Source organism: Mustelus asterias, chromosome 24, assembly GCF_964213995.1.
Source record: "Mustelus asterias chromosome 24, sMusAst1.hap1.1, whole genome shotgun sequence".
NCBI classification, from domain to species: Eukaryota; Metazoa; Chordata; class Chondrichthyes; order Carcharhiniformes; family Triakidae; genus Mustelus; species Mustelus asterias.
In genome coordinates, this window is record NC_135824.1 from 42638116 (window position 1) to 42782294 (window position 144179).

At 47.5% G+C, this 144179-nt stretch overlaps 2 protein-coding genes and 1 non-coding gene across 3 annotated transcripts in view; 1 reads left to right on the plus strand and 2 right to left on the minus strand.

The window, feature by feature from the left end:
• Positions 1-10252: 10252 nt before the first annotated feature.
• Positions 10253-76565, minus strand: nkpd1 (NTPase, KAP family P-loop domain containing 1). Its single transcript, XM_078241070.1, is given in 5 exon segments — positions 10253-11958; positions 13085-13213; positions 17977-18033; positions 18036-18081; positions 76416-76565. Coding segments are annotated over 5 exon segments (2088 nt in total).
• Positions 76566-95949: 19384 nt separating this feature from the next.
• trnaq-uug (transfer RNA glutamine (anticodon UUG)) lies at positions 95950-96021 on the minus strand. The gene has a single exon. It is a non-coding gene; the product is annotated as a tRNA-Gln (tRNA).
• An 8105-nt stretch (positions 96022-104126) lies between these two features.
• LOC144511339 (complement C1s subcomponent-like) overlaps positions 104127-144179 on the plus strand; it is a 53563-nt gene continuing 13510 nt past the window's right edge. Inside the window, exons 1-8 of the mRNA XM_078241610.1 lie at positions 104127-104262; positions 106926-107142; positions 109374-109551; positions 118627-118746; positions 123860-124056; positions 126002-126149; positions 132217-132329; positions 139353-139440. Of these exons, the coding sequence (XP_078097736.1) occupies positions 104258-104262; positions 106926-107142; positions 109374-109551; positions 118627-118746; positions 123860-124056; positions 126002-126149; positions 132217-132329; positions 139353-139440 (1066 nt within the window). The 5' untranslated portion in view covers positions 104127-104257. The remainder of the gene's footprint in view (positions 104263-106925; positions 107143-109373; positions 109552-118626; positions 118747-123859; positions 124057-126001; positions 126150-132216; positions 132330-139352; positions 139441-144179) is intronic.

A 144179-nucleotide genomic window follows, 5' to 3' on the forward strand; every position in this document is an offset into this window, starting at 1 on the left:
TGGGTTTTTCCGACAATCGACAATTGTTCCATGTTCATCAGTAAATCCTTAATTCCAGATTTTTTATTGAATTCAAATTCTAGCATCTGCTGTTGCGGGATTCGAACCTGGCTCCCCAGAACATTATCTGAGTTTCTGGATTGATAGTCTAGTGATAATACTACCAGGCCATCGCCTCCCCTCACATTGAGTGTACTTAAGACATAGATAGGTTCTTGATTGGTCAGGGGATCAGAGGTTACGGGAAAAAGGTGAGAGAATGAGGTTGAGAATCTTATCAGATATAATTTAATGGCGAAGCAGACTCGATGGGCCGAATGGCCTAATTCTGCTCCTATATCTTATAGTTTTATGGCTGATCTGATTGTGGCCATAATTCCAGTTAACTGCCTGCCCCCGCCTTGACCCTCAACTCTCTTATCAATCAGAACCTTTCTAACTCAGCCTTGAATATATTCATTGAGCCAGCCTTCACTGCTGTCTGGACAAGAGGTCTCCAAAGAACAAAAACCCTATGAGAAAGAAAAAAAAATCTCTTCCATCTTAAATGGGAGATTCCTTATTTTGAAATTGTGACTCTAGTTTGAGATTTCTCCAGAAAGGTAAAACATCCCTTCAGCATTTACCCTGTCAAACCTTCTCACAACTTTATATGTTCTAAAAGACCACCTCTCATTCTTCTAAACTCCGTGAGCATAGACCCCAATCTGCTCAACCTTTCTTCATTAGTCAGCCCTTTCATCCCAGGAATTAGTCAATTGAACCTTCTCTGAGCTGTTTCCAATACAAGTATTTTTTTCATTCATTTATGGGATGTGGGTGTCGCTGGCTGGGCCAGCATTTATTGCCCATCCCTAGCTGCCCTTGAGAAGGTGGTGGTGAACTGCCTTCTTGAACCACTGCAGTCCCTTCTGATGTATTGGGAAGGGAGTTCCATGGTTTTGTTCCTGTAACTGTGAAGGAACAGCAATAGATTTTCAAGTCAGGATGGTGAGTGGTTTGGAGGGAAACTTCCTGGTGGTGGTGTTCCCAGGTATCTGCTGCTCTTGTCCTTCTAGATGGTAGAAGCCGTGGAAAGGTGCTGTTAAAGGAACCTTGGTGAGTTGCTGCATTGCATCTTGTAGATGGTATACATAGCTATCACTGTGCATCAGTGGTGGAGAGTGAATGTTGGAGATGGTGGGTGGGTTGCCAATCAGGTTAGCTGCTTTGTCATGGATGATATCAAGCTTCTTGAGTATTGCTGGAGCTGTACTCATCCAGGCCAATGGAGAGTATTCCATCACACTCCCGACTTGTGTTTTGTGGGGATTTAGGAGGTGAGTTACTCCATAGAATTCCCAGTGTCTGGATTTACTCTTACAGCAATGTATTTATGATGGTCCAGTTCAGTTTATGGTCGTTAGTGGGGGAAGGGAGGGGAGGGGGGGGGGGGGTGGTCAGCGATGGTAATGCCATTGAATGTCAGGGTAAGATGGTTAGATTCTCTTTTGTTGGAGATGGTCATTGTCTAACACTTGTGTAGTACGAATGTTACTTGCCACTTGTCAGCCTAAGTCTGGATATTGTCCTGGTCTTGCTGCATTTGGACATGGACTACTTCAGTATCTGGGGAGTTGCGAATGACAAACATCTGAACAAGGAGTAGGAGTAGGCCATTCAGCCCTTCGAGCCTGCTGCGCCATTTAATAAGATTGTGGCAGATGTGATAGTAACCTCAAATCTACTACTCCCGACAACCTACTATCCCTTTGCCTACCAAGAATCTATCCATATTTGCCTTAAAAATATTCAAAGTCTATGTGTCCCCTGACGTAGGAATAGAGTTCTAAAGACTCACAACCATTTGAGTGAAAAAATGTCACCTCATCTCCGTAATGATGCTGAATATTGTGCGATCATCGGTGAGCATCCCCACTTCTGACCTTATGACCCGAGGGAAGGCCATTAATGAAGCTGCTGAAGATGGTTGGGCCTAGGACACTACCCTGAGGAACTCCTGCAGCGATGTTCTGGAACTAAGATGATTGACCTCTAACAACCGCAACCATCTTCCATTGTGCCAGGTATGACTCCAACCAATCAGGGAGAGTTTTACCCTGATTCCCATTTACTCCAGTTTTGTTGGGGTTCCTTCATGCCATACTTGGTCAAACACTGCCTTGATGTTAAGGGCTGTCACTTTCAACTCCCTCAAGTAATGTGACCAAAACTGTACAGTTGTAGCAAGACTTCCCTACTTTTATATTCCAGCCTCCTGGAAATAAAAGTCAACAATTAGTTTGTCTTCCTAATTACTTGTACCTGCATGCTGACGTTTTGTTATTTGTGTACATGTTCCTCTGTATTGCAGCATTCTGCAGCCTTTCTTTAGTTAAAGGCGGGACGGTGATACACGGGTTCACTTCCAACCTTGGGTGACTGTGTGGAGTTTGCACGTTCTCCCCATGTCAGCATGGGTTTCCTCTGGGTGCTCCAGTTTCTTCCCACAGTCCAAAACTTGCAGTTTAGGTGGAACATAGAACATAGAACATAGAAAGCCACAGCACAAACAGGCCCTTCGGCCCACAAGTTGCGCCGATCACATCCCCACCTCTAGGCCTATCTATAGCCCTCAATCCCATTAAATCCCATGTACTCATCCAGAAGTCTCTTAAAAGACCCCAACGAGTTTGCCTCCACCACCACCGACGTCAGCCGATTCCACTCACCCACCACCCTCTGAGTGAAAAACTTACCCCTGACATCCCCCCTGTACCTACCCCCCAGCACCTTAAACCTGTGTCCTCTCGTAGCAACCATTTCAGCCCTTGGAAATAGCCTCTGAGAGTCCACCCTATCCAGACCCCTCAACATCTTGTAAACCTCTATCAGGTCACCTCTCATCCTTCGTCTCTCCAGGGAGAAGAGACCAAGCTCCCTCAACCTATCCTCATAAGGCATGCCCCCCAATCCAGGCAACATCCTTGTAAATCTCCTCTGCACCCTTTCAATGGCTTCAACATCTTTCCTGTAATGAGGTGACCAGAACTGCGCGCAGTACTCCAAGTGGGGTCTAACCAGGGTCCTATAAAGCTGCAGCATTATCTCCCGACTCCTAAACTCAATCCCTCGATTAATGAAGGCCAGTACGCCATACGCCTTCTTGACCGCATCCTCCACCTGCGAGGCCGATTTAAGAGTCCTATGGACCCGGACCCCAAGGTCCTTCTGATCCTCTACACTGCTAAGAATGGTACCCTTCATTTTATACTGCTGCTCCATCCCATTGGATCTGCCAAAATGGATCACTACACACTTATCCGGGTTGAAGTCCATCTGCCACTTCTCCGCCCAGTCTTGCATTCTATCTATGTCTCGCTGCAACTTCTGACATCCCTCCAAACTATCCACAACACCACCTACCTTGGTGTCGTCAGCAAACTTACCAACCCATCCCTCCACTTCCTCATCCAGGTCATTTATGAAAATGACAAACAGCAAGGGTCCCAGAACAGATCCCTGGGGCACTCCACTGGTCACTGACCTCCATGCAGAGAAAGACCCCTCCACAGCCACTCTCTGCCTTCTGCAGGCAAGCCAGTTCTGGATCCACAAGGCAACAGCCCCTTGGATCCCATGCCCTCTCACTTTCTCAAGAAGTCTTGCATGGGGGACCTTATCGAACGCTTTGCTGAAGTCCATATAGACCACATCCACCGCTCTTCCTTCGTCAATGTGCTTGGTCACATTTTCAAAGAACTCAACCAGGCTCGTAAGGCACGACCTGCCCCTGACAAAGCCGTGCTGACTACTTTTGATCATACTAAACTTCTCTAGATGATCATAAATCCTGTCTCTCAGGATCCTCTCCATCAACTTACCAACCACTGAGGTTAGACTCACCGGTCGGTAATTTCCCGGGCTGTCCCTGTTCCCTTTCTTGAATATAGGGACCACATCCGCAATCCTCCAATCCTCCGGAACCTCTCCCGTCTCCATCGACGATGCAAAGATCATCGCCAAAGGCTCCGCAATCTCCTCCCTCGCCTCCCACAGTAACCTGGGGTACATCCCATCCGGTCCCGGCGACTTACCAACCTTGATGCCATTCAATAGTTCCAACACATCCTCTTTCTTTATGTCCACATGCTCGATCCTTTCTGTCCTCCGCAATCCAGCAGTACAACCACCCAGATCCCTTTCCACCGTGAATACCGAGGTAAAGTATTCATTAAGCAGCTCCGCCATTTCTAACGGTTCCGCACAAACTTTTCCCCCTTCACCTTTTAAGGGTCCTATGCCTTCACATCTCATCCTTTTACTCTTGACATATTTGTAGAAAGCCTTGGGATTCTCCTTAATCTTACCCGCCAAGGTCTTCTCATGACCCCTTCTCGCTCTCCTAATTTCCTTCTTAAGCTCCTTCCTACATCGCGTATACTCCTCTAAATCCTTAATACCTCCTAGCTCTCTGAACCTTCTGTACGCCTCTCTTTTCTTATTCACCAGGTTCATCACAACCTTCGTGCACCACGGTTCCCGTACCCTACCAACACCCCCCTGTCTCATCGGAACGTTGTCATGCAGAGCTCCAGACAAACATTCCTTGAAAATCCTCCACTTTCCTTCGGCACTTTTCCCCAAGAATGCCTCCTTCCAATTTACCCGTCTAATTTCCTCCCTGATGACACTGTATTTCCCTTTACTCCAGAGAAACACTTTCCTAGCCTGCCTGACCCTATCTCTTTCCAATGCTATCGTGAAGGAGATAGAATTATGATCGCTATCCCCAAGATGCTCACCCACCGAGAGATCCTCCACCTGTCCAGGTTCATTAGCCAGCACCAGATCAAGAACAGCCTCTCCTCTAGTAGGCTTATCCACATACTGTGTCAGGAAACTCTCCTGGACACACCTAACAAACTCCTCTCCATCCAAACCCCTAGCCCTAGGGATATTCCAATCTATGTTTGGGAAATTAAAATCTCCCATCACGACAACTCTGTTATTCCTACATCTCTCCAGGATCTGTTTCCCCATCTGCTCCTCAACATCTCTGTTACTATTGGGCGGCCTATAGAAAACACCCAGCAAAGTTACCGACCCCTTCCTGTTCCTAACCTCCACCCACAGAGATTCCGTAGTCAGTCCCTCCACGGCGTCCACCTTCTCTACAGCCGTGACACTATCCCTGATCAACAGTGCCACTCCCCCCCCTCTCTTGCCTCCCTCCCTGTCCTTCCTGAAACATCTAAAACCCGGCACCTGAAGCACCCAGTCCTGTCCCTGAGACATCCAAGTCTCCGTAATGGCCACCACATCACAATTCGAAGCAGCAATCCACGCTCCAAGCTCATCCACTTTATTCACTACACTCCTGGCATTAAAATAGACACATCTCAGACCTTCAGCCTGAGCACTTCCCTTCTCCCTCACTCGTCTAACCTCCCTCTTACCCTGTCTACATTCCTTATCTATTTGCGAGCTAACCTCCTCGCTCTCAGTCCCCTCATTTCGATTCCCTCCCCCCAACCTTTCTAGTTTAAAGTCTCACCAGTAGCCTTAGCCAACCTTCCCGCCAGGATATTGGTCCCCCTGGGATTCAAGTGCCACCCGTCTTTTTTAAACAGGTCACACCTGCCCCTAAAGAGGTCCCAATGATCCAAGTACCCAAATCCTTGTCCCTTGCTCCAGTCCCTCAGCCACGCATTAATTCTCCACCGATTCCTGTTCTCACTCTCCCGCGGCACAGGCAGCAATCCCGAGATTACTACCTTTGCATTCCTCTTTCTCAGCTGTCTACCCAACTCCCTATATTCTCTTTTCATGACCCCTTCCCTCTTCCTACCGATGTCAGCAGTACCTATATGCATCACGACCTTGGGCTCCTCTCCCTCCCCCTTCAGGATTTCTGGGACTCGACCAGAGACATTGGATCGCCCCTTATTATCAGAGGGATTAGCAGGATAAATGTGTGGGGATAGGGCCTGGTTGGGATTGTTGTCGGTATATGCTCGATGGGTTGAATGGCCTCATTCTGCATTGTAGGGATTCTATGAAATGCTCGATGGGTTGAATGGCCTCATTCTGCATTGTAGGGATTCTATGAAATAATATTCTGCAGAAGATATTTACCAGAATGATCAAAGGGAATGGAAATTTTCATGATACAGTTTCTTTTTTTAAATTATTTGTTTCAGGGATGTGGGTGTCGCTAGCTAGGCCAGCGTTTATTGGCCATCTTTAATTATCCTTGAGAAGGTGGTAGTGAGCTGCCTTCTTGAACCACTGCAGTCCAAGTGATGCCATTGGCAGCTGCGACTAAGGGCAGGGAGTCAAAGCAGTTACTGACTAAAGTCACCAAGAAGCCACTTGAAGCAGGGAAAACCTGCAAGCAGACCTACTACCCACTCCACTTACATGTACTGGGTGCTGACCCAGATCCAGCTTTCCACCCGGACCTCGCTCAAGGCCATGAGCTTCACGAACTCCTTCATCGTTGATATTTTCGAACGTATTACCTCCGAGGCCTTGCACCTCATTCACTACAGCAAGTGGCACACCATCTCTGCCAGGGAGGTCCAGAGCATCAACCCCCTCATGCTGCCTGGAGAACTGGCTAAACACACTGTCTCCAGGGCACGAAAGCAGTCACCAAATACACCAACTCTGTTTAAGTCGACCATATTAAAAATTTTTTAAAACCCATAGCAACAGTGAGGGAAAGGTGATATATTTCCAAGTCAGGATAGTGTGTGACCTGGAAGGAAACTTCCAGGTGGTGGTGTTCCCATCTATCTGCTGCCCTTGTCCACTAGATGATAGAGGTCATGGGTTTGGAAGGTACTGTTGAAAGAATCTAGGTGAGTTGCAGCTGTGAATCTTATAGAGGGTCACATGGCTGCCACTGTATGCCAGTAGCGGAGAGAGTCAATGTTTAAGATGGTGTGTGGGGTGCCAATCAGACAGGTTGCTCTGACCTGGATGGTGTTGAGCTTGAGTGTTGTTGGAACCACACTCATCCAGGCAAATGTTCCATCACACTCCTTACTTGTGTCTTGTGGATGGTGGACAGTCTTTGGGGAGTCAGGAAATGAATTACTCGCTGCAGGATTCGTCTGACCAGCTCTTGTAATTCTGTCAGCTACATGCTGGTTCCACTCAGTCGCTGGGTAACACCCAGGGTTCTGATAGTGGGGGATTCAGCAATGGTAATGCCATTGAATATCAGGGGAGGTGGTTAGATTCTCTCTTATTGGAGATGATCATTTCTTGACACTTGAGAGGCACAAATAATAGTTTCCATTGTCAGCCCAAGCCCGAATTTTGTCCCATTCTTGCTGCATCTATCAGAGACTGCTTGGAGCAAAGGAGATTGAGGGAGATTTGACAGATGTGTAGAAGAATATGACAGGTATGGATTAGGTAGACAAGGTAAAACTTTTGCCATTAGTTGAGGAGACACTGATTTCATGTTTTGGGCAAGAGCTTCAGGGAGAAATGTGCAGAAGAACATTTTTACATAGCGAGTGCTAATAACCTGCAACTCGCTGCCCACCAGGTGGGTGGAAGCAGAAACAATCAATCACTTCAAAAGTAACTTGTGTTTGAAGGAAATAAACATGCAGAGCTATGAGGATCCAGTAGACAGTGAGTCTGATAGAATTGCTCCATGGAGAACCAGCCTGCGCCCAATAGGCCAAATATCCTTCCTCTTTACAGTAAATGATGCTATGCTAGCTGCCATATCTACTTGTGAGTTCCACATTCTCATTATTCTCTTGGTAAGGAAGTTTCTCCTGCATCCCCTATTGGATTTATTAGTAACTATCTTGCATGTATAACCTCCATGTTCTGGTGTGCCTAGCAGGTGGAAATGCCTTATCCATGTCTATCTATCAACCTTTAAATAATCTTAAAGACCTCTGAGGTCACCCCTCAGCCTTCTCTTCACAAGAGAAAAGAGTCCCAGCTATCTACTCTCACTCTTCCTTTCACATTCCAAAATGCTAGCAAGTCCAGTTAATATGACTGGTATCCACAGACAAAAGATCTTGGGAGAACACCCCTGAGATCTTGATGGGATGAATGCGCTACCTCTAATACCAGGTAGAGTCCTTTCTGCTGTACATTGAAAGCTGGTGAACTGAACCATTTGATCGGAATTCAATTTAATTACAGACAAGAGGTAAGTCAGTTTCTTTATACCACCTATGATTTGATTCTAGAAATAAAAAAGATTGTACATCATAGAATCAAAACCCTACAGTGCAGAAGGAGGCCATTCGGCCCATCGAGTCTGCACCGACCATAATCCCACCCAGGCCCTACCCCCGCATATTTTACCCGCTAATCCCTCTCACTTACGCATCTTGGGACTCTAAGGGGCAATTTTTAACCTGGCCAATCAACCTAACCCGCACATCTTTGGACTGTGGGAGGAAACCGGAGCACCCGGAGGAAACCCACGCAGACACGAGGAGAATGTGCAAACTCCACACAGACAGTGACCCGAGCCGGGAATCGAACCCGGGACCCTGGAGCTGTGAAGCAGCAGTGCTAACCACTGTGCTACCGTGCCGTGGAAACACCAGGTTCGTATAGTAGCAATGTTCTTGTGAGATCAGCATGAAAGTGCAATGCCATGACAGTGCGAAGGATACTTCATTCTGTCTGGAACTCACTACTTGGTAATTAGCATGGATTAAGTGTCAGATTGGTAAGAACATCATTGGCTTAGCTTGGAAAGAAAAAGAACGTTGAAGGTAACATTCATACTCACTTTATTCTACTTTTTGCATGAAGGAACAATAATATTATTCTCAACATAATAACAGTTTATGAATCCAAGATTAGGATGCGTATTTTGCCTAAACCTCATAGTCATAGAGGTTTATAGCATGGAAACAGGCCCTTCTACCCAAATTGTCCATGCCGCCCAGTTTTTACCACTAAGCTATTCCCAATTGCCTGCATTTGGCCCATATCCCTCTATACCCATCTTACCCATGTAACTGTCTAAACGCTTTTTAAAAGACAAAATTGTACCCGCCTCTACTACTACCTCTGGCAGCTCGTTCCAGGCACTCACCACCCTCTGTGAAAAAGTGCCTCTCTGGACCCTTTTGTATCTCTCCCCTCTCACCTTAAACCTGTGCCCTCTAGTTTTAGACTCTCCTACTGAAGAAGGGAAAGGGTTAATGTTTTTTGTACTCAATGTATTTTGTACCTAAAAGGTTGAACTTTGTACCTGGACTGTATCACAACCATAACGTTTCCTTGTGGCGAGTCACCCCTTTTTTATATTGCTCCTGGTAGTAGCATAAGCCATTTGTTCATGTCTTTCATCTGTTACCTTTAGTATAAGCCATTTGTTCATGGTTCTCTCGCTTGTTTATATCATTCTGATAAAACAGACAGTTGAATATAGATGTTAGGAGGCTTTCCCGGAGGCTTGTCTGTGATTTAAGCAGAGGAAGCAGCGACCAAATGGTAGAGTGCGAGAATGGCCGTTTGAAGGAGAACTCCCACTGGGACAGTTGCACTCAGTCACTCAGTCACTTCAAAGGAAACGCTGCGGGAAGAGCAGGGGACCAGAGGTGACACCTTGACTGCAACGACCAGAAGAATTGTGCTTTATGACCCAAGGATACCAGATGGTCTCTAACCATGATCCAAAGACTATCAGAAGCTGTTAAAGGAACTATAATTTACGATCAAGGACTGTTAACTGGACTTTGCTTTATGGCTTGTATTGGGAACCCTGATGTATAAATATCCACGTTTCTTGTGTTCAGAGAGAACTTTGGCTTCCGCTCTCAAGGGGTCAAGTTCTCCCATAAGCTTGTGAGAATAAAGCCTGACTGTATTTTTGACTCATACCAGCCTATAGAGGTATATTTTCCGACTTCACCTACATTCAGGAAAAGATGTTGACCATCTGGCTGATGTGTGCCCCTGCACTAAAAGTAATAAAATTAAATTCAGCAACTGAAGCAGGAGTTTCTTCATATGTGTACTTAATGTAGCAAAGTGCACAATTTTGTTGATTATGGTATAATTCGGGTATCTCCTCCTGTCTGTTCAGTTCTTAGCAAAGTGTGTTCTTGCCTGCCTCACATCCATTATTATTCTTGTATATTTGGGCAATATGGTTCAACAGTCAAGCTGGTATACTTGAGGAATCATTGATCTGTAGACAAGTAATCATTTAATTGCTTTTAAAAATAATTTCTTCCTCATATATATATATATATATATATATGACCTTTCATCCCAAACTTGTAGCATTGGCAGAAGGTGAGATTGTTTTTCTTCCTAATAATTGGCTTCCAAGAAATAACTCCATTTTCCTCTTTAAGGAATAGTCCAGATTAATTGTATACGGCAGGATAAGTTTTGCATCTTTAACGGTGAATTTGTAACTGATTGATAGAAACTTCTGAAAAATTTCTGGATCTCCATCCAGTGACAGTAATTTTTCGATACTGGATTGAATTAATATCAACTTATCTGAGGAATTTTCATAAATGGTCCACAGTAGCATTTCGTCATTAATACACTTTTCTTCGCTTAACTCATCCCTTTGCTCTGCATCTTCCAAGCATTGCCAGATCCAACTGAGGCGACATGGCCAGCAGCTGGCTAGAATAACCCACGCAGCGATTCTCTGAGGAGGAAAGGAACTCATTGAAACATTTTTATTCAACATGAGCATCATCATAATTGGAATTATGTTCACTATCCTCCTCATTTGCAGGAAGTTCTCCTCGATGTACTCATGGAGATTGCTACCTCTGTCCATTAAGCACTGATAGGCCTGATGGATATGGTAACCTATGCTCATTTTGCTATTTATTTGCATAGAAGGTTGGCCATGCCCACTAGAAACATTAATCAGCGGCTCAATTTCCAAACAATTTCCCTGACACTTGTTTGCTTCGAGTTGTTCAGGCTGCAGTGGGGTGTCTTCCATCAGGGCATCTTTGCCTTTCACTACCTCCTGAATAAAGTTGAGTTTGGTCTGAGTATCCATTTTTGGGACAGAAAAAGGTAGTGTCACGATCCTATTAAGGAACACGTAGCCATTGTCTGCCATACCTTTAAGAGTATTAGATTTCTCCACACAAGCTACAATAATGCTCGGATCAACAGCCAACACGGAAATAAAAGGCGCATCCGGATCAGAAAGTAGGATGTTCATAGCATCTAAGACTCCAACAACTTTATCTGGAGTGCACCTGTCAAGGCTCATGATTTCCAGCACAATTCGAACCTTTCTTCGTTCAAATATTTCTATGTAGTGGATGAAGTTTGTAAGAACTTTAACTTCTTGTTTGATATCATTCATAAACCCCAGCTGACTGCTGAAATCTGTTTTATTCATTAGGCTTTCCATTTTGGCCTTTTGGCTGACTAGCATATTCTTGCCCACCATTAAGGAGTTCTTCATTGTCAGAAGGGCAGAGCATCCAATTAATCCAAAACCAACACCTTCAAGGGCCATGATGTAATCACTTCCCATTTCGCCAACAGAAAAGCCAAACTTTAAGATGACCAGTAATAGTGCCAGAGCTAGCACTAGGAGGAAACTGAAGATAAGCCAAACTGGAATTCCAAGGATTTTCTTAGACACCCATTCGCAGTTGGATTGGCTTTTTTCTATAGTGGCCTGGTGACCAAGGGACCTAACAATGCTGGTCGGAATGCATCCAAACTGATCTTTAATGTTGTCACACAATGTTGTTATGAGTCCAGCCCATAGCTTTTCACTTCCTGCAAATTCCCATGCGCTGAACTGAATAAATATGAATCGGACATTTTTCCGCTTTTGATGCCGTTCCGTCAATTGGGGCTGGAGGAAAACCAAATGCAACAAAAGGTAAACAAACCCAAGACCAGTGGTTGATCGAGGTTTTTCCTGGGTCCTCGTCAATTCCTTTTTTTCTCTCCTAAGCACTTCCACTATCATTTGTCCTGTAAAAGAATGACATTGTCAGCGCACACAATTCCTTGCAAAATACGAATGTATCTCTTTGTTTAGGTTGAGTCCAAGTGGACACATTTGGGAATTTTAGAGAGGCGATAGCCTAGTGGTATTATCGCTAAACCATGGCCAATCAACCTAACCTGCACATCTTTGGACCATGGGAGGAAACCGGAGCACCCGGAGGAAACCCACGCAGACACGGGGAGAGTGTGCAAACTCCACATAGACAGTGACCTAAGCTGGGAATCGAACCCAGGTCCCTGGAGCTGTGAAGCAGCAGTGCTAACCACTCTGCTACCGTGCCGTCCTTGACTTGAATATTAATTTCAAGTCTTTGTTAATTTTCCTAGCTAGGTGAATAAACATTCCTGTCAAGCATGGATTCTTTTCTGCTGATCTGACATAATCTACAATGAATTTTATTGGAGCCTCACACTCCCCCTTCCAGTTTCCAGTTTCCAGTCTATCTGGCACCAAACTTGCTCATCAGCATTCCTTTCCCATTTCTTCACACTAACTATTACTAAATTCATCATGTTGTAACATTCAGGCAGCTGATTAACCCCTAGAACTACTAGTTTCCCATGGTTCTGTCTGCCCCCAGGAAATCGACAAAAATGGTGATGTATGAACAAATTTCTCCTCAGGTCTGAGTAACTTGAACGAGACTTGAACGAGCAAGGTAAACAGATTGTATTTGTTCTTTGCCATTCAATGTGATACTGCAAGACAGTTGTGTAAAATTAATCCTGATATTAATCAGTGTGAATTAAAGTTTGTTTCTGTCCAAACTAACAGCCCTTCATCACAACTATAACCACATGAATTCTGTTAAGAAAGCTTAGAGTGCCCAGTGGGTCCATGACACGAGTTGCTTTTGGTACCAGTCTCATGGGCACTACATGATAGAGGTTGTAGCAGTGTTTTGACACATAACAAGTATTAACAGACACCTCAGAATGTCTTAGTCCTTGTGATGGCATTAAGGACAAGGATAAATGGCTATCTTATTAAACAGACAGGTTGAGTATTCCATTTAAAGCCCAGAGATGGATAAGGAATTGGCTGAAATGATTTAGCCGCAGTGAAAATGTCAAAACAAAATGAACTTACTTTGGACATTGTGCAGAAGCCGGTTGATTCCAGATCCCCAGGGTGCATACAGTCCAACTGTCGTGGGGGTGGGGATATAGCACAGGGCTTTACCAAGGCATTCTGCATAAACGTCGTACTCAGTTTTCCCTAAGAAATTCAATGCAGTAAATTAGTAACTCATTGGTCTACTTTGACTTGAACAAGAATTTCAGCAGAACTCTTATAACTGAGCTCATTTTTTTTGCAAAAATATACTTTATTCATATCTGAAAGAACCTTACAAAACATTTCAAAATAGCCATCACAGAAAGGGCAATAATATTCAAGTTTTCTCTATGGATCATGTTGCATCCTGAGATGCTTCAATACAATCAAAAGAGCATTACAGACATTTGAAAGTAGTAATTACTTTCCCTTTCTTTTTAACTTAGATAAAGGGGAACCTGTAGATGTAGTGTACCTGGATTCCAGAACCATTTTACAAGGTGCACATCAAAGGTTACTGTGCAAAGTAAGAGTTCATGGCATTGGGGGTAACATATGAACATATATAGAGGATTGGTTAGTTAACAGGAAACAGAGAGTATCATAGAATCCCTACAGCACAGAAGAAGGCTATTTGGCACATCAAGTCTGCATCAACTCTCTACTCAGCATCTTACTCAGACCTACTCCCTGCCCCACCGCATAACCCCACACATTTACCCCACTAAACCTCCTAACCTACACATTTGGGTACGCTGAGGGAGAATTTAGCATGGCCAATCCACCTAACCAGCACATCTTTCGGACTGTGGGAGGAAATTGGAACACCTGGAGGACACCCACGCAGGCATAGGGAGAACGTGCGGACTCAACACAGTGACCCAAGGCTGGAATCGAACACAAGTCCCTGGCATTGTGAGGCAGCAATGCTAACCACTGCGCCATAAATAGGTCATGTTCAGGTTGGCAAGATGCAGTAAATGGAGTGCCAAAGGGATCAGTGTTGGCCTCAACTATTTACAATTTATATCAATGATTTGGAAGAAGGGACCTAAGATATAGTAGCTAAATGTGTTGGTGACACAAAGATAGATATGTTATGAAGAGGATATAAGGAGTCTGCAAAGGGACATAGAATAGTGGTTAAATGAGTGCTCGTAAAATTGGCACATGGAGTATAATGTGGGAAAATGTGAACTTAACCACTTTGAAAGAATAGAAAAGGAGCATATAATTTAAATGGAGAGAGATTGCAGAACCCAGTGGTACAGAGGAATCTGATTATCCTAGTACATGAAACACAAAAAGTTAGCACATAGGTTCAGCAAGTGATTAGGAAGGAAAAGGGAATGTTTATGGCAGGTGGAATCGGATATAAAAGTAAGGAAGTTTTGCTACATTTGCACAGGTCATTGGTGAGACCACATCTGGAGTATTGTGTACAGTTTTGGTTTCCTTATCTCAGAAAAGATACATTTGTATTGGGAGCAGTTCAGAGAAGGTTCACTTGGCTGTTTCCTGGGGTGAAGGGGTGAGGGAAGGTTGGGCTTTTATCCATTGTAGGTTAGAAGAATGAGAGGCAATCTTCTTGAAACATGTAGATCCTGTGGGCATTTGACAGGGTGGATACTGATAGGGTTTGGATGTTATGGAGAGGTGACGGGGTTTGCCCACTCTCAACCTGTCCCATGCCAGCTTGCCTCACAACCATAACAGGCTGAGGGCTGAGTGGAGCTTCTGCCCGCTCTGGGAAGGAAATCCCACCTATAGGATCTTCCCACCAATTGGATTGGTCCCAGCAGTGCTAAAAGCGCATTTGTGAGCTCCCAAGAGGAGGAGGAAGAAGGCCCATGGATCCCTGGAAACAGGTAAGTCACGGGTCTGGGCCAGGGAGGGTTGGGGCAGGTCAGGGAGGGGGTGGGGGGTTGGAATTAAAAGTGAAAAGGAAAAGGTGGGGGGGGGGGAATGGTTGTTCTATCTTGTTGGTAAAGAGCAACTCCTAAAGATAGAGCACCACCTTCCTCCTGCCTTTGAAGGATTTATTTACAAATTCGGCTACACACTCCCACCTAAACATTTTATGATAAGGCTTGACGACAAGCCTAATTGACCCTTGATTATCTGGGTGGGGGCGCGGGGGGGGGGGGGGGGGGGGGGGGACACGGTTAGCGCTTCTGCCTCACAGTGCCAAGGACCCAAGTTCAATTCCAACCTCGGGTCACTGTTTGTGTGGAGTTTGCACATTCTCCCTGTGTCTGTGTGGGTTTCCTCCGGGTGCTCCGGTTAATCCCACAGACTAAAGATGTGCGGGTGAGGTGGATTGGCTATGCTAAATTGCCCCTTAGTGTCAGGTGGATTATCAGGGTAAATACGTAGGGCCTGGTTGGGATTGTTGTCAGTGCAGGTTCAATGGGCCGAATGGCTTCCTTCTGCAGAGTAGAGATTCTATAATGCTATTCTATGAAATAGATATCAGTCTCTGCCCATCCCCCTCATTATGGGGATCAGCTCGAGATGAGTCAAAAGCGATGGGCTGGACACCCACCTTCCTTTACATTTCACCTCTGAAAATGCACCTGGTAGTGCCATGTAAAATACAGCCCCAGATCTTTCGGACACAGGGGTCTCCCATTTAAGATGGAGATGAGGAGATATTCAATGGCATTACCATCACTGAATTCCCCACTCTCAACATTCTGGAAGTTACCATTGACTTGAAACTGAACCGGACTTGCCATATAAATACTGTGGCAACATTAGCAGGCCAGTGGCTAGGAATCCTGTGGAATTCCTGACTCCCCAAAGCCTGTCCACCATCTACAAGGCACAAGTCAGGAGTGTGATGGAATACTCTCCCCTTGCCTGGACGAGTCCAGCTCAAACAACACCAAATAAATTTGACAGCCTATAGGACAAAGCAGCTCTCTTGATTGACACTACATCCACAAACATTCACTCCCTCCATCACCGACTAACAGTGGCAGCCATGTGTACCATCTACAGGATGTACTGTAGCATCTCACCAAGGCTTCTTTGACAGTGCCTTCCAAACCCACGAACACCGCCATCTAAAATGACAGGAACAGTGGACGCATGGGAACACCACCACCTGGAAGTTCACCTCCAAGTTACACACCACCCTGACTTAGAAACATAAGCTGTTCCTTCACTGTTGCTGGGTCAAAATCCAGGAACGCCCTCCCTAACAGAACTGTGGGTGTGCCTCCACCATATGGACTGCAACGGTTCTCGGCCTTTTGGCTAAGATCAAGTGTAGTATGGACAGGATGCTGCACTTGGTTGAGGTCATTAGGTTGCATTTAAGCTTCATTTGAAGCAATTTTTAAAAGCGGCATCTCGGCCTTTTGGCTAAGATGCAAATGAGATCAAGCCTTGGAGGAGGAGGACTTGCACCTACTCCAATCAGCTTGGATCATGTAGATCAGGCCCAAGACAGGAGGTGAGAGCCCCGTCTTGTCGGCTTGGATCGGGAATGTCTCAACTTGTTGAGACTCTGAATTGGACTTGATTTGATTGAATTGGAATAAATTTAAAAAAAATATGGACTGCAGCGGTTCAAGAAGACAGCTCACCACCACCTTCCAAAGAGCAATTAGGGATGGGCAATTCATGCTGGCCTAGCCAGTGATCCCTTGAATGAATGATTTAAAAACATTCTCAGAAAATCATTTGTCTGTGGAGTTCTCTTCCCCAGAAAGGAGTGGAGGCTGGAATATTGAATATTTTTAAAGCTGAATTAGATTTTTGACTGACAAAGGAGTCAAAGGGAGAGTAAAATTGATGCCATAATCAGATAGCCTTGATCTTGTCAAATTACAGGGCAAGCTTGAGTTATCCAATGACCCACCCCTGTTCCTAATTAATATGTGCGTACGTATTGTATGTTTATTCCCTCAGTCCTACTGGGGGTTGGGAAATATTACCATCAGAACTCTTCCCTCACTTCTCCGGATCACTCAATCTGGACTTCTGGTGAACCCAGCTCCGGAGCTCACATTAGTTCCTCCTCTCACCCAAGATCCTCTTTCGACCAACACCCATTGTAGAAATCTCACCGTTTCTCTGTGTGTCTCTGAATGAAAACTGTTGTTGAACCAGAATCCATGAGTATGTTTAAAAGAAAATTGGATTGTTTCTTGACAATTTAGGATGTGAGGAGCGAACTGGGCTGTGGAAAGTGAGGGAAGAGTGGGATTAGGCTAGGTGGGATGTTACAGGAATGGAGAGTTTGGGGAGAATGGGATTAGACTGGGTGGGATGTTACAGGAATGAGTGGTGAGGGGGAGAATGGGATTAGACTTAGTCATGATGTGGAGATGCCGGCGTTGGACTGGGGTAAACACAGTAAGAAGTTTAACAACACCAGGTTAAAGACCAACAGGTTTATTTGGTAGCAAAAGCCACACCTTTTGCTACCAAATAAACCTTTTGGACTTTAACCTGGTGTTGTTAAACTTCTTATTGTATTAGACTTAGTGGCAGAGTACAGGAAAGGAAAGGAGGGGCAGTAGTGGAATTAGATGAATGGCTTTTGTGCAGGAAAATAATTTAAACTATAAAAGATGACAAGATAACTTCACTTTATGTGTCCACCTAGAATGCCACTAAAGTTTCCTATCTTTACAGCATTCTGAACGATTCCATTATTTCTACTTTCATTCCTGATCTATTGTGGAGATGAATGATTACTTCTGAAATTGCCGAAAGTGAGAATTGGCAGTTTAGATTGATGAAGCATGGTAGAAAATGAAATTACCCGCAAAGATAATATTTTAGTTTAAGGAACTTGCAGTTACTGAAGTTAGATACACAAAAAAAGAAGTCGTTTTAATCACAACAGCAGTAAATCAGCTGACCAACGCAAACAATCTGTTTTCTGAATCAAACATAAAGTATTTTCTTACCACTGTGCTCACGGTTCGACATCTTAAGTTGAATTGCTTTCAGTAGAAATATGTAATGCTGATGATAGATAACTTCTGTAACGTGAGAACATTTACAGTCTGCTGCTACAGGTAATTATGCCATTTGCAAACTTGCTGACAGTTTACAGTGATGTAAAGGAACACGGTTCTGCGCAGTTTTAAGATAGCTTTGTTATCTGGGCGGTCTTTGCCGCGGGGAATTCCCACACCAGCTATATTCTCATCTTGACACTATCCTTCCTGTCGGAGCCTGAAAAAAAGGATAAATGAAAGAAAAATGAAAAGAGTGTGTTCTCTTGAAATATGGGTAAATTTAATGAAAAAGACATTTACCATTGTTCTTTGTTTTCTTGTGAGTTTCAATATCCTGTTTCCTGGGCCAAATACCATGATGTGGAGATGCCGGCGTTGGACTGGGGTGAACACAGTAAGAAGTCTTACAACACCAGGTTAAAGTCCAACAGGTTTATTTGGTAGCAAATACCATAAGCTTTCGGAGCGCTGCTCCTTCGTCAGATGGAGTGGAAATGAACAGATACTGTTTGTTTGAGTGATGTAAGATAAGCCAAACTGTTTTCTCGAGAGCTGCACTTTAAGCCAATCAGATTACTTAGGGGGAGGGAAAAAGAAAAACGGCGGGAGGCAGAGGAAGCTGCAGTGGGGAAACACACGTGGGAAAGAGGGAGCTGCAGTGGGGAGACACACGTGGGGAAGAGGAAGCTGCAGTGGGGAGACACACGTGGGGAAGAGGGAGCTGCAGTGGGGAGACACACGTGGGGAAGAGGAAGCTGTTTCTATGCGGTAAAAACCCGGTTTTAACGTCGAGGCAAATAATATTTGTAGACTAACGTACTTCACAGTAAGGGCACAAATATTACTGAGCAGTTAAAGCTCGTGTTTGTCGCAGTTTAGTAACTCGTTTTTTCCAGTTTGAAGTGAAAGGCAGCAAGGTTTAGTCCTGTTTGTTATTTTCATTACTGTTGAGAAAAAGTGTAAAGCGCATCGTCTTGTACTCTCAAGCGTGGACGTTTCTGCTAGAAACTGCCGGTGAGGGACAGTCAGCTATAAACGCCGGGCGTAGTTTTCACTAAGACGGAGAGAACGAGGATTAGCTGAAGCTAACTTGCTAAGTAGCACTGCCGAGGAGGACAGACTTCAGCGCACTGGACCTGCGTCACTACACGGACAGCTTGCTGCATTTTCTTTTCCTGCTGCATCATCTTCCCGTTGGCAGACTCTTCTGGACTGTGTGTGTCGTGGTTGCGTGAGTAACTGGAGACTATACTATCAGACACTGAATGGTATCAGCAGTGTGTTGTTGAGGGCGTGTTTTCTTCATATGTGCCCCAACGTTTATAAATCCAAGCGCTTGGTAATATTTTGAACATTTCTCAGGGTTGAAACTGTTTAATTGAAAAATCTTTAGTTTGGGCTCTTTACCTGTTTTATGAGATGCAACAATGCAAGAAAATAAATTTATTTTTGTTATTCCTTTTGCATGGTTGTCCTGAACCTTTTCTTATTATAATGTTTACATACTTACCATTTTAAGAGGCACCACGCTATTATTAATAGGTTATTACTCTAGATTGCAACTGCATACACTAATCCTTTTCATTCACGCCTGTACTGACATTTATTGGTAAATAGGAAATTTAGCCTCACTCAACACCAACCGCTAAGAACTCAGGATCCTGTTAATTGAACATTTACATAGTAGCCCCTTATAACATCAAGCACATCCCAGGTACAGATTTACTTAACTCAGCTGGTCAGAGCATATAGTTGTCAGCAGGGGGTTACATTCCTAAAGTATGGTGCCCAGAATTGAACACAATATTCCAGCTGTAATTTACCATCAAATCATTAATGCTCAGCATAACTTCCTTGCTTTTGTAAAGTCAAGTTTTAATACTTCCTTTAAAACAGTTTTAACAGCTTTCTCAACTTGTCCTGTCACTTTCTAATACCTTTCTACATCCACCCTCCCGTGTCACCAAGCTCAGGTTTGGGGTTGGATTCCTTGTGTATTGATGGGGGTGCAGATGAAACTCCTTTCCGCAGTGAGGGAAATGTCTGAGGCTGGGATCATCCTATGCATAGAAGGGTCAGAATACCAGTCAGCCCCTCTGTGTCCTCGATCTACGTTTAACTCTCCATTTGGCTGGAGATTTTATTGAGTTCCAGCTATTTGCAGCTATTTATTCAATCAGGAATTAATGATCGTTGTGAGGTATACCCAGACCCAGAAAAGCAGTTTACACAATGGGCAGGAAATATTTTCACTGTTTGGAGGAATTATACATGAAAGGAGATACGGGGGGGATTCAACTTGGGGAAGAGTTTCACTGTGGGGGGGAATACATAGGAGGCTGCTAAAGCAGAAATTATACAGGGGTTTGCACATGGTTGAATTATAAAGGGGATATTGCATATGGAATGGGGTATTAGATGGGTGGATGGGATGTTAAAGGAGTCTGCAAGAGAGGGGAAAGTGGCATGCAGGGTGACTCAATTATGCTAAATTTTGATTTCCTGCTGGAGGTTCGGATGAGGAGGTTAAGTCAGAGGCAGCGCTTGCAGAGTGTCAAGCCTCACGCTGTTCTCTAGTGGGTTCGGACTTGTAATACTCACTAGCGCAAAACATTTTTAATCATGTCCTACCTTCAAAATAAAATTAGTGGTTCACAATGTCATGGCACCTGGTTCATGTTTGTTTATGATGGCATCTGGTCAGCTTTGTGCAGTTGTGTAGGAGGTCAATGGTTTTCCTGTTGAACTCTGCAGCACGGGGGGGGGGGGGGGAAGGGAACAGGAGAATGACAGCTCACAATGGGGCGAAGAACCAGTAAGAGTCAATCAGGGGTGAGGGGCTTTTGGGAATTGAAGGGTTGGGAGTCTGTTGCATGAAGGAGTGGAAGAGATATCCGTGGGAGAACAGAAGGTCAGATCAGGGCATGAGGAGTGAAGTGGGAAGGGCTTGGGGTTCTGGTGTAATGGGGACAACCAATCAAGGTGAGAAAATGAGGGACAGTCAGTGCTGTCATAATGTGGGCCCATCTCAGGGTGTTGGCTGGGAGAGCCCATACAGGGTATGGGCAGGTTACACCTTCAACTTTTCTATTAGTACTTGCTGTGTTTGCACTCAGACAGTCTCCTTTACAATGTATAGAAGGGAGGGCCAGCTGAGCCTGCAAGTTTCGCCATGTCTCACAGAGTAGTGAGTACAACACTGAGCACTAACGTCAACATTCACTGAAGGAACAAAATAAAAGTATTTCTTCCTCCACAATAGAGGAGCTGTCCCTTGTTCGCCTGTAATCAATGTGTGTCAACCTTGAAGCATGCCAGTACAATTTGCCATGATAAAGAATCTCAGTGTGACCAGGATCTGTACCTGCATTGACAGCTGACAATTTTTCACACGAAAAATTCAATCCCTCCCCCCGCAGCCTCGCACCCCTGTGGAATCACGTGTGTTTCCTTGTGCACGCCATCCATACCTTAAAGTTTAATTACAATTGCATGGAAAATGGGGAAAAAACGGAAGCGTTTGACACTTCCCAATTCCACGATCAGAAATGGCAAGCTACTGATAAAATTCCATTCAAGGAGAGGGAATTAGTCAGAATATTGCAAATAGATTTCCTTCTCTGGATGTTAATTGGTGAATTTACATCAGTGGCTCATAGAGTCATAGAGGTTTACAGCATGGAAACAGGCCCTTCGGCCCAACTTGTCCATGCCGCCCTTTTTTTAAACCCCTAAACTAATCCCAATTGCCCGCATTTGGCCAACATCCCTCTATGCCCATCGTACCCATGTAATTATCCAAATGCTTTTAAAATTGTACCCGCCTCTACTACTACCTCTGGCAGCTTGTTCCAGACACTCACCACCCTCTGTGTGAACAAATTGCCCCTCTGGACACTTTTGTATCTCTCCCCTCTCACCTTAAACCTATGACCTCTAGTTTTAGACTCCCCTACCTTTGAGAAAAGATATTGACTATCTAGCTGATCTGTGCCCCTCATAATTCTATAGACCTCTGTAAGATCACCCCTCAGCCTCCTACGCTCCAGAGAAAAAAGTCCTAGTCTATCTAGCCTCTCCTTATAACTGAAACTACCAAGTCTTGGTAGCATCCTAGTAAATCTTTTCTGCACTCTTTCTAGTTTAATAATATCCTTTCTATAATAGGGTGACCAGAACTGTACACAGTATTCCAAGTGTGGCCTTACCAATGTCTTGTACAACTTCAACAAGACATCCCAACTCCTGTATTCAATGTTCTGACCAATGAAACCAAGCATGCCGAATGTCTTCTTCACCACTCTGTCCACCTATGACTCCACTTTCAAGGAGCTATGAACATATACCCTTAGATCTCTTTGTTCTGTAACTCTCCCCAATGCCCTACCATTAACTAAGTAAGTTAATGACACTTCCCAATTCCACGATCAGAAATGGCAAGCTACTGATACAATTCCATTCAAGGAGAGGGAATTAGTCAGAATATTGCAAATAGATTTCCTTCTCTGGATGTTAATTGGTGAATTTACATCAGTGGCTCATAGAGTCATAGAGGGATTGAGTTTAGGAGTCGGGAGATAATGCTGCAGCTTTATAGGACCCTGGTTAGACCCCACTTGGAGTACTGCGCGCAGTTCTGGTCACCTCATTACAGGAAAGATGTTGAAGCCATTGAAAGGGTGCAGAGGAGATTTACAAGGATGTTGCCTGGATTGGGGGGCATGCCTTATGAGGATAGGTTGAGGGAGCTTGGTCTCTTCTCCCTGGAGAGACGAAGGATGAGAGGTGACCTGATAGAGGTTTACAAGATGTTGAGAGGTCTGGATAGGGTAGACTCTCAGAGGCTATTTCCAAGGGCTGAAATGGTTGCTACGAGAGGACACAGGTTTAAGGTGCTGGGGGGTAGGTACAGAGGAGATGTCAGGGGTAAGTTTTTCACTCAGAGGGTGGTGGGTGAGTGGAATCGGCTGACGTCGGTGGTGGTGGAGGCAAACTCGTTGGGGTCTTTTAAGAGACTTCTGGATGAGTACATGGGATTTAATGGGATTGAGGGCTATAGATAGGCCTAGAGGTGGGGATGTGATCGGCGCAACTTGTGGGCCGAAGGGCCTGTTTGTGCTGTGGCTTTCTATGTTCTATGTTCTAAGTCCTGCCCTGGTTCAATCTACCAAAATGCATCACCTCGCATTTGTCTAAATTAAACTCCATCTGCCATTCGTCAGCCCACTGGCCCAATTGATCAAGATCCCGTTGCAATTGGAGATAACTTTCTTCACTGTCCACTATGCCACCAATCTTAGTGCCATCTGCAAACTTACTAACCATGCTCCCTAGATTCTCATCCAAATCATGAATATAAATGACAAATAACAGTGGACCCAGCACTGATCCCTGAGGCTAATAGTGCAGATGTGGATTTACACAGAAGTTTAGAGCTGAGAGAGGAGAGAGAAGGAGATAGCAGCTTGGATTTTCATCTTTGACGTGGAAACCATAAGTTGGGTCATTTCTGGATTGTGATCCTGTTTCCTATCAACACTCTTTTCATCATGAGGTGCATTCTTATCCTGCTTTGCTTGAAATTGCCAGCAATGGGAAGGAGGAAGAAATCCTGGAATTGAGACATTTCCCCCAGTTTGAAAACCCACCCTTCTCCATTCCAACACACACAGAGACATGAAAATCTGGCCAAGGAATTGGGATTGTTCACAAGGAGGAGAATTAGATTTGAGGCCAGTGCCCCTTCACCAGATTCCCTTTATTTACAAACTCAGTTCCACTCCTTACGGTGCTTCAGATACAAAGTCAGAATCTGGAGTGCCAGTGGACCTGACACTTCCATATTTATATACTGGTGAGGTTCCCTGATTGGACAGGCAATCAGGGAGCTCATACTCCAAGAGGCCAATCTTATGGACCTCATTGAAGTCATTACAGTTTGTCAGTTCACAGAGGAGGGCAATTAGCTTTGTCAGTTCAAGGGGTGAGACACAAGGTAGAATTTTACAGGTTCAGCTGTGTCTCCATTCTGTACATTGTAAAGCAGGTTATTGTAGGTCACTGGATAATTGAAATGTTGGTACTGAACTGAAAACCCTGGAAGGACTCTCCACTCACATTGTCTGTACCTTTAAGACTTGATTACCTGTAAAAACTCGCATTCCAACCATTATCTTGTAAATTGAGTTTGTGTCTATATACACCCTGTTTGTGAACGGAACTCCTCACTCACCTGAAGAAGGAGCGAGACTCCGAAAGCTTGTGCTGCCAAATAAACCTGTTGGACTTTAACCTGATGTTGTGAGACTACTTACAGGACTCTCCCAACCAACACCCTGAGGTGGACTCATATTTGGACAGCACTGATCACACCTTTCAGGCCCCTTGTTCACTTACCCAGAGTGACTGTCCAGCACACCCACGATGCCACAGCCCACTTCATTTCTCTATGCCCATCCTCTGCCTTGCCTGGATCCCTTTTCCATTCCGCTGCACCACTGACTCACTCTTGTCAGTCCTGCACCTCCATGTGAGCTGACATTCTCCGATCCCACCTCCCTTCCCAGAAGGAATAAAGCAGTGAAACGTGGGAAGGAATGGTACCAATGAAATCTGTCCAAACTGATCTTGGAGAGTGCAACAAGGAAATCCACTGACCTCAGATACAACTGCACAGAGGTGATTGGCCAACTTTCTACACAATGAACCAAATGTGACTGGATTCTCTTCAATGTAGATAAAGATAACAAAGATAAGTGGAAAAGTGAATCGTGTGGAGGACGGAGAAGATCTGCAGAGAGATTTGGACAGGCTGAGTGAGTGGGCGAGGATATGGCAAATGGAGTATAACGTTGATAAATGCGAGGTTATACACTTTGGAGGAAATAATAACAAATGGGATTACTATCTCAATGGAAACAAATTAAAACATGCTACCGTGCAAAGGGACCTGGGGGTCCTTGTGCATGAGACGCAAAAGCCCAGTCTGCAGGTACAACAGGTGATCAAGAAGGCAAATGGGATGTTGGCCTATATCGCGAGGGGGATAGAATATAAAAGCAGGGATGTCTTGATGCACCTGTACAGGGCATTGGTGAGGCCGCAGCTGGAATACTGTGTGCAGTATTGGTCCCCTTATATGAGGAAGGATATATTGGCATTGGAGGGAGTGCAGAGAAGGTTCACCAGGTTGATACCGGAGATGAGGGGTTTGGATTATGAGGAGAGGCTGAGGAGATTGGGTTTGTACTCGTTGGAGTTTAGAAGGATGAGGGTGGATCTTATGGAGACTTATAAGATAATGTGGGGGCTGGATAGGGTGGAGGCGGAGAGATTCTTTCCACTTAGTAAGGAAGTTAAAACTAGAGGACACAGCCTCAAAATAAAGGGGGGTCGGTTTAAGACAGAGTTGAGGAGGAACTTCTTCTCCCAGAGGGTGGTGAATCTCTGGAATTCTCTGCCCACTGAGGTGGTGGAGGCTACCTCGCTGAATATGTTTAAAGCGCGGATGGATGGATTCCTGATCGGTAAGGGAATTAAGGGTTATGGGGATCAGGCGGGTAAGTGGTACTGATCCACGTCAGATCAGCCATGATCTTATTGAATGGCGGGGCAGGCTCGAGGGGCTAGATGGCCTACTCCTGCTCCTATTTCTTATGTTCTTATGTTCTTATGTAGGAAATTATGAAAAAAAATTTACACTGATGATTATTCATGCAATGACAATGTATTACAAGTACCCACATGGGAATCGTAGCAGGTGGTGGAGGGTGGGGGGGTGGGGGGGTGGGGGGGGAGGGTGAACCGTGGAAAGGTCCATCGACCTCGAATGGGATATGTTCCGCAAGCGAGGCCAGAAAAACTCACCCATAGTCTGTTCACAGGGCCCGGGAGGGCAAGTTCAAATCAGGGTCCAAGAGCGCGAGGTTGAGTCAGGGCCCATGAGAAGGAGATCGAGTCAGGCCCTGGGAGGAGGAGATCAAATCAGGGCCCGTGAGGAGGAAATTGAGTCAGGGCCCGATAGGGAGAGATTGAGTCAAAGCCCGGGAGGGAGAGATCCAGTCAAGGCCCAGGAAGGGGAGATCAAGTCAGGGAACTGAGAGGGAGAGATTGAATCGGAGCCTGGGAGGGGGAGATCGACTCAGGGCTGAGGAGGGGGAGATCCAGTCAGGGAACCGAGAGGGAGAGATTGAGTCGGGGCCTGGGAGGGGGAGATCGAATTAGGGCCCGGGAGGGGGAGATCCAGTCAGAGCCCGAGAGGGAGAGATCGAGTCGGGGCCTGGGAGGGGGAGATCGAATTAGGGCCCGGGAGGGGGAGATCCAGTCAGAGCCCGAGAGGGAGAGATCGAGTCGGGGCCTGGGAGGGGGAGATCGAATTAGGGCCCGGGAGGTGGAGATCGAGTCAGGGCCCGAGAAGGAGAGATCAAGTCAGGGCCTGGGAGGGGGAGATTGAGTCAAGGCCCGAGAGGGGGAGATCCAGTCAGGGAACTGAGAGGGAGAGATCAAGTCAGCGCCTGGGAGGGAGAAATCGAGTCAAGGCTTGAGAAGGGGAGGGAAATTGAATCAAGTTCCAAGACGGGTAGATCGAGTCAGGGTGCGAGAGGGGGAGATTGAGTCATGGTTCGAGAGGGGGAGATCCAGTCAGGGCTCGAGAGGGAGAGATCCAATCAGGGCCTGGGAGAAGAAGATCAAGTCAGGGCCCCGAGGGTGAGATCGAGTCAGGGTCTGGGAGGGAGAGATCGAGTCAGGGCCCAGGAAGTGGAGATTGAGTCAGGGCCCGAGAGGGAGAGATCGAGTCAGTGCCAGGGAGAGCAGGTTCAAGTCAGAGCCCAGGAGGACATGGTGGCACAGTGGTTAGCATTGCTGCCTCACAGCGCCAGGGACCTGGGTTCCATTCCCATCTTGTGTCACTATCTGTGTGGAGTTTGCATGTTCTCCCTGTGTCTGCATGGGTTTTTCCGGATGCTCCGGTTTTCAGTCCAAAGATGTGCGGGCTAGGTGCACTGGCCATGCTAAATTGCTCCTTACTGTCAGAGGGACTAACTGGGATAAATGCATGGGATTACAGAATAGGGCCTGGGTGGGATTGTGGTCGGTGCCGACTCGATGGGCCGAATGGCCTCCTTCTGCACTGCGGGATTCTATGAGGGGGAGATCGAGTCGGGACGTGGAAGGGGGATAGTGAGTGAGTGTGAGGGGAGAGTGAGTGTGGGGAGAGTGAATGAGTGTGGGAGAGTAAGTGAGTGAATGTGGGGGGGAGAGGGAGAGTGAGTGTGGCAGGGTGGGGAGAGCGAGTGAGTGTGTGTGGGGGAAGTGAATGAGTGTAGGGGGGAGAGTGAGTCAGTGTGGAGGGGGACAGTGAGTGAGTGGGGGGGGAGAGTGAGTGAGTGTGGAGGGGACAGTGAGTGAGTGGGGGGGAGAGTGAGTGAGTGTGGGGGGAATGAGTGAGTGAGTGTGGGGGAGGGAGTGAGTGAGTGTGGTGGGGGCGGAGAGTCAGTGAGTGTGGGATGGGAGAGTGAGTGTGAGGTGGGAGAGTGAGTGAGCGTAGGATGGGAGTGAATGAATGGGGGGGATGGGAGAGAGAGTGAGTGGGGGGAGAGTGAGTGAGTGGGGGGAGAGTGAGTGAGTGGGGAGATGGGAGAGTGAGTGAGTGTGGGGGAGAGAGTGAGTGAGTGGGGAGATGGGAGAGTGAGTGAGTGTGGGGGGGGGAGAGTGAGTGAGTGTGGGGGGGAGAGTGAGTGAGTGAGTGGGGGGGAGAGTGAGTGAGCGTGGGGAAAGAGTGAGTGAGTGAGTGGGGGGAGAGTGAGTGAGTGAGTGGGGGGAGAGTGAGTGAGCGTGGGGAAAGAGTGAGTGAGTGAGTGGGGGGAGAGTGAGTGAGTGTGGGGGGAGAGTGAGTGAGTGTGGGGGGGAGTGAGTGAGTGTGGGGGTGGGAGAGTGAGTGAGTGGGGGGGGAGAGTGAGTGAGTGAGTGGGGGGAGAGTGAGTGAGCGTGGGGAAAGAGTGAGTGAGTGAGTGGGGGGAGAGTGAGTGAGTGTGGGGGGAGAGTGAGTGAGTGGGGGGAGAGTGAGTGAGTGGGGGGAGAGTGAGTGAGTGTGGGGGGGGAGAGTGAGTGAGTGGGGGAGAGAGTGAGTGAGTGGGGGGGAGAGTGAGTGAGTGTGGGGGGAGAGTGAGTGAGTGGGGGGGAGAGTGAGTGAGTGTGGGGGGGGGAGAGTGAGTGAGTGTGGGGGTGGGAGAGTGAGTGAGTGGGGGAGAGAGTGAGTGAGTGGGGGGGGAGAGTGAGTGAGTGTGGGGGGAGAGTGAGTGAGTGTGGGGGTGGGAGAGTGAGTGAGTGGGGGAGAGAGTGAGTGAGTGGGGGGGGAGAGTGAGTGAGTGTGGGGGGAGTGAGTGAGTGTGGGGGGAGAGTGAGTGAGTGTGGGGGGAGAGTGAGTGAGTGTGGGGGGAGAGTGAGTGAGTGGGGGGAGAGTGAGTGAGTGTGGGCGGGGAGAGTGAGTGAGTGGGGTGAGAGTGAGTGAGTGTGGGATGGGAGAGTGAGTGAGTGGGGGGAGAGTGAGTGAGTGGGGGGGGAGAGTGAGCGAGTGTGGGGGGAGAGTGAGTGAGTGTGGGGGGAGAGTGAGTGAGTGGGGGGAGAGTGAGTGATTGTGGGGGGAGAGTGAGTGAGTGGGGGGGGGGAGAGTGAGTGAGTGTGGGGGGAGAGTGAGTGAGTGGGGGGGGAGAGTAAGTGAGTGGGGGGAGAGTGAGTGAGTGTGGGGGGGAGAGTGAGTGAGTGGGGGGAGAGTGAGTGAGAGGGGGAGAGTAAGTGAGTGTGGGGGGGGAGAGTGAGTGAGTGGGGGGGTGGGAGAGTGAGTGAGTGGGGGGGGGGAGAGTGAGTGAGTGTGGGGGGGAGAGTAAGTGAGTGTGGGGGGAGAGTGAGTGAGTGGGGGGGGAGAGTAAGTGAGTGTGGGGGGAGAGTGAGTGAGTGAGGGGGAGAGTAAGTGAGTGGGGGGGGAGAGTGAGTGAGTGTGGGGGGGGAGGGTGAGTGATTGTGAGGGGAGAGTGAGTGAGTGTGGGGGGGGAGAGTGAGTGAGTGTGGGGGGAGAGTGAGTGAGTGAGGGGGAGAGTAAGTGCGTGTGGGGGGGGGAGAGTGAGTGAGTGGGGGGGTGGGGAGTGAGTGAGTGTGGGGGGGGAGAGTGAGTGATTGTGGGGGGAGAGTGAGTGAGTGGGGTGGTGGGAGAGTGAGTGAGTGGGGGGAGAGAGTGAGTGAGTGGGGGGGGAGAGTGAGTGAGCGTGGGGGTGGGAGAGTGAGTGAGTGTGGGGGGAGAGAGTGAGTGAGTGTGTGGGGGGAGAGTGAGTGAGTGGGGGCGGGAGAGTGAGTGTGTGGGGGGGGAGAGTGAGTGAGTGGGGGCGGGAGAGTGAGTGAGTGTGGGGGGAGAGTGAGTGAGTGTGGGGGGAGAGTGAGTGAGTGTGGGGGGGAGAGTGAGTAAGTGTGGGTGGAGAGTGAGTGAGTGTGGGGGGAGAGTGAGTGAGTGTGGGGGGAGAGTGAGTGAGTGTGGGGGGGGAGAGTGAGTGAGCGTGGGGGTGGGAGAGTGAGAGAGCGTGGGGGTGGGAGAGTGAGTGAGTGGGGGGAGAGAGTGAGTGAGTGGGGGGGGGAGAGTGAGTGAGTGGAGGGAGAGAGTGAGTGAGTGTGGGGGGGGGAGAGTGCGTGAGTGTGGGATCGGAGAGTGAGTGAGTGTGGGGGTGGGAGAGTGAGTGAGTGTGGGGTTGGGAGAGTGAGTGAGTGTGGGGGGAGAGTGAGTGAGTGGTGGGGGTGGGAGAGTGAGTGAGTGTGGGTGGAGAGTGAGTGAGTGGGGGGGGGGGAAGTGAGTGAGTGGTGGGGGTGGGAGAGTGTGTGAGTGTGGGTGGAGAGTGAGTGAGTGGGGGGGGGAAGTGAATGAGTGGTGGGGGTGGGAGAGTGTGTGAGTGTGGGGGGAGAGTGTGTGAGTGTGGGGGGAGAGTGTGTGAGTGTGGGGGTGGGATTTGTGAGTGTGGGGGGAGAGTGTGTGAGTGTGTAGGGGGAGAGTGAGTGAGTGTGGGGTTGGGAGAGTGAGTGAGTGAGGGGGAGAGTAAGTGAGTGTGGGGGGGGAGAGTGAGTGAGTGGGGGGGTGGGGAGTGAGTGAGTGTGGGGGGGGAGAGTGAGTGATTGTGGGGGGAGAGTGAGTGAGTGGGGTGGTGGGAGAGTGAGTGAGTGGGGGGAGAGAGTGAGTGAGTGGGGGGGGAGAGTGAGTGAGCGTGGGGGTGGGAGAGTGAGTGAGTGTGGGGGGAGAGAGTGAGTGAGTGTGTGGGGGGAGAGTGAGTGAGTGGGGGCGGGAGAGTGAGTGTGTGGGGGGGGAGAGTGAGTGAGTGGGGGCGGGAGAGTGAGTGAGTGTGGGGGGAGAGTGAGTGAGTGTGGGGGGAGAGTGAGTGAGTGTGGGGGGGAGAGTGAGTAAGTGTGGGTGGAGAGTGAGTGAGTGTGGGGGGAGAGTGAGTGAGTGTGGGGGGAGAGTGAGTGAGTGTGGGGGGGGAGAGTGAGTGAGCGTGGGGGTGGGAGAGTGAGAGAGCGTGGGGGTGGGAGAGTGAGTGAGTGGGGGGAGAGAGTGAGTGAGTGGGGGGGGGAGAGTGAGTGAGTGGAGGGAGAGAGTGAGTGAGTGTGGGGGGGGGAGAGTGCGTGAGTGTGGGATCGGAGAGTGAGTGAGTGTGGGGGTGGGAGAGTGAGTGAGTGTGGGGTTGGGAGAGTGAGTGAGTGTGGGGGGAGAGTGAGTGAGTGGTGGGGGTGGGAGAGTGAGTGAGTGTGGGGTGGAGAGTGAGTGAGTGGGGGGGGGGGGGAAGTGAGTGAGTGGTGGGGGTGGGAGAGTGTGTGAGTGTGGGTGGAGAGTGAGTGAGTGGGGGGGGGAAGTGAATGAGTGGTGGGGGTGGGAGAGTGTGTGAGTGTGGGGGGAGAGTGTGTGAGTGTGGGGGGAGAGTGTGTGAGTGTGGGGGTGGGAGAGTTTGTGAGTGTGGGGGGAGAGTGTGTGAGTGTGTAGGGGGAGAGTGAGTGAGTGTGGGGTTGGGAGAGTGAGTGAGTGTGGGGGGAGAGTGAGTGAGTGGGGGGGGGAAAGTGAGTGAGTGTGGGGGTGGGAGAGTGAGTGAGTGTGGGGGGAGAGTGAGTGAGTGTGGGGGGAGAGTGAGTGAGTGGGGGGGGGAAAGTGAGTGAGTGTGGGGGTGGGAGAGTGAGTGAGTGTGGGGGGAGAGTGAGTGAGTGTGGGGGGAGAGTGAGTGAGTGGGGGGGGGAAAGTGAGTGAGTGTGGGGGTGGGAGAGTGAGTGAGTGTGGGGGTGGGAGAGTGAGTGAGTGTGGGGGGAGAGTGAGTGAGTGTGGGGGGAGAGTGTGTGAGTGTGTAGGGGGAGGACCTCCTTTCCATTTGGAGGGAACTTTTACACAGAGGTGCCAGACTGACAGCGTTGTCCCATCGATGGATGAATAAGTACTCCCCAATGGTACGTATAAAGCTATGTCTAGACTTGTAGTTTGGGGATTTGAGGTTTGGGTGAGCAGGAGGTTAGAGCAGACTCCAAAACAACAGGAAGGGTAAAAAGAAATTACTGCTGGAAAACTGAAAACAAAGCAGGAAATGCAGGATACGTTCGACAGGCCTGGCAGCGTCTGTGTAGAGAAAGTCAGTTAATGTTTTAAATTGACCTTTCATGATGGAACCCCATTAAGTCCCTTGGTGGGGGCCGGAGGGAGGGCACAATGGGAACAGGAAATACTGCCAGCGTAAAAGCCGTTTGAGGATTCCCATTGGATTTTCCGCCCCCACCGTCTTTCCTGCCTGCTAAAAACAGGTGTGGAGAATCCCAGCCATAGAGGGGAAGTTATGAAGGTTGAATAAATGTGTTTATGGGCTAACTGATGCATTCGGTGTCTGATAATTTTCAGACGCATGTCAGACTCCTATTTATTGACTACAGCTCCGCCTTCAACACTATTATTCCCACGAAACTCATCTCCAAACTCCGTGACCTGGGCCTCGGCACCTCCCTCTGCTACTGGATCCTGAACTTCCTAACTCACAGACCGCAATCAGTGAGGATAGGCAACAACACCTCCTCCACGATCATCCTCAACACCGGTGCCCCACAAGGCTGTGTTCTCAGCCCCCTACTATGCTCCTTATACACCTCTGACTGTGCGGCCAAATTCCCCTCCAATTCAATTTTTAAGTTTGCTGACGACACCACCGTAGTGGGTCGGATCTCAAACAATGATGAGGCAGAGTACAGGAATGAGATAGAGAATCTGGTGAACTGGTGTAGCAACAATAATCTCTCCCTCAATGTCAACAAAACAAAGGAGATAGTCATCGACTTCAGGAAGCGTAAAGGAGAACATGCTCCTGTCTACATCAACAGGGACAAAGTAGAAAGGGTCGAGAGCTTCATGTTTTTAGGTGTCCAGGTCACCAACAACCTGTCCAGGTCCCCCCCAGGCCGACACTATAGTTAAGAAAGCCCACCAAGGCCTCTATTTTCTCAGAAGACTAAGGAAATTTGGCATGTCAGCTACGACTCTCACCAACTTTTACAGGTGCACCATAGAAAGCATTCTTTCTGGTTGTATCACAGCTTGGTATGGCTCCTGCTCTACCCAAGACCACAAAGAACTACAAAAGGTCGTAAATGTAGCCCAATCCATCACACAAACCAGCCTCCCATCCATTGACTCTGTCTAAACTTCCCACTGCCTCGGCAAAGCAGTCAGCATAATCAAGGTCCCCATGCACCCTGGACATTCTCTCTTCCACCTTCTTCGGGAAAAAGATACAAAAGTCTGAGATCACGTACCAACTGACTCAAGAACAGCTGCTTCCCTGCTGCCATCAGACTTTTGAATGGATTTACCTTGCATTAAGTTGATCTTTCTCTACACCCCTTGCTATGACTGTAACACTACATTCTGCACTCTCTCGTTTCCTTCTCTATGAGTGGTATGCTTTGTCTCTATAGCGTGCAAGAAACAATACTTTTCACTGTGTGCTAATACATGTGACAATAATAAATCAAATCAAAAAAAAGTTGGGTCCATCCTTCAGCTTAAAGCAGATGCAGCAATGTTTTACTGGGATGATGAAGGAGAACAAACGGGGATTTTCTTAATGTGTGCAGATGATCTGTGGGTGGATCTGCAGTATTGAGAAATCTGTGGTAGATAAAATTATAAAGGAATTCGGGCTTTTAATTATATAGTAAGAAGTCTGACAACACCAGGTTAAAGTCCAACAGGTTTACTTGGAATACGAGCTTTCGGAACGCTCGTCCTTCATCAGGGTGAGTTTTAATTATATCGGGTTAGGTGTTAGGTAGGCTGGGATGGGAATCAACAATCATATCGAGATAATGTTAATAACTTCCAATAAATCAGGCCAGATCCTCACAAAAAAGGAGAATCTACAACCAAGAAAGAAGCAGAGCAGTATGGAAGATGAATTGGGCACTGGTTATGCGCACAAACTAGACCGGGTTCAGACTTTGAGGTATTAGAATTGAGCACCGTGCTGAAGTATGCTACCGACGAGGAAGAGCTAAATGCAAATAAGATAGTGATGAAATTAAGTACAGAAGAATATACACTCAGATTTCCACACCTGGGTGACTCAGAAAGGAATAAATTAGTTGCTTTTAATGATGTTTCACCTGCTAACCTTCATTTATTGATTTATTTATAGTGTCACAAGAAGGCTTACCTTAACACTGCAATAAAGTTACTGTGAAAAATCCCCTAGTCGCCACACTCTGGCGCCTGTTCAGGTAAACTGAGGGAGAATTTAGCATGGCCAATGCACCTAACCAGCATGTCTTTCGGACTGTGGGGGGAAACCTGAGTACCTGGAGGAAACCCACGCAGACATGGGGAGAATGTGCAGACTCCGCACAGACGTGACCCAAGCCAGAAATTGAACCCGGGTCCCTGTCACTGTGAGGCAGCAGTGCTGACCACTGTGCCCCCGTGCCACCCCTTTCTAATGGTTGTTCGAGTACAGTTGGATTCATTATTAATGCTGGGTATAGACCAGCTATATAGTCAATATCTTTTCCTAAAACTGGAGGGCATAGGTTTAACGTGAGAGGGGAGAGATACAAAAGGGTCCAGAGGGGCAATTTCTTTACACAGAGGGTGTTGAGTGTCTGAAACAAGCTTTTGTCTTTTAAAAAGCATTTAGATAGTTACATGGGTAAGATGGGTATGGAGGGATATGGGCCAAATGCAGGCAATTGGGACTAGCTTAGGGGTTTTAAAAAAAAGGGCGGCATGAACAAGTTGGGCTGAAGGGCCTGTTTCCATGCTGTAAACGTCTATGACTAATAATCTTACTGAGGCCAGTCTTCCGTCACTGTCACCCTTTATTTACAATATGCCGTTCAGCGGCTATAGAATACAGGTCAGGACTGAAGTAATTTGACTGCCAGCCTAAGTGGAGCCAACTGATTTTAAACCTCCCATTGCTCCTTCCCTATTGGGCAAGCCTCGACTCGCCTTATAGAGCATTCTACAAGGCCCACGGGGAGACCTATTGATGATCCCCTGTGGTCATCATAACATCCCTCCCCTTCAAGTCTGTTTCTTCCCCAACAGGCCACAGCGTGGCCTTTTCTGCCGCTTAGTGATTAGTCTGGTGTCGATTAGAGGAATGACCAGGTGAGGGGATGTGAAGTGGCTCGGAGTTTGCAGCGGCCATCCCCTGGGCTGGTAATGAGGCCTGCTCTGGCACAGACTCCCTACTCCTGAGATGGTCCAGGTGTTTTCTGACAATTTTGCCCTGCACTTGGACCTTATAAGACACGGACCCTGTTTTTTCCATTATGATCCTGGGCACCCACTGAGGCCATTCCAGAGGTTCTTCACGTGGACAGAATTGCCGGTTTTGAACCGTCAGTCCTTATGGAATCATAATTCTTCTTCTGGTTCTCTTCCTGGGACCTCACCCTCCCTGGCAGGGAACAGTAAACTTAATCTCACCTGAAGCTTCCATCCCATTAACAATTTTTTAAAAATTCATTCATGGATCATGGGTGTGGCTATTGCCCGTCCCTGTGTTGCTCAAAGGCAGTTGAGAATCAACCACATTGCTGTGGCTCTGGAGTCACGTGTAGCCCAGACCAGGTAAGAAGGACACATTTCCTTCCCTAAAGAACATTAGTGAACCAGATGGGTTTTTACGACAATCAACAATGGTTTCATGGCCATCAGTAGATTCTTAATTCCAGATATTTTTTATTGAATTCAAATTCCACCATCTGCCATGGCAGGATTTGAATCCAGGCCCCCAGAACATTAGCTGAGTTTCTGGATTAACAGTCTAGCGAAAATATCACTCGGCCATCACCTCCCCACCTCATCTTCTGCTGTCGGTGTGTGAGGGGTAGAGTCATAGAGTCATAGAGGTTTACAGCATGGAAACAGGCCCTTCGATCCAACTTGTCGATGCCGCCCTTTTTTTTTAAACCCCAAAGCTAGTCCCAATTGCCCGGATTTGGCCCATATCCCTCGATACCCAACTTACCCATGTAACTATCTAAATGCTTTTCAAAAGACAAAATTGTACCTGCCTCTACTACTATCTCTGGCAGCTCGTTCCAGACACTCACCACCCTCTGTGTGAAAAGATTGCCCCTCTGGACACTTTTGTATCTCTCCCCTCTCAACTTAAACCTATGCCCTATAGTTTTAGACTCCCCTATCTTTGGGAAAAGATATTGACTATCTAGCTGATCTATGCCCCTCGTTATTTTATAGACTCTATAATATCATCCCTCAGCCTTCTATGCTCCAGAGAAAAAAGTCCTAGTCTATCCAGCCTCTCCTTATAACCCAAACCATCAAGTCCTGGTAACATCCTAGTAAATCGTTTCTGCACTCTTTCTAGTTTAATAATATTCTTTCTATAATAGTAGTCCTGTAGTCGAAGAAAAATCACGTTAGTTGTCTCTGCAGGTTGCTTCTTCGTGCTGAGCTTAAGAAGTCCACAGAAGTGGTCAGAAATTTGGTGACAGGTTCCCCGGGGGTCCGCCCTGCCATGTTAAAGTGGAATCGCTGGAGTATTATGGGGGGTTTTGGGTCATAATAGCCTTTAACCAAGTCCACCAATTCATTAAAGGTTTTGGAGGCAGGGTGTCCAGATAGGTCAGGCTTTTTAATACACTGAAGGTCAGGATGTCGCATGCCATCAACAGGGCCACTTTCTGATTCTTGTCCCCCTCAAGACTTTTGGCCCAAAATTAGTAACATGTGTGCTCTGCGTATTGAGCCCATTCTTCCATACTTGCATTTTAGGCTTCAAGTTGACCAAAAAGAGGCATTTTTCTCACTGGACAATTACTTGTCTTGACAGTAAAGATGGTCCGGAGGGAAGAAGAAACTCGCTTGACTCCTCATCGCCAGTGTAATAATCTTACCGAGGCCAGTCTTCCGTCACCATCACCATTTATTGACAACATGCTCAAAGTGCAGCTCAGCAGCTATTAGAATGCAGGTCAGCCCTTTTGCCTGCTGGCCAGAGTGTTTTAAACCCCCTGCAGCTCCTTCTCCTATTGGGTGATGCTCCTTTCACCAGAAAAGGGAACTCATATTCAATGAGACCCATGGGGAGATTTGTTGACAATCCCCCAATGGCCATTGTTCTTTCAGAGTGGATAGTCAGATGCTTATTCCCAGGGTGGAAAAGTCAGTTACTAGGGGGAATAGGTTTAAGGGGCGAGGGGCAATGTTTAAAGGAGATGTACGAGGCAAGTTTTTTTACACAGAGAGTGGGTGCCTGGAACTCGCTGCCGGGGGAGGTAGTGGAAACAGATACGATAGTGACTTTTAAGGGGCGTCTGGACAAATACATGAATAGGATGGGAATAGAGGGATATGAATTCCGGAAGGGTAGGGGGTTTTAGTTCAGATGGGCAGCATGGCCGGTGCAGGCTTGGAGGGCTGAAGAGCCTGTTCCTGTGCTGTAATGATGTGGAGATGCTCACCACTCACCTGACGAAGGAGCAGCGAGCGCTCCAAAAGCTAGTGGCTTTTGCTACCAAATAAACCTGTTGGACTTTAACCTGGTGTTGTGAGACTTCTTACTGTGCTGTAAGGCAGGAGATTTCCAAAATAAAATGGATTGATGGATTATTTCACAAAAAGAACTGCTTGTCCAAAGAAATTGTCTATTCTCGAAGAGGGATGTCTTGTTTTATAATAGATTATGAGAACATTGACATGTTCTTGTTGTAACCTTATTAAATTATTTTTGGTTTTCAAGATGGAGGTGGGATTTGGAGTATGTTAAAGATCTTACACAAGCAATAACATGTATTATCGTTTTGTAATTTTCCTTATGAATAGTTCTTGTTTGCATATCAATTTAATTTCAAGAAAGTAGGGGGAATGTGTTAGTATTTAATAGGTTCTTTTGATGGGTATTAAATAGTTAGCTGTTTAAGGTAATAAACCGCTGAGGGTTGGTTGTATGGTGGGAGAGATGCTGATGAGGCGGCATGGTGGCACAGTGGTTAGCACTGTTCCCTCACAGCGCCAGGTCCCGGCGTGGGTCACTATCTGTGTGGAGTTTGCACATTCTCCCCATAGAATTATAGAAACCCTACAGTACAGAAAGAGGCCATTCGGCCCAGCGAGTCTGCACTGACCACAATCCCACCCAGGCCCTACCCCCATATCCCGACATATTTTACCCACTAATCCCTCGTACCTACGCATCTCAGGACACTAATGGGCAATTTTTTAGCATGGCCAATCAACCTAACCCACACATCTTTGGACTGTGGGAGGAAACCGGAGCACCCAGAGGAAACCCACGCAGACACGAGGAGAATGTGCAAACTCCACACAGACAGTGACCCAAGCCGGGAATCGAACCCAGGTCCCTGGAGCTGTGGAGCAGCAGTGCTAACCACTGTGCTACCGTGCCGCCCCCATGTCTACATGGATTTCCTCCAAGTGCTCCAATTTCCTCCCACACTCCAAAGATGTGCGAGGTGGATTGGCCATGATAAATTGTCCATTAGTGTTAGGGGGATTAGCAGGGTAAAATGTGGGATTACGGGATAGGGCCTGGGTGAGATCGTTATCAGTGCAGGCTCGATGGGCTGAATGTCCTTCTTCTGCACTGTAGGGATTCTATGATAAGGTTAACAGGCTTGGTTATTGATAAGTTAATTATACTCGGATGTTACATAAAGAGTTAACACAGTAAGAAGTTTAACAACACCAGGTTAAAGTCCAACAGGTTTATTTGGTAGCAAATGCCACTAGCTTTTGGAGCGCTGCCCCTTCCACAAACCCCAAGAGGCCAACAGTGAACACAATGAGACAGCCAATGAACTGAAACAGCCGACAGAGAGATCCGCAGTGCATCTGAAGAGGGAAGAGTCAAATTGGACTCCTCCGGAAGGCCGCTGCCCTCGACTTGACATGCATGCCCAAGCCATCAGGAGGTGCGTCAACACCAAATTCATCAACCGCACTCATAAGACAGCCCCGAACATCATCCAAGCACAACACAACGTCATCCGCGCTCTCAAGACCAACCGCAACATTGTCATCAAACCAGCAGATAAAGACATCGTCATACTGAACAGAACGGATTACTGCAAAGACGTGTACCGACAACTGAACAACGAGGAACATTACAGACAGTTACCCGCAGATCCGACCAAAGAACACACCCGTCAACTCAACACTCTGATCAAGACCTTTGATCTGGACCTTCAGAGCACCCTCCGTGCTCTCATCCCACGTACTCCCCACGTTGGAGATCTCTACAGCCTCCCGAAGATACACAAGGCAAACACACCCGGCCGTCCCATCGTATCGGGCAATGGGATCCTGTGCAAGAACCTCTCCGGCTATGTCGAGGGCAACCTGAAACCCATTGTACAAAGAACCCCCAGCTTTTGTCACGACACTACGGACTTCCTACAGAAACTCAGCGCACATGGAGCAGTTGAACCAGGAGCACTCCTCATCACAATGGATGTCTCGGCACTCTACACCAGCATCCCCCATGACGATGGCATTGCTGCAACAGCCTCAGTATTCAATGCCGTCAACTGCCAGTTTCCAGATGCAATTTTACAACTCATCCGCTTCATCCTGGACCACAATGTCTTCACCTTCAACAACCAGTTCTTCATCCAGACACACGGAACAGCCATGGGGACCAAATTCGCACCTCAATATGGCAACACCTTCATGCACAGGTTCGAACAAGACTTCTTCACTGCACAGGACCTTCAACCAATGCTATACACCAGATACATCGATGACATTTTCTTCCTTTGGACTCATGGTGAACAATTACTGAAACAACTATATGATGACATCAACAAGTTCCATCCCACCATCAGACTCACCATGCACTACTCTCCAGAATCGGTTGCATTCTTGGACACACGCATCTCCATTAAGGACGGTCACCTCAGCACCTCACTGTACCGCAAGCCCACAGATAACCTCACGATGCTCCACTTCTCTAGCTTCCACCCTAAACACGTTAAAGAAGCCATCCCCTATGGACAAGACTTCCATAGAACCATCAAAATATAGAACATTACAGCACAGAAACAGGCCTTTTGGCCCTTCTTGGCTGTGCCGAACCATCTTTCTGCCTAGTCCCACTGACCTGCACCTGGACCATATCCCTCCACACCCCTCTCATTCATGTACCTGTCCAAGTTTTTCTTAAATGTTAAAAGTGAGCCTGCATTCACCACTTCATCTGGCAGCTCATTCCACACTCCCACCACTCTCTGTGTGAAGAAGCCCCCCCTAATATTCCCTTTAAACTTTTCCCCCTTCACCCTTAACCCATGTCCTCTGGTTTTTTTCTCCCCTAGCCTCAGTGGAAAAAGCCTGCTTGCATTCACTCTATCCATACCCATCATAATTTTATACACCTCTGTCAAATCTCCCCTCATTCTTCTACGCTCCAGGGAATAAAGTCCTAACCTATTCAACCTTTCTCTGTAACTCAGTTTCTCAAGTCCCGGCAACATCCTTGTAAACCTTCTCTGCACTCTTTCAACCTTATTAATATCCTTCCTGTAATTAGGTGACCAAAACTGCACACAATACTCTAAATTCGGCCTCACCAATGTCTTATACAACCTCACCATAACAGTCCTACTCTTATATTCAATACTTTGATTTATAAAGGCCAATGTACCAAAAGCACTCTTTACGACCCTATCTACCCGTGACGCCACGTTTAGGGAATTATGTATCTGTATTCCCAGATCCTTCTGTTCTACTGCACTCTTCAGTGTCCTACCATTTACCTTGTATGCTCTTCCTTGGTTTGTCCTTCCAAAGTGCAACACTTGTCTGCATTAAACTCCATCTGCCATTTTTCACCCCATTTTTCTGGCTGGTCCAAATCCCTCTGCAAGCTTTGAAAACCTTCCTCACTGTCCACTACACCTCCAATCTTTGTATCATCAGCAAATTTGCTGATTCAATTTACCACATTATCATCCAGATCATTGATATAGATGACAAACAACAATGGACCCAGCACTGATCCCTGTGGCACACCACTAGTCATGATGTGGAGATGCCAACGCAGACAAGTGTGAGATATTGCACTTTGGAAGGACAAACCAAAGAAGAACATACAGGGTAAATGGTAGGACTCTGAAGAGTGCAGTTGAACAGAGGGATCTGGGAATACAGGTACAGAATTCCCTAAAAGTGACGTCACAGGTGGATAGGGTCGTAAAGAGTGCCTTTGATACATTGGCCTTTATAAATCGGAGTATCGAGTATAAAAGTTGGAATGTTATGGTAAGGTTATATAAGGCATTGGTGAGGCCGAATTTGGAGTATTGTGTACAGTTTTGGTCACCTAGTTATAGGAAGGATGTAAATAAGATTGAAAGAGTGCAGAGAAGGTTCACAAGGATGTTGCCGGGACTTGAAGCTGAGTTACAGAGAGAGATTGAATAGGTTGGGACTTTATTCCCTGGAGCGTAGAAGATTGAGAGGAGATTTGATAGAGGTGTATAAGATTTTGATGGGTATAGATAGAGTGAATGCAAGCAGGCTTTTTCCGCTGAGGCTAGGAAAGAAAAAAACCAGAGGGCATGGGTTAAGGGTGAAAGGAGAAAAGTTTAAAGGGAATATTAGGGGGGGCTTCTTCACGCAGAGAGTGGTGGGAGTGTGGAATGAGCTGCCGGATAAAGTGGTAAATGCACTTTTAGCATTTAAGAAAAACTTGGACGGGTTCATGGATGAGAGGGGTGTGGAGGGATATGGTCCAAGTGCAGGTCAGTGGGACTAGGCATAAAATGGTTCGGCACAGACAAGAAGGGCCAAAAGGCCTGTTTCTGAGCTGTAATTTTCTATGGTTCTATGGTTCTATGCCGGCGTTGGACTGGGGTAAACACAGTAAGAAGTCTAACAACACCAGGTTAAAGTCCAACAGGTTTATTTGGTAGTAAAAGCCTTTTTACTACCAAATAAACCTGTTGGACTTTAACCTGGTGTTGTTAGACTTCATACTTGCACACCACTAGTCACAGGCTTCCACTCAGAGAAGCAATCCTCCACTACCACTTTCTGGCTTCTTCCATTGAAAGAAGTTAAACAACACCAGGTTAAAGTCCAACAGGTTTATTTGGTAGCAAAAGCCACACCTTTTGCTTTTGCTACCAAATAAACCTGTTGGACTTTAACCTGGTGTTGTTAAACTTCTTACTGTGTTTACCCCAGTCCAACGCCGGCATCTCCACATCACGTTCTTCCATTGAGCCAAAGTCTAATCCAATTTACTACCTCTCCATGTATACCTAGCGACTGAACCTTCCTAACTAACCTCCCATGCGGGACCTTGTTAAAGGTCTTACTGACGTCCATGTAGACAACATCCACCGCCTTCCCTTCGTGCACTTTCCTGGTAACCTCCTCGAAAAACTCTAATCGATTGGTTAAACATGACCTACCACGCACAAAGCCATGTTGACTCTCCCTAATAAGTCCCTGTCTATCCAAGTATTTGTAGATCCTATCTCTTAGTACTCCTTCCAATAATTTACATACAAACATAGAAACATAGAAAAACTACAGCACAATACAGGCCCTTCAGCCCACAAAGTTGTGCCGAACATGTCCCTACCTTAGCGATTACTAGGCTTACCTATAACCCTCTATCTTACTAAGTTCCATGTACTTATCTAAAAGTCTCTTAAAAGACCCTATCGAATCCGCCTCCACCACCGTTGCTGGCAGCCCATTCCACGCACCCACCACCCTCTGAGTGAAAAACGTACGCCTGACATCTCCTCTGTACTTACTCCCCAGCACCTTAAACCTGTGTCCTCTTGTGGGAACCATTTCAGCCCGAGGAAAAAGCCTCTGACTGTCCACTCGATCAATACCTCTCAACATCTTATACACCTCTATCAGGTCACCCCTCATCCTTCGTCTCTCCAAGGAGAAAAGGCTGAGCTCACTCAACCTATCCTCATAAGGCATGCTCCCCAACCCAGGCAACATCCTTGTAAATCTCCTCTGCACCCTTTCGATGGCTTCCACATCCTTCCTGTAATGAGGCGACCAGAACTGAGCACAGTACTCCAAGTGTGGTCTGACCAGGGTCTTATATAGCTGCAACATTATCTCACGACTCCTAAACTCAATTCCTCGATTGATGAAGGCCAGCACACCATACACCTTCTTAACCACAGCCTCAACCTGCACAGCTGCTTTGAGCATCCTATGAACTCAGACCCCAAGATCCTTCTGATCTTCCACTCTGCCAAGAGTCCTACCATTAATATTATATTCCGCCATCCTACTTGACCTGCCAAAATGAACCACCTCACACTTATCTGGGTTGAACTCCATCTGCCACTTCTCTGCCCAGTCTTGCATCCTATCAATGTCTCGCTGCAACTTCTGACATCCCTCCACACTATCCACAACACCTCCAACCTTTGTGTCATCAGCAAACTTACCAACCCATCCCTCCACTTCCTCATCCAGGTCATTTATAAAAATCACAAAGAGTAAGGGTCCCAGAACAGATCCCTGGGGCACTCCACTGGTGACCGACCTCCATGCAAACCACTCTTTGCCTTCTGTGGACAAGCCAGTTCTGGATCCACAAAGCAATGTCCCCTTGGATCCCATGCCCCTCACTTTCTCAATAAGCCTTGCATGGGGCACCTTATCAAATGTCTTGCTGAAGTCCATATATACTACATCTACTGCTCTTCCTTCATCAATGTGTTTCGTCACATCCTCAAAAAATTCAATCAGGTCGTAAGGCATGATCTGCCTTTGACAAAGCCGTGCTGACTATTCTTAATCATATTATACCTCTCCAAATGTTCATAAATCCTGCCTCTCAGGATCTTCTCCATCAACTTACCAACCACTGAGGTTAGAATCACTGGTCTATAATTTACAGGGCTATCTCTACTCCCTTTCTTGAATAAAGGAACAACATCCGCAATCCTCCAATACTCCGGAATCTCTCCCATCTCCATTGATGATGCAAAGATCATCTCCAGAGGCTCAGCAATCTCCTGCCTCACCTCCCACAGTAGCCTGGGGTTCATCTCATCCAGTCCCGGCGACTTATCTAACTTGATGCTTTTCAAAAGCTCCAACACATCCTCTTTTTTAATATCTACATGCTCAAGCTTTTCAGTCCGCTGCAAGTCTGCACTACAACCACCAAGATCCTTTTCCATAGTGAATACTGAAGTAAAATATTCATTCAGTACCTCTGTTATTTCTTCCGGTTCCATACAAACTTTTCCACTGTCACACTTGATAGGTCCTATTCTTTCACGTCTTATCCTCTTGCTCTTCACATACTTGTAGAATGCCTTGGGGTTTTCCTTAATCCTGCCTGCCAAGGCCTTCTCATGACCCCTTCTGGCTCTCCTAATTTCCTTCTTAAGATCCTTCCTATTAGCCGTATCCTCTTCTAGATCTCTAACATTACCTAGCTCTCTGAACCTCTTGTAAGCTTTTCTTTTCTTCTCGACTAGATTCATTACAGCCTTTGTGTACCACGGTTCCTGTAACCTACCATAACTTTCCTGTCTCATTGGAACATTGCTATGCAGAACTCCAGACTATTCCCTGAAAATTTGCCACATTTCATCCGTACATTTCCCTGAGAAAACCTTTCCAATTTAAGCCTCCAATTTCCTGCCTGATAGCCTCATAATTCCCCTTACTCCAATTAAACACTTTTCTAACTTGTCTGATCCTATCTCTCTCCAATGCTATTGTAAAGGAGATAGAATTATGATCACTATCTCTAAAATGCTCTCCCACTGAGAGATCTGACACCTGATCAGGTTCATTTCCCAATACTAAATCAAGTACAGCCTCTTCTCTTGTAGGCTTATCTATATACTGTGTCAAGAAACCCTCCTGAACACACCAAACAAACTCCTCCCCATCTACACCCCTTACTTTAGGGAGATTCCAATCAATATTTGGGAAATTAAAATCTCCCATCACGACAATTCTGTTATTATTGTACCTTTCCAGGATCTGTTTCCCTATCTGCTCCTCAACATCCCTGTTACTATTGGGCGGCCTATAGAAAACACCCAGTAAAGAACCCCTTCCTGTTCCTAACCTCCATCCACAGAGACTCCATAGACAATCCCTCCATGGTGTCCATCTTTTCTGCAGCCGTGACACTATCTCTGATCAACAGTGCCACTTGCCTCCCTCCCTGTCCCTTCTGAAACATCTGAAACCCGGCACTTGAAGTATCCAGTCCTGTCCCTGAGTCATCCAAGTCTCTGTAATGGCCACCACACCATATTTCCAAGTAGTGATCCACGCTCTAAGCTCATCCATTTTGTTCACAACACCCCTTGCGTTAAAATAGACATCTCAAACCTTCGGTCTGAGCGCTCCCCTTCTCTATCACCTGCCTATCCTCCCTCTCACACTGTCGACAAGCTTTCTCTATTTGTGAGCTTACCTCCTCTCTCCCAGTCACTTCAATTTGATTCCCACCCCCCAACCTATCTAGTTTAAACTCTCCCCAGTAGCCTTAGCAAACCTCCCCGCCAGGATATTGGTCCCCCTGGGATTCAAGTGCAATTGTACAGGTCACACCTGCCCCAAAAGAGGATCCAATGATCCAGAAACCTGAATCCCTGCCCCCTGCTCCAATCCCTCAGCCAGGCATTTATCCTCCACCTCATTCCATTCCTACTCTCACTGTCGCGTGGCACAGGCAGCAATCCCGAGATTACTATCTTTGCGGTCCTTCTTCTCAACTCCCTTCCCAACTCCCTATATTCTCCTTTCAGGACCTCTTCCCTTTTCCTACCTGTGTCATTGGTACCAATATGTACCACGACCTCTGGCTCTTCTCCCTCCCACTTCAGGATATCTTGGACGCGATCAGAAACATCCCGGATCCTGGCACCAGGGAGGCAAACTACCATCCGAGTTTCTTGTCTGTGTCCACAGAATCGCCTGTCCGACCCCCTCACTATAGAGTCCCCTATCACTACTGCTTCCTCCTCCTTTCCCTACCCTTCTGAGCTGCCGGGCCGGACTCTGCGCCAGAGGCACGGCCACTGTTGCTTCCCCCAGGTAGGCTGCTCCCCCCAACAGCACTCAAACAGGAGTACTTATTGTTAAGAGGCACAGCCACTGGGATACTCTCTCGTGCCTGACCTTTCCCCTTCCCATTCCTAACCGTGACCCACTTGTCTGCCTCCTGTGACCCCGGTGTGACCACCTGCCTGGAACTCCTCTCTATCACCTCCTCAATCTCCCTGACCAGACGAAGGTCATCGAGCTGCAGCTCCAGTTCCCTAACGTGGTCCCTTAGGAGCTGCAGCTCGACGCAGCTGACGCAGATATGGACGTCCAGGAGGCTAGGAGACTCCAGGACCTCCCACATCCGACACCGAGAACAACAAACTGGCCTCACACTCATAATTCCCCTTTCTTCAAATAACACAGGAAACAACTAAGAACTAAATCTACCCTGCCTCACCCTACCTACTACTGACGTCAAACTTACCGGCCTATAATTTCCCGCATTACTTTTTGAGAATTTTTTAAACAACGGAAAGACATGAGCTATCCTCCAATCATCCGGCACCTCACCCGTGGATACCGACATTTTAAATATATCTGCCAGGGCCCCTGTAATTTCAACACTAGTTTCCTTCAAGGTCCGAGGGAATACCCTGTCCGGTCCTGGGGATTTATCTACTCTGATTTGCCTCAAGACAGCAAGCACCTCCTCCCCTTTAATCTGTATAGGTTCCATGACCTCCCTACTTGTTTGCCTTATTTCCATAGACTCCATGCCAGTTTCCTTCGTAAATACGGATGCAAAAAACCCATTTAATATCTCCCCCATTTCTTTTGGTTCCATACATAGCCGACCACTCTGATCTTCAAGAGGACCAATTTTATCCCTCACTATCCTTTTGCTCTTAATATACCTGTAGAAGCTCTTCGGATTATCCTTCACCTTGTCTGCCAAAGCAACCTCATGTCTTCTTTTAGCCCTCCTGATTTCTTTCTTAAGTAGTTTCTTGCACTTTTTATACTCCTCAAGCATCTTATTTGCTCCCTGTTGCCTATACATGTCATCCATCTCTCTCTTCTTTATCAGAGTTCCAATATCCCTCGAGAACCAAGGGTCCTTATTCTTATTCACATTGCCTTTAATCCTGACAGGAACATACAAACTCTGCACTCTCAAAATTTCTCCTTTGAAGGCCTCCCACTTACCAATCACATCCTTGCCAGACAACAGCCTGTCCCAATCCACGCTTTTTAGATCCTTTCTCATTTCTTCAAATTTGGCCATTTTCCAGTTTAGAACCTCAACCCGAGGACCAGATCTATCTTTATCCATGATCAAATTGAAACTAATGGCGTTATGATCACTGGAACCAAAGTGTTCCCCCACACACACTTCCGTCACTTGTCCTAACTCGTTTCCTAATAGGAGATCTAATATTGCATCCTGTCGAGTTGATACCTCTATATATTGATTTAGAAAATTTTCCTGAACACATTTTACAAACTCTACCCCGTCTAGACCTTTAACAATATGGGAGTCCCAATCTATATGTGGAAAATTAAAATCCCCTACTATCACAACTTTATGTTTCCTGCAGTTGTCTGCTATCTCTCTGCAGATTTGCTCCTCCAATTCTCGCTGACTATTGGGTGGTCGATAATACAACCCCATTAATGTGGTCATACCTTTCCTGTTTCTCAGCTCCACCCATACGGCCTCGGTAGACAAGCCCTCTAATCTGTCCTGCCTGAGCACTGCTGTAACATTTTCCCTGACTAGCAATGCCACCCCCCCCCCCAGCCTTCATCCCTCTGCCTCCATCATGTCTGAAACATCGGAACCCTGGAACATTGAGCTGCCAGTCCTGCCCCTCCTGTAGCCAAGTTTCACTAATGGCTATAATGTCATAATTCCATGTGTCAATCCACACCCTCAGCTCGTCTGCCTTCCCCACAATACTCCTGGCATTGAAATATACACAGGATCTGCTCGGATGAGGAGGATCGCAACAGACACCTCCGGACGCTGAAAGATGCCCTCATAAGAACAGGATATGGCACTCGACTCATCGATCAACAGTTCTGACGCGCCACAGCGAAAAACCGCACCAACCTCCTCAGAAGACAAACACGGGACACAGTGGACAGAGTACCCTTCGTCGTTCAGTACTTCCCCGGAGCAGAGAAGCTACGGCATCTCCTCTGGAGCCTTCAACATGTCATTGATGAAGACGAACATCTTGCCAAGGCCATCCCCACACCCCCACTTCTTGCCTTCAAACAACCACGCAACCTCAAACAGACCATTGTCCGCAGCAAACTACCCAGCCTTCAGGAGAACAGTGACCACGACACCACACAACCCTGCCACAGCAACCTCTGCAAGACGTGCCGGATCATTGACACAGATGCCATCATCTCATGTGAGAACACCATCCACCAGGTACACAGCACATACTCTTGCAACCTAGCCAACGTTGTCTACCTGATACGCTGCAGGAAAGGATGTCCCGAGGCATGGTACATTGGGGAGACCATGCAGATGCTACGACAACGGATGAATGAACACCGCTCGACAATCACCAGGCAAGACTGTTCTCTTCCTGTTGGGGAGCACTTCAGCGGTCACGGGCATTCGGCCTCTGACCCTCGCGTAAGCATTCTCCAAGGTGGCCTTCACGACACACGACAGCGCAGAGTCGCTGAGCAGAGACTGATAGCCAAGTTCCGCACACATGAGGACGGCCTAAACTGGGATCTTGGGTTCATTTCACACGATCTGTAACCCCCACAGCTTGCCTGGACTGGATCAGAAATTGGCTAGCTGTAAGAAGACAGAGGGTGGTGGTTGATGGGAAATGTTCATCCTGGAGTTCAGTTACTAGTGGTGTACCGCAAGGATCTGTTTTGGGGCCACTGCTGTTTGTCATTTTTATTAATGACCTGGATGAGGGCGTAGAAGGATGGATTAGTAAATTTGCGGATGACACTAAAGTCGGAGTTGTAGACAGTGTGGAGGGAAGTGGCAGGTTACAGCGGGACATAGATAAGCTGCAGAGCTGGGCTGAGAGGTGGCAAATGGAGTTTAATGCGGAAAAGTGTGAGGTGATTCACTTTGGAAGGAGTAACAGGAATACAGAGTACTGGGCTAATGGTAAGATACTTGGTCGTGTGGATGAACAGAGGGATCTGGGTGTCCATGTGCATAGATCCCTGAAAGTTGGCACCCAGGTTGATAGGGTTGTTAAGAAGGCATACGGTGTGTTAGCTTTTATTGGTAGAGGGATTGAGTTTCGGAGCCAGGTGGTCATGCTGCAACTGTACAAAACTCTGGTGCGGCCACACTTGGAGTATTGCGTACAGTTCTGGTCGCCGCATTATAGGAATGATGTGGAAGTGTTGGAAAGGGTGCAGAGGAGATTTACCAGGATGTTGCCTGGTATGGTGGGAAAATCGTATGAGGAAAGGCTGAGGGACTTGAGGTTGGTTTCGTTAGAGAGAAGAAGGTTAAGAGGTGACTTAATAGAGGCATACAAGATGATCAGAGGATTAGATAGGGTGGATAGTGAGAACCTTTTTCCTCGGATGGTGATAGCTAACACGAGGGGACATAGCTTTAAATTGAGGGGTGAGAGATATGGGACAGATGTTAGAAGTAGGTTCTTTACTCAGAGAGTAGTAAGGGCGTGGAATGCCCTGCCTGCAGCAGTAGTGGACTCGCCAACGTTGAGAGCATTCAAATGGTTATTGGATAAACATATGGATGATATTGGAATAGTGTAGATTAGAGGGACTTTAGATTGGTTTCACTGGTCGGCACAACATCGAGGGCCGAAGGGCCTGTACTGCGCTGTAATGTTCTATGTTCTATGTTCTATGGACTTGCAGAATCTCACTGGCTGTGCTGTCTGGAGACAATACACATCTCTTTAACCTGTGCTTAATGCTCTCTCCACTCACATTGTTTGTACCTTTAAGACTTGATTATCTGTAAAGACTGCATTCTAATCAGTATTCTGTAAATTGAGTTTGTGTCTCTGTATGTCCTGTTTGTGAGCATTTCTCCACTCCACAAACCCCAAGAGGCCAACAGTGAACACAATGAGACAGCCAACGAACCGGAACAGCCAACAGAGAGATCCGCAGTGCATCTGAAGAGGGAAGAGTCGAATTGGACTCCTCCAGAAGGCCGCTGCCCTCGACTTGACATGTATGCCCAAGCCATCAGGAGGTGCGTCAACACCAAATTCATCAGCCGCACTCACAAGACAGCCCCGAACATCACCCAAGCACAACGCAACGCCATCCACGCTCTCAAGACCAACCGCAACATTGTCATCAAACAAGCAAAGGAGGGGCCATCATCATACTGAACAGAACGGATTACGACAGAGAAATGTACCGACAACTGAACAATGAGGAACACAGACAGTTCCCCGCAGATCCGACCAAAGAACACACCTGTCAACTCAACACTCTGACCAAGACCTTTGATCTGGACCTTCAGAGCACCCTCCGTGCTCTCATCCCACGTACTCCCCGCGTTGGAGATCTCTACTGCCTCCCGAAGATACACAAGGCAAACACACCCGGCCGTCCCATCGTATCGGGCAATGGGACCCTGTGCAAGAACCTCTCTGGTTATGTCAAGGGCATCCTGAAACCCATTGTACAAAGAACACCCAGCTTTTGTCGCGACACTACGGACTTCCTACAGAAACTCAGCACACATGGAGCAGTTGAACCAGGAGCACTCCTTGTCACAATGGATGTCTCGGCACTCTACACCAGCATCCCCCACGATGATGGCATTGCTGCAACGGCCTCAGTACTCAGCGGCAACAACTGCCAGTTTCCAGATGCAATTTTACAACTCATCTGCTTCATCCTGGACCACAATGTCTTCACCTTCAACAACCAGTTCTTCATCCAGACACACGGAACAGCCATGGGGACCAAATTCGCACGTCAATATGCCAACATCTTCATGCACAGGTTCGAACAAGACTTCTTCACCACACGGGACCTTCAACCGATGCTATACACTAGATACATCGATGACATTTTCTTCCTTTGGACTCATGGTGAACAATCACTGAAACAACTCTATGATGACATCAACAAGTTCCATCCCACCATCAGACTCACCATGGACTACTCTCCGGAATCGGTTGCATTCTTGACACACGCATTTCCATTAAGGTCACCTCAGCACCTCACTGTACCGCAAGCCCACGGATAACCTCACGATGCTCCACTTCTCCAGCTTCCACGCTAAACACGTTAAAGAAGCCATCCCCAATGGACAAGCCCTCCGTATACACAGGATCTGCTCGGATGAGGAGGATCGCAACAGACACCTCTGGACGCTGAAAGATGCCCTCATAACAACAGGATATGGTGCTCGACTCATCGATCAACAGTTCCGACGCGCCACATCGAAAAACCGCACCGACCTCCTCAGAAGACAAACACAGGACACAGTGGACAGAGTACCCTTCGTCGTCCAGTAATTCCCCAGAGCGGAGAAGCTACGGCATCTCCTCCCGAACCTGCAACATGTCATTGATGAAGACGAATATCTCGCCAAGGCCATCCCCACACCCCCACTTCTTGCCTTCAAACAACCGCACAACCTCAAACAGACCATTGTCTGCAGCAAACTACCCAGCCTTCAGGAGAACAGTGACCACAACACCACACAACCCTGCCACAGCAACCTCTGCAAGATGTGCCGGATCATCGACACAGATGCCATCATCTCACGTGAGAACACCATCCACCAGGTACACGGTACATACTCTTGCAACTCGGCCAACGTTGTCTACCTGATACGCTGCAGGAAAGGATGTCCCGAGGCATGGTACATTGGGGAAACCATGCAGACGCTATGACAACGGATGAATGAACACCGCTCGACAATCACCAGGCAAGACTTTTGCAGCAGTATTTTAAGTTTAAAGTGAAAACTGGAAGTGGGCTGCTAAGGAGTCTGGGAAGGGTTTTTATTTTAACGTTAAAAGTCAGTTACCTGGGAGGTTCCCCCTCATTGTTCCACTGGAGCAAGCTGAGAGGGAGTGATTGGAGGCAGCAGGGCTGGTGAAAGATTAATTGAATTGTTTATTTATTTAATTAGTCAGCTAGTGTGTGTTTTATTTTGGCCTTTACTTTTGTAGCAGTATTTTAAGTTTAAAGTGAAAACTGGAAGTTGGCTGCTAAGGAGTCTGGGAAGGGTTTTTTAAGCGCGTGAAGCATAAAAGGTAGGCTGCAGTATACAGCGGGCAGCTTCGGGAGCGGGCAGTGGAGTGAGTGGGAAGCAGAGTGTGAGCTATAAGGCTTTGGCTCACAGGGCTTAGGCAGAAAGGGCGAGCAGAGGTGAGTTTAAATTCATTTCTGCACTTTCTACCTGGTACTGGCAGGGTATCTAGAGGGGATGGGTGTGCAGACAGTGCAATGTTCCTCTTGCACTATGTTTGAGGTGAGGGACGACGACAGTGTCCCTGCTGATTACACCTGTGGGAAGTGCACCCATCTGCAGCTCCTCCAAAACCGTGTTAGGGAGCTAGAGCTGGAGTTGGATGAACTTAGGATCATTAGGGACGCAGAGGTGGCCATAGACAGAAGCTTCAGGGATACAGTTACTCCGAGGAATGAAAATAGATGGGTGACGGTGAGAGGGGCTGGGAGGAAGCAGTCCGTGCAGGGATCCCCTGTGGTCGTTCCCCTTGGCAACAAGTATGCCGCTTTGGATACGGTTGAGGGGGATGACATACCAGTGGTGAGCCGCAGTGAGAGGATCTCCAGCACTGTGTCCGTCTCTGTGGCTTGGGAGGGTAAGGGGCAGAGTGGGAGGGCAATAGTTATTGGGGACTCGTTAGTTAGAGGGATAGACAGGAGGTTCTGTGGCAGCAAAAGAGACTCACGGATGGTATGTTGCCTACCGGATGCCAAGGTCCGTGACGTCTCAGACCGTGTTTTCCGGATTCTGAAGGGGGAGGGGTAACAGTCACAAGTCGTGGTACACATTGGTACCAATGACATAGGTAAGAGAAGGGACGGGGATTTAAAGCAGGAATTCCTAGAGCTGGGCTGGAAGCTGAGAGCCAAGACAAAACATGTGGTCATCTCTGGTACGTTGCCGGTGCCACGTGATAGCGAGTTGAGGAACAGGGAGAGAGTGCAGTTAAACATGTGGTTGCAGGGATGGTGTAGGAGGGAGGGTTTCAGATACGTGGATAATTGGAACACATTCTGGGGAAGGTGGGACCTGTACAAACAGGACGGGGTGCACCTGAACCAGAGAGGCACCAATATCAAAGACGATGTGGAGTCTGTGTGGGTAGAGTTGAGGAACCACAAAGGCAAAAAAACCATAATGGGAGTTATGTACAGGCCTCCTGACAGTGGTCAGGACCAGGGGCACAAAATGCACCACGAAATAGAAAGGGCATGTCAGAAAGGCAAGGTCACAGTGATCATGGGGGATTTCAATATGCAGGTGGACTGGGTAAATAATGTTGCCAGTGGACCCAAAGAAAGGGAATTCATTGAATGTTTACAGGATGGCTTTTTGGAACAGCTTGTGATGGAGCCCACGAGGGAACAGGCTATTCTGGACTTAGTGTTATGTAATGAGCCAGACGTGATAGAACATAGAACATAGAACATAGAAAGCCACAGCACAAACAGGCCCTTCGGCCCACAGGTTGCGCCGATCACATCCCCACCTCTAGGCCTATCTATAGCCCTCAATCCCATTAAATCCCATGTACTCATCCAGAAGTCTCTTAAAAGACCCCAACGAGTTTGCCTCCACCACCACCGACGCCAGCCGATTCCACTCACCCACCACCCTCTGAGTGAAAAACTTACCCCTGACATCTCCTCTGTACCTACCCCCCAGCACCTTAAACCTATGTCCTCTCGTAGCAACCATTTCAGCCCTTGGAAATAGCCTCTGAGAGTCTACCCTATCCAGACCTCTCAACATCTTGTAAACCTCTATCAGGTCACCTCTCATCCTTCGTCTCTCCAGGGAGAAGAGACCAAGCTCCCTCAACCTATCCTCATAAGGCATGCCCCCCAATCCAGGCAACATCCTTGTAAATCTCCTCTGCACCCTTTCAATGGCTTCAACATCTTTCCTGTAATGAGGTGACCAGAACTGCGCGCAGTACTCCAAGTGGGGTCTAACCAGGGTCCTATAAAGCTGCAGCATTATCTCCCGACTCCTAAACTCAATTCCTCGATTAATGAAGGCCAGCACGCCGTACGCCTTCTTGACCGCATCCTCCACCTGCGAGGTCGATTTAAGAGTCCTATGGACCCGGACCCCAAGGTCCTTCTGATCCTCTACACTGCTAAGAATGGTACCCTTCATATTATACTGCTGCTTCATCCCATTGGATCTGCCAAAATGGATCACCACACACTTATCCGGGTTGAAGTCCATCTGCCACTTCTCCGCCCAGTCTTGCATTCTATCTATGTCTCGCTGCAACTTCTGACATCCCTCCAAACTATCCACAACACCACCTACCTTGGTGTCGTCAGCAAACTTACCAACCCATCCCTCCACTTCCTCATCCAGGTCATTTATGAAAATGACAAACAGCAAGGGTCCCAGAACAGATCCCTGGGGCACTCCACTGGTCACTGACCTCCATGCAGAGAAAGACCCCAGCCACTCTCTGCCTTCTGCAGGCAAGCCAGTTCTGGATCCACAAGGCAACAGCCCCTTGGATCCCATGCCCTCTCACTTTCTCAAGAAGTCTTGCATGGGGGACCTTATCGAACGCCTTGCTGAAGTCCATATAGACCACATCCACCGCTCTTCCTTCGTCAATGTGTTTGGTCACATTTTCAAAGAACTCAACCAGGCTCGTAAGGCACGACCTGCCCTTGACAAAGCCGTGCTGACTACTTTTGATCATACTAAACTTCTCTAGATGATCATAAATCCTGTCTCTCAGGATCCTCTCCATCAACTTACCAACCACTGAGGTTAGACTCACCGGTCGGTAATTTCCCGGGCTGTCCCTGTTCCCTTTCTTGAATATAGGGACCACATCTGCAATCCTCCAATCCTCCGGAACCTCTCCCGTCTCCATCGACGATGCAAAGATCATCGCCAAAGGCTCCGCAATCTCCTCCCTCGCCTCCCACAGTAACCTGGGGTACATCCCATCCAGTCCCGGCGACTTACCAACCTTGATGCCATTCAATAGTTCCAACACATCCTCTTTCTTTATGTCCACATGCTCGATCCTTTCTGTCCACCGCAAACCAGCAGTACAACCACCCAGATCCCTTTCCACCGTGAATACCGAGGTAAAGTATTCATACTTTATAAAAGTACTTAAAGTAAGGGAACACTTAGGAAGCAGTGATCATAATATGGTAGAATTCAGTCTGCAATTTGAAAGAAGGAAGGCAGAATCAGATGTGAAGGTTCTACAGTTAAATAAAGGTAATTACAGGCGCATGAGGGAGGAACTGACAAAAATCGACTGGAAGCAGAGCCTAGTGGGAAAGACAGTAGAACAGCAATGGCAGGAGTTTCTGGGAGTAATTGAGGACACCGTGCAGAGGTTCATCCCAAACAAAAGAAAGATTATCAGAGGGGGGATTAGGCAGCCATGGCTGACAAAGGAAGTCAGGGAATGCATCAAGGCAAAAGAGAGAGCCTATAATGTGGCAAAGAGTAGTGGGAAGTCAGAAGATTGGGAAGGCTATAAAAACAAACAGAGGATAACAAAGAGAGAAATAAGGAAGGAGAGGATCAAATATGAAGGTAGGCTAGCCAGTAACATTAGGAATGATAGTAAAAGTTTCTTTAAATACATTAAAAACAAACGGGAGGCAAAAGTAGACATTGGGCCGCTCCAAAATGACGCTGGTAATCTAGTGATGGGAGACAAGGAAATAGCTGAGGAACTTAATAAGTACTTTGCGTCAGTCTTCACAGTAGAAGACACAAGTAATATCCCAACAATTCAGGAAAGTCAGAGGGCAGAGTTGAATATGGTTGCCATCACAAAGGAGAAAGTGCTAGAGAAACTAAAAGGTCTGAAAATTGATAAATCTCCGGGCCCAGATGGGCTACATCCTAGAGTTCTAAAGGAGATAGCTGAAGAAATAGTGGAGGCGTTAGTTATGATCTTTCAAAAGTCACTGGAGTCAGGGAAAGTCCCAGAGGATTGGAAAATCGCTGTTGTAACCCCACTGTTCAAGAAGGGAACAAGAAAAAAGATGGAAAATTATAGGCCAATTAGCCTAACCTCAGTTGTTGGCAAAATTCTAGAATCCATCGTTAAGGATGAGATTTCTAAATTCTTGGAAGTGCAGGGTCGGATTAGGACAAGTCAGCATGGATTTAGTAAGGGGAGGTCGTGCCTGACAAACCTGTTAGAGTTCTTTGAAAAGATAACAAATAGGTTAGACCAAGGAGAGCCAATGGATGTTATCTATCTTGAATTCCAAAAGGCCTTTGACAAGGTGCCTCACGGGAGACTGCTGAGTAAAATAAGGGCCCATGGTATTCGAGGCAAGGTACTAACATGGATTGACGATTGGCTGTCAGACAGAAGGCAGAGAGTTGGGATAAAAGGTTCTTTCTCAGAATGGCAACCGGTGACATGTGGTGCCCGCAGGGTTCAGTGTTGGGGCCACAGCTGTTCTCTTTATATATTAACGATCTAGATGACGGGACTGGGGGCATTCTGGCCAAGTTTGCCGATGATACAAAGATAGGTGGAGGGGCAGGTAGTATTGAGGAGGTGGGGAGGCTGCAGAAAGATTTAGACAGTTTAGGAGAGTGGTCCAAGAAGTGGCTGATGAAATTCAACGTGGGCAAGTGCGAGGTCTTGCACTTTGGAAAAAAGAATAGAGGCATGGACTATTTTCTAAACGGTGACAAAATTCATAATGCTAAAGTGCAAAGGGACTTGGGAGTCCTAGTCCAGGATTCTCTAAAGGTAAACTTGCAGGTTGAGTCCGTAATTAAGAAAGCAAATGTAATGTTGTCATTTATCTCAAGAGGCTTGGAATACAATTGATCAACAGTTCCAACGCGCCACAGCGAAAAACCGCACCGACCTCCTCAGAAGACAAACACGGGACACAGTGGACAGAGTACCCTTCGTTGTCCAGTACTTCCCCGGAGCGGACAAGCTACGGCATCTCCTCCGGAGCCTTCAACATGTCATTGATGAAGACGAACATCTCGCCAAGGCCATCCCCACACCCCCACTTCTTGCCTTCAAACAACCGCTCAACCTCAAACAGACCATTGTCCGCAGCAAACTACCCAGCCTTCAGGAGAACAGTGACCAAGACACCACACAACCCTGCCACAGCAACCTCTGCAAGACATGCCGGATCATCGACACAGATGCCATCATCTCACGTGAGAACACCATCCACCAGGTACACGGTACATACTCTTGCAACTCGGCCAACGTTGTCTACCTGATACGCTGCAAGAAAGGATGTCCCGAGGCATGGTACATTGGGGAAACTATGCAGACGCTGCGACAACGGATGAATGAACACCGCTCGACAATCACCAGGCAAGACTGTTCTCTTCCTGTTGGGGAGCACTTCAGCGGTCACGGTCATTCGACCTCTGATATTCGGGTAAGCGTTCTCCAAGGCGGCCTTCGCGACACACGACAGCGCAGAGTCGCTGAGCAGAAACTGATAGCCAAGTTCCGCACACACGCGGACGGCCTCAACCGGGATATTGGGTTCATGTCACACTATTTGTAACGCCCACAGTTGCGTGGACCTGCAGAGTTTCACTGGCTGTCTTGTCTGGAGACAATACACATCTTTTTAGCCTGTCTTGATGCTCTCTCCACTCCCATTGTTTTGTTTCTTAAAGACTTGATTAGTTGTAAGTATTCGCATTCCAACCATTATTCATGTAAATTGAGTCTGTGTCTTTATAAACTCTGTTTATGAACAGAATTCCCACTCACCTGAAGAAGGGGCTTAGAGCTTCGAAAGCTTGTGTGGCTTTTGCTACCAAATAAACCTGTTGGACTTTAACCTGGTGTTGTCAAACTTCTTACTTGGAATACAAAAGCAGGGATGTACTTCTGAGGCTTTATAAAGCACAGGTTAGGCCCCATTTGGAGTACTGTGAGCAATTTTGGGCCCCACACCTCAGGAAGGACATACTGGCACTGGAGCGGGTCCAGCGGAGATTCACACGGATGATCCCGGGAATGGTAGGCCTGACATACGATGAACGTCTGAGGATCGTGGGATTGTATTCATTGGAGTTTAGGAGGTTGAGGGGAGATCTAATAGAAACTTACAAGATAATGAACGGCTTAGATAGGATGGACGTAGGGAAGTTGTTTCCATTAGCAGGGGAGACTAGGACGCGGGGGCACAGCCTTAGAATAAAAGGGAGTCACTTTAGAACAGAGATGAGGAGAAATTTCTTCAGCCAGAGAGTGGTAGGTCTGTGGAATTCATTGCCACAGAGGGCTGTGGAGGCCGAGACGTTAAGCGTCTTCAAGACAGAAATTGATAAATTCTTGATTTCTCGAGGAATTAAGGGCTATGGGGAGAGAGCGGGTAAATGGAGTTGAAATCAACCATGATTGAATGGTGGAGTGGACTCGATGGGCCGAATGGCCTTACTTCCGTTCCTATGTCTTATGGTCTTATGGTCTTAAAGAACAAACAAAGAACAAAGAACAGTACAGCACAGGAAACAGGCCCTTCGGCCCTCCAAGCCTGTGCCGCTCCTTGGTCCAACTAGACCAATCGTTTGTATCCCTCCATTCCCAGGCTGCCCATGTGACTATCCAGGTAAGTCTTAAACGATGTCAGCGTGTCTGCCTCCACCACCCTACTTGGCAGCGCATTCCAGGCCCCCACCACCCTCTGTGTAAAAAACGTCCCTCTGATGTCTGAGTTATACTTCGCCCCTCTCACCTTGAGCCCGTGACCCCTCGTGAACGTCACCTCCGACCTGGGAAAAAGCTTCCCACTGTTCACCCTATCTATACCCTTCATAATCTTGTACACCTCTATTAGATCTCCCCTCATTCTCCGTCTTTCCAAGGAGAACAACCCCAGTCTACCCAATCTCTCCTCATAGCTAAGACCCTCCATACCAGGCAACATCCTGGTAAACCTTCTCTGCACTCTCTCTAACGCCTCCACGTCCTTCTGGTAGTGCGGCGACCAGAACTGGACGCAGTACTCCAAATGTGGCCTAACCAGCGTTCTATACAGCTGCATCATCAGACTCCAGCTTTTATACTCTATACCCCGTCCTATAAAGGCAAGCATACCATATGCCTTCTTCACCACCTTCTCCACCTGTGTTGCCACCTTCAAGGATTTGTGGACTTGCACACCTAGGTCCCTCTGTGTTTCTATACTCCTGATGACTCTGCCATTTATTGTATAACTCCTCCCTACATTATTTCTTCCAAAATGCATCACTTCGCATTTATCCGGATTAAACTCCATCTGCCACCTCTCCGCCCACTTTTCCAGCCTATTTATATCCTGCTGTATTGCCCGACAATGCTCTTCGCTATCCGCAAGTCCAGCCACCTTCGTGTCATCCGCAAACTTGCTGATTACACCAGTTACACCTTCTTCCAAATCATTTATATATATCACAAATAGCAGAGGCCCCAGTACAGAGCCCTGCGGAACACCACTGGTCACAGACCTCCAGCTGGAAAAAGACCCTTCGACCACTACCCTATCCTAGGGTAGGGAAATTATCCTAGGAGGGAAATTTGTTACGGCTCTTCAGGGGGGTTTAAACTAATTTGTCAGGGGAGTGGGAAAAGGAGTTGTAGTCCAGAAGTCAGTGAGGGTGGTGAGGTATTGGGGAAGGTGTCAGGGTCAAGGGTGGGTACCGGTAGACAGGAAGGTGGGTTGAAGTGTGTCTACTTCAATGCAAGGAGCATCCGGAACAAGGTAGATGAACTTGGGGCATGGATTGGTACTTGGGACTACGATGTTGTGGCCATTACGGAGACGTGGGTAGAACAAGGACAGGAATGGTTGTTGGACGTTCCGGGGTATAGATGTTTCACTAAGTGTTGGGAAACTGGTAAAAGAGGTGGAGGAGTGGCATTGTTAATCAAAGATAAAGATATGAGTGGTTTAACGGCTGCGGAAAGGCACTTCGAGGGGGATCTGCACACTGAGGTAATATGGGCTGAGGTTAGAAATAGGAAAGGAGCGGTCACGTTGTTAGGAGTTTACTATAGGCCCCCAAATAGTAATAGAGATGTGGAGGAAGAAATTGCTAAGCAGATTATGGATATGTGTGGGGGTCACAGGGTAGTTGTCATGGGGGACTTTAACTTTCCAAATATTGATTGGAACCTTTGTAGGTCAAATAGTTCGGATGGGGCAGTTTTTGTGCAGTGTGTGCAGGAGGGTTTCCTGACACAATATGTGGATAGGCCGACAAGAGGTGAGGCCACATTGGATTTGGTACTGGGAAATGAACCGGGCCAAGTGTTAGATTTGGTTGTGGGAGAGCACTTTGGAGATAGTGACCACAATTCGGTGTCTTTTGTTATTGCAATGGAGAGGGATAGGGCCGTACAGCAGGGCAAGGTTTACAATTGTGGGAGAGGTAATTATGATGCGATTAGGCAAGAATTAGGGGGCATAAGTTGGGAACAGAAACTGTCAGAGAAAGGAACTAATGAAAAGTGGAACCTTTTCAAGGAACAAATACTGGATGTCCTTGATAGGTATGTCCCTGTCAGGCAGGGAGGAAATGGCCGAGTGAGGGAACCATGGTTCACGAAAGAGGTGGAATGTCTTGTGAAAAGGAAGAGGGAAGCTTATGTAGGGATGAGGAAACAAGGTTCAGATGGCTCGATTGAGGGTTACAAGTTAGCAAGAAATGAGCTGAAAAAGGGGCTTAGGAGAGCTAAGAGGGGACACGAGAAGTCCTTGGCGGGTCAGATCAAGGAAAACCCCAAGGCTTTTTACTCTTATGTGAGGAATAAAAGAATGACCAGGGTGAGGTTCGGGCCGGTCAAGGACAGTAGTGGGAACTTGTGTATGGAGTCAGTAAAGATAGGCGAGGTGATGAATGAATACTTTTCTTCAGTGTTCACCAAGGAGAGGGGCCATGTTTTTGAGGAAGAGAAGGTGTTACAGGCTAATAGGCTGGAGGAAATAGATGTTCGGAGGGAGGATGTATTGGCAGTTTTGAATAAACTGAAGGTCGATAAGTCCCCTGGGCCTGATGAAATGTATCCTAGGATTCTTTGGGAGGCAAGGGATGAGATTGCAGAGCCTTTGGCTTTGATCTTTGGGTCCTCGCTGTCCACGGGGATGGTGCCAGAGGACTGGAGAATGGCGAATGTTGTTCCTCTGTTTAAGAAAGGGAATAGAAATGACCCTGGTAATTATAGACCGGTTAGTCTTACTTCGGTGGTTGGTAAATTGATGGAAAAAGTCCTTAGAGATGGGATTTACGACCATTTAGAAAGATGCGGATTAATCCGGGATAGTCAGCACGGATTCGTGAAGGGCAAGTCGTGCCTCACAAATTTGATAGAATTTTTTGAGGAGGTAACTAAGTGTGTTGATGAAGGTAGGGCAGTTGATGTCATATACATGGATTTTAGTAAGGCGTTTGATAAGGTCCCCCATGGTCGGCTTATGATGAATGTGAGGAGGTGTGGGATAGAGGGAAAGTTGGCTGATTGGATAGGTAACTGGCTGTCTGATCGAAGACAGAGGGTGGTGGTCGATGGAAAATTTTCAGATTGGAGGCAGGTTGCTAGCGGAGTGCCGCAGGGATCAGTGCTTGGTCCTCTGCTCTTTGTGATTTTTATTAATGACTTAGAGGAGGGGGCTGAAGGGTGGATCAGTAAATTTGCTGATGACACCAAGATTGGTGGAGTAGTGGATGAGGTGGAGGGCTGTTGTAGGCTGCAAAGAGACATAGATAGGATGCAAAGCTGGGCTGAAAAATGGCAAATGGAGTTTAACCCTGATAAATGTGAGGTGATTCATTTTGGTAGGACTAATTTAAGTGTGGATTACAGGGTCAAAGGTAGGGTTCTGAAGACTGTGGAGGAACAGAGAGATCTTGGGGTCCATATCCACAGATCTCTAAAGGTTGCCACTCAAGTGGATAGAGCTGTGAAGAAGGCCTATAGTGTGTTAGCTTTCATTAACAAGGGGTTGGAGTTTAAGAGCCGTGGGGTTATGCTGCAACTGTACAGGACCTTGGTGAGACCACATTTGGAATATTGTGTGCAGTTCTGGTCACCTCACTATAAGAAGGATGTGGAAGCGCTGGAAAGAGTGCAGAGGAGATTTACCAGGATGCTGCCTGGTTTGGAGGGTAGGTCTTATGAGGAAAGGTTGAGGGAGCTAGAGCTGTTCTCTCTGGAGCGGAGGAGGCTGAGGGGAGACTTAATAGAGGTTTATAAAATGCTGAAGGGGATAGATAGAGTGAACGTCCAAAGACTATTTCCTCGGGTGGATGGAGCTATTACAAGGGGGCATAACTATAGGGTTCGTGGTGGGAGATATAGGAAGGATATCAGAGGTAGGTTCTTTACGCAGAGAGTGGTTGGGGTGTGGAATGGACTGCCTGCAGTGATAGTGGAGTCAGACACTTTAGGAACATTTAAGCGGTTATTGGATAGGCACATGGAGCGCACCAGGATGATAGGGAGTGGGATAGCTTGATCTTGGTTTCAGATAAAGCTCAGCACAACATCGTGGGCCGAAGGGCCTGTTCTGTGCTGTACTGTTCTACGTTCTTATGTAAGACTGTTTTCTTCCTGTTGGGGAGCACTTCAGCGGTCATGGGCATTCGGCCTCTGATATTCGCGTAAGCGTTCTCCAAGGCGGCCTTCACGACACACAACAGCGCAGAGTCGCTGAGCAGAAACTGATAGCCAAGTTCCGCACACATGAGGACGGCCTCAACCGGGATCTTGGGTTCATGTCACACTATCTGTAACCCCACGACTTGCCTGGACTTGCAGAATCTCACTGGCTGTCCTGTCTGGAGACAATACACATCTCTTTAACCTGTGCTTAATGCTCCCTCCACTCACATTGTTTGTACCTTTAACATTTGATTATCTGTAAAGACTGCATTCCAATCATTATTCTGTAAATTGAGTTTGTGTCTCTGTGCCCTGTTCGTGAGCATTTCTCCACTCCACCTGACGAAGGGGCAGCGCTCCGAAAGCTAGTGGCATTTGCTACCAAATAAACCTGTTGGACTTTAACCTGGTGTTGTTAAACTTCTTACTGTGTTTACCCCAGTCCAACGCCGGCATCTCCACATCATGACATGAAGAGTTAGCCAGCACTGGGAGAGATTGTGTTTGAGAGGGGGAGTCAGCTCTGCAATAAACAGTCTCTACTGAAGCATTGTGGTGTTAATGTCTTCTGCACAGCCAAGCTTGGGATTGGCCCTAACATCTAACATTGTCTTCTATTCTACTGCCTCTTGTCTTCGAAGAAGAGGTTGACAATATTACCAAAATGGTCTGGACAAGGGGTGCGTCATCACCGCTGAGAGTTGGTTGTATGGTTGGGGAGAGGGTGATGGGCATTTCCAGGGTGCCTACTGCCCAGAGTGCTAGTGATGGCGGATGGCCCATTCCAGGTGCACACAGTTGTGGAAGAGGTGGGTCAGATTTAAATCTGGTGTTGTGAGACTCTTACTGTGTTTACCCTAGTCCAACGCCGGCATCCCCACATCATGGATAATGTTCCAACAGGCACTGAGGCTGGGCCATCCATGCTCAGAATCCCCCTTCCTCACAGGCCTCCTCAAACCAACAGGTCTGTCCCTCCATCCCATGCTATTACACCCAGCGAACAACCAGCTGTATGTGTGAAGAATGGGGGTGAGAGTGGCGGGACTGAATTTACAGTGGGGAGAGGGGAGGTGGGTGCAATTATCAAAGCATCTTAAGTAGAGGAAGTTGGGATGTGGTTAGCGGGTTTGAGGGTTAAGATGGCTGGGCTGTTGAAGAAAGGTAAATTGAAATCAGATTATAAAAGCCCTTCATTTTAGTTTTACTATAAAAAGTAGACGCGGTTAAGGTAATTATAAAGTGCCTTATATGTAGTGAGAATTCACAATGTGCCTGGATCAGTATATGCAAAGGTATTATAAACTGTATAACCACAATTTAACCAAGTATTATGAAATTAAACTGTATTCTTAATGTGTTTTGTAAACCTTGGCCAGTGGGCAATCTAGCTGCTCAGCATGATGGCAAACACAGTGGTAGATAGACCAAAATGTTTTAATACAATGGAGTACAGAAAGGCAGGCTTACTTGTCAGCTTGGGAAATACAGGAGCAAGTTTAATTAGAGGTCTGGAATGTATGGGAGTACATTGACTCCTGGGTATCAAGGCTGATGCAGTCTCTCAAGCTGATAAGAGAGGCCAGATTCGGGCAAAAGAATGGCCCCTTTTGCCAGTTAAAATTCACAGATGTTAGCTGTGGCCTTGGATATACCAGATGTATGTGGGTTAGGTTTCCTAAGTAACAGGGTAGGAACCTTAGGTGCAATGAGTTAATGATCTCCCAATCCTGTTGACAGGTGGAACATTATTGGCTAAGGTAATACTGTGTAATATTGTAATTGGACCCTCCAGTTGGGTGACAGGCTGGGCGGGATATTGAAGTGTTCAGGAAAGTTTATCAATTCTACGTCTGTAATGTTAAGTAAGAGACGATAGACAGTGTTCATCAGCTATTCTCTCTCTTGATGCATGCATTAGCAAATTAAATTCCTTTTCATTCTTTAACTGCATGCTGTCATTCGTAATCTATGTATTGGTTGAGTGAAATCGACTGAGTACAAGACACCCCAATGGGACACCTCAGAAAATTCCTCTTACAGCTGCAAACTCAGAGGAGAGCCAGTGAGGTGGGGCTGGGGGGGTGGGGAGGGGGGGGGAGGGGGGAGAGGGGGGGAGGGGGGGTGGGGGGGGGTGGGTATGGGCAGAGGCATGGGAGGGGGCAGAGAGAAAATGAACAAATGAAGAGGGAAGAAATCCACGTTTAAAGCTGACCCATCCTGAGGTCGAAATCTTCAGCTGACGAGTTTCTGCCTTCTTAAAGAGCCCTGACACTGGGAAAGGAAACCTGGGCTGGTGGTTGTCCATTAGACATATCCTGAAGGGTCCACTAAGGTTGGTGGGGGGTGCCTGTGAGTTATTGAGTGAGCATGTTAACTCATAGAGAGGCATGACATCAATGAGCATAACTTTGCATATCAGATCACTGAGCCACTTAGGGGGGAGGCATTGACCTCGTGGTGTTATCGCTAGACTATTAATCCACAAACTCAGTTAATGTTCTGGGAACCCGGCAGAACCCGGTGGGATTTGAATTCAATAAAAATATCTGGAATTCAGAATCTACTGATGACCATGACATTGTCAACTATTGGGAAAACCCCATCTGGTTCACTGGTGTCCTTTAGGGGAGGAATTCTGCCATCCTTACCTGGTCTGGTCTGGATGTGACTCCAGAGCCACAGCAATGTAGTTGACTCTCAACTGCCATCCAAGGGCAACTAGGGATGGGCAATGAATGCTGGCCAAGCAGCGATGGCCATGTCCCATGAATCAATTAAAAAAGTTGATTAACATTCGTTCAGCTTGACAGTTGAGCCAAATATGCCTGCTTACACACCACTGATGGGTGTGAGTGCTACTGATGACCAATCAGCAGGTGACCCCTTGTATGTTGACCTCCCTATTCTTTGAGTGCCATCGTTTCCCTTCATCATTCTCTCATAGGGTGAGCATATACACCCTCCCTGACAGGGAAAAGGCAGAAATTCTCAGCAGAGCATCCTACTCCATCAGACATGGGTGCTGTGGCATCCTTACAGGGCCCTTCCTCTCCACTTCTTGATAGGGTAGGATACAGGCCCTTACAGTGACCCATTTGCAGCTGCCTGCACCTTACATGACTGTTCAGGAGACATTCCAGGAGACTGTTAGGGAATGACCCTCAACGTGATGGCCAGCACAGTGTCCATTGAGACACTGCTACCGAAGTTGAATGGGCAAAGGGTCAACTCTTTGAGTTGATCTGTCACTGTTCCCCCTCTCTCTTTGTTCCCATGCAGTGTGTAAAGAGTGAGAGAGAGAGAGAGAGAGATGGAGCCTGTGGAACTGGCTATCATAGAAATCATCATAGAAATCATAGAAACCCTACAGTGCAGAAGGAGGCCATTCGGCCCATCGAGTCTGCACCGACCACAATCCCACCCAGGCCCTACCCCCACTTCTGGTGCATTAAGAGAAGAGAAGACATCAGCATTGGTGTCTGGATCTCCAAAGGCAGGAGCAGAACCCTGAGGAGGAACCAATGGCAGTGTCTGCTCCACTGCCACGGTGGGGGGTGGGGGGTGTGGGGGGGTGGCGGGGGGGTAGGGGTGGGGGTGGGGGGTGGGGGTGGGGGTGGGGGTTTGGGGGTGTGGGGGGGTGGGGGGGTGGGGGTGGGGGGGTGGGGGAGTGGGGGAGTGGGGGGGTGGGGGGGGAGGGTGGGGGTGGAGGGTGGGGGGGGTGGGGGTGGGGGGGGGTGGGGGGTGGGGGTGGGGGTGGTGGGGGGGGTGGGGGGTGGGGGTGGGGGGTGGGGGGGTGGGGGGGTGGGGACCTCCGAGAATGGTTGCTTGGAGGCAGCTTCCATGGCTCAGTGTCCACCGATGCCACCTGACTTTCCTAGAAATGAGTGTGATGAGGGCAAATCCACGTCTGGCATGTGGGGGGCTTTTAAAAGCCAGTTGATTGAAATGTAATACAGACGTGTCCCTGCAAAAATGAAGGATCGAATTGGCAGGATTCGGGAACCATGGATGACAAGGAAAATTGAAAGCTTAGTCAAAAGGAAAAAGGAAGCATGCGAGAGGTCTAGGCAACTAAAAACTGATGAAGCCCTTGAAGCTTATAAGAAAGTAGGAAGGAGCTTAAACGCGGAATTAGGAGGGATAGAACCATAGAACCATAGAAAATCACAGCTCAGAAACAGGCCTTTTGGCCTTTCTTGTCTGTGCCGAACCATTTTTTGCCAATCCCACTGACCTGCACTTGGACCATATCCCTCCACACCCCTCTCATCCATGAACCCGTCCAAGTTTTTCTTAAATGTTAAAAGTGACCCCGCATTTACCACTTTATCCAGCAGCTCATTCCACACTCCCACCACTCTCTGCGTGAAGAAGCCCCCCCTAATATTCCCTTTAAACTTTTCTCCTTTCACCCTTAACCCATGCCCTCTGGGTTTTTTCTCCCCTAGCCTCAGTGGAAAAAGCCTGCTTGCATTCACTCTATCTATACCCATCAAAATCTTATACACCTCTATCAAATCTCCCCTCAATCTTCTACGCTCCAGGGAATAAAGTCCCAACCTATTCAATCTCTCTCTGTAACTCAGCTTCTCAAGTCCCGGCAACATCCTTGTGAACCTTCTCTGCACTCTTTCAATCTTATTTACATCCTTCCTGTAACTAGGTGACCAAAACTGTACACAATACTCCAAATTCGGCCTCACCAATGCCTTATATAACCTTACCATAACACTCCAACTTTTATACTCGATACTCCGATTTATAAAGGCCAATGTACCAAAGGCACTCTTTACGACCCTATCCACCTGTGACGTCACTTTTAGGGAATTCTGTACCTGTATTCCCAGATCCCTCTGTTCAACTGCACTCTTCAGAGTCCTACCATTTACCCTGTACGTTCTACTTTGATTTGTCCTTCCAAAGTGCAATATCTCACATTTGTCTGCGTTAAATTCCATTTGCCATTTTTCAGCCCATTTTTCTAGTTGGTCCAAATCCCTCTGCAAGCTTTGAAAACCTTCCTCACTGTCCACTACACCTCCAATCTTTGTATCATCAGCAAACTTGCTGATCCAATTGACCACATTATCATCCAGATCATTGATATAGATGACAAACAACAATGGACCCAACACCGATCCCTGCGGCACACCACTAGTCACAGGCCTCCACTCAGAGAAGCAATCCTCCACAACCACTCTCTGGCTTCTTCCATTGAGCCAGTGTCTTATCCAATTTACTACCTCCCCATGTATACCTAGCGACTGAACCTTCCTAACTAACCTCCCATGAGGGACCTTGTCAAAGGCCTTGCTGAAATCCAGGTAGACAACATCCACCACCTTCCCTTCATCCACTTTCCTGGTAACCTCCTCGAAAAACTCTAATCGATTGGTCAAACATGACCTATCACGCACAAAGCCATGTTGACTCTCCCTAATAAGTCCCTGTCTATCCAAATATTTGTAGATCCTATCCCTTATCACACCTTCCAATAACTTGCCCACCACCGACGTCAAACTTACTGGCCGATAATTTCCCGGATTTCTTTTGGAACCTTTTTTAAACAACGGAACAACATGAGCCACCCTCCAATCATCCGGCACCTCCCCCATGAATACTGACATTTTAAATATGTCTGCCAGGGCCCCTGCAAGTTCAACACTAGCTTCCCTCAAGGTCCGTGGGAATACGCTGTCCGGTCCTGGGGATTTATCCACTCTGATTTGCCTCAAGACAGCAAGCACCTCCTCCCCTTTAATCTGTAAAGGTTCCATGGCCTCCCTACCAGTTTGCCCTATTTCCGTAGACTCCATGCCCGTTTCCTCAGTAAATACGGATGCAAAAAAACCATTTAGTATCTCCCCCATCTCTTTTGGTTCCATACACAGTCTACCACTCTGGTCTTCAAGAGGACCAATTTTATCCCTCACTATCCTTTTGCTCCTAACATACCTATAGAAGCTCTTTGGATTTTCCTTCACTCTGTCTGCCAAAGCAACCTCATGTCTTCTTTTAGCCCTCCTGATTTCCCTCTTAAGTAGCTTCTTGCACTTTTTATACTCCTCGAGCATCTGATGTGTTCCTTGCTGCCTGTACATTTCATACAACTCTCTCTTCCTCTTAATCAGTGTTACAATCTCCCTCGAGACCCAAGGTTCCTTATTCCTATTTACTTTGCCTTTAATCCTGACAGGAACATACAAACTCTGCACTCTCAAAATTTCTCCTTTGAAGGCCTCCCACTTTCCATTTACATCCTTACCAGAGAACAGCCTGTGCCAATCCACACTTCCCAGATCCCTTCTCATTTCATCAAATTTGGCCTTTTTCCAGTTCAGAACTTCAACCCGAGGACCAGATCTATCTTTATCCACGATCAGGTTGAAACTAATGGCATTATGATCACTGGATCCAAAGTGTTCCCTCACACTCACATCCATCACCTGCCCTAACTCATTTCCCAACAGGAGATCCAATATCGCATCCTCTCTAGTTGGCACCTCTATATACTGATGTAGAAAATTCTCCTGAACACATTTTGCAAACTCTACCCCGTCTAAACCTTTAACAGTATGCGAGTCCCAATCTATATGTGGAAAATTAAAATCCCCTACTATCACAACTTTGTGTTTCTTGCAGTTGTCAGCTATCTCTCCGCTGATTTGCTCCTCCAATTCTCGCTGACTATTGGGTGGTCTATAATACAAACCCATTAATGTGGTCATACCTTTCCTGTTTCTCAGCTCCACCCATAGGGCCTCTGTAGACAAGCTCCCTAATCTATCCTGCCTGAGTACCGCTGTAACATTTTCCCTGACCAACAATGACCATGTTGATGAAAGAGGCCATGAAATGTCTTTAGCAAACGGGGTCAAGGAGAATCCCAAGGCTTTTTATGCATATATTCAGAACAAGAGGGTAGCAAGAGAAAGAGTAGGCCCACTGGAGGACAATGGAGGGAAGTTAATGCATGGAGCCCCAGGAAGTGGGTGAGATCCTTAATGACTACTTTTTATCAGTATTCATCAAGGAGAAGGACATGACAGATGTTAAGGTCAGGAAAAGGTGTGTGAACCTCGAGAGAATGTCAGTATCTCGAAGGACAAAGTGTTGGGTATCCTAAATTGCATTAAGGTTGACAAGTGCCCAGGGCCGGATGGGATCTATCATCCCAGGTTGCTATGGGAGGCAAGGGAAGAAACAGCAGGGCCTTTAACAGATATTTTCACATCCTCTTTGACCACAGGGTAGGTCCGGAGAAGAGACAATGTTGTTCCCTTGTTTAAGAAAGGAAGCAAGGAAAATCCAGGAAATATAGGCCGGTGAGCCTGATATCTGAGCTGGGGAAGCTGTTGGAGAAGGTATTGAGGGACAGGGTATATGCACATTTGGAAGAAGATGGACTAGTTAGTGACAGGCAGCATGGTTTTGTATGGGGAAGGTCATGTCTCACCAACTTGATTGAGTTTATTAAAGATGCGACAAAGATAGTGAGGGAAGGGCTGTGGATGTAGTTTATATGGACTTTAGTAAGGCGTTTCTCAATATCCCACATGGCAGACTGGTACAAAAACTAAAATCATATGAGATTCGGGTGGGCTGGCTAGATGGATACAGAACTGGCTTGGTCATAGAAGACAGAGAGTTGCGGTGGAAGGGTATTTTACAGAATGGAGATCTGTAGCTAGTGGTGTTCTGCAGGGATCAGTACTGGGACCTCTTGTTGTTTGTACTATATATATAAATAATCTGGAGGAAAATGTGGGTGGTCTGATTTGTAAGTTTGCGGATGACACAAAGATTGGTGGAGTTGCTGATAATGCCGGGGATTGTCAGAGGATACAACAGGATATAAATAGATGGAGTCTTGGGCACAGAAATGGCAGATGGAGTTTAATCTGGACAAATGCGAGGTGATGCATTTTGGAGGATCAAATTTAGGTGTGAATTATACTGTAAATGGCAGAACCCTGAGGAACATTAACATACAGAGGGTTCTGGGCGTGTAGGTCCACAGTTCCCTAAAAGTGGCAAGGTGATTAAGAAGGCATATGGCATGCTTGCCTTCATCAGCTGGGGCATTGAGTACAAGAGCTGGGAAATCATGTTGCAGCTATATAAAACCTTGATTAGGTTGCATTTGGAGAACTGCGTGCAGTATAAAAACAGATAGCAAAAGTTCCTACAAATATATAAAACAAAAGTGGCTAAGGTAAAAATGTTGGTCCTGTAGGATGGCCAATGGCCAAGGCATTGAACAGGTATTTTGTGTCGGTCTTCACAGTGGAAGACACAAATAACATGCCAAAGATTGATGACAAGGAGGCAATGGCAGAGGACCGAAAAATTATCATTATCACTAAAGAGATAGTGTTGGGCAAGCTAAAGGTAGACAAGTCTCCTGGTCCTGACGGAATGCATCCAGGGTACTAAAAGAGATGGTGGGGGCAATAGCACTTGTGGTAATTTACCAAAATTTGCTGGACCCTAGGGCAGTTCTGGCAGATTGGAAAACAGCAAATGCGACGCCACTGTTTAAAAAAGGAGGTAGTCAAAAGGTGAGGAACTATAGGCCAGTTAGCTTAACTTCTGTAGTAGGGAAACTGCTTGAATCTATCATCAAGGAAGAATAGCGAGACATCTCGATAGAAATTGTCCCGTTGGGCAGACGCAGCATGGGTTCATGAAAGGCAGGTCATGTTTAGCTTATTTACTGGCATTCTTTGAGGACATTATGAGCGCAGTGGAAAGGGGAACCTGTGGATGTGGTGTATCTGGATTTCCAGAAGGCATTTGACAAGGTGCCACACCAAAGGCTGCTGCATAAGATAAAGGTGCATGGCATTATGGGTAATGTATTAGCATGGATAGAGGATTGGTTAACTAACAGAAAGCAAAGAGCGAGGATAAAGGTGTGTTTTTCTGGTTGGCGATCAGTGACTAGTGGTGTGCCTCAGGGATCAGTGTTGGGACCGCAATTGTTTACAATTTACATAGATGATCTGGAGTTGGGGACCAAGTGCATTGTGTCAAAGTTCACAGATGACACTAAGATGAGTGGCAGAGCAAAGTGTGCAGAGGACGCTGAAAGTCTGCAAAGGGATATAGTTAGTCTAAGTGAGTGGGCGAGGGTCTGGCAGATGGAGTACAATGTTGGTAAATGTGAGGTCATCCATTTTGGTAGGAATAACAGCAAAATGGACTATTATTCAAATGGTAAAAAATTGCAGCATGCTGCTGTGCAGAGGGATCTGGGTGTCCTTGTGCATGAATTACAAAAAGTTGGTTTGCAGGTGCAGCAGGCAATTAAGAAGGCAAATGGAATTTTGTCCGTCATTGATAGAGGGATGGAGATTAAAAACAGTGAGGTTATGTTGCAGCTGTATAAGGTGCTGGTGAGGCCACACCTGGAGTACTGTGTACAGTTTTGATCTCCTTACTTGAGAAAGGATGTACTGGCATCGGAGGGGGTGCAGAGGAGATTCACGAGGTTGATTCTGGAGTTGAGAGGTTTGGCTTATGAGGAGATACTGAGTAGACTGGGACTATACTCATTGGAATTTAGAAGAATGAGCGGGGATCTTATAGAAACATATAAAATTATGAAGGGAATAGATAAGATAGAAGCAGGGAGGTTGTTTCCACTGGTGGGAAAATAGAACTAGGGGGCATAGCCTCAAAATAGAGTGAGCAGATTTAGGACTGAGTTGAGGAGGAACTTCTTCACCCAAAGGGTTGTGAATCTGTGGAATTCCCAGCCCAGTGAAGCAGTTGAGGCTACCTCATTGAATGTTTTTAAGACAGATAGATAGATTTTTGAACAGTAAAGAAATTAAGGGTTATGGTGAGTGAGTGGGTAAGTGGAGCAGAGTCCACGCAAAGATCAGCCATGATCATGATGGCACAGTGGTTAGCACTGCTGCCTCAGAGCGCCAGGGACCCAGTTCGAAACTCAGCTTCGGCCACTGTCTGTGTGGAGTTTGCACGTTCTCCCTGTATCTTCATGGGTTTCCTCTAGGTACTCCAATTTCTTTCCACAGTTCAAAAATGTGCGGGTTAGGTGGATTGGCGATGCTAAATTGCCCCTTAGTGTCAGGGAGACTAGCGAGGGTAAATGCATTGGGTAATGGGGACAGGTTTGGGTGGGATTGTGGTCGGTGCAGATTCGATGGGACGAATGGCCTCCTTCTGTACTATAGGATTCTATTCTATGATCTTATTGAATGGTGGAGCAAGCTCAAGGGGCCAGATGGCCTACGCCTGTTCCGAATTCTTATCTTTTTATGTTCTCGTCACCACAGTACCAGAATGATATGGAAGCTTTGGAGAGAGTGGAAAGAAGGTTCACCGGGTTGTTGCCTGGTCTTGAGGGTGTTGGCTATGAGGAGAGGTTGAATAAACTAGGATTGTTTTCACTGGAAAGACAGAGGCTGAGGGGAGACCTGAAAGAGGTCGACAAAATGGTCAGAGATGGATAGTCAGAGGCTTTTTCCCAGGGTGGAAGTGCCAATTATAAGGGGGCATAGATTCAAGGTGAGAGGGGGAAAGTTTAAGGGAGATGTGCAGGGTAAGTTTTTCACGCAGAGAATGGTGGGTGTCTGGAACGCGTTGCCAGAGGAAGTGGTGGAAACAGACACATTAGCAACATTTAAGAGGCATCTGGATGGGTACATGAATAGGGAGGGAATAGAGAGATACGGTCTGAGTAAGGGTAAAAGGTTTTTTTTAGTTTATTTAGGGCATCATGATCAGAACAGGCTTGGAGGGCTGAAGGGCCTGTTCCTGTGCTGTACTGTTCTTTGTTGTTTGTTCTTTTGAGAAACAGTGTCGGTGAAGACTTTGCCTATCCAGGGACACAGTGGCTCACCTGTGCTACTTTCTGCAGTTGGCACTGCGTGTACTTGAAGGGCATTCACTGCCTGTGGCTTTGAAAGTCACCCAAGGCTGAACTAATTCTTCCTAACCTTTCCAATCCTACTGCCACGCCTTGTTGTATTCCCAGGACCCACAGCGGAAGTGGAGGCACCCTGTTGTCTGCCACACGTGTTGTCTGTGATGACTTTGGCAGGCATTGTCTGGCTGGCCGAGGGCTGGAGGAGCCTCGGCCTGCTTTCCGGTGCTGCTGTGGTGCCAGCCTACTCAGCCTGTGAGGCTGGAGCTGATTCAGTCACAGAAGGGAGTCATATGGGCTGGACACTCCTGGAGTCTCCTGGGTTGAAGTTCCCAGGCTATGGACCAGCCTCTCTTCTTCCCTGTGGGTGCTCGTGGGCATCTGGCGTCCTTCTTGGGATAGAAGGGCAGCTGGATTAAGGTCGAGAAGATAGCCATTCTCTGCTATTGGCATTCATAAATGCCTTCAAGTACTTGCACTATGGAGTTCATGCCCTCCACCAGTGCAGGACAGAGGTCTTGCACCAAGATCTCCACTGTGTCTGCCACCCTTGCAGTGTTGACTCGGTTGCCTCAGCTGGGCATGATCTCCTCAGACAAAAGGCATTGGGACTTCTCCATTCGGCCTTTCAATCCACCCTGGCACAATGGAAGAGATGATGTGGAGATGTCGGCATTGGACTGGGGTAAACACAGTAAGGAGTCTAACAACACCAGGTTAAAATCCAACAGGTTTATTTGGTCGCAAACAACACTAGCTTTCGGAGCGCTGCTCCTTCGTCAGGTGAGTGGACGATCTGCTCATAAACAGCAAACAGGGCATATAAAGACACAAACTCAATTTACAGAACAATGAATAATGATTGGAATGCGAGTCTTTACAGCTAATCAAGTCTTAAAGGTACAGACAACGTGAGTGGAGAGAGTATTAGCACAGGTTAAAGAGGTGTGTATTGTCTCCAGACAGGACAGCCAGTGAGACTTTGCAAGTCCAGGCAAGTTGTGGGAGTTACAGATAGTGTGACATGAACCCAAGATCCCGGTTGAGGCCGTCCTCATGTGTGCAGAACCTGGCTATTAGTCTCTGCTCAGCGACTCTGCGCTGTCGTGTGTTGTGAAGGCCGCCTTGGAGAACGCTTCCCCGGAGATCAGAGGCTGAATGCCCGTGACCGCTGAAGTGCTCCCCAACAGGAAGAGAACAGTCTTGCCTGGTGATTGTCGAGCGGTGTTCAATCATCCGTTGTCGTAGCGTCTGCATGGTTTCCCCAATGTACCATGCCTCGGGACATCCTTTCCTGCAGCGGATCAGGTAGACAATGTTGGCCAAGTTGCAAGAGTAGGTACCGTGTACCTGGTAGATGGTGTTCTGACGTGGGATGATGGCATCCGTGTTGATGATCCGGCACGTCTTGCAGAGGTTGCTGTGACAGGGTTGTGTGGTGTCATGGTCACTGTTCTCCTGAAGGCTGGGTAGTTTCCTGCGGACAATGGTCTGTTTGAGGTTGTGCGGTTGTTTGAAGGCAAGAAGTGGGGGTGTGGGGATGGCCTTGGCGAGATGTTCGTCTTCATCAATGACATGTTGAAGGCTCCGGAGGAGATGCCGTAGCTTGTCCGCTCCGGGGAAGTACTGGACAACGAAGGGTACTCTGTCCACTGTGTCCCGTGTTTGTCTCCTGAGCGGTTTTTCGCTGTGGCGCATCGGAACTGTCGATCGATGAGTCGAGCGCCAAATCCTGTTCTTATGAGGGCATCTTTCAGCGTCTGGAGGCGTCTGTTGCGTTCCTCCTCATCCGAGCAGATCCTGTGTACACGGAGGGCTTGTCCGTAGGGGATGGCTTCTTTAACGTGTTCAGGGTGGAAGCTGGAGAAGTGGACAACCTACGGACAAGCCCTCCGAATACACAGGATCTGCTTGGATGAGGAGGATCGCAACAGACACCTCCGGACGCTGAAAGATGCCCTCGTAAGAACAGGATATGGCGCTCGACTCATCGATCGACAGTTCCAACGCGCCACAGCGAAAAACCGCTCCAACTTCCTCAGAAGACAAACACAGGACACGGTGGACAGAGTACCCTTCGTCGTCCAGTACTTCCCCGGAGCGGAGAAGCTACAGCATCTCCTCCGGAGCCTTCAACATGTCATTGATGAAGACGAACATCTCGCCAAGGCCATCCCCACACCCCCACTTCTTGCCTTCAAACAACCGCACAACCTCAAACAGACCATTGTCCACAGCAAACTACCCAGCCTTCAGGAGAACAGTGACCACGACACCACACAATCCTGCCACAGCAACCTCAGCAAGACGTGCTGGATCATCGACACAGATGACATCATCTCATGTGAGAACACCATCCACCAGGTACACGGTACATACTCTTGCAACTCGGCCAACGTTGTCTACCTGATACGCTGCAGGAAAGGATGTCCCGAGGCATGGTACATTGGGGAAACCATGCAGACGCTGCGACAACAGATGAATGAACACCGCTCGACAATCACCAGGCAAGACTGTTCTCTTCCTGTGGGGGAGCACTTCAGCAGTCACGGGCATTCAGCCTCTGATCCTCGGGTAAGCGTTCTCCAAGGCGGCCTTCACGACACACGACAGCGCAAAGTCGCTGAGCAGAAACTGATAGCCAAGTTCCGCACACATGAGGACGGCTTCAACCGGGATATTGGGTTCATGTTACACTATCTGTAATCCCCACAGCTTGCCTGGACCTTCAGAGTCTCAAGGCTGTCCTGTCTGGAGACAATACACATCTCTTTAACCTGTCTTAATGCTCTCTCCATTCACATTGTCTGTACCTTTAAGACTTGATTATCTGTAAAGACTCGCATTCCAATCATTATTCATGATTCTGTAAATTGAGTTTGTGTCTTGAGATGCCCTGTTTGCTGTTTATGAGCAGATCTCCCACTCACCTGACGAAGGAGCAGCGCTCCGAAAGCTAGTGGCGTTTGCTACCAAGTAAACCTGTTGGTCTTGAACCTGGTGTTGTTAGACTCCTTACAATGGAAGAGAGCACTCATCCACTTGTGATGGCCATCTTCCTCTTCAGGTAACTGGGGCTTACCAGCACTGCCCCCTGAGCGAGGTTGGTGACCTTGCTCGAGGATCTCCTCCCCATTTGTGGGTACAGGATGTGCCGCCACTCCTCCATGGCATCCATCATTCTGCAAAGAGATGTCTGACTGAATCTTGCAGCCGATCCCATAGCAGCCATTCTGATTGGTGGACCTTGAAGAAGTGTCTGGGGAGCACTGGGTGGCATTTAAATGGAGTGCCCCTGCTGATTGAGGCATTCAGCTGATGGTGGGGTGGGTCTATCAGAGTCTGCCCACCACAGAAGAGACGTGAAACCCATTGTGGTGAACCATTGTTGGTTACCACCAGGAGTGCTGAGCCATGGTTTGGCCAGCACTATGAGTCTGTAGATATGTTACTGTTGGGGTTAGGGTTGGGCTGTTCTACCTGTTAATATAGTCCTATGGTACACTCCAGTTGGCTCCGCCTCCTGGGAGAGGTATAAAGGTCACTGCTCTGCCTGGTGACCCTTTAGTCTGGAATTGTATATTGTATATAGTAGCTCCGTTATTGTTGGCAATAAAAGCCTTTATTTCCCGGGTACATCCTGCCTCCCGTGTGATTTATCGCGCATCAATTTTATTGCCAACAAGTAAAATTTTTGTAAAAAAAAACCCAAAAGAAAACCATGGAGCAAATGCTGAAACCCGAGCGGCTTACGTTGGATCCACGTGCGGTGGGAGCGTCGAACACTTTCGACCACTGGTTGAAGTGTTTCCAAGATTACCTCGACGCCTCCACAGCGGTCAACGATAACGCTGACAGACTCCGGATCCTCCACGTGAGGGTAAGCGACGCTGTATACTTAGCGATCCGTGAGGCCCAAGACTACAAAGGGGCCCTCGAGCTTCTCAAAAAGCGATACAACAAACCGCCGAATGAGATCCATGCTCGACACCTTCTAGCCACTCGACGGCGGCAGCCCGGCGAAACGACGGAACAGTACCTGTGTGAACTTCAGCAGCTAGCCAGAGCCTGCAACTGCAAGTCAGTGTCGGCGGCCCAGTACATGAGCAACCTAGTTCGAGATGCGTTCGTGGCGGGAATCGGCTCGTCGTACATTCGCCTTCGGCTGCTAGAGCAAGGTAACCTCGACGTCACTAAAACTGTAGAATTAGCTGACGCTCTAGAAACGGCCTCCAAAAGTCTGGAGATGTACCCCGACGACCGCGTGGGGACATTGTGGCAGATGCAGCCGCAGACTCCACTTTATTCAGCGGTTTCGAGAAACTGCGCGATTGCATTTCCAGCCTCGGACCTGACGACGGCAGCAGCTCCAGGTGGCCCGCGGTGTTACTTCTGTGGGGGGGTGAAACACCCTCGGCAGCGATGTCCAGCTAAAGCGGTGTTGTGCTCCGCCTGTGGCAAGAAGGGACATTATTCCAAAGTATGCCGGTCCAAACTTCCATCCAAGAACAGCAGTGCGGCGTGTGACTCCCCGGAGCCGGCCTCCTTGTCTTCTGCGTCTTCGAGGTCTTCCACTACGTGCGATTCCAGGACGTCGCCATTCCTAACGACGGAGTCGCAAGACACGTGCGACCTGCAGGGGCCGCAGGTTTTGGCGCCATCATCCACGTGCGACCTATGGGGGCAGCCATTTTGGTCGGCATCGACCGCGAATGACCAGCAGGGGCTGTCATCAACCATCTCAGCTGCCTGCAGTTGCACCCACGAACCAACGGTGACGTCAATCATCCTGGACCAGGCCAAGCCTCACAGACTCGACAAGTCCATGATGGACATACAGGTAAACGGACGCCAGATTTATTGTTTGTTTGACAGTGGGAGCACGGAGAGCTTCATCCACCCTGACACCGTGAAGCGGTGTGGTCTCCAAATTCGGACTGTCAAGCAGACAATTTCGATGGCGTCAAGGTCCCGGTCTGTCACCGTGCTAGGGAGCTGCGTGGTCAATCTGACGGTGCAGGGCACGTTTTACGAGAACTTCAGGCTCCTTGTGTTACCGCACCTTTGCGCGCCAATACTCCTCGGACTAGATTTTATGGTCCACCTGAAGAGTGTAACCCTGCAGTACGATGGGCCACTCCCTCTGCTTTCAGTGGGAGATCCGCAGCCTCTAAATTGCCCAACGCGCTCCACATGTAGTCTCTCAACGCTCAGGATTACCACACCCTCCCTATTCCAGAATCTCGTGCCAGGCTGCAAGCCCATCGCAACAAAGAGCAGGCGTTACAGCGCTGAGGATCGGATCTTCATTCGATCTGAAGTTCAGCGGCTCCTCAAGGAAGGGATCATCCAACCTAGCGCTAGTCCTTGGAGAGCGCAAGTCGTGGTGGTTAAGAATGGGAACAAACCCCGGATGGTCATAGACTATAGTCAGACCATTAACAGATACACGCAGCTGGATGCGTATCCCCTCCCGTGCATATCTGACATGGTCAACCAGATTGCGCAGTACCGGGTGTTCTCCACCATCGACTTAAAATCTGCTTACCACCAGCTCCCCATTCGCCCAGAGGACCGACAATACACGGCCTTTGAGGCGGATGGTCGCCTGTACCATTTTTTAAGGGTTCCCTTTGGTGTCACGAATGGGGTCTCGGTCTTCCAGCGTGCTATGGACTGAATGGTGGACCAGAACGGGTTGCGGGCTACCTTCCCGTACCTGGATAACGTCACCATCTGCGGCCATGACCAGCAGGACCACGATGCCAACCTTCTTAGATTCTTACGCACTGCATCTCGCCTGAATTTGACCTACAACAGGGAGAAGTGTGTATTTCGCACGCGCCGCCTAGCTATCCTCGGATACGTGGTGGAAAACGGGGTCCTTGGCCCTGATCCAGACCGTATGCGTCCCCTCCTCGAACTTCCCCTGCCCACTAGCATCAAAGCACTGAGAAGATGCTTAGGTTTCTTCTCATACTATGCACAGTGGGTTCCCAATTACGCGGACAAAGCCCATCCGCTCATCAAGTCTACCTCCTTTCCCCTCACAACAGAGGCTCGCTTAGCCTTTGCAGGAATAAAAGCCGACATCGCGAAAGCCACGATGCACGCTATCGATGAGTCCATCCCCTTCCAGGTGGAGAGTGATGCATCTGATTTCGCCCTGGCCGCCACACTTAACCAGGCGGGCAGGCCCGTTGCCTTTTTCTCTCGCACCCTCCAAGGCCCTGAAATTCGACATTCGGCGGTGGAAAAGGAGGCCCAGGCCATTGTGGAGGCCGTTCGGCATTGGCGCCATTACTTGGCGGGAAAACGGTTCACTCTGCTCACGGACCAGCGGTCCGTGGCGTTCATGTTCAATAACACGTTACGGGGCAAGATCAAGAACGATAAAATTTTGAGGTGGAGAATCGAACTCTCCACCTACAATTATGATATCATGTACCGTCCAGGGAAGCTCAACGAGCCCTCGGACGCCCTGTCGCGTGGAACATGCGCTAGTGTGCAGGAGAATCGATTACAGGCTCTCCACAATGACCTCTGCCATCCGGGGGTCACTCGGCTCTTCCACTTCATAAAGGCCCGGAATCTACCCTACTCGGTGGAGGATGTCAGGTCCATAACCAGAAGCTACCAGGTATGCGCGGAATGCAAACCACACTTCTACCGACCTGACAGGGCACACCTCATTAAGGCCACTCGTCCTTTTGAAAGACTGAGTGTGGACTTCAAGGGCCCCCTTCCCTCGACAGATCGGAACGTGTACTTCCTCAATGTGATTGATGAGTACTCACGATTCCCTTTTGTCATTCCCTGTTCTGATATGACCGCTGCCACGGTTATCAAGGCATTATGTGATCTTTTCACCCTGTTCGGTTACCCCTGTTATATCCACAGCGATAGGGGCTCGTCGTTCATGAGCGACGACTTGAGGCAATACCTGCTCTCATATGGGATTGCCTCTAGTAGAACCACGAGCTACAGCCCAAGGGGTAACGGACAGGTTGAACGAGAGAATGCTACAGTCTGGAAGGCTGTCTTACTGGCATTGAGGTCTAAAGGTCTTCCAGTCTCCCGTTGGCAAGAGGTGCTCCCTGATGCGCTCCACTCCATCCGCTCACTCCTGTGTACGGCAACCAACGCTACTCCTCATGAGAGGCTGTTTTCATTCCCTCGGAAGTCTTCCTCTGGGACCTCATTACCGTCTTGGTTGACGTACTCAGGACCTGTCCTCCTGCGGCGGCATGTTAGGACCCGCAAGTCCGACCCTTTGGTTGAACAGGTCCATCTCCTCCACGCCAACCCTCAGTATGCCTATGTGGCATATCCTGACGGGTGAGAGGACACGGTCTCGATTCGAGATCTGGTGCCAGCAGGGGGCTTGGAAACCCCAGTCGCTCCCACACCCCCAGTTAGGGACCCCTCGACCATTATCTCCCCTCCTGACACGGCGCGGGCAGTATCGGGACCACCACTTAACCCTCTTACTCCCGTGTACAGCTTGCCTGAGTCCAGGAGATTGTCGCCACTTTGAGACGTGCCCGAGTCCAGCGGATTGTCACCACCTCGCGGTCTACCAGCCCATGAGGAACTGGAGGAGCTACTGGACACCGCCTTGGAGAGAAGGTCACCGCGATTGCCTGAACCGGCGTCATCGCCAGTGTTGAGGAGGTCGCAGCGACGGTGCGGTCCCCCAAACCGTTTGAACTTATAGACAGATGAACAGTTGTTCTGTTTTTTTGTGCCCCGCCGGCCTTTGTTTTCAAAGGAGGGGTGAATGTGGTGAACCATTGTTGGTTACCACCAGGAGTGCTGAGCCATGGTTTGGCCAGTACTATGAGTCTGTAGATATGTTACTGTTGGGGTTAGGGTTGGGCTGTTCTACCTGTTCATATAGTCCTTATGGTACACCCCAGTTGGCTCCGCCTCCTGGGAGAGGTATAAAGGTCACTGCTCTGCCCGGTGACCCTTTAGTCTGGGATTGTATATTGTATATAGTAGCTCCGTTATTGTTGGCAATAAAAGCCTTTATTTCCCGGGTACATCCTGCCTCCCGTGTGATTTATCGCGCATCACCCATGAAAAATTATTTCTATAGTACCTAAAAAGACGACGTGGAAACTTGTCGCTGCTGCCGGTGAGCTAATCACCACTTTTCCCGCCCAAAATTACACTTAGCCAAAAAAAGTAGGAAAACTCCAACCCTAGACAGGGGGTAATGTTCATGTCCCTGGGAGGATATAAAAGTGGGAACCTCAGTGGGGGGCAGCACGGCGGCACAGTGGGGGGCAGCACGGTGGCACAGTGGGGGGTGGCACGGTGGCACAGTGGGGGGCAGCACGGTGGCACAGTGGGGGGTGGCACAGTGGTTAGCACTGTTCCCTCTGCGCCAGGATCCTGGGTTCAATTCCAGCCTTGGGTCACTGTCTGCGTGGAGTTTGCACATTCTCCCCGTGTCTGCGTGGGTTTCCTCCGGGTGCTCCGGTTTCCTCCCACAGTCCAAAGGTGTGCGGGTTAGGTTTATTGGCCAGGTTAAATTGACCCTAGTGTCAGGGCTATCAGCAGGGTAAATATGTGGGGTTACGGGGATAGGGCCTGGGTGGGATTGTGGTCGGTGCAGACTTGGTGGGCTGAATGGCCTCCTTCTGCACTGCAGCAACTCTATGATTCTATGACCTTGGCACACAGGAGAGGAGCCAAAGAAGAAAAGGAGGGCACATTGGCACTGTCCATCGGGCATCGGACAGTGCCAAGGGGGTGGGGATGATTGTGGGCGGGGCCTAGGGGCAATCAGTGGTGGTGAGGGGTCCCGCTGCCACTCTGCAGACAGGATCGGTCTGGGCTGGAGGGAGGGCAGCGATTGGGGTAGGCTGGGTGGATGTGGTCTGCCGGCGGGGGGGGGCTGCATCCCAGGGAGTGGTCTGACCCTGGGGGGTGTCAGCAGGGGGGGGGGGGGGGTCTGCCAGGGTGAGGGGCGTGGAGGGACCGCCACTGCTGGGGAGGGGGGTGAGCTGTGCATTAGGGTGCTCCAGGACGGGGGGAGGTCAGGGCAGGCCCAGGAATTGCTGTGGGGGCTGCGATCGGGCTGTGGAGGGGGCTGGAGGGGCAGCACTGCGGTGGTCCCGGGCTGGCCAGCAAACGGGGAGTCTGACAGACCGGGGCCACTGCACATGCACAGAGTTCCAGAACTGCCAAACTCCGGTGCGAATAGGCCCTGCCCCCTGAGATTCACGACTTTGACCTCTGCAGTGCACAGAGTGCGGAGATTCAGGTGAGAAGCTGAACTGACAAAACAGTCGGGATTTAGAACAGTTTTCCCACCGATTCGGCACTTTTGGGAGAATCGCTCCCGTGTGAAAACTATTCCAATAATGGCTGAGTCACTTTTTCTGATGGCAACCCTGACGGTAAAGGAATTTTGGGCAGCGATGTTCTAACACAGCATGAGGTAATCACTTGTTATAATCAGAATTGTATTTGGATAGAAAAATAGGAACAGGAGGAGGCCATTCAGGCCATCAAGCCTGCTCCACCATTCAAGTTGATCATGACTGATCATCTATCTCAATGCCACTTCTCCGCACTGTCTCCATATTCCTTGATGTCATTGGTCTCCAGATTTCGACCTTGAACATGCTCAATGATTGAACTTCCACATTACTCTGAGATAGAGAATTCCAAAGATTCACAACCCTTTGAATGAAGAAATTACTCTTCAGTCTTAAATGGCCAACTCCTTATACTGATTATATGTTTGCCAGGGCAATCGTCTTATCGACATCCATCCTGTCACGCCCTGTCAGTATTTTGTAAGTTTCAATGAGATCACCCCTCATTCTTCAAAACTTGAGAAACTTGTTCCTCTGTTTAAGAAAGGGAATAGAAATGACCCTGGTAATTATAGACCGGTTAGTCTTACTTCGGTGGTTGGTAAATTGATGGAAAGGGTCCTTAGGGATGGGATTTACGACCATTTAGAAAGATGCGGATTAATCCGAGATAGTCAGCACGGATTCGTGAAGGGCAAGTCGTGCCTCACAAATTTGATAGAATTTTTTGAGGAGGTAACTAAGTGTGTTGATGAAGGTAGGGCAGTTGATGTCATATACATGGATTTTAGTAAGGCGTTTGATAAGGTCCCCCATGGTCGGCTTATGATGAAAGTGAGGAGGTGTGGGATAGAGGGAAAGTTGGCCGATTGGATAGGTAACTGGCTGTCTGACCGAAGACAGAGGGTGGTGGTCGATGGAAAATTTTCGGATTGGAGGCAGGTTGCTAGCGGTGTGCCGCAGGGATCAGTGCTTGGTCCTCTGCTCTTTGTGATTTTTATTAATGACTTAGAGGAGGGGGCTGAAGGGTGGATCAGTAAATTTGCTGATGACACCAAGATTGGTGGAGTAGTGGATGAGGTGGAGGGCTGTTGTAGGCTGCAAAGAGACATAGATAGGATGCAAAGCTGGGCTGAAAAATGGCAAATGGAGTTTAACCCTGATAAATGTGAGGTGATTCATTTTGGTAGGACAAATTTAAATGTGGATTACAGGGTCAAAGGTAGGGTTCTGAAGACTGTGGAGGAACAGAGAGATCTTGGGGTCCATATCCACAGATCTCTAAAGGTTGCCAGTCAAGTGGATAGAGCTGTGAAGAAGGCCTATAGTGTGTTAGCTTTTATTAACAGGGGGTTGGAGTTTAAGAGCCGTGGGGTTATGCTGCAACTGTACAGGACCTTGGTGAGACCACATTTGGAATATTGTGTGCAGTTCTGGTCACCTCACTATAGGAAGGATGTGGAAGCGCTGGAAGGAGTGCAGAGGAGATTTACCAGGATGCTGCCTGGTTTGGAGGGTAGGTCATATGAGGAAAGGTTGAGGGAGCTAGGGCTGTTCTCTCTGGAGCGGAGGAGGCTGAGGGGAGACTTAATAGAGGTGTATAAAATGATGAAGGGGATAGATAGAGTGAACGTTCAAAGACTATTTCCTCGGGTGGATGGAGCTATTACAAGGGGGCATAACTATAGGGTTCGTGGTGGGAGATACAGGACGGATATCAGAGGTAGGTTCTTTACGCAGAGAGTGGTTGGGGTGTGGAATGGACTGCCTGCAGTGATAGTGGAGTCAGACACTTTAGAAACATTTAAGCGGTTATTGGATAGGCACATGGAGCACACCAGGATGATAGGGAGTGGGATAGCTTGATCTTGGTTTCAGATAAAGCTCGGCACAACATCGTGGGCCGAAGGGCCTGTTCTGTGCTGTACTGTTCTATGTTCTATGTTCTATGTTCTAATACAGACCCAGTCTCCTCAATCTCTCCACAGAAAACAATCCCACTATCTCAGGAATTAACTGGTAAATCTCCATTGAACTCCTTCTGTGGCAAGTATATCTTCGTTAAGCAGACCAAAACTGTGCACAAGACTCTACCAAGGAGGACCCACCAATGCCCTATTTAAATGCAGCAAGATATCCTTACTCTTGTACTCAAATCCACTCATGATGAAGGCCAACATACCATTTGCCTCCCTAATTGCTTGCTGAACCTACATACTAGTTTTTAGTGACTCTTGAACAAGGAAACTCAGGTCCTTTTGGACACCCTGACTGCCTAATCTCTCACAATTTAAGAAATACTCTGCCTTTCTGCTTTTTTCTACCAAAGTGGATAATTTTACATTTATTCACATTATATTCCATTTGCCATGCTCTAATCTACCCAGTTAGCCTGAACAAGTCCTCTTGACACCTCCTTGCATCCTCCTCACAACTTACCTTCCTACCTAGTTTGGTGTTATCAGTAAATTTGGAAATATTACAATTGGTCCCCACATTTATAGAGATTGTGAACAGCTGTGGGCCTAGCATGGATCGGATCCTTGCGATAGCCCACTAGTTAAAACCTGCCATCCTGAGAATGATCTGTTTATTCCTGGTCTTTGCTTTCTGTCTGTTAACAAATTCTCAATCCATATTAGTATGTTTCCCACAATCCCATCTGCTCTCCTTTTGTTTGCTAACCTCCTGTGTGAGATCTTATCAAACTTATCAAAATTCAAATTTACTACATCTATAGATTTTACGGCACGGTAGCACAGTGGTTAGCACTGCTGCTTCACAGCTCCAGGGTCCTGGGTTCGATTCCCGGCTCGGGTCACTATCTGTGTGGAGTTTGCACATTCTCCTCGTGTCTGCGTGGGTTTCCTCCGGGTGCTCCGGTTTCCTCCCACAGTCCAAAGATGTGCGGGTTAGGTTGATTGGCCAGGTTACAAATTGTCCCTGAGATCTGTAGTTAGAGGGATTAGCGGGTAAATATGTGGGGGTAGGGCCTGGGTGGGATTGTGGTCGGTGCAGACTCGATGGGCCGAATGGCCTCCTTCTGCACTGTAGGGTTTCTATGATTTCTATGATTTCTATGATTCTCCTTTACCTATTCTACAAGTAACATCCCAAAAAACTCCAACAGGTTTATCAAACATGTTTTCCCTTTCATAAACCCATGTTGACTCCGCCCAATTTTACCATGCTTTTCTAAAGGTCCAGTTAGCACATCCTTTATAATAGATTCTAATATTTTCCCTGCAACTGACGTTAAATGAACGGGTCTGTAGTTCTCCATTCTCCCTCCTCCTTCCTTCTTTATGAGGCACAGAAGGTAGTGCTTTGGTCAAAATATCAGATGTTCAGGGTGGCACAGTGGCACATGGTGGCAGCACTGCTGCCTCACAGCGCCAGGGACCTTGGTTCAATTCCTGGCTGGGTTACTGTCTGCGCGGAGTTCGCACATTCCCCCCGTGTCTGTGTGGGTTTCCTCCGGGTGCTCCGGTTTCCTCCTACAGTCCGAAAGACGTGCTGGTTAGGTGCATTGGCTGTGCTAAATTCCCCCTCAGTGTTACCTAAACAGGCGCCAGAGTGTGGCAACTAGGGGATTTTCACAGTAACTTCATTGCAGTGTGAATGTAAGCCTACTTGTGATAATAAATATACTTTACTCATTCTGTTTTGGCAATTAATTCACCTTTCCAACAAACGTGCTTGTCAGATGATCCATTCTCACTCATCTGACTTCATTTTCCATTCCTAACTCTCAGTGTACCCAAACCACCTGACTGCAGCAAGTTCAAGAAGGCAGCTCACGATCATCTTTTCAAGGGCAATTAGCAATGGGCAATTCATGCCAGTGACTACAAATCCCATGAAAAGAGCACCAGCAAGCGTGACAGTGAGCGAACGCAGGGTAAGGAAATGGTTAAATAGTTCTCAACATCCCTTTGCACAGAAGCTGATTACAGTTGATTGAATGTACATCTTGTTTTCTACTAGAAGCAGAAAGTTTGTGAGTGCCACCTTCTGGCAATCCTCTGGGCCTTCCGGCATTTTATCTTCTTTTGATTCATTTGTGGGACCTGGGCATTGTTGGCTAGGCCAGCATTTATTGCCCATCCCTATTTGCCCTTGAAGTGCAGTTGAGAGTCAACCACATTGCTGTGGCTCTGGAGTCACATGTAGGTCAGAACGGGTAAGGGTGGCAGATTTCCTTCCCTAAAGGACATTAGTGAATCAGATGGGTTTTTCCTACAATGGTTTCATGGTCATCAGTAGATTCCTAATTACAGATTTTTTTTTTATTGAATTCAAATTCCACCATCTGCCCTGGGTGGATTCGAACCCAGGTCCCTGAACATTAGCTGAGTTTTTGGAGTAGTAGTCTAATATAATACCACTCGGTCATCACCTCCCCTGCATCAGCGACAAACAGAAGATCATCCATTCCCCAGACACTCCATTGAATTTGCATCTCAAACCTGGGGATTCACTGTCTCTTCACAAAGACTGAGCAGGAGGATATTAGGGTTACTCCACTCCGCCTATGAGTCATATCCAGCATTTCACACACTAATTAAAGGGGCACCTAACGCCTATGTTGACAGCTCATCATACCATGTTTGGGATTCCCCTCACACAGGATTCGCAGTGATCTTATCTGAAAACACCAACTGAAATGTTCTCGACATTTATCTCATTGCGCCAAAATTATGGCCCTCCTAACTGCAGTAAGTGAAATTTCTGACTGCCTGTCAAATACCCACTGTGATTAAATGTATTCCCAAAGGTTTCACTCCAACTAGATCCAGCAGATCCATCCTTGTCACACACTGCTTCACATCGGAAAGCTAAAAGACTCATTCCCCAATTGGATAAAACGTTAAAGTTTATTTATTAGTCACAGGTAGGCTTACATTAACACTGCAATGAAGTTACTGTAAAAATGCTTGAATGTCAGCCTTTATTTCCCATTTTCAGTATTGCTACAGCTGGTAAAGAGAAATGTGAAACAAATTGCCAAAAAAAACCCATTTTCAATGATTTTTCTCTCGGATTGCATACAGCTGTGCCCGCGAGATTGATCTTCCACATCAGCCATTGTCACCATCACCAACTGTCACTGCTTTCCAGGGAGACATTGACTCAGGGTGGAAAGTTTCTGCTATGTGTCTTCATCATAGAATCCCTACAGTGCAGAAGGAGGCCATTTGGCCCATTGAGCCTGCATTGACAACAATCCCACCCAGACCCTCTCTCCGTAACCCCATGTATTTACCCTGCTAATCCCCCTGGGGATTAAGGGGCAACTTAGCATGGCCAATCCACCTAACACCTTTGCAGTGTGGGAGGAAACCGGAGCACCTGGAGGAAAGCCACCCAGGCACGGGGAGAACATGCAAATTCCACAGAGGCAATCACCCGAGCCCACAATTGAACCCGGGCCCCTGACGCTGTGAGGCAGCAGTGCTAACCACTGTGCGAGCGTGCCACCCTTTATGTGACTCAACAAAGAACAAAGAACAAAGAACAGTACGGCACAGGAAACAGGCCCTTCGGCCCTCCAAGCCTGTGCCGCTCATTGGTCCAACTAGACCATTTGTTTGTATCCCTCCATTCCCAGGCTGCTCATGTGACTATCCAGGTAAGTCTTAAACAATGTCAGCGTGCCTGCCTCCACCACCCTACTTGGCCGCGCATTCCAGGCCCCCACCACCCTCTGTGTAAAAAACGTCCCTCTGATATCAGAGTTATAACTCGCCCCTCTCACCTTGAGCCCGTGACCCCTCGTGATCGTCACCTCCGACCTGGGAAAAAGCTTCCCACTGTTCACCCTATCTATACCCTTCATAATTTTGTACACCTCTATTAGATCTCCTCTCATTCTCCGTCTTTCCAGGGAGAACAAGCCCAGTTTACCCAATCTCTCCTCATAGCTAATACCCTCCATACCAGGCAAACTGGTAAACCTTCTCTGCACTCTCTCTAAAGCCTCCACGTCCTTCTGGTAGTGCAGAAAAGTGTTCAGAACAAAACCAGGAGCTCTTCATTGAATTCAAGGACCTGACCAAATCATTTGAATGAGTAAATTGCGAGGTCTGCAAATTGAGCTCCAAAGATTTGAATGTCCCAGAAACTTTGACACAATCCTTTTGACACAAGGGGCGGCACGGTAGCGCAGTGGTTAGCACTGCTGCTTCACAGCTCCAGGGTCCTGGGTTCGATTCCCGGCTCGGGTCACTGTCTGTGTGGAGTTTGCACGTTCTCCTCGTGTCTGCGTGGGTTTCCTCCGGCTGCTCCGGTTTCCTCCCACAGTCCAAAGATGTGCGGGTTAGGTTGATTGGCCAGGTTAAAAATTGCCCCTTAGAATCCTAAAATGCGTAGGTTAGAGGGATTAGCGGGTAAATATGTGGGGGTAGGGCCTGGGTGGGATTGTGGTCGGTGCAGACTCGATGGGCCGAATGGCCTCCTTCTGCACTGTAGGGTTTCTATGATTTCTATGATCCTGCAACTGCTCCATGATGATGTGACTGCAAACAAAACTGAACACCATAGATTAACATGATCTCAAATGACTAACGTTCCAGGTAGGAACTACCAGCAGATTCTCGACCCACAGGTCTTTGGGCCCATGGGGCAGGACATGTATTGGGATTCGGAGAGCAGGATTTGATTCCTTTTCTTTCCATTTCTGCTGCAGCTCTGCCTTATCATCAAGACGCTGGGACTCAAAGCGATGATGCGGCCGGATGGACAAATTGTCCCCATTGTGAAGGATTGATAGCAAGCTCCTCCCTGTCATTAATGTCAACACTGCCGAGCTTCAGCAAGAGTTTCAGAGTCTGCGAAACCTTTTCCTTGTCCTACCTGGAACGTTAGTCATTTGAGATCATGTTTATCTATGGTGTTCAGTTTTGTAGAGGGTGGTGGGTGAGTGGAATCGGCTGCCGTCAGTGGTGGTGGAGGCAAACTCAATAGGGTCTTTTAAGAGACTCCTGGATGAGTACATGGGACTTAATAGGATGGAGGGTTATAGGTAGGCCTAAATGGTAGGGATATGTTCAGCACAACTTGTAGGGCCGAAGGGCCTGTTTTGTGCTGTAGTTTTTCTATGTTTCTAAATAAACAGCATGCACCATCGATGCTGCGTTACCTCTCCCTCTCTACCACAAAAATTTGTATCATACTTGTCTCAGAAAACCTTTGGTCTGTGGATCATGGCTCCATCTCCTTTAACAGGCCTGAAAAGAATGTCAGGCACCTTGCCATATTATAAAGCTTCTGCCCACTGATGATCTGGTTCCGTGCATATTCAAGGCCATGTTGCTGCATTTACAGCCACAAAGGAAGCTGCTCTGTCTGGACATCTATTGCCAGAAACTGAAGGAACAATAACCTCCGTATCGCTATTGGCCAATAAATTGATTTGGCCTCCCTCCAAGCTGACTATACCAGATTCTTATCTATTGCAGTGAACAAGCTCAGCCTTTGCCTGCACCTATCCTCGTGAGTTTCCTTGACCCTCCTTCCCCTGAAGCACCACCTTATTACCAGCAAGCACTGGAACAGAGCCCTGTGGCCTGTGTTCCCCATGTGTTGGGAGATTAACTTTTGTTTTTGTTTTATTCCCACTCCATTTGCTGGTCACTATTCTGCCAAAACCACCCTTGGAAAAATAAAAGCAAATTATGTAGCTGCTGGAATCTGAAACAAAACCAGAAAATGCTGGAAAACCTCACCAGGTCAGAAGTTTTTGTTTCACTCTTGCAAAAATTGCTTCTCCTGCACGGTGGGCTGGAATGAAAGAGGCTCTGAATCTTCATGTCTCCCAGTGTCTACTCTGTTCCTAGCAGAATCCTTCCACACGTACTCATAGACTCTCCTTCAGAGTCACTCAGCCCCAGATGGCCACTGGACTCACCTTGAGATTGATTTCCTTGAGTCCCTGCCACCATTCCAGTTTAATTTTATCTACGCCCATGTCAATGGTGGCATGGTGGCACAGTGGTTAGCATTGTTGCCTCATAGCTTCAAGGTTGCCTCGGGTTTAAGTCCAACCTTGGGTGACTGTGTGGTGTTTGCATATTCTTCCCGTGTCTCCATGGATTTCCTTGGGGTGCTCCGGTTTCCTCCCATAGTCCAAATATGTGAGGGTTAAGTGGATTTGCCTTGCTAAATTGCCCCTTAGTGTCAGGGGAATCAGCAGAGTAAATATGTGTGGTTACGGGGATAGGGTCTTTGTGGGATTGTTATCGGTGCAGGCTCGATAGGCCGAATGGCCTCCTTCTGCACTGTAGAGATTCTATAATTCTTGTTATCATAGAATCATAGAAACCCTACAGTGCAGAAGGAGGCCATTCGGCCCATCGAGTCTGCACCGACCACAATCCCACCCAGGCCCTACCCCCATATCCCTACATATTTTACCCGCTAATCCCTCAAACCTACACATCTCAGGACTCGAAGGGGCAATTTTTAGCATGACCAATCAACCTAACCCGCACATCTTTGGACTGTGGGAGGAAACCGGAGCACCCGGAGGAAACCCATGCAGACACGAGGAGAATGTGCAAACTCCACACAGACAGTGACCCAAGCCGGGAATCGAACCCAGGTCCTTGGAGCTGTGAACCAGTTCACTCAGTAGATTGAAGCATGCAGGCCCAATGTCATGCTTACTCCCACTGAAGTCTTATTGAGTGAGGTGCTCTGTAGGTGAAGAGTATCGATACAAGCTGGCAGTGATGGGGACACCAATTTCACAGGGGATTGTTTTGAAACTCAGCCTCCAACACCATTATTTCTACAAAACTCATCTCCAAACTCCATGGCCGAGGGCTCAGCTCCTTCCTCTTGGATTGGATTCTAGACTTCCTAACCCACAGACCACAATCAGTAAAGATAGGTAATGACACCTCTTCCATGACTATCTGCAACACTAATACCCCGCAACCCTGTGTCCTCAGCCCCTTACTATACTCCTTATACACCTCTGACTGTGTGGCCAAATTCCCCTCCAACACGATTTCCAAGTTTGCTGATGACTCCACCATAGTGGGTCGGATCTCAAACAATGATGAGATGGAGTACAGGAAAGAGGCAGAGAATCTGGTGAACTGGTGCAGCAACAATAATCTCTCCCTCAATGTCAGTAAAACAAAGGAGATAGTCATCAACTTTTTCAGGAAACCTAGTGGAGAACATGCTGCTGTGTACATTGAAGGTGATGAAGTAGAAAGTGTCGAGAGCTTCAAGTTTCTAGGCGTTCAGATCAACAACAATCTCTCCTGGTCCCTCCACGTCCACACTAGTTAAGAAAGCCCACGAACGCCCTCTACTTTCTCAGAAGGCTAAAGAAATTCGGCATGTCTTCTACGACTCTCACCAATATTTATAGATGCTCCATAGAAAGCATTCTTTCTGGTTGTATCACAGCTTGATATGGCTCAAGACCGCAAGGAACTACAAAGGGTTGTGAATGTAGCGCAGTCCATCACAAAAACCAACCTCCCATCCATTGACTCCATCTACACTTCCCGCTGCCTCGATAAAGCAGCCAGCATAATCAAGGGCCCCACACATCCCAGACATTCTCTCTTCTACCTTATTCCGTCGGGAAAAAGATACAAAAGCCTGAGATCACGTATCAACCAATTAAAGAGCAGCTTCTTCCCTGCCGCCATCAGACTTTTGAATGGTCCTATTATATATTAAGCTGATCTTTCTCTTCACCCCATCGGTAACTGCAACACTATATTCTGCACCCTCTCCTTTTCTTCTCCCCTATGTACTCTATGAATGGTATGTTTTTGTCTGTATAGCTCACAAACAATACTTTTCACTGTATCCCAAATACATGTGACAATAATAACTCAAATCAAATCAATTCAATTCTTGGGAATTTTGTTCAAGTTACATACAGTACATCACCCTGTGGGATTGTGGAGTGCAGCACTCAGACCTTAAAAATCATGTTGCAGAAAGTGTTTACAGAACGCCCCACTTATGGGATACCTCTGTGTCCAATGACAGTTCAATCCACGCTACGTAGAACCATGGGTGTGTCACCATGCCAAGTTTGAAAGATTAATGAATGCACCTGGCCATTTAACATTGGCGAGGATTATTTCACTTATGCTAAAATGGTGGAATTCTAAATGGTTGGAACAAATGGTATGATGTGTCAATGAAATCAATGTGGCTAAGACTATGGAAAATCAGATTTTCAAGTCAGAAAGCACTTTGATAAAATGTAACCCATTGAGTACCAGGTGGGAGTTCATGTAATGGTTTAAAAAGCCGTTCAAAAAAGGTTCACTCAACTGACTCCTGGGATGAAGGCTTTATCCTATGTGGAAAGGTTGAGACGTTGGAGGCTTTGGAGAGGGTGTTGCCTGATATGGAGGGTATTAGCTATGAGGAGAGATTGTGATTGTTCAACTGGGATTGTTCTCCCTGGAAAGATGGAGACTGAGGGACGACCTGATAGAAGTTTATAAAATTATGAGTGGTTTGGATAGGGTGAAGCCTTTTCCCAGGGCAGAAATGACAATTACAAAGGGGCGCAAGTTCAAGGTAAGGGGGGAAAGGTTCAGTGGAGATGTGCGGGGGAAGTTTTTTTTTACACAGCGGGTGGTGCTGGCTCAGAATGCACTTCCAAGTGAGGTGGCTGTGGCGGATACGTTAGCCACATTTAAGACTTAACTTGATAGACACATGAACAGACGAGGAATGGAGGGATACAAGCGGTTGGTTTAGATAGGACAAAGTGATTGGCGCAGGGGGCCGAAGGGCCTGTTCCTGTGCTGTACTGTTCTTTATACCCATTGAATTTTACAGAATGAGAAGTGGTTTTATCAGAACACAGAAGATTCTGAGGCTGTGGGGGGAGGGCCTGGGTGGGATTGTGGTCGGTGCAGACTCGATGGGCCGAATGGCCTCCTTCTGCACTGTAGGGTTTCTATGGTTTCTATGGTTTCTATGGATCCAGGAGCTGGCAATAAACAGAGTTGTTGCAGCTATCTCTATTACTCAAGTTGACTGACTTGACTGAGTCGTACAATGGTTGTCATTGAGAGTTCAATTAAAGGTCATGCTAATGAGCAGTGCTGAGGAGCATCTGGGAAACGGTGCCATTTTGCTTAAGACTGTGCCCATGGAGCTGCGGTTGATTGGGAGTTGCTGTAGTTTGAGAAGCAGTGGCTAAATCCTTGAAGAAAAGGAGCTGGAATCCTTCCCAAGGAGGTCCAGAGCGTTAAAGGACTTGGTGGTTCAAATTGGTGAGTGAGCCCAGTCAGCCCATGAAATCTTTCTTTGCATGTTCAATTTGATGTGTAATATGTCATATATTCTGACTGATTTGCCTGTTAATTTATGTTTAGTTTATGTTTATTTGTTAAAGTAAAAGCTTTTGGAATAGGCCAGTCAGTATAAAGCTGAGAAAAGATATGCCCAGGTCGAGAAGGAGGGGTTAAATATCACATTTGAGATGCAGAAATTCTCCCATTTTCTATAGGGCTGGCATTTTGTGCTGTTAAACGATCACGTCCCTGACCACCACCTTCAGGCCACACACTTGAATACCATCAATGGCAGCAGCATGGTTACAGCGATGGGTACTACTTTTGGCAGCATACTCCCTTGATATACAGTATAGACAGTCTGAACAGCATGGCAAAGCTGATGCACTTCTGAGGCTGCCTCTCCTTAGAGCATCGGAGGTTCCTGATTGTCATAGAGTCATAGAGGTTTACAGCATGGAAACAGGCCCTTCGGCCCAACTTGTCCATGCTGCCCTTTTTTTAAAAACCCCTAAGCTAATCCCAATTGACTGCATTTGGCCCATATCCCTCTATACCCATCGTATCCATGTAACTATCTAAATGCTTTTTAAAAGGTAAAATTGTACCCGCCTCTACAACCACCTCTGGCAGCTTGTTCCAGTCACTCACCATCCTCTGTGTGAAAAAATTGCTCCTCTGAACCTTCTTGTATCTCTCCCCACTCACCTTAAACCTATGCCCTCTAGTTTTAGACTCCCCTACCTTTGGGTAAAGGTATTGACTATCTATCTTATCTATGCCCCTCATTATTTTATAGACCTCTATAAGGTCACCCCTCAGCCTCCTACGCTCCAGAGAAAAAAGTCCCAGTCTATTCAACCTCTCCTTATAACTCAATCCATCAAGTCCCTGTAGCATCCTAATAAATCTTTTCTGCACTCTTTCTAGTTTAATAATATCCTTTCTATAATAGGATGACCAGAATTGCACACAGTATTCCAAGTGTGGCCTTACCAATGTCTTGTACAACTTTAACAAGACGTCCCAACTCCTGTATTCAATGTTCTGACCGATGAAACCAAGCATGCTGAATGCCTTCTTCATCACTCTGTCCACCTGTGACTCCACTTTCAAGGAGCTATGAACATGTACCCCTAGATCTCTTTGTTCTGTAACTCTCCCCAACGCCCTAACATTAACTGAGTAAGTCCTGCCCTGGTTCAATCTACCAAAATGCATCACCTCGCATTTGTCTAAATTAAACTCCATCTGCCATTCGTCAGCCCACTGGCCCAATTGAGCAACATCCCGTTGCAATTGGAGATAACTTTCTGCACTGTCCACTATGCCACCAATCTTGGTGTCATCTGCAAACTTACTAACCATATTCGCATCCAAATCATTAATATAAATGACAAATACTTACTGCTAAAGTAATTAGAATCATGAATGTATTGGATCATAGCAGCTTCTGTGGATGTTGCTAGAGGCATTTGCTGCTGCTATGCCCAACTTGTAACAAGCCATTCAACAAGTGGTCCCGACTCAGTAAGTGCATTAAGGAGGTTACAGCACAGAATCTGTTCTGGCTGATCTCACCCCCATTCAGATGGAGCTCCATTGATACCCCCAGCCTCAATTGAGCCTTCTTAAACATACAGAACATAGAAATCATAGAAACCCTACAGTGCAGAAGGAGGCCATTCGGCCCATCGTGTCTGCACCGACCACAATCCCACCCAGGCCCTACCCCCACATATTTACCCGCTAATCCCTCTAACCTACGCATCTCAGGACTCTAAGGGGCAATTTTTAACCTGGCCAATCAACCTAACCCGCACATCTTTGGACTGTGGGATGAAACCGGAGCACCCGGAGGAAACCCACGCAGACACGAGGAGAATGTGCAAACTCCACACAGACAGTGACCCGAGCCGGGAATCGAACCCGGGACCCTGGAGCTGTGAAGCAGCAGTGCTAACCACTGTGCTACCGTGCCGCCCCAAACATGTTAAGGTCCCACCGAGCTTTGAACTCGAATCGCTGGATTCAAAGTCCAGAGTGCTAACCATTACACCATGGGACCATAGAACAGTACAGCACAGTACAGGCCCTTCGGCCCTCGATGTTGTGCCGAGCTTTGTCCGAAACCAAGATCAAGCTATCCCTATCATTCTGGTGTGCTCCATGTGTCTATCCAATAACCGCTTGAAAGTTCCTAAAGTGTCTGACTCCACTATCACAGCAGGCAGTCCATTCCACACCCCAACCACTCTCTGAGTAAAGAACCTACCTCGGACATCCCTCCTATATCTCCCACCATGAACCTTATAGTTATGCCCCCTCGTAACAGCTACATCCACGCCATTCTGCATGAAGAGTTTTTCTGAAGAGGATGCTGGTGAACATTAGCCATTTATTTGCCCTTGTCATCTCTCCAGATATACATTGGCATAATATCCTGATTAAAAACAGAACTGCCCAGACAAGGCAGCATCAGTGGAGTGAGAAAAATAGATAGTTTTTCAGCTTTTGTCATTGACATGAGGAAATGTCATCAACCTGAAACATTAACTCTGATTCTTGCTACACAGATGCAGCCTGACCTCTTGAGTATTTCCAACAGTTTTTATTTTACTTCAATTTCCAGCATTTTGACTACTGGCAGAAGTAAACATCATGATGTGGAGATGCCGGCGTTGGACTAGGGTGAACACAGTAAGAGTTTTAACAACACCAGGTTAAAGTCCAACAGGTTTATTTGGTAGCAAATGCCATTAGCTTTTGGAGCGCTGCTCCTTCGTCAGATGGAGTGGAAACGTGCTCTCAAACAGGGCACAGAGACACAAAATCAAGTTACAGAATACTGATTAGAATGCGAATCCCTACAGCCAACCAGATCTTAAAGATACAGACAATGTGAGTGGAGGGAGCATCAAGCACAGGTTAAAGAGATGTGTATTGTCTCCAGACAGGACAGCCAGTGACATTCTGCAAGTCCAGGAGGCAAGCTGTGGGAGTTACTGATAGTGTGACATAAACCCAAGATCCCGGTTTAGGCCGTCCTCATGTGTGCGGAACTTGGCTATCAGTTTCTGCTCAGCGACTCTGCGCTGTCGTGTGTCGTGAAGGCCGCCTTGGAGAACGCTTACCTGAATATCAGAGGCCGAATGCCCGTGACCGCTGAAGTGCTCCCCAACAGGAAGAGAACAGTCTTGCCTGGTGATTGTCGAGCGGTGTTCATTCATCCGTTGTCGTAGCGTCTGCATGGTTTCCCCAATGTACCATTCATCGGGACATCCTTTCCTGCAGCGTATCAGGTAGACAATGTTGGCCGAGTTGCAAGAGTAGGTACCGTGTACCTGGTAGATGATGTTCTCACGTGAGATGATGGCATCCGTGTTGATGATCCGGCATGTCTTGCAGAGGTTGCTGTGGCAGGGTTGTGTGGTGTCATGGTCACTGTTCTCCTGAAGGCTGGGTAGTTTGGTAGCAAAGTTGTTCTTAATACAGCAATCATTTCTCTGGATTGTCAATCCACCTCAATTGGGTCAGTTACCAGAATCTAATGGCCCTCTCTCTCTAACCTCTGCAGATTGAGTATCTTGCATCATTGAAGACTTTTTCTGTTCTTGTTCCTCACCATGCAGTCCGGCAAAAAAAATTGTCACTTTCTATACATGGTAGTGCTGATCTCAGTAACTGGGGTTGGACCAATCAAAACTGCCATGCTGCTTAGCAAGATGATAGGTTTTGTTCAGATAAATTATAGCTATGCAAAGTTTCTCCAACAGCTCAAATAGGTAAATTTGGTAAATATCATGTACAATGGATGGCATGATATCCTTGTAATGCAAGACTTTTAGCTATGCAGCCACAACAATATAACTGCATTATTCCCAATCCTTACCTTTAGTCACAACTTGCAGGAGACATCTGTTGTACCTGACTACTTTGTTAATTGTCTTTGAACTTCAAAATGAAAAAGGAGTATCATTAAACTAATTGATACACATTTGTGTAGCTCAACATTTCTGTAATTAATCACCCAAATGTAGAGTACAGCTAAGTTCAAACCTCCCTTTGCTGACAGCATTGTAGATCAATTCACCCAATGGTGCATTTTGCTTATTTTCACCTGGCTGATAAAGTACCTGTTTCAGAGACCCTGCTTCAAAACGTCACAAGAAACGATTTAGTCTTAAGTCAAGTAATGGATCTAGTCTAACAAGGGAAGACTATCCATCAGAATCAGCCTGATTTTAGTCCCTACCTGTCAAGGAGGTGGGAGTTGTCCGTAACGGGTAGATGTCTTTTGTGGGGTATGAAAATGGTCATTTCCCCCCGCGTTATGTAGGAAGGTGCTATATCAAGTGTACTAAGGGCACCTGGGTGTGGTGTGGATGAAAAAGATTGCCAGCAGCTATACTTGGTGGCCAGGTGTTGACTCCCAAATCAAAGAGAAGGCTTGTGAATCATGTGTGGTACTTCGGAAAGCACTGCCATTGTCACCCCCTCCACCCACGGGGTGCCATGACGGCACAGTGGTTAGCACCGCTGCCCCACAGCGCCAGGGACCCGGGTTCAAATCCCGGCTTGGGTCACTGTTTGTGGGGAGTCTGCACGTTCTCCCCGTGTCTGCGCGGGTTTCCTCCAGGTGCTCCAGTTTCCTCCCACAGTCCGAAAGATGTGCTGGTTAGGTGCATTGGCCATGCTAAATTCTCCCTCAGTGTACCCGGACAGGCATCGGACTGTGGTGATTAGGGGATTTTCACAGTAACTTCATTGCGGTGTTAATGTAAGTCTACTTGTGACACTAATAAATAAACTTAAACATGGGAATGAAGCTCCTTGGCACAGGATCCATGTAGACTTTGCAGGTCTGCTTGAAGGAAAGATGCGATTGATAGTGGTTGGTGCCCACTCGAAATGGCCAGAAGTAGCAATTGGGAAGTCTCCACAGAGGTGAGTAAACTGTGACTTGACCAGTTGTTTGCTGGTTTTGGAAGCCCTGATCAAACAGTGAGCGACAATGGGCCACAGTTTATGGCGAAGGAATTTGTGGACTACCTCAACCACCAAAGAGTCCGACAGGTGAAGTCGGCTCCATACTGCTCTGCGGCAAATGGCCAGGCTGAAAGTTTTTGTCCAGACCTTAAACCAGGTCCTGAAGGTTTCCCAAGGGAAGGGGTCCATTGGAAGGCGAGTGAATTGATTCTGAAGCACACCTCATGCAATGACCCAGGTTTCCACAGCGTCATTGATGTTTGGCTGCAGATTGAGGACCACTTTTGATCTGATGTGGCCAGAGGAGACATGAGAATTGGTAACAAAGAACCAAGAAGGGCAGATAGCCTGAAGAGGGGGAAAAGACAAGGAAGTTCAGCAAGGGAGAAACCGTGTTGGCGAGGAACTACACGACGGGGGAAAAATGGGTTCCTGCCACAGTGGTGGCCCAGACGGGGCCAGTGTCATTCACTATTCAAACTCAGGATGACCGGGTCTGGGGGAGACACATGGGTCAGTTGGTGGCTGCTCACATCAAAACAGGGAAGTCCTGCCTGACATGGGATTGTTGCAGAGAAGCCTAAGGAACCACTGAGTCTTGTGTTGCTGAAACTGAGAGAGGAAGACCAGAGAGGAAGCTGTGGATGACAGTAACCAGGTTAGACAGGAAGATCAAGACTTCCAATTCTTGGAATGTTCCTGGAATGGTCCAATGGTGCCAAAGTTTCCTGCCATTATTCACTCGCGCTGTAAACTGCATAACAGTGCCTTTGATGGAACTGGTCTAGATTCCATGGCAGTACAAAACAACTGTCGCAGGTATTTTTCTCCAAAGACTTACTTCCGTGAGAAATTCTTCTCTCTTCCACTCTACCTCTGTCCCTATTCTAATGGTACACATAGAGAGCTCTGCAGCCTGAATTCCTCAGGGTGCTGTGTCAATTAACTTGGAACCTTCTATTCTGCCCACAGCCTTACCGAGCATTGATGTCAGCTGCTGTTGCCTAACCTGTCATTGATTTGTCCAATGTTGGGACTTCCCATTGTCTTCCGATGGGACGTGCTATTTCGATTTTTCTTGTCATTTTTTTTAGCTGAAGAATTAAAATCCGCTCCTTGTCGCCACTATTCCAATGATCCGGCTATATTTGTAGCACTTGTTGCAGGATCAAAGAATCGAAAGTGATAGTGCATGGGTTTTGTGTGTAACAACAGTACAGGTTCATTAAGTAGCTATTTATTCCACAGTGGCAGGATCTAGACTGAAGAACGCCCGCAAAGTAGCCGATTATGTTACGGACTGACAGTGGGACCATGCAACACACAATAACTCTAATATATAATGCATCCAAGGGCTGAAAAACATTCGTAAGACCACTGGGTCAACAAAATTAGAATCCCTACATTACAGAAGAAGGCCAATCAGCCCACCGAGCCTGCACCAACAACAATCCCACCCAGGCCCTTAACCCCATGTATTTACCCTGATAATCCCCCTGACACTAAAGGGCAATTTACCATGGCCAATCAGCCTAACTGGCACATCTTTGGAATGTGGGAAGAAACTGGAAAACCCAGAGGAAACCCAAGCAGACACGGGGAGAATGTGCAAACTCCACACAGGCTGGAATTGAATCCGGGTCCCTGGCATTGTGAGGCAGCAGTACTAACCACTGCACCACCATGCCACCGCCCACTATCCCAGCCGAGCAAACTGTTTTCTTTGTGTAGTCCTCTGAGTTTCAAATACCACACCTCTTTGATCCATTTCTTGCAACTGCTTTATCCATTCAACTTTTCTCATGAAAATAGGTGACAACACCTTTCTGAAGGTTTTCTTTGAGGAAAGTTTGCCCTAGACTATCATTCCATCCAAGATGGCACCAGGGTGAAGTGTCTTCTCGTGGTCTGTTGTCTTTACAATGACTTTTTTTCCTCACCAATCTTGGTGACGGTTTTGTTTGGTGGCACGGTGATGTTCATTGGTGTTCCGTCCAGATTTCCAATGTAGGCCAATAAATATGCGTTATTTTCTCGATGCCGGATGACAAGACAGTGGAATGTGGTGACTTTATCGTCGACTTCAGGGGGCAGACACTGAAATTTTAGTTTTCTGATGGTGCACTAAATCACACCTCTTCATGAATCTTGTGCATTCCCTGGCATTGGCCTTGGATACCGGATACCATCTTCCGTCACTTCCTGTAGGTGCAGAGGCAAATGGTTCCGTGTGATAATGTGACCATTTGTTGGTGTCCTTTAACCCATTCTGCCACTTTCATCTCCAGGTAAGGCCACTTAAGTCTTCTTCTGCTGGTGCATTTTGTTTTTGACATCTTTTCTAGTTTATTGCTTATCTTTCTCCAGCCTCTCATTATTTTTTACAGAAGTATTAAACTCACTTGCTGTTGCAAATTGTTAGTCTTCTAGGCAAGTGCTACAACATTATTTTTAAATTGAGTGTCTACTCCAAAGATGTGCAGGTTAGGTGGATTGGCCATGCCAAATATTGTTCCTTCGTGTCCATAGGTGTGTGTGTGTGTGTGTGTGTGTGTGTGTGTGTGTGTGTGTGTGTGTGTGTGTGTGTGTGTGTGCATGCGTGCATGCAAATTGGGTGGATTAGCCACAGTGGATTCACTGGGTTACAGGGATAGAGTGAGGGAATGGCCTCGGTGGGATGCTGTTTCAGAGAGTTGTTGGGCTAAATGGCCTTCTTCCGCACAGGAGGAATTCTATGGATTCTACTTGTTATTCTTTCTCAAAGAGACCATGGTACGCATTAGCATTTTTGATTTGATTTGATTTATTATTGTCACATGTACAGAGATACAGTGAAAAGTATTGATTCTTGCGCTACACAGACAAAACATACCATTCATAGGGTACATCGGGGAGAATGAAAGGAGAGAGTGCAGGATATAGTGTTACAGTTACAGCTAGGATGTACAGAAAGACCAGCTTAATATACGGTAGGTCCAGTCAAAAGTCATTCAGGGAAGAAGCTGTTCTTGAGTCAGTTATAGTCATAGATGTTTACAGCATGGAAACAGTCCATTCAGCCCAACTTGTCCATGCTGCTCCTTTTTTGTTAACCACTATGTTACTCCCAATTGCCCACATTTGGCCCAAATCCCTCTATACCCATCTTACCCAATGCTTTTTAAAGGACAAAATTGTACCCACCTCTACTACTACCTCTGGCAGTTTGTTCCAGACACTCACCACCCTCTGTGTGAAAGAATTGCCCCTCTAGACCCTTTTGTATCTCTCCCCTCTCACCTATGCCCTCTAATTTTTGTCTCCCCTACCTTTGGGAAAGGAGGTTGCCTATCTACCTTATCTATACCCCTCATTATTTTATAGACCTTTATAAGATCACCCCAAAGTCTCCTACGCTCCAGGGAAAAAAGTCCCAGTCTATCCAGCTCCTCCTTATAACTCAAACCATCAAGTCCCAGTAGGATCCTAGTAAATCTTCTGCACTCTTTCTATTTTAATAATATCCTTGCTATAAAGAATGACCGGAACTGCACACAGTATTCCAACTGTGGCCTTACCAATGTCTTGCACAACTTCAATCCCAACTTCTGTATTCAATGTTCTGACCAATGAAACCAAGCATGCTGAATGCCTTCTTCACCACTCTGTCCATCTGTGACTTCACTTTCAAGGAGCTATGAACGTGTACCCCTCGATCTCTTTGTTCTGTAACTCTCCTCAACACCCTACCATTAACTGAGTAAGTCCTGCCCTGGTTCGATCTACCAAAATGCATCTCCTCGCATTTATCTAAATAAACTCCATCTGCCATTCGTCAGCCCACTGGCCCAATTGATCAAGATCCCATTGCAATCCGAGATAACCTCCTTCACCATCCACTATGCCACCAATCTAGGTGTCATCTGCAAACTTAATAACCATGCCCCCTAAATTCTCATCCAAATCATTAATATAAATGACAAATAACAGTGGACCCAGCACCGATTCCTGAAGCACACACCGCTGGTCACAGGCCTCCAGCTTGAAAAACAACCCTCTACAACCACAGTCTGTCTTTTGTCATCAAGGCAATTTTATATCAATTTGGCTACATCACCCTGGATCCCTTGAGATTTAACCTTATGCAACAATCTACCATGCGGTACCTTGACAAAGGCTTTGCTAAAGTCCATTAGACAACATCAATGTGTGGAGTTTGCACATTCTCCTCGTGTCTGCGTGGGTTTCCTCCGGGTGCTCCGGTTTCCTCCCACAGTCCAAAGATGTGCGGGTTAGGTTGATTGGCCAGGTTAAAAATTGCCCCTTAGAGTCCTGAGATGCGTAGGTTAGAGGGATTAGCGGGTAAAATATGTGGGGGTAGGGCCTGGGTGGGATTGTGGTCGGTGCAGACTCGATGGGCCGAATGGCCTCCTTCTGCACTGTAGGGTTTCTATGATTTCTATGAACTGCACTGCCCTGGTCATTGTGAGAGGTGAAATCTAATAGTTCCAGTGTGTGACATTAAATTAATGAACTGCACCAATTACCCGCAAGTAATTAATAAGCACAACGCCTTTGAAAAACTAGGATCAGCTTTTACACACAGTAAATGGAAAAATCATTTTTTTCAGGCCAGTGGTCATGGAGTTGAATTTTATTCAAGATTGACTTTTACTCAAGTATGAAGAATATCTGCCTGTCTATCTATCCGTCTGTTGCCTGTCTGTCAGTCTGTCTGTCTGTCAGTCTGTCTGTCTGTCAGTCAGTCTGTTTGTCCATCTCAGACTACTTAGCGCTGTCAATAATTTTGATTTAGTTTTTTCAAGTGATCATGCCTAATCGCTACTTTGACCGCATATTATTCTTGGAAATGATCAGGCTGGAGTTTGTTATGACAAGTGTTTACCGAAACAAATCTCTATTTACTGTCCTCAAGCGGTTGCGGATCACTCAGTTAATTTTTAATCACACTTCTACCCCAAAGCAGCCCTAAGGTTAATTTATTTAGAAGAAATAGGGACCCACGTATATAAGTTGTGATTTAAGTACCTCAACCACAAACTTGGAATGATGGCCGAGGTTTCATTGAGAATAGATGGGATCTGTACAATCTTTAAGAGCTGGTCTGGATGAGCGTGATTTTGTTCAGTGGTTGGTGGGTCCCGATACGTGTATATGAGCAGCCAGTGAGGGAAGGCTGCCAAACAACCTTGGATCCCAGAGAACAAGAGTCAGAGTGTTGAACCCAGGAAAGCAAAACAATTCATGTTTGGCTGGGAAGAAGGGACAGACGCAGAGACTCTCGTTCTTCTGAGTGTTTTGAAAAACCAGTGGGAATGTGGTGAGTAAGAAAGATAGTAAGAAAGATAGAGAGAGAGAGACAGGAGGGAAGAGAGAGAGAAATTAAAGCTGAAGGATAAAAAAAAAGTCTTGGGATCCTATAGCACCTTTCATGACCTCTGTACATCCCAAAGTGCTTCACATCCAATCAAGAACGTTTTTTTTTGTTGCAGTGTAGTCACTGTTATATGGGAAATGTGGCAGCCAATCTTCTCCCAGTCAGATCCCACAACATCAGGTAATGATTAGATATCTGAATTTTTTATCATTTTAAACAAGGGACAAATATTGGCTTCAGGTGACCCGGGAGAATGCTTCAGTTCTTGTAATGGTGCTCAGAGACCTTTCGCATACAGTTGATCTCAGACAGGTATCAGCTTCATCTCTGATTCAAAAACTCCCAAGTCCAATGATGCAGTGCACCTCCAGCTTTAACCACTGACTCTGGAGCACTCCTTCAGTACTGACCCTCCAACAGTGCGGCGCTCCCACAGGACTGACCCTCCAACAGTGCGGCGCTCCCACAGGACTGACCCTCCAACAGTGCGGCGCTCCCACAGGACTGACCCTCCAACAATGTTGCACTTCCTCAGTACTGACCCTCCAACAGAGCCCCACTCCCTCAGGACTGACCCTCTGGCAATGTTGCACTCCCTCAGTACTGACCCTCTGACAATGCGGCACTCCCTCAGTACTGACCCTCTGACAATGCAGCACTCCCTCAGTACTGACTCTCCGACAGTGCAGCACTCCCTCAGTACTGACTCTCCGACAGTGCAGCACTCCCTCAGTACTGACTCTCCGACAGTGCAGCACTCCCTCAGTACTGACCCTCTGACAGTGCAGCACTCCCTCAGTACTGACTCTCCGACAGTGCAGCACTCCCTCAGTACTGACTCTCCGACAGTGCAGCACTCCCTCAGTACTGACTCTCCGACAGTGCAGCACTCCCTCAGTACTGACTCTCCGACAGTGCAGCACTCCCTCAGTACTGACCCTCTGACAGTGCAGCACTCCCTCAGTACTGACTCTCCGACAGTGCAGCACTCCCTCAGTACTGACTCTCCGACAGTGCAGTGCTCCCACAATATTGTCCCTCTAACAGTGCATCACCCCTTCAGTACTGACCCTCCTAGACTGCCACGCTCCCTCAGTACTGATGCTAATGGTGGCGTGGCACTCCCTCAGTACTGACCTTCCTTCAGTACAGCATTCCCTAAGTACTGAGATCCTCTGACAGTGCAGCACTCCCTCAGTACTTTCCCTCAGATAGTGCAGCACTCCATCAGTACTGACACTTAGACAGTGCAGGAGTCCCTCAGTACTGATCCTTAGACAGTGCGGCTTTCCCTCAGTACTCACCCTCTGACAGTGCTGCACTCCCTCAATACTGACCCTTAGACAGTGTTGAGGTCCCTCAGTACTGACCCTACCGCTGTGCAACACTCTCTCAGTACTGACCCTTAGACAGTGCAGGAGTCTCTCAGTACTGACCCTCTGACAGTGCAGCACTCCCTCAGTACTGACACTTAGACAGTGCTGCACTGCCTCAGTACTGACCCTCCGACAGTGTGGCACTCCCTCTGTTCTAACTATTAAACAGTGGTGTTCCCTCAGTACTGATCCTTAGACAGTGCGGCTTTCCCTCAGTACTCACCCTCTGACAGTGCTGCACTCCCTCAATACTGACCCTTAGACAGTGTTGAGGTCCCTCAGTAATGACCCTACTGCTGTGCAGCACTCTCTCAGTACTGACCCTCTGACAGTGCAGCACTCCCTCAGTACTGACCCTCTGACAGTGCAGCACTCCCTCAGTACTGACCCTCTGACAGTGCAGCACTCCCTCAGTACTGACCCTCTGACAGTGCAGTGCTCCCTCAGTACTGACCCTCTGACAGTGCAGCACTCCCTCAGTACTGACCCTCTGACAGTGCAGCACTCCCTCAGTACTGACCCTCTGACAGTGCAGCACTCCTTCAGTACTGACCCTCTGACAGTGCAGCACTCTCTCAGTACTGACCCTTAGACAGTGCAGGAGTCCCTCAGTACTGACCCTCTGACAGTGCAGCACTCCCTCAGTACTGACCCTCTGACAGTGCAGCACTCCCTCAGTACTGACCCTCTGACAGTGCAGCACTCCCTCAGTACTGACCCTCTGACAGTGCAGCACTCCCTCAGTACTGACCCTCTGACAGTGCAGCACTCCCTCAGTACTGACCCTCTGACAGTGCGGCACTCCCTCAGTACTGACCCTCTGACAGTGCGGCACTCCCTCAGTACTGACCCTCTGACAGTGCGGCACTCCCTCAGCACTGACCCTCCAACAGTGCAGCACTGATGCTCGCACTGTCAGAGGGTCAGTACTGAGGGAGTACTGCACTGTCTAAGGGACAGTACTGAGGGAGTGCTGCACTGTCAGAGGGTTAGTACTGAGGGAGTACTGCACTGCCTAAGGGACAGTACTGAGGGAGTGCTGCACAGCGGTAGGGTCAGTACTGAGGGACCTCAACACTGGATATTTAGATGATGGATGGATATGAATTGGACAAGATGTGAAATGATAACTAATTGAGAACAAGAAAGAATAATTGTGTCTCCCTGTTCCACTTGATTCAGCGTATTTACTTTGTGTTTGTGTGGGTCTCTCTCTCTTTGATTCTTTAGGGTGATTCTTTCTCTCCTCTTCCTGCCTCCGGCTTCCTGCACCATCTCACTGAGCGGCTTGCAAGGTCAGCTCACATCTCTCAATTACCCCCAGGGTTACCCCAATAATGTGCAGCAGAGCTGGGAGATACAGGTTCCGAGTGGTTATGGCATCAAGCTCTCCTTCACGCACATCGACATCGAGACATCTCCAGAGTGTGCCTACGACAATCTGCAGGTAATCTGTTTCTGTATCAGGTCAACACTTCAGTTTTCACGAATTTAATTATCAGCCTCTCCTCCGAGCAGCGATATTGCTTCCTTGTATGTCCTACTTATATCTGCTATAAGTCTTAATTCTTAAGAACATAAGAACATAAGAACTCGGAGCAGGAATAGGCCATCTGGCCCCTCGAGCCTGTCCCGCCATTCAACAAGATCATGGCTGATCTTTTCATGGACTCAGCTCTACTGACCCGCAAGCTCACCATAACCCTTAATTCCTTTACTGTTCAAACATTTATCTATCTTTGCCTTAAAAACATTCAGTGAGGTAGCCTCAACTGCTTCACTCTAATAAAGTTACTGCGAAAATCCCCTAGTCGCCACACTCCAGTGCCTTTCAGGTACACTGAGGGAGAATTTAGCATGGCCAATTCATCTAACCAGCATGTCTTTTGGAATGTGGGAGGAAACCCATGCAGACACAAGGAGAACGTGCAGACTCCACGCAGGCAGTGACCCAAGCCAGGAATTGAACTCGGGTCCCTGGCGCTGTGAGGCAGCAGTGCTAACCACTGTGCCACCATGCCACCCAATTCTTGATAAACATGAGTAGATCCAAGTATCTGTCTATTCATTTCAAGATTATTATATCTCTCTGTGTATCTATCTACCCATCTATCTATCTGTCTATCCATTTCTGTTTATCATCCATCTCAACTATTTATCATCTGTCTCTCTCTATCTGTCTAACTCTCTCTTTACATATTTCTTTAACTATCCAACTGCCTATCCATCATACCTCTGTATATTTATCACCCATCTCCGTTTATCTACTGATCTATTATGAGATAAAATGTATTGGCTCTGGAGAGGTTGCAGAAACTATTTGCAAAGGTGATACCATGTTGAGCTGGTGTACTTCCCAAGAAAGAGAGAAGAGGAGCCATCGTTCATATTTTGAAAGGTTTTCATCGAGTCCACACAAACAGAGTGTTTCCCTTTGTGGTGAAGGTGGGGTGGTGGGAGCAAAACTGGAATGAGAGAGTATAAGATATTACCTAGAAATCCAACCAGGAACTCAGGAGAAACTTCCTTAGCCAGAGAGAGAGAGTTGAGAATCATAGAATCCCTACAGTGCAGAAGGAGGCCATTCGGCCCATTGAGTCTGCATTGACTACAATCCTACCCAGGTCCTATCCCCGCAACCCCACATATTTACCCTGCCAATCCCTCTAACCTACACATCCCAGAACACTAAGGGACAATTTAGCATGGCCAATGTACCTAACCTGCCCATCTTTGGAGTGTGGGGGGAAACCAGAGCACCCGGAGGAAACCCATGCAGACATGGGGAGAATGTGAAAACTCCACACAGAAGTGACCCAAGCCGGGAATTGAACCCGGGTCCCTGGAGCTGTGAGGCAGCAGTGCCACCGTGCCGCCCAATGTGGAAGTTGCTACCACAGGGAATGAGTTGGGAGTTGGAATGAGAGGGGAGATCTAATAGAGGTGTACAAAATTATGAAGGGTATAGATAGGGTGAACAGTGGGAAGCTTATTCCCAGGTCGGAGGTGACGATCACGAGGGGTCACGGGCTCAAGGTGAGAGGGGCGAAGTATAACTCAGATATTAGAGGGATGTTTTTTACACAGAGGGTGGTGGGGGCCTGGAATGCGCTGCCAAGTAGGGTGGTGGAGGCAAACACGCTGGCATCGTTTAAGACTTACCTGGATAGTCACATGAGCAGTCTGGGAATGGAGGGATACAAACGAATGGTCTAGTTGGACCAATGAGCGGCACAGGCTTGGAGGGCCGAAGGGCCTGTTTCCTGTGCTGTACTGTTCTTTGTTCTTTTTTGTTCTTTGAATAGCATAGATGCATTACAAGGGAAGGCTGGATAAATACATGAAGGAGAAAAGAATAGAAAGATAATGCAGATGGGGTAAGATGTGGAAGAAGAGGGGTGCACAAACGCCATCATGGAGTGATTGAGCCAAATGGCTTGTTTCTCCACTGTCCATCCATCCATCCATCCGTCCGTCCATCCATCCATCCGTCCATCCATCCATCCATCCGTCCGTCCGTCCGTCCGTCCGTCCACCCGTCCGTCTATCCATCCATCCATCCATTCTTCTGTCCATTTCCCTCCATCTGTCTCTCTCTTTCTCTCTTTGAGGATCTCACAGTTGACGAGATGTCAATCATTTTCTGTGTCATTTCCTGCACCTGCCACTCCCACCCAGATCTTTTGTGATGAAGCCCTTCATCCCCGAATCTGTGGCAGCAAGAGCAGAGAGCGGAAAAGATTCCAGTTCCCCCACGAGTACCACACCACTGGAAACTGGATGAGAGTGACCTTCACATCGGATTTCTCCAACGAGGAACGCTACACTGGATTTGCCGCCTATTATACAGCAGTTGGTAAGAGATACATAGAGCGACACAAAACATGTGGAGAGAGAGAGAAAAGACGGGAGCAAGGGAGAGAAAGAGGGAGGGGGGAGTGAGAGAAGGAGAGGGAAAAGAGTGAGAGGGAGGGGGAAAGGAGGGAGGGGAAAAGGAGGAAGGGGGGAGGGGGAAGGAGAGAGTGGGAGGGAACAGGGGAGAGAGAGAAGGATAAAGAAAAAGGCAATGGGAGAGAGAGGGGGAGATAGGGAATGGAGAGAGAGGGAGAAAGAGAGAGGGGAGGGGCAGAAAGAGGGGGAGGGAGAAGGAGAAGTGGAGGGGAGGGAGAGAGGGAGGGGACAGAAAGAGAAGGGGAGGGAGGAGGAGAGAGAGAGACACACACAAACAGAAGGAGGAGGGAGTGAAAGAAAGGAGGGGGTGACAGTGGGAGGGAGTAGGGAGAGGGAGGAGAGAAAGAGGGGGTAGGGAGGGAAAGGGAGGGAAGGAAGGATGAGGGGGAGAGGGAGGGTGGGGGAGAGAGAGGGACATAGAGCGAGGGAGGGGCAAGAATGGGAGAGTGGGGAGAGAGGAGAAAGAGAGAAGAAGGAGGATGAGGAAGGAGTGGGAGGGCTTCTTCCTTGGATCGAATTCTCACTCTAAGCAGACAGGGAGGAGTTGGTAGGTTAAAGGAACCGTGGTGCACAAAAGCTAAGCGGGACCTAGTCGAGAAGAAAAGGAAAGCGTACAAAAGGTTCAGAGAGCTTGGCGAAGATAGGGATCTAGATGAGTATACGGCTTGTAGGAAGGGACTAAAGAAGGAAATTAGGAGAGCCAGAAGGGGTCACGAGAAGGCCTTGGCAGGTAGGATTAAGGAAAACCCAAAGGCGTTCTATAAATATGTGAAGAGTAAAAGGATGAGACGTGAAGGAATAGGGCCTATAAAAGGTGAAGGCAGGAATGTCTGTACAGAACCAGTAGAAATGGCAGAGGTGCTTAATGAGTATTTTGCCTCGGTTTTCACAGAGGAGAAGGACCTGGGTGGATGTATCTTAGAATCTTAGAATCCCTACAGCACAGAAAGAGGCCATTCGGCCCATCGGGTCTGCACCGACCACGATCCCACCCAGCCCTACCCCCATATCCCTAGATATTTACCCACTAATCCCTCTAACCTTCGCATCCCAGGACACTAAGGGCAATTTTTAGCATGGCCAATCAACCGAACCCGCACATCTTTGTACTGCGGGCTTGCGGTGGACTGAAAAGATTGAATATGTGGACTTTAACAAAGAGGTTGTGCTGGAATCTTTGAATGGCATCAAGATAGATAAGTCGCTGGGTCCGGATGGGATGTACCCCAGGTTACTGTGGGAGGTGAGGGAAGAGATTGCAGAGCCTCTGGCGATGATCTTTGCATCGTCGATGGAGACGGGAGAGGTGCCGGAGGATTGGAGGATTGCGGATGTGGTTCCTATTTTCAAGAAGGGGAATAGGGATAGCCCAGGAAATTACCAACCGGTGAGTCTAACCTCAGTGGTTGGTAAGCTGATGGAGAAGATCCTGAGGGACAAGATTTATGAGCATTTAGAGAGGTTTAGTATGCTCAAGAATACTCAGCATGGCTTTGTCAAAGGCAGATCATGCCTTACGAGCCTGGTGGAGTTCTTCGAAAATGTGACTAAACACATTGACAAAGGGAAAGCGGTAGATGTGGTTTATATGGATTTTAGCAAGGCGTTCGATAAGGTCCCCCATGCAAGGCTTCTCGAAAAAGTGAGAGGGCATGGGATCCAAGGGGCTGCTGCCCTGTGGATCCAGAAGTGCCTTGCCCAAAGGACAGTAAGAAGTTTAACAACACCAGGTTAAAGTCCAACAAGTTTATTTGGTAGCAAAAGCCACACAAGCTTTCGGAGCTGCAAGCCCCTTCTTCAGGTGAGTGGGAATTCTGTTCACAAACAGAGCATATAAAGGTACAAACTCAATTTACATGAATAATGGTTGGAATGCGAATACTTACAACTAATCAAGTCTTTAAGAAACAAAACAACGTGAGTGGAGAGAGCATCAAGACAGGCTAAAAAGATGTGTAATGTCTCCAGACAAGACAGCCAGTGAAACTCTGTGTTAAACTTCTTACTGTGTTTACCCCAGTCCAACGCCGGCATCTCCACATCTTGCCCAAAGGAGGCAGAGAGTGGGTATAGATGGGTCTTTTTCTAAATGGAGGTCAGTCACCAGTGGTGTGCTCCAGGGATCTGTTCTGGGACCCTTGTTGTTTGTCATTTTTATAAATGACCTGGATAAGGAAGTGGAGGGATGGGTTGGTAAGTTTGCCGACGACACGAAGGTTGGTGGGGTTGTGGATAGTCTGGAGGGATGTCAGAAGTTACAGAGGGACATAGATAGGATGCAAGACTGGGCGGAGAAGTGGCAGATGGACTTCAACCCAGATAAATGCGTAGTGGTCCATTTTGGCAGGTCAAATGGGATGAAGGAGTACAATATAAAGGGAAAGACTCTTAGCAGTGTAGAGGATCAGAAGGACCTTGCGGTCCGGGTCCATAGGACTCTTAAATTGGCCCTGCAGGTGGAGGAGGTGGTTAAGAAGGCGTATGCTGTGCTAGCCTTTATCAATCGAGGGATTGAGTTTAGGAGTCCGGGGATAATGATGCAGCTATATAAGACCCTCGTCAGACCCCACTTGGAGTACTGTGCTCAGTTCTGGTCGCCTCATTACAGGAAGGATGTGGAAAAGATTGAAAGGGTGCAGAGGAGATTTAGAAGGATGTTGCCTGGATTGAGTGACATGCCTTATGAGGATAGGCTGAGGGAGCTCGGTCTTTTCTCCTTGGAGAGATGTAGAATGAGAGGAGACCTAATAGAGGTATATAAGATGTTGAGAGGCATAGATCGGATGGACTCTCAGAGGCTTTTTCTCAGGGTGGAAATGGCTGCTATGAGAGGACACAGGTTTAAGGTGCTGGGGGGTAGGTACAGGGGAAATGTTAGGGGGAAGTTTTTCACACAGAGGGTGGTGGGTGAGTGGAATCGGCTGCCGTCAGTGGTGGTGGAGGCAAACTCAATGGGGTCTTTTAAGAGACTCCTGGATGAGTACATGGGACTTAATAGGATGGAGGGTTATAGGTAGGCCTAAAAGGTAGGGATATGTTCGGCACAACTTGTGGGGCCGAAGGGCCTGTTTTATGCTGTAGTTTTTCTATGTTCTTCTATGTTCTAATCTCCTTTGCAAGCCATGGATTGGCCCTCTTACCCATTTTGCTTTTGTGTCAGACAGGAATAAACAGTTGCTGCAGTTCCCCCATGCGTTCCTTGAATGTTTGCCATTGCCTATCCACTGTCATCCCTTTAAGTAACTCTCCCCAATCTATCAAGGCCAACTCATGCCTCATATCCTCATATTTCCTTTATTTAGATTCAGCAAACTAGTCTCCGAATCAACTACTTCACTCTCCACCTTGATAAAAAATTCTATCATGTTATCGTCGCTCATCTTCAAGGGGTCTCGTACATCTAGATTAGCAATGATTCCCTTCTCATTTCATAGTCCTCAGTCTAAGGTAGCCTGCTCTCTAGTTGGTTCCTACACATATTGGTGAAGAAAACCATCCCGTATACGCTCCAGGAATTCCTCCTCTACGGCATTGTGGCTAATTTGATTTAGTCATAGAATCCCTACAGTACAGAAGGAGGCCATTTGCCCCATCGAGTCTGCACCGACCACAATCCCACCCTGGCCCGATTCCCATAACCCCACATATTTACCCTGCAAATCCCCTTGACACTAGGGTCAATTTATCATGGTCAATCAACCTAACCCGCACATTTTTGGACATATTTGCCCAATTTATGTGAAGGTTAAAATCACCCGTGATCACTGACATTCCCTTATCATATGCATCTCTAATTTTGTGTTTAATGTCATTCCCAACATCGGCGCTATAGTTTGGGGCTCTGTATATGACACCCACTAATATTTTTTGCCCCTTAGTATTTCTCAACAGAAAGACAGGCTCCACATTGTCAGAGCTAATATCCTTTCTCACTATTGTGTTAATTTCCTCTTTAACCAACAATGACACTCCACCACCTTGTCCTTTATGCCTGCCCTTCCAAAATACTGAATACCCTGGGACATTCAATTCCCACCCTTGGTCACCCTGCAGCCATGTTTCTGTAATCCCAATTATATCGTACCCATTTACATCTATCTGTGCGATTAGTTCATCGACTTCATTGCAAATGCTCCACGCATTAAGGTACAGAGCCTTTAAGCTTGTCTTTTTAACATTGTTTGCCTTGCTCCCAATATTTCTCTCTATAGCCATGTTTGAACTTTGTCCTTGGTTTCTCTGCCTATCACTTTTCTTATTCCCTTTTCTACCTTTTGTTTTTGTCCTTGCTCCCTCCTTTTCTGACTCCTTACATAGGTTCCCATCCCCCTGGCATATTAGTTTAAACCCTCCCCAACCGCTCTAGAAAACAGTCCCCCTCGGACATCAGACCCAGTGCTGCCCAGGTGTAACCCGTCCAATTTGTATGGGTCCCATCTCTCCCAGAAGCAGTCCCAATGCCCCAGGAATCTGGAACCCTCCCCCTGACACGTATTCAGCCATGTATTCATCCGATATATCCTGTCATTTCTACTCTTGACTAACACGTGGCACCGGTAGTAATCCTGAGATCACTACCATTGAGGTCCAATTTCTTAACTTTCTTCCTAGCTCCCTGTATTCTGCCTCATCCTTTTTTTTGCCTATGTCGTTGATATCGATGTGTAGCACGACCACTGGCTGTTCACCTTCCCCCTCCAGAATGTCCTGTACCCGATCCGAGACGTCCTTGACCCTGGCACCAAGGAGGCAACATAGTCTCATTTACAGCCACAGAAACGCCTGTCTATTCCCCTTACAACTGAATCCCCTATAACTATTGCACTGGCACACTTTGTACCCCTCCCCTCTGCAGCAGAACCAACCGTGGTGCAACGAGTTTGGCTGCTGCTGCTTTCCCCGAGAGGTCATTCCCCTCAACAGTATCCAAAGCCGTATATCTGTTTTGCTGGGGAATGGTCACAGGAGATTCCTGCACTACCTGCCTATCTCTATTGCTCTGTCTGGTGGTCGCCCATTCCCTTCCTGCCTGCGGAGTCTGAGCCTGCGGAGTGACCACCTCTCTATACGTGCTATCCACACGATACTCTCTGACTCGCGGATTTTCCACAGTGTCTCCAGCCGCCGCTCGAGCTTCCAGGAGCTGTAACTGGAGACACTTCCCGCACACATGCTGACCCAGGGGACTGGAACTGCCCCCAGCCTCCCACATGGAGCAAGAGGAGCAAACCACGGAGCTCTCCTGCCATGTCTTACCCCTTTAAATTAAACTTTTGAAAGACGTTTTGTTTCAGATTATATCCAATTCTCCAGGGCCTTCCTTTCCTGCTCCTTGTTACTACCGAATATAACCTTCACAAACTCTAAACCACAGAAACACTATTGTGGTGTACAACAACAACACCTACAATGCCAAGAGAAAAAAGAAAAAACCTACTTACCAGTCACCAGCAATCACTCACCGGCTGGCTCTGACGGCATGGTTCGATTTCCTTCTACCTCTCACTTGCCCTTACGTCTCCCTCACAGGTCCGCCTCCTCCGAAGATGGGCACCTCTTTCCCCTCAGCACCGAATTCCTGACACCCTCACTCTGGCTGAAATCTCATTCTGGCTGTAGCCTCTCTCCCACTGGTCGTGCGCAGGCTCACTGGTCGTGCGCAGGCTCACTGGTCGTGCGCAGGCTCACTGGTCGTGCGCAGGCTCACTGGTCGTGCGCAGGCTCACTAGTCGTGCGCTTGCTAAAATCACTGCCTTATATACAGCTGAGGTGAGCTGGGATGACTCACACACCAGTCTTCAATTCCTAAGTGTTCCCACCTATTGAGGCCCTAAGCAGGCTTCAATTGATTGACAGATAACTGCCACCTAGCTAACTGGGTCAGTTGCTTATTGACCTTTAAACCAGGCTCCTGATTTTTAAAGAGAAAAAAAGTGAAACACTTACCAATAGTTACCCACTCAGCTCTGAATTCCTGATACCCTCACTCTGGTGGTAGTGGAAGGGTCTTTTTCCGGCTGGAGGCCTGTGACTAGTGGTGTTCCGCAGGGCTCTGTATTGGGACCTCTGCTGTTTGTGATTTATATAAACGATCTGGAAGAAGGTGTAACTGGGGTGATCAGTAAGTTTGCGGATGACACGAAAATGGCTGGACTTGCAGATAGTGAGGGACATTGTCAGAGGCTACAGAAGGATATAGATAAGCTGGAAATTTGGGCAAAGAAATGGCAGATGGAGTTCAATCCAGATAAATGCGAAGTGATGCATTTTGGTAGAACTAACGTAGGGGGGAGCTACACGATAAATGGCAGAACCATAAAGGGTGTAGATACGCAGAGGGACCTGGGTGTGCAAGTCCACAGATCCTTGAAGGTGACGTCACAGGTGGAGAAGGTGGTGAAGAAGGCATATGGCATGCTTGCCTTTATAGGACGGGGCATAGAGTATAAAAGCTGGGGTCTGATGTTGCAGATGTATAGAACGTTGGTTCAGCCGCATTTGGAATACTGCGTCCAGTTCTGGTCGCCACACTACCAGAAGGACATGGAGGTTTTAGAGAGAGTGCAGAGGAGGTTTACCAGGATGTTGCCTGGTATGGAGGGGCTTAGTTATGAGGAGAGATTGGGTAAACTGGGGTTGTTCTCACTGGAAAGACGGAGGATGAGGGGTGACCTAATAGAGGTGTATAGAATTATGAAAGGCATAGATAGGGTGAACGGTGGGAAGATTTTCCCCAGGTCGGTGGTGACGTTCACGAGGGGTCATAGGTTCAAGGTGAGGGGGGGGGAGGTTTAACATGGATATCAGAAGGACGTATTTTACACAGAGGGTTGTGGGGGCCTGGAATGCGCTGCCGGGCAAGGTGGTGGAGGCGGACACACTGGGAACGTTTAAGACTTATCTAGATAGCCACATGAACGGAGTGGGAATGGAGGGATACAAAAGAATGGTCTAGTTTGGACCAGGGAGCGACGCGGGCTTGGAGGGCCGAAGGGCCTGTTCCTGTGCTGTATTGTTCTTTGTTCTTTGTTCTCTGTCTGAAATCTCAATCTGGCTGCAGTCTCTCTCCCACTGGTGTGTGCAGGCTCACTGGTCACTATCTGTGTGTGTCTCTGTGTATGAATTTGTGTGTGTGAGTGTGTGTGTATGTGTGAATTTGTGTGTGTGTCTCTGTGTATGCATTCGTGTGCGTGTGTCTCTGTGTATGAGTTTGTGTGTGTGAGTGTGTGTGTCTGTGTCTGTGTGCGTGTGTCTCTGTGTATGAGTTTGTGTGTGTGTGCTATTGTGTGTGCGTGTGTCTCTGTGTATGAGTTTGTGTGTGTGAGTGTCTGTGAGTGTCTGTGTGTGCGTGTGTCTCTGTGTATGAGTTTGTGTGTGTGTGTCTGTGTGTGCATATGTCTCTGTGTATGAGTTTGTGTGTGTGAGTATCTGTGTGTGTGTGAGTGTCTGTGTGTGTCTGTGTGTGCGTGTGTCTCTGTGTATGAGTTTGTGTGTGTGAGTATCTATGTGTGTGTGTGTGTGAGTGTCTGTGTGTGTGTGTGTGTGTGAGTTTGTGTGTGTGTTTGCGTGTGTGAGTGTGTGTGTCTCTGTATGAGTTTGTGTGTGTGAGTGTCTGTGTATGTGTGTGTGTGTGCGTGTGTCTCTGTGTATGAGTTTGTGTGTGTGAGTGTCTGTGTGTGTGTGAGTGTCTGTGTGCGTGTGTGTGTCTGTGTGTGTGTCTCTGTGTATGAGTTTGTGTGTGTGTGTCTCTGTGTATGAGTTTGTGTGTGTGTGAGTGTCTGTGTGTGTGTGTGTCTGTGTGTGTGTGTGTCTGTGTGTGTGTGTGAGTGTCTGTGTGTGTGTGTGAGTGTCTGTGTGTGTGTGTGTGTGTGTGTGTCTCTGTGTGTGAGTTTGAGTGTGTGAGTGAAGTTTTGTGTGTTTGGATGATTCGATGCATGAAGCCACCAGGAGGGGTGGAGTGCAGTTGGCAGCCAGCACAGGGACTGACTCTCTGTGGGCTTGCCTCTTTCCTGATGCCGGATCGCTGGCTCAGGCACTGAGGTCCTGGCAATGAGAGACTCCCCATACTCCAGAAACCTTCCAGCAGCCCCAACATGGTTTCTATGACGTGCTTTCAGCCCCTCCCACCAGGATGGTAAGATCCCCGGCTGACACTGGGTCGATACCAGCGGCAATGGGTGTAAAACTCTTCCATAAATCTTACAGAGCTACATTAAATTAGAGCAGATGTGAGAAGTCAGTGGTGACCCCACACACTATCTCCCGCCTGACTAAATGCCCCCCTCCACCAAACTCACCATGGGATGGCGGATGACAATAAATTCTGACCTGTGTGTGAGTGTGTGCATGTGTGCACATGTGTTTGTGTGTGTGTTTGCGAGTGGGTCTGTCTGACTTTCACATGGGCCCGGGACTGTTCCTAGAACCGGCAGCAGGCCAAACCTCACACTTCCACTTTCCCCTCAAGGGCTCAGAGAATGGACAGTAGTTTGAGCCTCTGGGATTTTGACAAAATACCAGCCTCCACCAGCAGGGAATGCAGGGGAGCAGGTGACTCAGTATGAATGAAGCAAAGAACGCTCAATATCTCCGTTTGATCACGTTTGAGGGGAGACTTAATAGAGGTGTATAAAATTATGAAAGGCATAGATAGGGTGAACGGTGGGAAGCTTTTCCCCAGGTCAGTGGTGACGTTCACGAGGGGTCATAGGTTCAAGGTGAAGGGGGGGAGGTTTAACACGGATATCAGAAGGACGTATTTTACACAGAGGGTGGTGGGGGCCTGGAATGCGCTGCCGGGCAAGGTGGTGGAGGCGGACACACTGGGAACGTTTAAGACTTATCTAGATAGCCACATGAACGGAGTGGGAATGGAGGGATACAAAAGAATGGTCTAGTTTGGACCAGGGAGCGGCACGGGCTTGGAGGGCCGAAGGGCCTGTTCCTGTGCTGTATTGTTCTTTGTTTCTTTGTATCACAGATATCAATGAATGTGAAGAGGCGAATCCTTGTACCCATTACTGCAACAACTATATTGGAGGATTTCATTGCTCCTGTCGACCAGGCTACTTCTTGCACGAAGACCAAAGAACCTGTGGAGGTAAAAGATTGTCCTTTACATTTGGTCCAATAGCAGAAATAGATAATCATGGAATCACACAATCCCTACTCTGCAAAAGGAAGCCATTCGGTCTATCGAGCCTGCACGGATAACAATCCCACCCAGGCCCTATCCCTATCATAAAATCATAGAAACCCTACGGTACAGAAAGAGGCCATTCGGCCCATCGAGTCTGCACCGACCACAATCCCACCCAGGCCCTACCCCCATATCTCTACATATTTTACCCGCTAATCCCTCTAATCTACGCATCCCAGGACTCTAAAGGGCAATTTTAGCATGGCCAATCAACCTAACCCGCACATCTTTGGACTGTGGGAGGAAGCCGGAGCACCCGGAGGAAACCCACGCAGACACGAGGAAAATGTGCAAACTCCACACAGACAGTGACCCAAGCCGGGAATCGAACCCAGGTCCCTGGAGCTGTGAAGCAGCAGTGCTAACCACTGTGCTACCGTGCCGCCCCAATAACCCCAGACATGGGCCCATATATGTGCCCATAATGGGCACATATAACCCCACACATTTACCCTGCTAATCACCTTGACATGAAGGGGTAAATTGCCATGATCAATCAACCTAATCAGCACATCTTTAGAAGGTGGGAGGAAACCGGAGCACCCGGAGGAAACCCACGCAGACACAGGGAGAACGTGCAGACTCCACACAGACAGTGACCCAAGGCGTGAATTGAACCCAGGTTCCTGGCGCTGTGAGGCAGCAGTGCTAACCACTGTGCCACGGGAGTTCAAGTACAGAAAAGAGGCCAGTTGAATCCATGCAGGCTCAGTGTAATAATAAATCAGTCAATCCCACTCCCCAAAGCTTCTCCTTTTGTCTTGAAATTCTTAGTGCGGAATTTCCCCACAAAATGACGATGGCCAGAATTTTCCGGCTGTTCACGCCTCGATGCCACTGCAAGTGAGGACAGAGAATTTGGCACTCAGCCAAATCTGCAGCGGGACTGGAGAATCCCGCCGACGTGAATGACCAGAAAATTCCAGCTGAAGTATCACTGTGAATGAGAAAACCAATGTGATTGGCTCTGGATGTCTGGAATCCAATCGCAATTTTCCCACACTTAGTCATTGTTTACAGGGAGAGGGGTGAGTTTTGCACCGGTTCTGAGAGGACCAGGGCCTGAACACGCCGGCAAGCCCGGCTTCACAGAGGTCAGGCACCGTTTGTAAAGGTCGCCCCGATCTCAAAGTGAAATTGAAGATCCCCTCCATCCCCTGCAGACATCGAGACCACCCCCTCATTGAAGGCATGTTTTCCCACCACCCCCAACATAAATCACTGGCACTGGGGCATTGGGGCCCTCCCAATGGGTTCCCCTTCATGCCGCCCTCCCTTCATGATCCCCTTTATGCTAGACTGACAGGTCCAGGTTGGCACTGCCAGATGGGCACTGAGCAGCCATGCCCTCAACCAGCTGAGGGCTTCAATGGTCTCCGAGCCTCCCATCCACCATTGCCATCATGCTTGGTCTCCGTTCGTGGGACCAGTAGTGACCCTTGCTGGGTTCCCGCTGTGCTCGAGGGTCAAAGAATTCCTACATGATCTGTGCTGGGTGTAACACAGCTGAAACATCACAGTCTTTATCCTCTTCAGGCGGTTCCTCGCTTTTCCTCGATCTCAGGACATCCCAAAGCGTTTTACAACAAAGTCCTTCTTCAAGATCAACACAGTCATCATAACAGCAATGGCTCCTTTGGTGGTGCTCTTGCCCTGAGTTCAAGGATCTGTGCCGGCCTCAATTCCTTTTCTATGCCATTTCCCCACAGCCCTCTATTCCCCAATCTATCAAATACTTATCCACCTCCACTTTAAACACTTCTCATGCATGAATCACAAAATGTTGGTTTGCAGGTGCAGCAGGTAATTAAGAAGACAAATGGAATTTTGTCCTTCATTGCTAGAGGGATGGAGTTTAAAAACAGCGAGGTTATGTTGCAGCTGTATAAGGTGCTGGTGAGGCCACACCTGGAGTACTGTGCACAGTTTTGGTCTCCTTGAGAAAGGATATACTGACATTGGAGGGGGTGCAGAGGAGATTCACCAGGTTGATTCCGGAGTTGAGAGGGTTGGCTTATGAGGAGAGACTGAGTAGACTGGGGCTATACTCATTGGAATTCAGAAGAATAAGGGAGGATCTTGTAGAAACATGTAAGATTATGAAGGGAATAGATAAGATAGAAGCAGGAAAGTTGTTTCCACTGGCAGGTGAAACTAGAACTAGGGGGCATGGCCTCAAAATAAGGGGGAGCAGATTTAGGACTGAGTTGAGGAGTAACTTCTTCACACAAAGGGTTGTGAATCTGTGGAATTCCCTGCCCAGTGAAGCAGTTGGGGCTACCTCATTGAATGTTTTTAAGGCAAGGATAGATAAATTTTTGCACAGTAAAGGAATTAAGGGATATGATGAGCGGGCGGGGTAAGTGGAGCTGAGTCCACAAAAAGATCAGTCATGATCTTATTGAATGGCGGAGCAGGCTCGAGGGGCCAAATGGCCTACTCCTGTTCTTAGTTCTTATGTTTTGGTGATCCATCCTCCACTGCCCTTTGGGGCAGATGTGACTTTAAATCAAGGCTGTTGTGGGTGAATGGGGAAGATCCCATGGCCATAATCCATGAAGATCCCATACAAACAAAGAAAACAGGACAAGAACATTTTTCCTGGAGTCTGGGCCAATATTTATCTTCTCAGTCAACATCATAACAAAGCATATTACTGTGTCTGCTCCCCACATATTGCTATTTGTGGGATCTTGCTGTGCACAGACTGGCTGCAGCCATTTCTGTGTTTCCCAACTGGAAACCTTGAACGAACAGGGATATCCACTGCTTGCTGAAGTCCAGGTCTGAGGTGTTCAAGTCAGGCGACACTGACCTATACAAGAAATGATGTGGAGATGCCGGCGTTGGACTGGGGTAAGCACAGTAAGAAGTCTCACAACACCAGGAGAACAGAGGCCACTCCATCTGACGAAGGAGCATTGCTCCGAAAGCCTGTGGTATTTGCTACCAAATAAACCTGTTGGACTTTAACCTGGTGTTGTGAGACTTCTTACTGTGCTATACAAGAAAGCCAGATACAATCTAAGGAGATCCATCAAAGATGCCAAGAGACAGTACCGGACCAAGCTCGTGTCCCAGGCTAGCCACACTGACCCCCGCCGACTATGGCAAGGTCTGCAAGACATAACAAGCTACAAGATGAAGGCATGTAAAATCGCCGGCTCCAACGCACCCCTCCCTGATGAGCTCAATGCATTCTACACCCATTTTGAGCAAGAGGTCAGTGAGAGCACGCCCTCCACCCTGGAAGCTCTGGATGAACCTGTATCTGGGGTCACCATTGCAGATGTCAGAGCAGCTTTCTCGAAGGTCAACCCACGGAAAGCGACTGGCCCGGATGGGGTGCCCGGATGTGCACTCAGATCCTGCGTGGATCAGCTGGCGGGGGGATTCGCAGACATCTTCAACCTCTCTGTACAACAATTTGGGGTCCCTGTCTGCTTCAAGAAGACAATCATCATCCCGGTACCTAAGAAAAGCCAAGCAGCGTGCCTTAATGACTATTGTCCGGTGGCTCTGATATCCATCATTCTGAAGTGCTTCGAAAGGTTAGTCATGGCACGAATCAATTCCAGCTCCCGGACTGCCTGGATCCACTACAGTTTGCCTACCGCCGCAACAGGTCCACAGCAGACACCATTTCCCTGGCCCTGCACTGAACCCTGGAACACCGAGATAACAAGGACACCTGTGTCACACACCTCCTTATTGACTACAGCGCCGCCTTCAACACTATCATTCCCACAAAACTCATCTCCAAACTCCATGGCCTGGGCCTCGGCTCCTCTCTCTGCGACTGGATCCTGGTCATCCTAACCCATAGACCACAATCCATAACGATAAGTAACAACACCTCCTCCACGATCATCCTTGGCACCGGTGCCCCACAAGGCTGTGTCCTCAGCTCCCTACTATACTCCTTATACACCTATGACTGTGCGGCCAAATTCCCCATCAACTCGATTTTCAAGTTTGCTGATGACGCCACCGTAGTGGGTCGGATCTCAAACAATGAAGAGACAGAGCACAGGAATGAGATAGAGAATCTGGTGAACTGGTGCAGCAACAATAATCTCTCCCTCAATGTCAACAAAACAAAGGAGATTGTCATCGACTTCAGGAAGCGTAAAAGAGAACATGCCCCTGTCTACATCAATGGGGATGAAGTAGAAAGGGTTGGGAGCTTCAAGTTTTTAGGTGTCCAGATCACCAACAACCTGTCCTGGTCCCCCCATGCCGACACTATAGTTGAGAAAGCCCACCAATGTCTCTACTTTCTCTGAAGACTAAGGAAATTTGGCATGTCCGCTACAACTCTCACCAACCTTTACAGATGCACCATAGAAAGCATTCTTTCAGGTTGTATCACAGCTTGGTATGGCTCCTGCTCTGCCCAAGACCGCAAGGAACTACAAAAGGTCGTAAATGTAGCCCAATCCATCACACAAACCAGCCTCCCATCTATTGACTTTGTCTACACTTCCAGCTGCCTCAGCAAAGCAGCCAGCATAATTAAGGACTTCACGCACCCCAACATTCTCTCTTCCACCTTCTTCCGTTGGGAAAAAGATACAAAAGTCTGAGGTCACGTACCAACCGACTTTAGAACAGCTTCTTCCCTGCTGCCATCAGACTTTTGAATGGACTTACCTTGCATTAAGTTGATCTTTCTCTGCACCCTAGCTATGACTGTAACACTACATTCTGCACTCTCGTTTCCTTCTCTATGAGTGGTATGCTCTGTCTGTATAGCGCGCAAGAAACAATACTTTTCACTGTATACCAATACTTGTGACAATAATAAATCAAATTAAATCAAATCAGTGACCATTTCAAAAGTCTATTGGCTTCTATGGAATTCTATGGCGCATCCACTTTTTACAGCCATCGACGGATTCACTTGTCCCAGATTGCCGAAAACTAATGTATGTTTCCTCCTTTTTCCTGACCAGAGCCTCAATGTCCCTCGTCAGCCAGGAGTCCCTAAACCTTTGTGTCTTTTCACCTCTAGTGAACTGCAGTGGGGAAGTGTTGACAAGTTTCAAAGGCATTATCACCAGCCCCAACTATCCCGACAATTACGCGGAGAACTCTCAGTGTCAGTACAAAATTGAAATTGAGAAAGGTTTCGAGGTGATCCTGGGATTCGCGAAGGATTTTGACGTGGAAGGGGATCCTTCAATCGGTTGCACATCTGATGTCTTAAAGGTATGGCCGTCTTTAAAATGGTCCCTTTATCCCTACAGTAAGTCCCTTAAAACAGTCAGCCCTTCTCCAGCCTTTACACAGAGAAGGAAGAGGCCATTCAGCCCCTTTCCATCCTCCTGCCCAGAACAGGACGAGGCCATTCAGCCCCTCTCCAGCCTGAACACAGAACAGGAAGAGGCCATTCAACCCCTTCCAGACCTGTTATCTAAATAACTCCTCAGATGCCGATGTCTCTTCATCAGATTCCCTTTATTTACAAAGTTAACTCCACTCTAAAGGAACACTTCAAGTTCAGAATCAGAATCCAGAGTGCCAGTAGACCTGGCACTCCCACAGTTATATATTGGTGATGCTTCCTGATTGGGCAGGCAATTATGACCTCAATCAGGGAGCTCATACTCTAAGAGGGCAACCTCATAAGCCTTGCTGAAGTCATTAACTTACACAGAACAGAAAAAGCGTATTCAGCCCCTCTGCAGCCTTTACACAGAACAGCAAGTGGCCATTGAGCCTGTTTCCACCTTGTTAACCAAATCAGGAAGAGCCTTTTCAACCTCTCTCCAAGACTGTTACACAGGAACAGAAAAAGCCCATTAATCTTCGAAGAGATCTTGTCAAACAGGAATAGAAGGACGTTCATTCAGCCCCTCTGTAGTCTCCCAAGTTGGCTCACTAACCTTTGGGGTCAATGCCACTGGGGGGAACAGAATAGAATCATAGAATTATGGCACGGAGACGGCCCTTTGTCCCAAATTGGTCCATGCCGACCAAAATGCCCATCTAAGCTAACCCCACTTGCCTTCATTTGGCCCATATATAGTCTTAATATTATATAACTTATATTATAGTCATATTTAATCTTCAGCAATCATTTAGTTACTCTCTTTTTCTTCTCACAGGTGAAATGAATGTAAATCATCAATCTTCCGATGATCCAAGGGTTCAGGAATAACAGTTATGTGGGAGGTTGGAGCAGCTGGAGTTATTCTCCTGTAGAACTAAGAAAGCTAGGAGGAGATTTATTGCAGGCATTCATAATTATGAAAGGTTTAAACAATGGGGGACACGGTAGCACAGTGGTTAGCACTGCTGCTTCACAGCTCCAGGGACCTGGGTTCGAATCCCGGCTCGGGTCACTGTCTGTGTGGAGTTTGCACATTCTCCTCGTGTCTGCATGGGTTTCCTCCGGGTGCTCCGGTTTCCTCCCACAGTCCAAAGATGTGCGGGTTAGGTTGATTGGCCAGGTTAAAAAATTGCCCCTTAAAGTCCTGGGATGTGTAGGTTAGAGGGATTAGCGGGTAAAATATGTGGGGGTAGGGCCTGGGTGGGATTGTGGTCGGTGCAGACTCGATGGGCCGAATGGCCTCCTTCTGCACTGTAGGGTTTCTATGATTTCTATGATTTCTCCCTGTGTCTGCGTGAGTTTCCTCCGGGTGCTCCGGTTTCCTCCCACAGTCCAAAGATGTGCGGGTTAGGTTGATTGGCCATTCTAAATTGCCCCTTAGTGTCCCGGGATGCATAGGTTAGAGGGGTTAGCGGGTAAATATATGGGGATAGGGCCTGGGTGGGATTGTGGTTGGTGCAGACTCAATGGGCCGAATGGCCTCTTTCTGCACTGTAGGGTTTCTATAAAAGGAGGTGAAGAAAGTTATTGACAAGTCAGTAATCACAAAAGAGACAGATTTAAGGTGATTGAAAAGAGAATCAGAGGGGGCATGAGAAAAATCTTCAGTTTATGCAATAATTGTTTGTGTTTGAAATGCACTGCCTGAGAACGTGGCAGAAACAGATTTAGTAGCAGCATTCAAAAGGGGATTGGATAAACACTGCGACGAACTCCATTATTCTTTGAGAGAGCTGGTGGAGATGTGATGGGCTGAATAGCCTCCTTCACTACCAGACTATTCTGAGATTTTGTAACCAATGTGGATTTTCCCGGTTCCAGGTCACGTCTGGGAGAAAGGAATACGGGCCGTTCTGTGGAGACGAAGCACCAAATATAAAAAGACGTTTGTCAAATGTGGTGGAGATAACTTTCAACACAGATAGTCAAGGACAGAAGAAAGGGTGGAAGATCATTTACAAATCAACCGGTAATACATAGAATTTGCTGAAACCACCTTGAATTTCACTTTTTACAACATGGCTATTTGGCCGATCCTCTCCAGAGCCTCTGTCAGCTGCTTTGAGCCAATATGCTGCAAATAATCTATACGCTGCTTCTAACCTGTATAGAATCATAGAATCCTACAGTGCAGAAGGAGGCCATTCAGCCCATCGGGTCTGCAGCGGCCACAATCCCACCCAGGCCCTATGCTTGTAACGCCATGCATTTAACCTAGCTAGTCCCTCTGACACTAAGGGACAATTTAGCATGGCCAATCCACCTAACCCGCACACCTTTGGAGTGTGCGAGGAAACCGGAGCGCCCGGAGGAAACCCACGCAGACACGGGGAGAACGTGCAAACTCCACACGGACAGTGACCCAAGCCAGTAAGCGAACCTGGGTTCCTGAGCCAGCAGCGCTAACCACTGTGCCACTGTGCCGCCAATAATTTATATGCTGCTTTTAATCTATATGCTGTTTCTAATCCGTATGCTATTAATAATCTATATAGAATCATAGAGATATACAGCACGGAAACAGGCCCTTCAGCCCAACTGGATCACACCGACCAGTTTTCCTAAACTGAACCAGTCCCATTTGCCTGCGTTTGGCCCGTATCCCTCTAAACCTTTCCCACCCATGCACCTGTCCAAATGTCTTTTAAATATCTGCCTCTACCAACTCCTCAGGCAGATCACCCCATACACGCACCACCTTCTATGTGAAAAAGTTGCCCCTCGGGTCCCTTCTAAATCTTTCCCCTCTCACCTTAAACCAACGCCCTCTAGTTTTGGACTCCCCTACGCTGGGGAAAAGACTTGGTCTGTGCCCCTCATGATTTTATAAACCTCGATAAGATCACCCCTCATCCTCCTGCGTTCCAGAAGAAAAAGTCCCAGCCTATCCAGCCTCTCTTTATAATTCAAACCTTCCAGTCCCGGTAACATCCTTGTAAATCTTTTTTGCACCCTTTCCAGTTTAATAACATCCTTCCTAAAGCAGGTTCTAATCCTTCCTATGTGATCCTTATGCTAATTCTCTGTATGCTACTGATAATCTGTTGCTTGTAACCGAAATGTTGCTAATAATCTTCATGATGCTAACAATCTTCATGCTACTAATTATCTGTATGTTGTTTATAAGTGATTTCCTATGAGTTAATCAGAATAGAACATAGAACATTACAGCGCAGTACAGGCCCTTCGGCCCTCGATGTTGCACCGACCTGTGAAACCAATCTAAAGCCATCTAACCTACACAAGAATATCCGTTTTACCATCGTCACATTTAACCTTGTCTGTATTGCTGAGACTTCTAGCTTATCTTGGCTTTCCCACCCATGCTATCTCTTGCTGTCTGACTCCAAAACTCTGTTATTGCTAAAAAAGGTCAGCTTGTGCAGTTCTTGCAATTTGAAATTCTGCTGTCTTTAAGGTGCTTTGTAACATAGAGAAAGCTGGTTTTCTTCAACAAAGGAATCTGTAACCATTTTTCTATTATTCTCTTATTAATTATTGATTTTTAAACCCCACTATGCAATCATATTAAAGCCTCAACCTTTGTCATTTTTATTCCCTTGCAAAGAGTAACAAAGAACAAAGAAAAGTACAGCACAGGAACAGACCTCCAAGCTCATTGCCGATCATGATGCCCTAAATAAGCTAAAAAAAACCTTCTGCCCTTACTGGGTCCGTATCCCTCTATTCGCTCCCTATTCCTGAACCCATCCAGATGCCTCTTAAATGTTGTTAATCTGTCTGCTTCCACCATCTCCTCTGGCAGCGTGTTCCAGGCACCCACCCCTCTCTGTGTGAAAAACTTCCCCTGCACATCTCCTTTAAACTTGCCCCCGCTCACCTTGAACCTGTGCCCCTTGTAATTGACACTTCCACCCTGGGGGAAAGAGCCTCTGACTATCCACCCTGTCTGTGCCTCTCATAATTTTGTAGATCACTATGAAGTCTCTCCTCGATGTGGAGATACCGGCATTGGACTGTAAAGACTCACTTTCCAACTATTCTTCACATTCTAATCTGTAATTACTTGCAGTTGTGTCTTTGCCTATATATACCGTGTTTGTGAACTAACCTCCACTCACCTGATGAAGGAGCAGTGCTCCAAAAGCTCGTGATTCCAAGTAAACCTGTTGGACTTACAGTCATCTAAGTTTACATGCTGTAAACCTCAATGACTCTATGACTCATAGAGTCATAGAGTCATAGAGGTTTACAGCATGGAAACAGGCCCTTCGGCCCAACTTGTCCATGCCACCTTCTTTTTTTAAACCCCTAAGCTAGTCCCAATTGCCCACATTTGACCCATATCCCTCTATACCCATCTTACCCATGTAACTGTCTAAACGTTTTTTAAAAGACAAAATTGTACCCGCCTCTACTACTACCTTTGGCAGCTTGTTCCAGACACTCACAACCCTCCGTGTGACAAAATTTCCCTTTTGGACCCTTTTGTATCTCTCCCCTCTCATCGTAAACCTATGCCCTCTAATTTTAGACTCCCCTACCTTTGGCAAAATATATTGACTATCTAGCTAATCTATGCCCCTCATTATTTTATAGACCTCTATAAGATCATCACTCAGCCTTCTACACTCCAAAGAAAAAAGTCTCAGTCTATCGAGCCTCTCCTTATAACTCAAACTATCAAGTCTCGGTAGCATCCTAGTAAATCTCTTCTGCATTCTTTCGAGTTTAATAATATCCTTTCGATAATAGGGTGACCAGGACTGGACACAGTATTCCAAGTGTGGCCTTACCAATGCCTTGTACAACTTCAACAAGACGTCCCAACCCCTGTATTCAATGTTCTGACCAATGAAATCAAGCATGCTGAATGCCTTCTTCACCACTTTGTCCACCTGTGACTCCACTTTCAAGGAGCTATGAACCTGTATCCCTAGATCTCTTTGTTCTGTAACTCTCCCCAACCATTAACTGAGTAAGTCCTGCCCTGGTTCAATCTACCAAAATTAAACTCCATCTGCCATATACTGCAGCATGATTTCCCAACTCTTGTACTCAATGCCCCGGCTGATGAAGGCCTTCTTAATCACCTTGGCCACCTGTGTTGCCACTTTTAGAGAACTGTGGATCTGCACGCCCAGATCCATCTGTCTGTCAATGTTCCTAAGGGTTCTGCCATTTGCAGTTTAATTCACATCTAAATTTGATTTTGATTTGATTTTGATTCGACAAACACATTTGTCTGGATTAAACTCCACCTGCCAAGACTCTATCTATTTATATCCTGTTGTATCCTCTGACAATCCCCGGCACTATCAGCAACTCCACCAACCCTCATGTCATCCGCAAACGTACTAATCAGACCACCCACATTTTCCTCCATATCATTTATATATACTGCAAACAACAGCACTGATCCCTGCGGAACACCACTAGCTCCAGATCCCCATTCTGAAAAACACCCTCCCACCACTACTCTTAAAACCTCAACCTTTGACATTTTTATTTCTCTACCACTTTACTATTTAAATTAAATGCTACCAATAATCTGTATGCTGTTTATAATCAACTGTGTGGCACGGTGGCACAGTGGTTAGCACTGCTGCCTCACAGCACCAAGGGTCCCAGGTTCGATCTGGCCTTGGGTGACTGTGTGGAATTTGCATGTTCTCTGTGTGGGTTTCCTCTGGGTGCTCCAGTTTCCTCCCACAGTCCAATGATGTGTAGGTTAGGTGGACCGACCATGCTAAATGCAGATAGGGGATAGGGTGGGCATGGGTAAGATGCTCTTTCGGAGAGTCGGTGCAGACTCGATGGGCCAAGTGGCCTCCTGCACTGTAGGGATTTTATAATCTATATGCCACTAATAATCTATATGCTGTCTATAGTGGGTGAATTTCCAGCAGCGATGTGACCAGTACGGATCGCGCTAAATTGGGAAAATTCTGTGCGGGCCCAAAAATGGGATTTGCTGCGTCTGTAAAATGTTTTGCTATCTCCCCGGTTCCTTTCTACTGGTGCAAATCGGATCTCGCCCAGCAAGGGGACAAGGCTGTTCAGCATTAGATTGATCTGATTTCAATCCCATTGATGAGTTGGTATATGATCACCCCACTCCTGGGCCAACCCAGGCTGGAGCCTGCACCAGAACAATAGGAAGCCCCTGGTCAGGATCAGGAAACAACCACCCATCAGACCGAGGAGGGGACAAGAATTCAGCGGGGACGGAGACCTTCGCTGTACAGGATTCGCACGTCCTATGATGAGCTGCCGGACACCATATGCTGCCCGAGACTCCGCCTGAGCAAGAAAACAATGCAGCACCTGTGCCATGTCCTCACAGTCCTGGCACCTCTTGGGGGAGAGGGTCACGGCAGTCCTGAACTTTTTTGTCACCAGACTATTCTGGAGCTTGAGCAAGAACTTGTGTGGCATCTCTCAGCCATCAGCCCAAAAGTACATCCGGGGAAGTTACAGATGCCCTTTATGCCCAGGCACCCCACTACAACCATTTTGGATGATCTTCCTCCTGTTTGACACTGGAGGGGTTCTTCAACTACCGACAGTACAGTCAAGGTGACTGAGTTGACTTCTCCCAGAATTGTGCTTGTACTCAGGCGGCCAGTCCTAGAGTTCTCAGAGCACTTCTGGAGATAGAGAGAGACAGAGATCGAGAGAGACGTCTTGCTTCTTTCAGAAAGAGAAGGACTCCCTCAGTACTGACCCTCTGACAGTGCAACTGACCCTCTGACAGTGCAACATTCCCTCAGTACTGACCATCTGACAGTGCGGCACTCCCTTAGCACTGACCCTCTGACAGTGCAACATTCCCTCAGTACTGACCCTCTGACAGTGCAGCCCTCCTTCAGTACTGACCCTCTGACAGTGCGGCACTCCCTTAGTACTGACCCTCTGACAGTGCAACATTCCCTCAGTACTGACCCTCTGACAGTGCAGCACTCCCTCAGTACTGATCCTCTGACAGTGCGGCACTCCCTTAGTACTGACCCTCTGACAGTGCAGCACTCCCTCAGTACTGACCCTCTCACAGTACGGCACTCCCTCAGTACTGACCCTCTGACAGCGCGGCACTCCCTCAGTACTGACCCTCTCACAATGCGGCGCTCCCTCAGTACTGACTCTCTGACAGTGCGGCGCTCCCTCAGTACTGACCCTCTGACAGTGCAACATTCTCTCAGTACTGACCCTCCGACAGTGCAACACTCCCTCAGTACTGACCCTCTGACAGTGCGGCAGTCCCTCAGTACTGACCCTCCGACAGTGCAGCACTCCCTCAGTACTGACCCTCTGACAGTGCGGCGCTCCCTCAGTACTGACCCTCTGACAGTGCGGCATTCCCTCAGTACTGACCCTCTGACAGTGCAACATTCTCTCAGTACTGAGCCTCCGACAGGGCAACACTCCCTCAGTACTGACCCTCTGACAGTGCGGCATTCCCTCAGTACTGACCCTCTGACAGTGCAACATTCTCTCAGTACTGAGCCTCCGACAGGGCAACACTCCCTCAGTACTGACCCTCCGACAGTGCAGCACTCCCTCAGTACTGACCCTCTGACAGTGCGGCGCTCCCTCAGTACTGACCCTCTGACAGTGCGGCATTCCCTCAGTACTGACCCTCTGACAGTGCAACATTCTCTCAGTACTGAGCCTCCGACAGTGCAACACTCCCTCAGTACTGACCCTCTGACAGTGCGGCAGTCCCTCAGTACTGACCCTCCGACAGTGCAACACTCCCTCAGTACTGACCCTCTGACAGTGCAGCCCTCCTTCAGTACTGACCCTCTGACAGTGCAACATTCCCTCAGCATTGACCCTGTGACAGTGCAGCACTCTCTCAGTACTGACCCTCTGACAGTGCAGCACTCTCTCAGTACTGACCCTGTGACAGTGCAGCACTCTCTCAGTACTGACCCTCTGACAGTGCAGCATTCTCTGTTAGAGGCATACTGGGCTGAATGGCCTCCATCTGCTGGCCTCTCATATTACTCTGGCGAATGATTGTTTGTGTTCTGTTGAAATCTAACGTGGTATCCTATATGTTTTACTTGCAGCTAAGCAATGTCCCACTGATATTATGGAGCACAGCTTCATTCAGCCGAAGAGAGTGGAATATGATTATAAAGATTCTGTGGAATTGCGCTGTGAGAGTGGGTTTGAACTCTACGTAAGTTATTAGCCATTAAATTGTGTGCTCCTTTAAAGAAGCACCATGAACATTGGAGCCCTTTTAATTCTGGCCAAAACTGTTGTCATTTTTATGTCTATGCTTTCTGCTCTGATTTAAAAGGTTGAGGGATCAATTCCCACTCCAGACACACCCGAGTGAAGGAATCTAACCCAAAATGATGGTGCAGTACTGCAAGAGAGCTGCACTGTCGGAGGTGAAATCTTTCATTAAACTGAGGCTCAGTCTGCCCTTTCGGGCAGTTGTAAAGCTGCATCAGCCACTATTTTGAAGAAAAGCAGAACAATTAGGAGAGCAAAGAGGGGATAAGAGAAAGCTCTGGCTGGTAAAAGAAGGGAAAATCCCAAGATATCCCATAAGTAGATCAATGGGAAGGGGATAGCCAGGGAAAGAGTAGGGCCCATTCGGGACAAAGGGGGCAAGCTGTGGGTGGAGCCAGAAGACATTGGTGAGTGTTGAATGAATACTTTGCATCCGTCTTCACCCAAGAGAATGAGGATGAAGGTATGGAATTCAGGGAGAGAGACTGTGAGGTTCTTGAGCAAATTGACATATGAAAAGGACAAGGTATTCGCAGGCTTTAAATTGGACAAATCTCCAGGTCCAGGTGAATTGTGTCCCAGGCTACCATAGAACAAAGAACAAAGAACTAGGGACAGCCCAGGAAATTACCGACCGGTGAGTCTAACCTCAGTGGTTGGTAAGCTGATGGAGAAGATCCTGAGGGACAAGATTTATGAGCATTTAGAGAGGTTTAGTATGCTCAAGAATACTCAGCATGGCTTTGTCAAAAGCAGATCATGCCTTACGAGCCTGGTGGAGTTCTTCGAAAATGTGACTAAACACATTGACGGAGGGAAAGCGGTAGATGTGATTTATATGGATTTTAGCAAGGTGTTCGATAAGGTCCCCCATGCAAGGCTTCTAGAAAAAGTGAGAGGGCATGGGATCCAAGAGGCTGCTGCCCTGTGGATCCAGAACTGGCTTGCCCAAAGAAGGCAGAGAGTGGGTATAGATGGGTCTTTTTCTAAATGGAGGTCGGTCACCAGTGGTGTGCCCCAGGGATCTGTTCTGGGACCCTTGCTGTTTGTCATTTTCATAAATGACCTGGATGAGGAAGCGGAGGGATGGGTTGGTAAGTTTGCCGATGACACGAAGGTTGGTGGGATTGTGGATAGTCTGGAGGGATGTCAGAAGTTACAGAGGGACATAGATAGGATGCAAGACTGGGCGGAGAAGTGGCAGATGGACTTCAACCCAGATAAATGCGTAGTGGTCCATTTTGGCAGGTCAAATGGGATGAAGGAGTACAATATAAAGGGACAGACTCTTAGTATGGTAGAGGATCAGAAGGACCTTGGGGTCCGGGTCCATAGGAGTCTAAAATCGGCCCCGCAGGTGGAGGAGGTGGTTAAGAAGGCGTATGGTGTGCTGGCCTTTATCAATCGAGGGATTGAGTTTAGGAGTCCGGGGATAATGATGCAGCTATATAAGACACTCGTCAGACCCCACTTGGAGTATGTGCTCAGTTCTGGTCGCCTCATGACAGGAAGAATGTGGAAAAGATTGAAAGGGTGCAGAGGAGATTTACAAGGATGTTGCCTGGATTGAGTGGCATGCCTTATGAGGATAGGTTGAGGGAGCTCGGTCTTTTCTCCTTGGTGAGACGTAGGATGAGAGGAGACCTAATAGAGGTATATAAGATGTTGAGAGGCATAGATCGGGTGGACTCTCAGAGGCTTTTTCCCAGGGTGGAAATGGCTGCTACGAGAGGACACAGGTTTAAGGTGCTGGGGGGTAGGTACAGGGGAGATGTTAGGGGGAAGTTTTTCTCACAGAGGGTGGTGGGCGAGTGGAATCGGCTGCTGTCAGTGGTGGTGGAGGCAAACTCAATAGGGTCTTTTAAGAGACTCCTGGATGAGTACATGGGACTTAATAGGATGGAGGGTTCTGGGTAGGCCTAAAAGGTAGGGATATGTTCGGCACAACTTGTGGGGCCGAAGGGCCTGTTTTGTGCTGTAGTTTTTCTATGTTTCTATGTTCTATGTTAACAATACAGCACAGGAACAGGCCCTTCGGCCCTCCAAGCCTGCGCCGCTCATGTGCGCAACTAGACCATTTGTTTGTATCCCTCTATTCCCAGTCTGTTCATGTGCCTATCTAGATAGGTCTTAAACGATCCCAGCGTGTCCGCCTCAATCACCTTACTTGGGAGTGCATTCCAGGCCCCCACCACCCTCTGTGTAAAATATGTCCCCCTGACATCTGTGTTGAACCTTGCCCCCCTCACCTTGAACCCGTGACCCCTTGTGTTCGTCACCTCCGACCTGGGAAAAAGCTTCCCACTGTTCACCCTATCTATGCCCTTCATAATTTTATACACCTCTATTAGGTCGTCCCTCATCCTCCATCTTTCCAGGGAGAACAACCCCAGTTTACCCAATCTCTCCTCATAGCTAAGACCCTCCATACCAGGCAACATCCTGGTAAACCTTCTCTGTACTCTCTCTAAAGCCTCCACATCCTTCTGGTAGTGTGGCGACCAGAACTAGATGCAGTATTCCAAATGTGGCCTAGCCATCGTTCTGTACAGCTGCAACATCATATGCCAACTTTTATATTCTATGCCCCGTCCAATAAAGGCAAGCATGCCATATGCCTTCTTCACCACCCTCTCTCCCTGTGCTGCCACCTTTAAGGATCTGTGGACTTGTACACCCAGGTCCCTCTGTGTGTCTATACTCCTGATGGTTTTGCCATTTATTGTATAGCTCCCCCCTTCCATTAGATCTATCGAAATGCATCACTTCGCATTTATCTGGATTAAATTCCATCTGCCATTTCTCTGCCCAATGTTCCAGCCTATCTATATCCTGCCAATGTTCTCTGACAATGTTCATCACTATCCGCAACTCCAGCAATCTTTGTGTCGTCCACAAACTTACTGATCACACCAGCTACATCTTCCTCCAAATCATTTATATAAATCACAAACAGCAGAGGTCCCAGTACAGAGCCCTGCGGAACACCACTACAAAATAAACCTGTTGGACTTTAACCTGGTGTTGTGAGACTTCTTACTGTGCTTACCCCAGTCCAACGCCGGCATCTCCACATCAACACCACTGGTCACAGACCTCCAACCGGAAAAAGACCCCTCCACTGTTACCCTCTGTCTTCTATGGCTAAGCCAGTTCTCCACCCATCTAGCTAGCTCACCTTTTATCCCGTGAGATTTAACCTTTTGCACCAGCCTGCCATGAGGGACCTTGTCAAACGCTTTACTAAAATCCATACAGACGACATCCACGGCCTTTCCCTCGTCAATTGTTTTTGTCACCTCCCCAAAAAACTCAACCAAATTTGTGAGGCATGACCTCCCTTGTACAAAACCATGCTGTCTATCGCTAATGAGATTATTCAGTTCTAAATGCGCATATATCCTATCTCTAAGAATCTTCTCCAACAACTTCCCTACCACGGACGTCAAGCTCATCGGCCTATAATTATCCGGGTTATCCTTGCTACCCTTCTTAAATAACAGGACCACATTTGTTATCCTCCAATCCTCTGGGACCTCACCTTGCATTGAAGCAGATGCACTCCAGACCTCCAGGCCCACTGAGGTCATCCTCCCCCAGAATGCCCTTCCTCTTAGATAGCCTTGTCTTGGCCCCAACCTCGTCCCCAGCCTCTATGCTTATTGACCTATTGTTCTGATCCCCACCCCCCCTGCCACATTAGTTTAAACCCACCCGAACCACACTAGCAAAACTCCCAGCTAGGATATTCGTACCTCTCCAGTTTAGGTGTAACCCGTCCTTCTTGTACAGGCGCCATCCTCTCTTGAAGACTTCCCAGTGATCCACGAATTTGAAACCCTCCCTCCTGCACCCATCCTTTAGCCACGCGTTCAGCTGTGCAGTCTCCCTGTTCCTAGCCTCACTCGCACATAGCACTGGGAGTAGCCCAGAGATCGCTACTCTAGAGGCCCTGTTTTTAGCCGACTACCCAACTCCCTGAATTGCTTTCTCAGGACCTCCCTGCTCTTTCTGTTGACGTCATTTGCACCAATGTGGACAGTGACGTCTGTCTGGTCACCCGCCTTTTTTAGGATGCTTCCTACCCGCTCAGAGACATCCAGGACCCCGGCACCAGGGAGGCAGACTACCATCCTGGAGTCACGTTCACGCCCACAGAACCGCCTGTCTGTGTCTCTAACCATTTCATCCCCCACTACTATTGCTCTCCTGGTTCCCCTCTTTCCCTTCTGAGCCACAGAGCCCGATTCCGTGCCAGCGACCTGGTCACCGTGGCTTACCCCTGGAGGGTCATCCCCCCCCACAGTATCCAAAACGGTATACTTATTTTGGAGGGGGACAACCACAGGGGATCCCATCACTGACTGCTCTCTCCCCTCCTCTCTCCTGTCTGTCACCCATCCCTTACTGTTAAGGGGGACAACCATCGGGGTACTCTCTGGTACGTGGCCTTTACCCTTCCTAACCGTGACCCACGTGTCTTCCTCTCGTGGCCCTGGTGTGACGACCTGCCTGTAACTTCTATCTATTAACTTCTCATTTTCCCTGACTAGACTAAGGTCATCGAGCCGCAGCTCCAGTTCCCTAACGCGGTCTCTCAGGAGCTGCAGTTCCACGCACCTGGCACAGATATGGACTTCTGGGAGGTAGGCGACTCCATGAACTCCCACATCCGACACCGACAGCAACAAACTGGCCTCCCACTCATAATTACCCCTTTCTTTAAATTACTGGGTGAACGAAGAACAGAACCTACCCTGCGTCTGCCTGTTTACGCTGAAGCCCAATGAGCCAAAGCCCTTTAGCTCTCACTCTGCTCCCTGCTCACTCTGCTGCCCGCTAACGACGCTGCCCGCTGGATAGTGCGGCCTGCTTTTAAACCTCCGCGTGCTTAAAAAAAAACAAATTTTCTTCCCAGGTCACCCCACGCCCGGCCTACTTCCGCTTTAAAGTTAGTAACAAAGAAACCCCGCGAAAAGGTAAGTAATAAAAGTCGATCCCTGACCCTTTGTACTGTGGCCTCAAATCGCTCCTCCCAGCCTTGCTCCGTTAGAACAATGAGGCAAGAGAGGAAATTGCAGGGGTTCTGATCCAAATTTTTTATTCCTCTCTGGCCATGGAGGGTTTGTCAGAGGACTGGAGAACAGCTAATGTGGTTCTACTACTTAGGAACTTTTGTGGAGATAAGCCAGGGAACAACAGACCAGTGAGTTTCACATCAGCCATAGGGAAACTATTGGAGAAAATTCTGAAGGAGAGAATCTATCTTTGAGAGGCAAGGCTTGATCAGTAATTGTCAGCATGGCTTTGTCAAAGGAAGGTCATGCCTAACAAATTTGATTGAACTTTTTTGAGGAGGTGACCAGTTGTGTAGATGAGGGTAGTGCAGTTGAAATTTGGATTTCAGCAAAGTCTTTGACAAGGTCACACATGGGAGACTTATAAAGAAGGCACATGGGGTGCAAGGTAATTTTGATGAAGTGGATTCAAAATTGGCTCAGTTGTAGGACACAGTAAGGAGTTTAACAACACCAGGTTAAAGTCCAACAGGTTTATTTGGTAGCAAACGCCACTAGCTTTCGGAGCGCTGCTCCTTCGTCAGATGGAGTGGAAATGTGCTCTCAAACAGTGCACAGAGACACAGAAATCAAGTTACAGAATACTGATTAGAATGCGAATCCCTACAACCTGTATCCCTGAATCCCTGTAACTTGATTTCTGTGTCTCTGTGCACTGTTTGAGAGCACATTTCCACTCCATCTGACGAAGGAGCAGCGCTCCGAAAGCTTATGGTATTTGCTACCAAATAAACCTGTTGGACTTTAACCTGGTGTTGTGAGACTTCTTACTGTGTTCACCCCAGTCCAACGCCGGCATCTCCACTTAGTGACTGAAATCCAGTGTCCAGTTGCATACCACAGGGATCTGTGCTGGGTCCCCTATTATTTGTCATTTATACAAACATCATAGGTGACTATGTGCGGGGCAGGATTAGCACGTTTGTGGATGACACAAAGATCAGACAGGTGGTTAACAGTGAGGTTGAATGTCTTGGGCTACAAGGAGATATAGATGGGATGGTCAAATGAGCTGATAAGTGGCAGATGGAATTTAACCCTGAAAAATGTGAGGTGATACACTTTGGAAGGAGTAAGTTCACAAGGAAGTATTCAATAAATAGCATGACACTAGGAAGTTCTGTGGAACAAAGTGACCTTGGCATGTTTGTCCATAGATCTCTGAAGGCAGAAGGGCATGTTAATAGAGTAGTAGAAAGGACATGTGGGACACTTGCCTCTATCAATCGAGGCATGGATTACAAAAGCAGGGAAGTCATGTTGGAGTTGTTTAGAACTTTGGTGAGGCCACAGCTAGAGTACTGTCTGCAGCTCTGGTCGCCACATTGTCGGAAGGATGTGATGACACTGGAGGGGGTGCAGAGGAGATTCACCAGCATGCTGCCAGGGATGGATTATTTAAGTTATGAACAGAGGTTGCGTAGGCTTGGGTTGTTTTCATTGGAGCAGAGAAGACTGAGGGGGTACCTGATTAACGTGTACAAGATTATGAGGACCATGGATAGGGTGGATAAAGGGCAACTATTCCCCTGGTTTGAACAGTCACTGGGCCTGCACCTGATTAGGAGGACCCAGGAACATCGTGTCTGAGTTCTTGCTCGTGCTAATCTCTTTATGGACCTCATGCGAAGTTAGTGGCCACAATGTGTGACTTTATTCTGCGATAAATGGGCCCAGAAAATACGCCTCCCACCAAGTTTATATTCCAGATTTATTTTAATTGAAGTTAAATTGCACCAGTTGCTGTGTCTCTTTGTCACCCCTCCTGTTGTTGCCCTATTCTGGTGGTGTCACATAGCCACAGCTGAAGCCTGACTCTTGAGAACTTGCATCAGGTTTCTATGGTCCTGCTTTAAGACTGTTTCCTTAACGTAACTCTGCAGAATACACAGACAAAGAAGCACCTCGATTCTGTCATGGTGCTTTGCCAGAAGGATGGGACTTGGAACAGCAACTCATACATCTGCACACGTAAGTGAAATAACACTGTGGATGGAATGTTACCATCGATGGGCGGAGCGAGCCAGTAAAATCACACGAGAGCCAAGCAATCAGGATCACATCCGATTTCTCGGTTCTTGCAATTTTCGGGAGGTTAGCCTCTCGCGGGAAATAGGCAAGAAACTGAATAATTTATTTAAATATATTTAATTTGAATGTCCATGGGTTTAATGAACCTGGTGCGCAATCCTCCGGGCTCACCTGGCCTCGCCAGGAGAGGATCTCTCCAGCAAGGAAAGCACCTGCTCCCTACGAACATTCCTGTTAGTCTCGCTGGTCGAACTTGGAGGCCATTGAGGCCGAGGACAAGGGGGGGTTGTGCCACCTTGGCACTGCCAGCCTGGCACTTGGGCAATGTCCACTGGGCACCTTGGCAGTGCCCACTGGGCAGTGCCAGGAGGTTGGGGCTATGGGGCAGGGCTTGTGGAGGCAAGGCCTTTGGGGGCAGGGCATGAAGGGAGGCCCGAGCGAGGGGAGTGGAGGGGGGCCCAACTCCGCTCTGTAATGGAAGCAGATCAGATGGGAGAGGGTGGCCTAATCAGTCTGGGCAGTGGGGGGTGGGGGGGCAGCGGGGGTTAAATGTCCATGCACTGTGGGGCTCATGATTGGCCATGGACCCCCACGTTTGCGGGGTGGCGGGGGGGCTGTTTGAGGCTATCTGCAGCAGCAGGGGCCTGACAGCACTCTCTCTATCTGTCAGACCCCTGTAGTTGCTATTGAGCATGTGCAGAATCAGAGGTCTGCACATGCTCAGTAGCTCCCTCTACAGGCTGGCTGGCAAATTAAGCCCAGCCCACTGCCTACAGCAGCTGGAAACAGTCCAGATCATTTTTTCAGTGACTAAGCGCATAAAATTGAGTGTGAAAACTCACCCAAAAAATGGATCAGGAACTTTCCCATTTTCACATTAGCTGGACGCTTAGAATCAATCTCATAAAATTCTGCCCAATGAGCAGAATTTTACAGCCTCACTCGATGCGAGACCGGAAAATCCCGCCTGAGGTCTACGGACATTTCCATTTCCACATTTCACTCGTTCCGATTGTGTGGGAGGCGGGGCGGTAGAATTCCAGCGTATGTATCCTGATTGGTTGGTGAGAAATTGGTCTCTCTCTTTGTCATTCTTCCTTAAATCCTGGCAACTTCAATGTTAACTATTTGATCAAACTATTATTCATTTAGGAACATCGGACCAGGAGTCAGTCATTCACTTTCTGAAATACGTTCTTGCTTTCAATTAAGTTATGGCCCACCTGTCCTACTATCTACTATAGGGCACAGTGCTCAATATTTTGGTCTGATTTTTTTATTCGGGGCACTTGACATTTAGGAAGAAAAGGAGGTGGATGAGCTCTCTGCAAGCAAACAATGGGGTCAGACTAGCTCTGTTAACGAATGATGGGATCAGACGAGCTCTGTGAACAAATGATGGGAAGAAGTCTCACAACACCAGGTTAAAGTCCAACAGGGTTTATTTGGTAGCAAAAGCCACTAGCTTTCGGAACAGGCTGTCCCTTTGTCAGGTGGGTGGGAGTTCTGATCACAAACAGGGCACAAAGACACAAACTCAATTTACATGAATAATGATTGGAATGTGAGTCTTTACAGCTAATCAAGTCTTAAAGGTACAGACAATGTGAGTGGAGGGAACATTAAGCACAGGTTAAAGAGATGTGTATTGTCTCCAGACAGGACAGCTAGTAACTCCCACCCACCTGACGAAGGGACAGCCTGTTCCGAAAGCTAGTGGCTTTTGCTACCAAATAAACCTGTTGGACTTTAACCTAGTGTTGTTAGACTTCTTACTGGCATCGCCACATAACAAATGATGGGATCAGACTAATTCTGTTAACAAATGATGGGATCAGTACAGCCATGAGAAATTATCTTGGTTGCAAAGATCAAAATATAGAATCTGTTTGGGTGAAGCAAGGGAAAAAACCTCTTAGAATTAGCTCCTGTGGGGCAGAGTGTGAATTAAGAAATAATGTTGGCTTGTAGAAAAAACAACACCATGATACTGAACAACCTGAACCTTCACATAGATTGGAGAGTTCAAATTAGCAAAGGTAGACTTGAGAACATTTTCTAATAACAAAATAGGCAGGATTAAGAAAACGTTTGTGCTGAGGGAGTGTTGACCCTCAAACTAGGATGTCAACAGACACGATGGACAAAGAGACACTGACACGAGATATTTGGTACAAATCACTCTTTACTAATGTTTAAAACACTTGATAAACATTGAACTGCTCTGTCCTCACATAAATCACTTGTTAAACTACTTATCTGTTTGAATACTTGATAAATACTGAACAGCTCTTTACTTCACTTGTAATAGTACTGACTATTTGTCAGTTACAGTGAATCACAAGACTCATGGTTTGGACTTTAATACTGGCCATTGCAAGGTGAGGTGATCAGGCTCCCTTCGATGGATCTTCTTCTCTGAGTCCTAAACTCTTTGTGGTCTTCTTAAGCGATGATTGATTCCTCAAGGTCTCTCTGCTGAGCCTGCTAACTCCTCCCTTTATCTAGGTTCGTCCAGCATTGAGAAAGTTTCTTCATCACGTACATGGATGACCTGTCATCCATTTTTCCTAATGCTAGCTTGCAAAACAGTCCACATCTGCTGGTGTTGTTTTCTTTGTTGAGTACATCTTAGCACACTTGCCTGCAAAACAAGCTGTTTCTCAGACATTGAATTGTTTAAGGTTGACTACTTTTCCCATCATGCACATTTCCCAGATGCCCTGCAGCAATTCACCAAGGCTCCTTAGGCAGTACCTTCCAAACCCACAACCACTTCCATTCAGAAGGACATGGGAACACCACCTGCAAGCTCTCCTCCAAGCCACTCACCATCCTGACTTGGAAATATATCATTGTTCCTGTGCAGTCACTGGGTTAAAATCCTGGAATTTCCTCCCTAATGGCATTGTGGATCAACCCACAACACATGGAAGGCAGCTCACCACCATCAACTAGGGATGGGCAATAAATGCTTGCCAGCCAGTGACGCCCATGTCCCACGAATGGATAAAAAAAATGCTTTGCAGATGCTTAGCTTGTTAGTCATCCAGCTACAGGGGTATGGACAGCTATTGATTAAATTAAAAGGCAGAAAGGTAATAATTTCTGCATTACTACTTGAGGCATGAGCAAAATGGCATAAGATATAAATGATAAGAGAATTGAATGCATAGTTTAAAGACTAGTGTGAAAAAAATGGATTCCTAAGACACTGGCACCAGTACTGGGGAAAGGGGGAGCTTGTACCTTTGAGATGGTCTGTACCTGAAATGTACAAAGAGTAGTGTAGTGATGAGCCTAGATCTGTAGACAGGGTTTTAAATTAAAAAGTGGGGCTCAATATTTGAGAGGAAATTTGGGCAGTTAAAGGGAAAGGACAAGGCAATATTGCAGGGTGTTGATATGAGTAAAAGAGTGTGACAGGAAGGGACAGAAGGTAGAAATATAAGAGTGCAAGCAAATATGGGCAGAGTGGGGAAAAGTGGTTTTAAAATAATGACAGGTTGGGGGCAAGGGGTAGAGAGGGTTCAAGTGACAAGAGATTTAGAAATCCAAATATAAACTTTGAGGCAATGGGAAAGTACATCAATGTGAGTAAAGCAAAGATAAGTGAGACGGGAAGGAACAGAGAGTTTCATGGCAATACTGCATCAGAGAGTAAGGTCAATGCAGGGAATTGTAGTAAATTCACTTTATCTGAATTTGCAGAGCTTCCACTTATTAAATAGATCAATTAATGGTGCAAATAGAAATAAATTGTTTAGATCTAATCACCATTACAGAGACAGGTTAAAAGATGACCGGTTTGGAGAATAAATTTTCCATTTCAAAAGGACAGCTAGGGTGGAAAAGGAGGAACAACAGCCCTGAAAATGAAGGATGACATAAGGATGTTGGTGGGAAAAGGGTTTGGCTCAGAAAATCAAGAAGTAGAATCAGTGTGAGTGGAGGTTAGGAATACCAAAGATCAGGTAACCCTGATGGGAGTAGTTTCAGAGCATTTAGTAAGAAATTATTGGAGCTTGTAATAAAAGCAATGGAATAATTGTGGGGAACTTTTGTCTTCATCGAGATCAGATGAATGAAATTGGCAAAGATGGGCTGGAAGCTGAATTTGTAGAATGCTTTGTGATAGTTTCCTGGAGAAATAGGTTGTGGAAACAACTAGGGATAAAGTTATTTTAGATCTAGCATTGTGCCAGTGTTATTTAGTAATGTCATAGTAAAAGATGCACTGGGAAATAGTGATCATAATAAAACTGAATTCCTCATTAAGTTTGAAAATGACATACTCCAATCACAAACAAGAATCTTAAACTTGAACAGAAGTTTGAGGGTAGAGCTGGCTAAGGTTTATTGGGTAAATAGATTAAAAGTTATGGTGGTAAATAAACAGTGGGAAACATTTAAAGAAACAATTCAATAATACATTCCATTGAAAAATAACAGCTCAGCAAGACTTGCCCATAGCTTACTAAAAAGGTTAAGGATAGTTTTAGATATAAAGAGGTTGAGAATGTTGCAAAGAATCGTAATAAATCAGAGAATCAGGAGCATTTTAGAAACCAGAAAAAGGCAACCAAAATGTTGATTAAAAAGGGAAAAAAAGAGAATGCAAGAGTAAACTGGCAAGGAATATAAAAACAAATTGTTAGAGCTTTGACAAGTATATAAAA